The sequence below is a fragment of the Lepus europaeus genome, chromosome 5 (assembly GCF_033115175.1).
Source record: "Lepus europaeus isolate LE1 chromosome 5, mLepTim1.pri, whole genome shotgun sequence".
Classification (NCBI taxonomy): domain Eukaryota; kingdom Metazoa; phylum Chordata; class Mammalia; order Lagomorpha; family Leporidae; genus Lepus; species Lepus europaeus.
The window spans coordinates 115,366,249-115,504,227 of record NC_084831.1 but is presented as its reverse complement, the minus strand read 5'-3'; the positions used below and the strand labels follow the sequence as shown (position 1 = coordinate 115,504,227).

At 47.8% G+C, this 137,979-nt stretch overlaps 9 protein-coding genes across 15 annotated transcripts; 7 read left to right on the top strand and 2 right to left on the bottom strand.

Moving 5' to 3' along the window:
- The first annotated feature begins 257 nt into the window (after positions 1-257).
- HJV (hemojuvelin BMP co-receptor) lies at positions 258-4,005 on the top strand. The gene is made up of 4 exons (XM_062193527.1): positions 258-467; positions 1,722-1,907; positions 2,268-2,830; positions 3,294-4,005. The coding sequence occupies exons 2-4, from the start codon at positions 1,811-1,813 to the stop codon at positions 3,915-3,917; spliced, it is 1,284 nt and encodes a 427-aa protein (XP_062049511.1). The 5' UTR covers positions 258-467; positions 1,722-1,810; the 3' UTR covers positions 3,918-4,005.
- A 1,701-nt stretch (positions 4,006-5,706) lies between these two features.
- Positions 5,707-5,892, bottom strand: LOC133759188 (metallothionein-I, hippocampal-like). Its single transcript, XM_062190134.1, has one exon. It carries the CDS (start codon positions 5,890-5,892, stop codon positions 5,707-5,709), a length of 186 nt encoding a protein of 61 aa, XP_062046118.1.
- Positions 5,893-27,048: 21,156 nt separating this feature from the next.
- TXNIP (thioredoxin interacting protein) lies at positions 27,049-31,005 on the top strand. Its single transcript, XM_062192151.1, has 8 exons — positions 27,049-27,628; positions 28,093-28,165; positions 28,281-28,428; positions 28,541-28,643; positions 28,784-29,040; positions 29,126-29,282; positions 29,396-29,547; positions 29,671-31,005. Exons 1-8 carry the CDS (start codon positions 27,379-27,381, stop codon positions 29,704-29,706), a joined length of 1,176 nt encoding a protein of 391 aa, XP_062048135.1. The 5' UTR covers positions 27,049-27,378; the 3' UTR covers positions 29,707-31,005.
- A 13,467-nt stretch (positions 31,006-44,472) lies between these two features.
- Positions 44,473-59,814, bottom strand: POLR3GL (RNA polymerase III subunit GL). Of its 3 annotated transcripts, XM_062192147.1 has the most exons (10): positions 59,378-59,814; positions 57,345-57,438; positions 56,216-56,551; positions 47,382-47,549; positions 46,913-47,042; positions 46,077-46,145; positions 45,721-45,777; positions 45,430-45,503; positions 45,189-45,299; positions 44,473-44,933 (listed from the first exon to the last, which is right to left on the bottom strand). In XM_062192147.1, the coding sequence occupies exons 1-10, from the start codon at positions 59,650-59,652 to the stop codon at positions 44,847-44,849; spliced, it is 1,401 nt and encodes a 466-aa protein (XP_062048131.1). In that variant the 5' UTR covers positions 59,653-59,814; the 3' UTR covers positions 44,473-44,846. The 3 variants fall into 3 exon arrangements, with proteins under 3 accessions (XP_062048131.1, XP_062048133.1, XP_062048134.1); XM_062192149.1 differs by lacking the exons at positions 57,345-57,438; positions 59,378-59,814 and adding an exon at positions 49,254-49,304 and having other exon boundaries at positions 56,216-56,304; XM_062192150.1 differs by lacking the exons at positions 57,345-57,438; positions 59,378-59,814 and having other exon boundaries at positions 56,216-56,578.
- Positions 59,815-60,094: 280 nt separating this feature from the next.
- ANKRD34A (ankyrin repeat domain 34A) lies at positions 60,095-61,585 on the top strand. Its single transcript, XM_062192146.1, has one exon. The coding sequence runs from the start codon at positions 60,095-60,097 to the stop codon at positions 61,583-61,585; it is 1,491 nt and encodes a 496-aa protein (XP_062048130.1).
- Positions 61,586-64,433: 2,848 nt separating this feature from the next.
- On the top strand, positions 64,434-89,278 carry LIX1L (limb and CNS expressed 1 like). Its single transcript, XM_062192145.1, has 6 exons — positions 64,434-64,813; positions 71,131-71,294; positions 78,479-78,619; positions 86,203-86,298; positions 86,674-86,751; positions 87,092-89,278. The coding sequence occupies exons 1-6, from the start codon at positions 64,522-64,524 to the stop codon at positions 87,332-87,334; spliced, it is 1,014 nt and encodes a 337-aa protein (XP_062048129.1). The 5' UTR covers positions 64,434-64,521; the 3' UTR covers positions 87,335-89,278.
- A 7,081-nt stretch (positions 89,279-96,359) lies between these two features.
- RBM8A (RNA binding motif protein 8A) lies at positions 96,360-101,818 on the top strand. 2 transcript variants are annotated; one of them, XM_062192144.1, is made up of 6 exons: positions 96,360-96,492; positions 96,742-96,801; positions 96,938-97,012; positions 97,198-97,334; positions 97,639-97,775; positions 97,884-101,818. In XM_062192144.1, the coding sequence occupies exons 1-6, from the start codon at positions 96,426-96,428 to the stop codon at positions 97,927-97,929; spliced, it is 522 nt and encodes a 173-aa protein (XP_062048128.1). In that variant the 5' UTR covers positions 96,360-96,425; the 3' UTR covers positions 97,930-101,818. The 2 variants fall into 2 exon arrangements, with proteins under 2 accessions (XP_062048128.1, XP_062048127.1); XM_062192143.1 differs by having other exon boundaries at positions 96,361-96,492; positions 96,935-97,012; positions 97,884-98,258.
- Positions 101,819-105,867: 4,049 nt separating this feature from the next.
- Positions 105,868-115,792, top strand: PEX11B (peroxisomal biogenesis factor 11 beta). 2 transcript variants are annotated; one of them, XM_062192141.1, is made up of 4 exons: positions 105,868-106,148; positions 106,927-107,042; positions 107,465-107,666; positions 114,614-115,792. In XM_062192141.1, exons 1-4 carry the CDS (start codon positions 105,925-105,927, stop codon positions 115,017-115,019), a joined length of 948 nt encoding a protein of 315 aa, XP_062048125.1. In that variant the 5' UTR covers positions 105,868-105,924; the 3' UTR covers positions 115,020-115,792. The 2 variants fall into 2 exon arrangements, with proteins under 2 accessions (XP_062048125.1, XP_062048126.1); XM_062192142.1 differs by having other exon boundaries at positions 106,045-106,152.
- Positions 115,793-116,484: 692 nt separating this feature from the next.
- ITGA10 (integrin subunit alpha 10) lies at positions 116,485-134,629 on the top strand. Of its 3 annotated transcripts, XM_062192138.1 has the most exons (30): positions 116,485-116,707; positions 118,125-118,236; positions 118,436-118,545; positions 118,777-118,868; positions 119,094-119,208; positions 119,868-119,995; positions 120,175-120,323; positions 120,945-121,095; positions 121,982-122,147; positions 122,320-122,393; positions 122,658-122,802; positions 123,034-123,182; positions 123,413-123,556; positions 123,698-123,901; positions 124,169-124,299; positions 124,965-125,131; positions 125,227-125,369; positions 126,122-126,235; positions 126,447-126,532; positions 126,708-126,849; positions 127,017-127,109; positions 127,244-127,320; positions 127,451-127,540; positions 127,938-128,022; positions 128,198-128,311; positions 128,544-128,624; positions 128,754-128,867; positions 130,010-130,105; positions 132,594-132,707; positions 133,006-134,629. In XM_062192138.1, exons 1-30 carry the CDS (start codon positions 116,656-116,658, stop codon positions 133,075-133,077), a joined length of 3,510 nt encoding a protein of 1,169 aa, XP_062048122.1. In that variant the 5' UTR covers positions 116,485-116,655; the 3' UTR covers positions 133,078-134,629. The 3 variants fall into 3 exon arrangements, with proteins under 3 accessions (XP_062048122.1, XP_062048121.1, XP_062048124.1); XM_062192137.1 differs by lacking the exon at positions 116,485-116,707 and having other exon boundaries at positions 118,032-118,236; XM_062192140.1 differs by lacking the exons at positions 116,485-116,707; positions 118,436-118,545; positions 118,777-118,868; positions 119,094-119,208 and having other exon boundaries at positions 118,032-118,236.
- The last annotated feature ends 3,350 nt before the right edge of the window (positions 134,630-137,979 follow it).

The window sequence follows — 137,979 nt, the reverse complement described above, 5'->3', positions numbered from 1 at the left end:
AGGAGCTCATTGCTGAGAACGCCAAAGGGCTGCCTGGAGTAGACAGCGACCATAGAGTGACCTGAGAAGCACTAGATATGTGACTTTGCTGTCATATTTCTCCCACTTTCCCCACTTGGCACCCAATACTTCATATTCTCTCTAATCTTTCTACCCTCCCCACTCCCACACCCTACCCCCACCAATGTTCCTGGAATTTTGGACTTAGCTATTTTTAAAACAGTCAACTCAGTAGCCACCTCCCTCCCCCGCTCAGCTGTCCAATGCTCCGGCCAGCCACATACTCCCCTTTTCCCCACACCAAGCCTTCCCTGGCTCCCTGACCTCAGGGAGATTGCAGCCGACCTGGGGAGCTGGGGGAGACATGGAGAAAGAGACGGGGGACCCCCTGGCTGGAGCAGACTGACAGAGTAGGCAGCCATGGCTGGAGAATTGGATATCAGAGTAATGTTTGACCTCTGGAAACAGTAAGTTAAAACGCAATTGCAATTCCTTTCATAAGCTTTTGGATTGAAGTTAGACTTTTATGAAATTATAGACATTGCCTTGGATGTCTCTGGTCCAAAAGCTAGGATCTCTCTATACCAAGGTGCTCCAATCTCCATTTCTTTCAGTCTCACTTCTTTCTAGCATCTAACCTCTGGCCATTTGAAGTTTAATCCTCTGTGTCTGGCAGTCTTTGCCTTGTTACCCCAGGACTTGTAATGCAGTCTTTGGAGGAGTTGCCCACCCCCCTATTCTGTAGTTTTCTCATTGTGGCCAAATTTGACCTAGCTGATTAGTCACTGACATGCCTGCACCCTGTCCCTACTTAGCAATGCCCTTCACATTGGACTTCCAAGGGTGGAAGCTATCCCTTGTCATATATGACGTCTCCCCACAACTCTGCTCCCTCCAACTTCCTCTTCCCAGATCGTTTCATTAGTCCGAAAGAGAGAAGTTTGGTGTGAGAGAGCTGGCCCCTCCCTAACCCCTGTCCTCAGCAAAAGACTGAGAACTTCGAATCTGCAAAGGGGAGATTAATGAAAAGAGTGGTTCTTCAGTTAGGTTTGGGAAAACAGCAACTGTTGACTCAGAAAAAGCAAACATTGATTCGCATGCCTGGTTTGCATCCTGTTATTCTAAGACAGGGGGATTAGGACTGCAGCTCCCCTGAGTGGATGAGAGGTTGGTTCTGTTCTCATTGGAATCCTGAGGTTCTAGAAGGCAAGGGTATCCCCCTGTGCTCCTTCTTGTCTTTCTGACACCAAAGGGGAAAAGAAATGGACGACTCCCGGAGGGCGGCCCCTCCTAGTGGGGAGAGACGCTTCAGGGGCGTGTTGCTACAGGATTTCGAGATCCGAAATCTGCAGGGGAACACCCCTCCACCCCCAGCCCCACCCCGGGGGGGGGGCGTGCTGAGAACTGATATGCCTCCACAAGTCCTCCATTTTTGACAGATCTGCTGTTTGGTAGTGCTGGATGCGGCAATATGTGGACTCTGCCCCCTTGAGGTCACTCAACCTTCCCTCCACCCCCACCTAGGGGTATTGCACAAGGGACCTGGAAGTGGCCATAGGAGCAGGGCTCACCCGCCACACTTACAGTTTGGGGAGCCCCATTCTCTCCAAAACCCGACTGCTCATCCTTCCCTTGATCTTCCCAGATTCTCTTCACAGCATCCTGACCAATCCTCAACTCTTCTCTTTCTCCATGCCCAGCCAAATTTCTCTTTTTTTCAGTCACTTACAGGACAGCCGGTCAAAATCCGCTAGGTAGGAGGGCCATCAGCTGGGAAGAACCGGGGCTGGGGGCACCTGGCTGGATAGGTATGGGGGATCCAGGCCAGTTCCGTAGTCCCCGGCCCCACCACGGCAGTCCCCCAACTCTAAGCACTCTCACTCTCCTGCTGCTCCTCTGTGGACATGGTAAGGAAAGGCCAGGGAAGGGCTTGGGACACCCCCGGGGTGGGCCTGTGAGCCTGTGTGCCTGAGGCCTCACGGCTACGGGCAGTACCAGGCACCCGCCCTACTCTCAGGGACATTTCATGTCCCACAGGACTTGGGGAAGGACGCTGGGAAGAGCTTGGTGGACAGAGGAGACCACGTGAGCTCACACACTTTAATAAGACTGAGGGAGGACAGGACCAGGGGGCGGAGGGGGAGAGCAGGGGCTTGGCTAGGTTTTAGGAACGGCTGGAATCTCCTGATGAGATTTGGAAGTTAGGAGGAGACTCTTCGAGCGGGGATGTGGGAACCGTCTCACAATCTGCTCCCTTCCGTCTTCAGCTCATTCGCAATGCAAGATCCTCCGCTGCAATGCTGAGTATGTATCGTCCACCCTGAGCCTTAGAAGTGGGGGTTCGCCAGGAGGGCTTCGAGGGGGCGGCGGCAGCGGCGGCCGAGCAGGAGGAGCCGGCTCCGGCGGCCTCTGTCGGGCGCTGCGCTCCTACGCGCTCTGCACTCGGCGCACGGCCCGCACCTGCCGCGGGGATCTTGCCTTCCACTCTGCCGTGCACGGCATCGAGGACCTCATGATTCAGCATAACTGCTCCCGCCAGGGCCCTACGGCTCCTCCCCCGCCACGCGGCCCTGCCCTTCCAGGCGCAGGTCCTGGCCCCCCAACGCCAGACCCCTGCGACTACGAAGGCCGGTTTTCGCGGCTGCACGGTCGTCCCCCGGGTTTCTTGCACTGCGCCTCCTTCGGGGACCCCCACGTGCGCAGCTTCCACCACCACTTTCACACGTGCCGTGTCCAAGGAGCTTGGCCCCTGCTGGATAACGACTTCCTCTTTGTCCAGGCCACCAGCTCCCCCGTGGCAACGGGGGCCAACGCCACCACCACCCGGAAGGTCAGGGTCTCAGTTTTCCTCCAGGGGTCTTCATGAGATTTTGCTAAGGGTTCCCCCACCATCCCACCGCCTCCCCAGCCCCATTATCCCACAGCAGTACTCCCACCCCCCACTTTCACATCCCCAGTCCCTCCCTCCTACCAAGCGCTTGTTCCTGTGAATCGGTTTCCTTCCATGGGAGTGTCCCTCAAATGCTGAAAACGCTAAGGAGAAAATTGGGGCAAGAGGAGCTGAGGCGCTTCAGAAGTCTCCTTGGGAGACTGGGACCAACAAGTAGAGAGAGGGGCTGAGGGGGAAGGAAGCAGTATTGGAGCACAGGTAGGAGAAGGGATCCAGGACTGAGGGCCATGAGGAGCCTTGTCTCCCAGCTTGGATGGGAGCCCTGACTTTGCGCAAGCAGGTAGCCTGATGGGGGAGGGTGCATTGAGCCCCAAAGGAACCGTTCTCTGTCTTGCTCACACAGCTCACCATCATATTTAAGAACATGCAGGAGTGCATCGATCAGAAGGTCTACCAGGCAGAGGTGGACAATCTTCCCGCAGCCTTTGAAGACGGTTCTATCAATGGAGGCGACCGACCTGGGGGCTCAAGTCTGTCCATTCAGACTGCTAACCCTGGGAGCCACGTGGAGATCCGAGCCGCCTATATCGGCACAACTATAATCATTCGGCAGACAGCTGGGCAGCTCTCCTTTTCAATCAAGGTAGCAGAGGATGTGGCCAGGGCCTTCTCGGCTGAGCAGGACCTGCAGCTCTGTGTTGGGGGGTGCCCGCCGAGTCAGCGGCTCTCCCGCTCAGAGCGCAGTCGCCGGGGAGCTATCACCGTAGACACTGCCAGACAGCTGTGCAAGGAGGGGCTTCCGGTTGAAGATGCTTACTTCCATTCCTGTGTCTTTGATGTTTTAATCTCTGGTGACCCCAACTTCACTGTGGCAGCTCAGGCAGCTCTGGAGGATGCGCGCGCCTTCCTCCCGGACTTAGAAAAGCTGCACCTCTTCCCCTCAGATGCTGGGGTTCCTCTCTCCACAGCGACCCTCCTTGCCTCACTCCTTTCCGGACTCTCTGTTCTGTGGCTTTGCATCCAATAAGTATGCCAGCAGCTCTGTGACTGGTTTGGAAATTACTGGGGGATAGAGGTTGGCATGAAAGAAAATAAAGAATTGCTAGAGGAAACAATGGGGACTGCGGACGTATTCAGCGATGTCTCTATTCAGGGTCAGATGTGACTGCCGTCCTGGGTTAAAATGAGCACAGAATGAAGGTCTAGACCAGGTTCCTGCATTGCAGACCTGTGCAGGGGCTCTTCATCAGGTTTCCCGACCCCATTGTATAGCAGGCGGATTGTTCTGATGCAGCTACTCCTGACATTGCCCCTGCAAATGAGGAGGCGTCAGGGTCCTGATGATCAGGGCAGAACTTAGGGATTGAGATTTTTCTAGAGGCAAGAACTGAAAAAGGAAGACATGCCCATGACCCATAAGAAACCCCCAGGAAATAGGGAAAGAAGTCTACTTGATGAGAAAAGTATTTTCTGTTTTCTTAGTTTGGGAATCAAGTGGGCATCGCGTGGATCTTAGGTGAAAGGGGCTCTGCTTTTGGAGAATGGTACAGATAGACCAGTAGCCATCATCCACACCCCTGATGAACCTGTTCCGAAAGCCATGAATCTTCCATTGCCTGGGTTGTGTGTCTTTACAGAGGCTTGAAAGGGAGCAAAGACAACGTGCTCACTCCACTCGAGGGCTTAGAAGGCCCAGGTACTGCTTATGCCCTCAAGGGTTTATAGACCACAGTTGAGACAAAACTGACCCACACGAAGGACTCATGAGTGGGTAATTGCTCACCACTATGGCGCTTGAATTCAGATAGGAAGACAGTTGATGAGAAGTAAAGTAATAAGAAGCAGTCAAAGAGCAGAATAGGAGACGGAATTTGAACAGAGGTTTGAGGAGTCTGTTAAGGACTTTCCAGACAATGGAAACCATCCGAGGTTATGCATAGATTCAGGATTCAGGGAGGACAACAGCAAAACTCAAATAAAGGAGCTTGGACTATTAGGACAGAAGGTTATGGAGCACCTTGAAAGTGTGGTCAAGAAGACTTTTTTAAAAAAGATTTATTTATTTGAAAGGCAGAGTGAGAAAGAGACAGAGACAGATCTTGCATTCAATGGTTCACTCCCCAAATGGCTGCAACAGCCAGGCCTGGGCCAGGTCATAAGCCAGAAGCCAGGAGCTCCATCTTGGTCACCCAAGTAGGTGGCAGTGGGCCAAATACATTGGCTATCATCCACTGCCTTCCCAGGCACATTAGCAGGACACTGGATTGGAAGCAGAGCAGCCGGGACTCCAACTTGCTTAATCTACTGAGCCACAACACCATCCCATATTTAATATTTATTGACAGCTTAAACTTTGCTAGGCAATATTCTATTTTTTTTAAGATTTGTTTATTTGAAAGAGTTACAGAGAGAGAGAGAGACAGAGACAGAGAGATCTTCCAGCTGCTGGTTCACTCCCCAACTGGCTGCGATGCTCTCCCACTTGGGTGCAGGTGCCCAAGCACTAAGCCATCTTCTTGCATTCTATGGTTCACTCCCCAAATGGCTGCAACAGCCAGGCCTGAGTGCATTAGCAGGAGCTGGCTTGGAAGTTTGAGCCAGGACTCAAACCAGCACCCTCGTGGGATGCCAGCATCGCAGGTAGTGGCTAAACAAGCTATGCCATGACACTGGCCCCTAGGCCATGTTCTAAACACTTTAAGTATTCTTGTAAAGTCAACAACTTTTATTCTCATTCACATATTTCACACAAGAAGGAATGCAGCATAGAGGTCAGGTTGTATGGGGGGTGTAAATCCAGGTTTGCACACGTTGCTCTATTTGCATGTGGGAGCCAGGCTCTCAGGGGTGCAGCAGCTGCATTTGTTTGATGCCCCTTTGCAGATGCAGCCCTGGGCACACTGGGCACAGCCCACGGGGCAGCAGCTCTTCCTGCAGGACATGCACATGCAGGAGCTGGCACAGTTGGAGTCACTGGTGATGCAGGAGCAGTTGGGCTCCATTTCCAGCCCAGGTAAAGCAGGAAATACAAAGCGAAAGGTGAAGAGTCAGTCTGGCAGTTGGAAGGTGTGTTCAATACTTTAAATATTTTTTTAAAGATTTATCCATTTATTTGAGAGGTAGAGTTACAGATAGAGAGGAGAGACAGAGAGAAAGGTCTTCCATCCACTGGTTCACCCCCCAAATGGCCACAACAGCTGTAGCTGGGCCAATCCGAAGCCAGGAGCTAGAAGTTTCATCTGGGTCTCCCATGTGGGTGCAGGGACCCAAGCACTTGGGCCATCTTCTACTGCTTTCCCAGGCCACAGCAGAGAGCAGGATCGGAAGAGGCGTAGCCAGGACATGAACTGGCGCCCATATGAGATGCCAGCCCCACAGGCAGAGAGGCTTGGCCTACTGTGCCACGGCACTGGTCCCATTTTAGTTTTTTGTTTGTTTGTTTGTTTTTTGACAGGCAGAGTGGACAGAGAGAGACAGAGAGAAAGGTCTTCCTTTGCCGTTGGTTCACCCTCTAATGGCCGCCGCGGCCAGTGCCCTGCGGCTGGCACACCGCGCTGATCCGAAGGCAGGAGCCAGGTGCTTCTTCCTGGTCTCCCATGGGGTGCAGGGCCCAAGCACTTGGGCCATCCTCCACTGCACTCCCTGGCCACAGCAGAGAGCTGGCCTGGAAGAGGGGCAACCGGGACAGAATCCGGCGCCCCAACCGGGACTAGAAGCCGGTGTGCCGGCACCACTAGGTGGAGGATTAGCCTGTTGAGCCACGGCGCCGGCCAGTTTTTTTTTTTTTTAAACACTTTAAATATTAATGCACTTAATTCTCATAACTCTCGGAGAAAGTCTTTATCTCTATTTGTATATAAGGAAACAACTGAAGTACAGAAAGATTGCCTTTCCCAGTCACACAGCTAATGAGCGGCAGAGCCAGAAACTGAACCAGGCAGTCTGGATCCAGAAACTCAGCTCTCAGCCACAACACTAAGTTGACATTGGTTGTAGATCTGGACAGAGAAGCGTACGTAGGGAGGCTGGTGCCTCCACAAAAGCTATTCTCTTGTCATATGAAGGCAAAGTTCAAGAGTTGGGAAAGGAATGCAAAGCTCAGAACTGAAGGAGAAGCAAGGCTGAGCCAGAAGCGGTCCCAGTACCAGGCGCTGGAAAGTGGGGCACTGCTCCGAACAGCCTGAGAAAGGAGGTTAACCTTTTTCTTTGGTGTCTTGCCCTGGCTTCCCGTCTCAGCCTCTCCCTCAGGTACCCTGTCCGCGAGCGCCTGCCCTCCTGGTCGAACCCCACACTCACTTTGCCCTCTCCTCTCAACCTCTCTCCTGGATGCACACACACACTGGCCCGTGCTTACCAGACCAAGGATCCTGTCTGGTCTCCCGTTTCTTATTTCTTCTGCAAATTTTCAACTGCATTCCCTCCTCTCTACAGCCACAGAAATAACCTGTAGCTAATCTGAAAAGAGTCTGTTTTAATGGAAGGAAAAGGGGAGGAGTATCCGAGTGCCAGGGCTATCCTTTCACTTACAGAGAATTGGCATTTTAATACAAAACATCCTTTTAAAATAACTGCTCCTTTTATTGGTTCTCTTAAAAGAGTAACTTTATCTCCCAGGTGTGGGAATTTTATATCAATTAAGAAAAATTTCAGGGTTGGTGCTATGGCATAGAGGGTAAAGCCACAGTGCCGGCATCCCATATGGGCACTGGTTCATGTCCCAGCTGCTCCACTTAATGGCCTGAGAAAAGCAGTGGAAGATGGCCTGATTGCTTGGGCCCCTGCTACCCATGCTGGAAACCTGGAGGAAGCTCCTGGCTTTGGCCTGACCCAGTCCTGGCTGTTGCAGCCATCTGGGGAGTAAACCAGTGCATGGAAGATCTCTCTTTGTATCTCCTCTCTGTAATTCTTTCAAATAAATAAATAAAAATCTTTTTTTTTTTAAAGATGCCTAACATCATTAGGTAGATGCAACTCAAACCAAATTGAGAAAATACTACACACCCAACATAATCATTAAAATTAAGACTAATACTACTAAGTGTTGCCATGATGTGACACTTTCATAGTATGCTGCAGGTAGCAGTGTAAAATGGAACAACCATTTTGCAAAAAGGCTTGGCAATTTTTTCAGAGGTAAGCATACACTACCCATCTAGATATTCCAATCCTATGTATTGCTGGGAGAAGCAACACGTATCAGCACACAAACTGTGCACACATGTTCATAACAGTTGTAGGTGTAATAACCAAAAACTGGAAACAACTCAGTGTCCAACAACTAGTGAAGGATGCACTAATTGTGGCAAATTCATAGAACAGACTGCTTGGCCGGCGTCACGGCTCACTAGGTTAATCCTTTGCCTGTGGCGCTGGCACCCCGGGGTTCTAGTCCCTGTTGGGGCACCGGTTCTGTCCTGGTTGCTCTTCTTCCAGTCCAGCTCTCTGCTGTGGCCCGGGACTGCAGTGGAGGATGGCCCAAGTGCTTGAGCCCTGCCCCCGCATGGGAGACCAGGAGAAGCACCTGGCTCCTGGCTTCAGATCTGCGCAGTGCGCTGGCTGTAATGGCCATTTGCGGGGTGAACCAACAGAAGGAAGACCTTTCTCTCTGTCTCTCACTGTCTAACTCTGCCTGTCAAAAAAAAAAAAAAAAAGACTGCTTTAAGCAATAAAATGAATCAAACTTTTGATACATACAAAACGTGGATGAATTGAAAGAAACTAACGCCCCCCCCAAAGAGTTCCCCTTTCCCATTTATATAACACTATAGAAAACGCACACTAATACATAATGAGAGAAAGGAAATTAATGGCTGCTTGGGACTGGGGTGGGGGAAAGGCAAACGGAAACTGCTGGGAGTGACAGACCAGGCCACTGTCTCGAGTATGACAGTTGTTTCAAGGGCACACACGTCAGATCCCACACAGCCAGACACTTTTAAGTATGTGCGACTTATTCAAGGATACCGCAATAAAGACATAATTTTAAAAATTGGCCTTCCACATTTCTGTGTTAGAAAGACCAGCATGGGCCGGCGCCACGGCTTAACAGGCTAATCCTCCGCCTTGCGGCACCAGTACATCGCGTTCTAGTCCCGGTTGGGGCGCCGGATTCTATCCCGGTTGCCCCTCTTCCAGGCCAGCTCTCTGCTATGGCCCGGGAAGGCAGTGGAGGATGGCCCAAGTGCTTGGGCCCTGCACCCGCATGGGAGACCAGAAGCACCTGGCTCCTGGCTTCAGATCAAGCGAGACGCGCCGGCCGCAGTGGCCATTGGAGGGTGAACCAACGGCAAAAAGGAAGACCTTTCTCTCTCTCTCTCTCTCTCTCACTATCCACTCTGCCAGTCAAAAAAAAAAAAAAAGACCAGCATGAAAAGAAAGCGAAAAACAGAGACCTTTCTTCATGAGAGGATGACAGGGCAAAGGAAAGAGAATCCTGAATTATTTTATGTTCTATCCTTTTCTCCTGTCACAAAGATCCTATTCCTTCCTCCAGAACTCATTCTCAAGGACAGAGCACGATTTACGGTTTGAAAACAACCCTGTGGCTTGGAATTCGCTTTCCACTTCACCAGTGGTCAGCAGGTGGCGCTGGTGACTAAAAAGTTATTTAGTGGGCCAAGAACAATTTCTGACTTTATCTGATATGTTGACGAACTGAAAGGACATATTGACAGGTATTTGACAGAAGTGAATAAAATGTATTTAGGTGCATAATAAACTAAATAAATTATTTAAATACATTATAGTAACCACAACAAATAGCGGTTCAAGACATGAACCAATCAAAATATACTACTGGGCTCCACAATGGATTTTTTTTTAAAGATTTATTTATTTATTTGAAAGTCAGAGTTACACACACACACACACACACAGAGGAGAGGCAGAGAGAGAGAGGTCTTCCATCCTCTGGTTCACTCCTCAACTGGCCGCAAAGGCTGGAGCGGCGCCGATCCGAAGCCAGGAGCCAGGAGTTTCTACTGGGCCTACCATGCAGGTGCAGGGGCCCAAGGACTTGGGCCATCTTCCACTGCTTTCCCAGGCCATAGCAGAGAGCGGGATCGGAAGTGGAACAGCCAGGACGACGCAAACGGGAGCCCATAGGGGATGCCAGCACTGCAAGCAGGGGCTTTAGCTGCTATGCCACAGCGCCCGTGGCAACGGATTTTATTTACAGTGTTAGCAATGTAAACACTGACTGCTGATTTAGCCAAAACTGTAATATAAGTCTACTGTGAGGAAAAAGAGGGTGTGATGCAGTGTGATACAAGAATTAAGATTTCAATTTCTGTAACCAGAAGACTGATAATATGTTCACTATTTCTAAATTAAGAAATAAAAGAAGGGCTAGTATTGTGGCATAGTGGGTAATGCCACTGCCTGTGACACTGGCCTCCCATATGGGCACTTACTTCTGTATCAGCTGCTCCAGTTGTGATCAAGCTCCCTGCTAATGGCCTCAGAAAAGCAGTGGAAGATGGCCCAAGTGCTTGGGTCCCTGACGCCCACGTATAAGATCCAGATGAAGCTCCTGGCTCCTAGTTTTCATCCTGGCCCGGCAGATGGAATATCTCTCTTGCTGTTTCTTTGTCTTCCCCTCTCTCTGTAACTCTGACTTTCAATATAAATAAATAAAATCTAAAAAAAAAAAAAAGAAAGAAAGAAAGAAAAGAAGCAATATGTCACTTAGATGTATGAAGTAAATACCAGATGAAAAATCTAAAAGAACTAGAAGATTCTCAGTTTAGAAGGGTTTGCATAAGCATTTAATACTATGTGACTTTTAACTATATTGTTACATTATTTTATTAAAAAGGGATGGGACATGTTTACCTTGGCCTGAGCTTTTTCCCATGTCAACAACTTGGGTCATCTTGTGTTGCTTTCCCAGGTGCATTAGAAGGGAGCTGGATCAGAAGTATAGCAGCCAGGACTTGAACCAGGGCTCCTTTGAGATGCCTGAGTTGCAGGCTGCAGCTTAACCTGCGCTGTACCATATTGCTGACCCCCCTCTCCCCAGTTTTTTAAACTCAATGGAAAAACAGAACAAAACCACAAGTTGGAGCCATGGGAGTAAAACACAGATGAAATGGAAAATAGTCTTTTGTCAGGATCTTCTACTTTATAAAAATTATTTTACAGGGGCAAATAGAAGATCAAATTGGAGTCTCTTACATAATATGGGTGCTGGTTGGAGTCCTGGTTGCTCCACTTACAATCCAGCTCCCTGCTAATGTGCCTGGGAAGGCAGAATTTAGCCTGAATGCTTGGCCACCTGCCCCCAACCTGAAAGACCTGGATGAAGCACCTGGCTTCTGGCTTTGGCCTGGCCCAGCCTTGGCTATTGCAGCTTTTTGAGGGGTGAACCACCAGATAGAAGATCTCTCTCTCTATAACTCAGACTTTCAAATCAATAAGTAAATCTTTTTTAAAAAAATGCTGATCAACAAACAAAAAATTAGCAAAATCCTTGATAAAGCTCTATAGATATAATTATACATTTTACCAATAAAAGATAGGCAGGAAAAGAAGAAAAGAAATTGTTAGAAACTGGTGCCAACAGCGTGCCAGCTGTAGTGGCCATTTAGGGAGTGAACCAACAGAAGGAAGACCTTTCTCTCTGTCTCTCTCTCTCACTGTCTAACTCTGCCTGTCAAAAAAAGAAAGAAAGGAAGGAAGGAAGGAAGGAAGGAAGGAAGGAAGGAAGGAAGGAAGGAAGGAAGGAAGGAAGGAACTGGTGTCAAGTCAAAATGAAAGTTTTGGAGCTTTTCCTACCTGCTGCCCTATAGTACTATTTTTCAGTATTTTCTGAATGAAAGATTGCTCCGAATTCCCTAAGGTCTTACCCCCATGCATCCTTCCCTTCCCACCCCCAAGAAATTAAAGGGAAACATAGCTTCGCCCAGCTCCACTTGGGAAGAAAAGACACGGGAAGAGCTGTTTGCTACATTGGCTTGGGAAAGGGGAGAAGACAACAGGGTTCTTTCCAGTTTTAACAAATATAAACAGGGAACAAGATCATTTGGCAGTTCAATTTTAGCTAGTAGGTATAAACCTTTACTTCAGAAATTAAGCTCCTCACAATAAACAATAAAATTAAATCAGAATTTTTTAGGCTGGCGCCGCGGCTCAATAGGCTAATCCTCTGCCTTGCGGCGCTGGCACAGTGGGTTCTAGTCCCTGCTGCTCCTCTTCCAGGCCAGCTCTCTGCTGTGGCCTGGGAGTGCAGAGGAGGATGGCCCAAGTCCTTGGGCCCTGCACCCCATGGCTCCTGCCTTTGGATCAGCGCGGTGCACCGGTCACAGCGTGCTGGCCGCGGCGGCCATTGGAGGGTGAACCAACGGCAAAAGGAAGACCTTTCTCTCTCTCTCTCTCTTTCTCTCTCTCTCTCTGTCCACTCTGCTTGTCAAAAAAAAAATAATAAAATAAAAAGAATTTTTTAAAAATTAGTTTAAAGAAAAGTGGAAAGATAAAGTCTTCAAAACTAGAGTGCTATCCTGTTAAGAATTTCTAATGTTCATTCAAAGTATTGGAAAGCAGGCACTTTTACCAAAAAGCAATGCCATAACAACATATGAATGGCAATTGTTAACAGAAAGTTTTAAAATAGAAGGGACTTGTGGCAACCCGAGAAGCGAGAAAACACCAGCAAGGATACAGCAGTCAGAAGGTGCCCTGGGTGTGAGGCTCTGAGATGGAGCACTGGCTAGAGGTGGGTGTCTGGCCAACTGCCCCCAGGAAGGAGGAGTGTAACGTAGGGTTGGAGGAGACGGCACTGCTCCAGCCCCAAAGCAAGCCTCCAGTTCTCACTCCTGAGTGGATATGCTCCCCAGATTTCAGCAGGGCCCTCTACGACGATTTGCTTTCTGACGTGTAGTGATGGCACAGGAAACCTACGAGAACTGCACCTAGGACAGGGAAAATCCAATATGCCCAGCAACATTTACAAGCTTCCTTTTACCAAGGGCCCTCGCCACCACTTCAAGGTTTAAGGTCACTCAGGTGGACGTCACCAATACAGTACTGTTTTAGCATCTCCCCGGCATCAGAGGAGTGGCCAGCATCTTCAAAGCTTTCTCTTGCATCTGCACCAGCTTTGTTCCAGCAGACCCTCTTCTCCATCACACTGCTTGCTGAGGTGGCCAGTGCTATCAGAGACATGTCTGTGGATCACCACTCATAGCTCCTTCAAGGACTGTACTTTGCCACTTCCTCTAGTTGGTAATAGGTGACCGCAGTCTGGACGGTGTGCTGTTTCCTGTGGCTGTCGCTAGCTTCCGCAGTCGACATTGGGCCGGAAATCCCTCCTTTTCCTCGCTATCCGGGTTTCTGCTCCCTTAACTTCTTACTTGGGGCCACTTCAACCACTTCGCAGATCAACACTTCCTGCCCTACTATAACCCCCTCTATGCACTTCTTGGTTCCTTCCCACATTTCTTCTCAAGGAAACAGAGATAACACTCATGGCCCAGTAATTACAGTTCCCAAAACAAACGCCAGGACACTATACCAGCACTAAGGAAAGCAAAGAAGGAAAACCATTCAAAAATAAAAGGCCTTCCTCAGTATTTCTGCCTACTCCCCAACCACATTATTCATCATCCTAACAATTAACAGGAAGAAGTAAGTTCCTTGTGTTTCCTGAGATAAAACTTGTGTGAGAATTGAGGGTAGGCTTCAGAGAGTGAAGCAGACACGAAGGATAACCAGAGGCTGCCTCCATTACAGGGCTATCTGGGGACTGTTTTGTGTTCATTCTGTGTTATTGGTTCAAAGAACCAATTTTAAGATTTATTTACTTGTTTATTTATTTATCTGAAAGGCAGAGTGACAGAGCTGGAAAGAGATCTTCCTTCCCGTGGTTCTCTCTCCAAATGGTTGTAACAGCCCAGGCTGGGCCAAGCCAAAGCCAGGAGCCAGAAACTCCGTCTGGGTCTACCATGTAGGTGGCAAGGGCCCAATTACTTAGGCCAACTTCTACTGCCTTCCCAGGCACATCAGCAGCGAGCTGGATCGGAAGTGGAGCAGCCTAGACTCAAACTCCAATATGGGATGATATGGGATGTAGGCATCCCACAGCAGGGCTTAACCTGCTGCAGCACAACACCTTGAACCACTATTTTAATATATGGGTTTCATGTAGTCCACCTTTGATATAGCACCTCTATGCCACCTTTAAGGGATAGTTTAAGGTGTGTGGGTGTTTTAATTAGGTCACTTAATCCTGACCTCTCACCCAACCTCACTCTAGCCAAGAACTGAAAGACCCTTTGCTAAAACTATAACATCTGAAATAGAAAATGTTCTGCCATAGTGTTATGCTCTCTCTCTGGAGAAGTGGACTGTCCTGCTTCTACCACACCAAGCCTACAGCCTAGGGCGAACACCACCAAGACTGGAGAAGAAACAGAGATCAGAAGGATAAGCAATGGAGTGGGCCATATATGCACATTACCAGACCAGGCGAAAATAACTGTATAGATTTTGACCTTTCTTTAGAACTTTTTTAAAAAGATTTCTTGATTTACTTGAAAGGCAGAGTTACAAAGAGGGAGAAGGAGAAACACAGAGAGAAAGATCTTCCATCTGCTGGTTCACTTCCCAAATGGCTGCAATGACTGTGCCTGGGCCAGGCCAAAGCCAGGAGCCAGGAGCTTCTTCCTGGTCTCCCTCAGGGTGTGAGAGCCCAAGCATTTGGGCTGTCTTCCACTGTTTTCCTAGGTGTGTTAGCAGGGAGCTGGATTGGAAGTGGAGCAGCCAGGACACAAACTGGCGTCGTAGGCAGTGGCTTTACCTGCTGGCCTTTCTTTAGAACTTGTGAAGCACCCAAACTATGCCAGACCATAAGACAACATGGTTCCTACATTCAGGGATTTCAAACCAGAAACAGAAAACAGACTATTACAAAATAACTGATCAATATTCATAATATATTGAAGTACAAGGGAAATTGAAAAAGCTCATGAAAAATGGAATTAAAAGATAAATTTATTTTGTTGTAAAATTTTTGAGGGCCAGCATTGTCACATGGTGAGTAAAGCAGTTGCTTGCAATGTTAGCACCCATATGGGTGCGGATTGGAGTCCAGGCTGCTCCACTTCCAATCCAGCTCCTTGCTGATGTGTCTTGGAAAGCAGTGGAAGATTGGTTAAGTCCTTAGGCACCTTCACCCACATGGGAGACCTAGAAGAAGCTCCTGGTTCCTGGCTTCGGCTTGGACCATCCCTGGCTGTTACAGCCATTTGAGGAGTAAACTATCGGACTGAAAAATCTCTCTCTGCAATTCTACCTTTCAAATAAATAAATAGGAGCCCGCATTGTGATATAGAAGGTTAAGCCTCCACCTGCAGTGTCGGCCTGCTCCACTTCCAATCCAGCTCCCTGTTAATGCACCTGGGAAAGCAGTGGAAGACAGTCCAAGTGCTTGGGTCCCTGCACCCACATGGCAGACCCAGAAGAAGCTCCTGACTCCTTGCTTTGGCCTGGCCCAACTGCGGTCATTGCAGCCATTTGGGGAGTGAACTAGCAGATAGAAGATCTCTCTCTCTCTCTCTCTCTCTCTCTGCCTTTCAAATAAATAAACAAATCTTAAAAAAACACAAATAAATAAATCTTAAAAAAATTTTTTAAATTGGGGGCTGGCATTGAAGTGCAGCAGGTAAAGCTGCTAAGATGCCAAGATCGCATATGAACACCGGTTCTTGGGCTCCTGCCACCCACATGGGAGACTCAGATGGAGTTCTAGGCTTCTGGTTTCAATCTGGTCCAATCCTGGCTGTTGTGGCCATTTGGGGAATAAAGAGCAGGTCAAAGATCTCTCTTCCTCTGTATCTGTAACTCTGCCTTTCAAATAAGTAAATAACTCTTTAAAAATTTTTGAAATCCATGCATATTTGCATAATATGCATTTTTCATAAACTTTTTTAAGATCCCTCATATGTATATGGACTTCAAAAATTCTGCACCAAAATAAATTTATCATTTCTTTTTTTTTTTAAAGATTTATTTTATTTACTTGAAAGAGTTACACAGAGAGAGAAGGAGAGGCAGAGAGAGAAAGAGAGGTCTTCCATCCACTGGTTCATTCCCCAGTTGGCTACAATGGCCAAAGCTGTGCCGATCTGAAGCCAGGAGCTAGGAGCTTCTTCCTGGTCTCCCACGCTGGTGCAGGGACCCAAGGACTTGGGCCATCTTCTACTGCTTTCTCAGACCAGAGCAGAGAGCTGGATCAGAAGTGGAGCAGCTGGGACTTGAACTGGCACCCATATGGGATGCCTGCACTGCAGGTGGCGGCTTTGCCTGCTATGCCACAGTGCCGGCCCCTTAATTTCATTTTCTACAAACTTTTTGAAGTACTGTCATAAGTCCAATATTCTGTGGGCATACAAAAAAGTGGGAATTGCATCTGCCTGAAGAAATCATAGAAAGCTATTTCATAAAACAGGTAACTTTTTAAAAGGATCAGATATACACTTGTGGAAAGATCTTTAAACAATAAGTCAGACTATTTTTGTCCTAGCTCTGTGATGTTAGCCAAGTCACTTGTGCTCTATGAATCACAATATTATATTTTGCAAAAAGATAAGCTACCTGCCTACCTGGTAAGAATCAAATATGCAATTGCTTTTTAAATTTTTTTATTATTATTAGAGAGGTAGAGTTACAGACGTTGACAGATAGAGACAGAGAGAGAGGTCTTCCATCTGCTGGTTCACTCCCTAAATGGCCCCAATGGCTGGAGCTGAGCCAATCCGAAGCCAGGAGCCAGGAGCTTCTTCCAGGTCTCCCACGTGGCTGCAGGGGCCCAAAGACTTGGGCCATCTTCCACTGCCTTCCCAGGCCATAGCAGAGAGCTGGATTGGAAGAAGGGCAGCTGGGAGTAGAACTGGAGCCCACAATTGCTTTTGACAGGCAGAGTGGACAGTGAGAGAGAGAGAGACAGAGAGAAAGGTCTTCCTTTTTGCCGTTGGTTCACCCTCCAATGGCCGCCATGGCCAGCGCGCTGCGGCCGGCGCACCGCGCTGATCCAATCGCAGGAGCCAGGTGCTTATCCTGGTTTCCCATGGGGTGCAGGGCTCAAGTACTTGGGCCATCCTCCACTGCACTCCCTGGCCACAGCAGAGAGCTGGCCTGGAAGAGGGGCAACCAGGACAGAATCCGGTGCCCCGACCGGGACTAGAACCCTGTGTGCCGGCACTGCAAGGTGGAGGATTAGCCTATGGAGCCGCGGCGCCGGCTCCACAATTGCTTTTAATTCTGTAAAATGCTATTAACAAAAAGCATTGTTAACTGTCAATCTGGATTTAAAAACAGGAAAGTGTTTTAATGTATGCCTCTTTCAGTCACGAACATTATCGTTCCTTCATCTGTTCCTTCTTCTCGTGATCAAGAAGGGGAGTGGTTTGGCACAAGTTTTAGGTTTCAGAAAAATTTATGTGTTTTTCTGACAACTCTGGAACTAAGCAGCGGCATATTAAAATACCCACTTGGGGGCAGGGCTGAGCAACTGGATTCCAAATTGTTGAAGAAAAAATTTCTCAGAAAAGGGGAAGTTACGTTAAGCACGCAGTGTCCCATCTGTCTTTTGCTTATAAACATCAACACAGTCCAATTTTCCCCTCATGGAAAAACAAACCATCCCATCTCGCCGCCTTAACCTCCTTGCTCTCTGATACATAAAAATTGAGTCATAGGCTTTGAGGAAGGAATGGTTATAAATGTTACAGGACAGCAAGATAAACTCAATTTAAAATTTATTTTAAATTTAGTTTCATTTTATTTGAAAGGCAGAGAGAAAGAGACAAAGATCTCCCATCCACTGGTTCACTCTCCAAATGCCCAAAACAGCCAGGGCTATGCCAAGCTGAAGCTAGGAGCTAGGTATTCAGTGTGCATATCCCATGTGTTCAGCAGGGTCCCAAGTACTGCAGCTACCTGCTGCCTCCCAGGGTGTGCATTTGCAGGAAGTTAGAATAGGAAATGAAGTGAAGACTCTAACCAGGCATGCCAACATGGAATGCAGGTATCCCAAGTAGCATCTTCTTCTAATGATAGATTTATTTACGTGAAAGGCAGCACAACAGAGAGAGGGAGAGACGAAGAGAGAGATCTTCCATCGCTGATTCACTCCCCAAATGGCTATAACACCCAGGTGTGGGAGAAAACCTGGAGTCCAGAACTCCATCCAGGTTTCCCACATGGGTGGCAGGGGCCCAAGTACTTAGGCCATCTTCCACTGCTTTCCCAGACTCATAAGCAAGCAACTGAAAGCAGCTATGACTTCAACAGGCGCTCTGATATGGGATGCTGGTGTTACAAGAAGTGGCTTAATCCATTGAGCACAATGCCAGCCCTCCAAGTGGCATCTTTTTGTTTGGTTGGTTTTTTGTAGAGTTTGTCACAGCATCTCTCTCTTAAAAAAAAAAAAGATTTATTTTATTTATTTGAAAGAGCTACAGAGAGAGTTAGCTACAGAGAGAGGGCCATCCGCTGCTTCATTCCTCAAATGGCTGCAATAGCTAGAGCTGAGCAGATCCGAAGCCAGGAGCCAGGAGCTGCTTCCAGGTCTCCCATGTGAGTACAGAAGCCCAAGGACTTGGGCCATCCCCTGCTGCTTTCCCAGGCCCATTGGCAGGGAGCTGGATTGGAAGTGGAGCAGGTGGGACTCAAACCAGAACCCATATAGGATGCCAGTGCTGCAGGGCACCGCTTTAACCTGCTGCGCCACAACATTGGCCCCAAAGTGGCATCTTAATCACACATCTGCCCCAAGATTGAGATTTTGAAGTCTAACACAGATGAAACAACACTAGGTTCTGCATTGGTGGCATATTCTATTTCAGAGACATACCCCAATCTACCAATTCAATTTGTATTTAATGAGAGATATATTCTGGGAAATTTACCAAGTGTCAGGAAGAATATAAAAACAAAAAACAATACAATTCTTGCTGTCTAGGAACTCATTACCTAGGACAGAAAAGTCAATTTATAAGTAAGTACTGTATTTAAAATATTAACAACATGCTGTGGAATATTCAAGAGAATGAAACTGTATTTGATTATAAGGTGACAGATAAAAAGACTAGGAGTCAGGGCTGGCACTGTGGCATGGCAGCTAAAGCCACTGCCTGTGGTGCTGGCACCCCTTGTGGCTCCTGGCTTAGGTTTGGCCCAACTCCACCTGTTGCAGCCATTTGGGGAGTGAACCAGTGGATGGAAAATCTCTCTCTGCTTCTCCCTCTCTGTGTAACTCTGCCTTTCAAATAAATAAATAAATCCAAAGGGGGAAAAAAAAAAGACTGGGAGTCAGGAAATGTTTGATAGAGGGAAGCTCATTTGGCTGTGCACTGACATGTATGTAGGATTTCAAGAGGCAGAGGCTGTGGCACAGTGGGTTAAGCCATTGATTTCAATGACAACATCCCATACTGGAAGGCTGGTTTGAGTCCCTTTGCTCCTCTTCCAATTCAACTTCCTGCTAATGCATCCTAGGAAGGCAGTGGCCCATATGCTTGGGATTCTACCATCCATGTGGGAGACCAGGATGGAGTTCCTGGCTTCTGGCATTGGTCTGGACCAGCTCTGGCTGTTTTAGGCATTTGGGGAGTAGACCAGTGGATGGAAACACTCTCTCGTGCTCGCTCTCTCTCTCTCTCTCTCTCTCTCTCATACTGCCTTTCAAATAGATAAATAAATAAATAAATCTTTAAAATAAAAAAAAGCATTGCTGGGAAAGTAAGGACAGGCATTCCTGGTAAAACCTAAGCAAAGACGCAAAGGCAGAGAAGGATATATTAGAATACTGAGTACTCAGGTTTGGCCGAGGTATGGGTACATATACAAGGAAGTAACAAGAAATGAGACTGGAAAGTTTGGTTGAGGACAGTTTGTGAAGGCTTTAAGTGCCAGGTTGAAGCCTTTGATTGTGACACAATAAGCAATGGAAACAAATAGGAACACAATTTTGTTAAATTATTCTAGTCATGGTCTATATATTATGGCAAGAAGTTTACTTTAAACTATTAAAATAATCGAGGCCAGAGTAACAAGGGCATGAACTTCAAGGGTGGCAATGGACTAAGAAACAGCTGATAGGTTCTACAAACACTGGCACAGTGACCTCTACAGAATTTGGCAGTTGATTAGGTGTGGGGAAGGTCAGAGAGGAAGGAATCAAAGGCAATTCCTGGATTGATGACTTGGGGAATGTAAAATGGTTCCATTAAAAGAAAGGAGGCCAGCGCTGCGGCTCACTAGGCTAATCCTCCGCCTGGCGGCGCCGGCACACCAGGTTCTAGTCCCGGTTGGGGCGCTGGATTCTAACCTGGTTGCCCCTCTTCCAGGCCAGCTCTCTGCTATGGCCCGGGAAAGCAGTGGAGGATGGCCCAAGTGCTTGGGCCCTGCACCCCATGGGAGACCAGGAGAAGCACCTGGCTCCTGCCATCGGATCGGCGCGGTGCGCTGGCCACAGCGCACCTACCGTGGCGGCCATTGGAGGGTGAACCAACGGCAAAAGGAAGACCTTTCTCTCTGTCTCTCTCTCACTGTCCACTCTGCCTGTCAAAAATAAAAAAATAAAAAAATAAAAAAAAAGAAAGAAAGAAACAAGGAGAACAAATGGGTTTTAGTACAGGCGGAAAACTAAGAATTCATTACCAGGCAAGTTGAATTTGAGACGCCAGCTGGAACTTTTGGAGATAGGCTAACTGTATAGGATAGCTGTTGATGTCATTTACACAGAGTGATGTTCAAACGAGGAAAACTTAAAGAAAAGGAGAAGCTAGGAGCTGGTGCTGTGGTACAGCAGGTAAAGCTGCCACCTGCAGCACCGCCACCCCATATGGGCACCAGTTTGGGTCCCAACTGCTGCACTTCTGATCCCGCTCTCTGCTATGGCCTGGGAAAGCAGTAGAGGATGGCCCAGGTCCTTGGGCCCCTGCACCCACGTAGGAGACTTGGAAGAGGCTCCTGGCTCCTGGCTTCAGATGGGTGCAGTTCCAGCTGTTGTGGTCATCTGGGGGGTGAATCAGCGGATGGAAGACCCCCCACCCTCTCTCTTTCTCTGCCTCTGTCTCTCTGTAACTCTGCCTTTCAAATAATAAATAAATATTTAAAAAATGGGGCGAGGGGAAGAAAAAGAGAGGCCAAGAGGGGGAAAAGGCATTGTTAGGAAAGGAGGAAGTTAAAAAATCAAGGTGAGTGTTTACAATTTTTCTTTTTTAAATATTTTTTTAAAAAAATTTGCTATTTATTTGAAAGGCAGAGTTAGAGTGAGAGAGATCTTCCGTCTGCTGGTTCATTCTCAAGTGGACTGAGCCAGGCCAAAGGCAGTAGCCAGGAGATTTGGCCAAGTCTAGCCCAGTCTCCACATGGGTGGCAGGAGCCCAAGCACTTGCCATCACAGGTGGTGCTTTGCTCTCTACACCAAAATGCCATAGCATTTTTCAAATATACATGGAGTCAAAGGAAATAAGGCCTAAAAACTATGTAGAAACCTTGAAGAAAATAATTTCAGAAGGATCAGAGGCCAGAATATAAAAGGACAAGATTAGTCAGTAAAAAAATTGGTATGCTATTCTCTTAAGAAATTCAAGAGGTGCTGGTGCTGTGATGTAGAAGGTAAGCCTCTGCCTGCAGTGTGGGCAGCCCATGTGGGCATCAACCAGTTCAAGTTCTAGCTGCTCTACTTCTGATCCAGCTCCCCGCTAATGCCCTGGGAAAGCAGCAGAGGATGACCCAAATGCTTGGGCCTCTGTACCCATGAGGGAGATCTGGAAGAAGCTCCTGACTCCTGCCTTTGGCTTGGCCTACCCCTGGCCATTGCAGCCATTTGGGGAGTGAACAAGCAGATGGAAGATCTCTCTCTGTCTCTCCTTCTCTCTATCTCTGCCTTTCAAATAAGTAAAATAAATCTTTTTAAAAAATTCAATACTAAAGGGAAGAGAAGAGATAAGGTGATAACACAAGAAGGGAAATAAGAATTTTTTTTTTTGCTACATACAAAGTCAACTTTAAGAAGTATCTTAAGGCAGGTGTTATGGCATAACAGATTAAGCTGGCATTCCACATGGGCATCAATTTGAGTCACAGCTGCCCCACTTCCAATCCAGCTCCTTGTGAATGCACCTGAGAAAGCAGCAGACTATGGCCCAAGAGCCTGGGCCACTGCCCCCATGTGGGAGACCTGGATAAAGCTCCTGGCTCCTGGTTTTGGCCTGGCTCAGCCAGGGCCATTATGTCAATTTGGGGAATGAACCAGCAGATGGAAGTTCTCTCCCTCTGTCTTTCAAGTAAAATAAAATCCTTTTAAAAAAAATCTTAAATGATCCTGCAACAGCTCTGAACAAGTTAATTCTACCCCTTTTCCCATCTTGCTGTGAAGTTGGGCTGCCCTAAGATCTCCTATCTTTCCTTAGCATGGTAGGAAAATAGATCTTAATCAATATAAAATGTGGACTTCCAGATGAAGTATTTTTGATACAGTAGTCCTTTTTTATTTCAGTTACCTGCAGCCAACATTGTTCAACGGAAGGTCAACTACCATCAGAAGATCAACAATTTTTTTAAGATATTGTTCCTTTAAAAAATAATTTTTTTTACCACAGAGGGAGAGGGAGAGGGAGAGATCTTCTATCCTCTGGTTTATTCCCCAAAGGACTTCAACAGCTGGGGAGTCCAGAACTCCATCCAAGTCTTGCACATGGGTGGCAGGGGCCCAAGTACGTGGGCCAGCCTCTGTTGCTCTCCCAAGGGCATTAGCAGGATACTGGATGAGAAGCGGAGCATCCAAGATTTGAACCAGTGGTCATACAAGATACTGGCATCACATGTAGCAGCTTAACCCACTGCCCATGAAGCTGGCCCCAAGAAGGTCAATAGTAACCCAATGCCGTGTCACAATGCCTACATCATTCACCTCACTCAGCTCATCATCTAGCCATGTATCTTCTCATTTCATCACAAGAAGAGTGAATTCAGTACAGTAAGATATTTTGAGAAAGAGACCACATTCACTAATTTTTATTATATTGTTATACATTTTCTACATTACTACTACTTGTTACTCTCAATCTAATTTATAAATTAAACTTTATCATAAGTAATGTATGTATAGGGGAAAACACAATACACGTAGTGCGCACTACTATCTGTAGTTTTAGGTATTCACTGGGGGTACTGGAATGTATCCCCCACAAATAAGGAGAACCACTGTAATTAAAGCTAAATTAAAAAAAAAAAAAAAGCCCATGGGGCCAACACTATGGCACAGCAGGTTAATGCCCTGGCCTACACCACTGGCATCCCATACAGATGCTGGCTGGAGTCCCGGTTGCTTCACTTCCAAACTAACTTCCTGCTAATGCACCTGGGAAAGCAGCAGAGGAAGGCCCAAGTGGTTGGGCCCCTGCACCCACGTGGGAGACCTGGAAGAAGCTCCTGGCTCCTGGCTTTGGCCAGCCTTTGTCATTGTGGCCATCTGGGGAGTAAACCAGCGGATGGAAGACATCTCTCTGTCTCTACCTCTCTCTATAACTGTCTTTCAAATAAATAAATAAATAAATCTTTTAAAATAAATAAATAAAAGGCTGTTAGAGTTCTCTTTAACTATAAAATTCTGAGTCTTGTCTTGAATCTTTTTCAAGAAAGTTATGAAGATCAAACAAAATACTATGTGTCCAATCACCAAGAAGCAAGATAATGCATTAGAAAGAGTATAGCACATACTTTAGATAGGTCTGACCTGGGTTCAAGATGTTGTTCTACTGACAAAAAAATCTATGAGCTCTGGAAAATTCTTTAACACCCTTCTGAGACTGATTTAATTAGCCTATAATAACAGTATTGTGAGAATTAAATGAAATAATGTAACCTAAAATCTTTTCTGGAACAAGATAACAGATGATCTTATAAATATTACTGATACAATTAAATGACAGATCTTATAAATATTATTGACATAATTAAATAAAGGACTTGGCCCATTATAGGTGCTCAATAAATCAGAATTATGCAGATGGTAACTTTGAACTCTAAAATAAAATATAATTATTAACACATTCTTATTTATCTATGACTTGGATCTACATACAAGGGTACATCAAAAATTCATGGAAAATTGAAATAAAACACAAATTTATCTTGAAGCAAACAGTTTTGGAATCTATGCTTACCACACAGGCAGTTTTAAAATTTCACACTCTCATTCAAACCCTTGTTTACCACTAAACCATTTCTTAAGGAAAAATTGGGAAACGAGAGTTGGATAAAGGTAAAAGGAAAGGTTACAGACTGGAGGTGGCAGAAATGATTAAAAGGATGAAGAAAAGCGTTTGTTTGCCTCGGGAGCCGTACAGCTGTTGAGCTCTGGATGTTTGTCAGGCTAGAGGTTAAAAAAAGGAGAAATGCAATCAGAGCCTTGCCCCTGGCTGGCACCGGAGTGCTGAGGGCATTTCCTTCCCTCTGTGAACGCTCTGGCTCTAGTCTATGATCTACAGTAAAGCAAATAAACAATCACCACTTGGCTTCCTATTGGCACTAGGGTGAGGAGCGGTGGAGATGGGCAGGTAAGGATGATCTAACTTGAAAAACTCCCGGATAGAGCCCTACTTTACTGATCTTCCTGGGCCTATCCTTTTTTCTCATAAAACACAAGTGTGTGTACCCTGGTTTCAGAACAGGAGTTTACAAGATTTTTTTTCTTCCTTTGACCCAAGAACTAAGGAAAGAAGAATGGGGGAGCAGGTTTTTTTAATCAGAATGCCGAGTTATAAGGTGAAAGGTCGTAAACAACTCTGTCCAGGAGGCCTCCATTTCAGAACATGCCTTGGCTCCAGGCCTGGTAGTGCTGCGGCGGCGGCTGCTGCTGTGGCAGCTGCTGCCAAAACAGCCTCTTGGCATTCAAGGGAACTTGGGCACAACACAGAGCAAACAAGTGGTCTGTACTGAGCTCTGCAAAATGGGAAGACTGAAGAAACTGGAGCCTCAGAGAAACAGAACGAGAGAGACTTGCCATAGGATTTTAAACATTTAACAATTCAGACCTTATACACATGTCCCTATAAATACATTATCAACATTCCCTTGTCTCTAATATGTACCAATTCAATACCATTCTGATCCATTACTAGAATCTTTCCCTCCTCCTATTCCCTCATAATTTATGTATTTACATATTGTAAATATACCAATGTCGAGTCATCTGTTTCGTTGTAATTGATGTTTCATATTTATATATACTTTCATACTGAACTAAAAGTACTCCAGGAAGCCACAATTTTTAACTTCCAAAATTTAGAGTCTCAACTACTCTGTCCCCAGTAACTCAGTCAACAGTGTTGACGAACTCAAAACAAATCAAGCCTAGTTGGTTAACTTTCTAGAACAGGGCGCCACCTCAAACCCACACACCCTAAGGATCAACATGTTCCTGGGTTTGATACAGTATGTGTATGTGTGTTTCAACATAGTTTTCATGTCTGACTCTTGAGCTTGCTTAATACTGGGGTTGAGTTGTAACTTGTTAGCCTCAGGGTGTCAACCCAATTAAGGTGTATGAAGAAGGAACAGCAGTCAATAGGTTCTTTTTGCTGAAAGGGTAGGATTTCTACACACTCACGGGCTTCTTACTTCCTCGTCTAAACCTTGGGAACATTATCTTCCTCTTTCCAGCCTAAGAAATGAGGTAACGTTCTCGTGACACCCCAACAGATATGTGAGGGTTCTGTGAATCAAAGAAAAGAGAACTGCAGTTCTGCATACAAGTTGTTGTTATCACATTTAAGAACAAGTTCTCAGGAGTTAGCTCCCAGGCATTTTACATTTAGCAGGGAAAACCCCACCTGACAGCCAACTGAAATCAACACAAAATGAAATTGGGGCTCCCTTTAGCTTGACCCTGTGACCACCCTTCTTTCTTTCTCTTCTGATTTCCAAAAGCTTGTGGGGGTGAGGGGTGAGGGGAGCCATTTAAAACACAGCAAATTGTTCCTCCCAACAGGGGTATGGCTAGCTCTACACGGACACTTCTATTATGGCGATCTTTCTTGCTTTTCACCAGCGTGAAGGCTGCGTGGGGCAACAGATTTATGGAGGTGCCTTTGATTTTGTAGGCTGGAGGAGTCGATGAAGAGCAGAGCGAAAGTAGCTCATGAAGAAAGGGAGCGTGGAGCATCCTTTCTTTCCCCCATTTTATTTTTCTTTCCTGGAGAAGGAGGGAGGGAGAGTGTATCAGAGACTGATGGCCATACCTCACTAGGCCGGTAATGAGGTAAGCGGGGAACACAAACAAAGTGTTCCCCGACTCTGCAGGTAGAAACTGAAGAGACGAGGGGATAAGCAACAGGATGTGCACACGCCCTGTTTCCGTTCCAGAGAACAGAGAGAACAGAAAGGAGGGTACACGCGACCAGGAACAGCCTAGCGCACGGTCCTAGAGCCCCCCGGGGCGGGAGGGGTCGGAGCGGGCACCTCCGACCGCTACACCGACGTCCAGAAAAGGCTGAAGAGGGATCAGAATTAGTGACTTTTCGTCAGACAGCGGCTTTTGTTTTTTCATTAAAGATGCGGCGCCAAGAGGAGAGAGGGGGACTTCCTGAACAGTAGTAACAGCCGCACTCGCTGCCCTCTGTCCCAATCCTTAGGTATTTTTGGAGCAAAGGGATTCTTTTTCACAGACTTGCGACTTGGGCGCCAGGAGTAAACACTCGCCTCTAAATTAACTGCACTGGCTACGACTAGGCATGAAATTCCCTCATAAGCACTTTTTCCTTTTACCACAAAAAGCCGCGGCCAGACCAGAAGCATCCACACCCGCCCTCCGACGCCCACTTGTCCTACTAGGCTTCAGGGCAATAGGGACCCTCCTCCCAGCCCGCCCGGGAGAAACCGCGAGGACGCCCACCAGCCTCTCCGCCCCCCTCGCTCCTCCGCCCCCTCCTCCCTGCGCCGCCGCGCCGCCCGTGCACAACAACCATTTTCCCCGCCAGGAGCACACCGTGTCCACGCGCCGCTGTGAGCGCGCTGATTGGGCAGGCTCCTGGTAAACAAGGAGCAGGCAACCAATGAGAGAGCTGTGCACGAGGGCAGCACGAGCTCCTAGGCCGGCGCTCGCGTGGCTCCGCCAGCCCCACAACTATATAGAGCAGTTTCCGGCTCGTGGTAGAAACCTTTCTCTGCTCTTTTCACATGGGCTGCTGTTAGCCTTCCCGGCGAGAGCGCTCCTCCAGCTGTTAGGGAAAAATAAGAAAAGAACTTGTTTTTTTTGAAATCTCTTGGCAGCTTGGAAAATTCTGGACACCTTTTCTAAAACTTAATTAAGATTCATCTGTTGCTTGTGTTTTATTTTGTGTTTAAACACAGCCTGCCTAAGGACACTCTTATTCCTTAGGAAGAGTGAAATAATCTTAACTTACTGCAAAGAAGTTTGGATTTGGGGCTGTGGGTACCCCGTGCCTCGTTTTTGACTTCGTAGTCAACTCTGCCCCATCATGGTGATGTTCAAGAAGATCAAGTCTTTTGAGGTGGTCTTCAACGACCCCGAGAAAGTGTATGGCAGTGGGGAGAAGGTGGCTGGCCGGGTGATAGTGGAGGTGTGCGAAGTCACTCGGGTCAAAGCTGTCAGGATCCTGGCTTGCGGAGTGGCCAAAGTCCTCTGGATGCAGGGGTCCCAGCAGTGCAAACAGAGCTTGGACTACCTGCGCTACGAAGACACCCTCCTCCTGGAGGACCAGCCCACAGGTAAGCGGCCTGGCTCCTCGCTGGAGGGTAGAAGCTGGTTGGGGAACAGAATTGAGTAAGTGGAGCAGATAGGAAATGTTCCTTGGTTTGGTTTGGTTTACTTTTTTTTTGTTTTGGGAACACCCCCACACCCTCCAGAAAGGGTGATCTGTACAGTTTTGGGGGGATTCTGTGTTGTGAAGGTGATAGGAAGGGTATTCCCCCAGATGTTTAAAGATTTCTGTGTGCATAAATTGCTTATTCTTGGCTTGTTTGCTGTTGGACATGTTAATAGGGTAACTGTCCTGCCTTTCTACATTGGAGGGTTTTGCAACAAAATGCATCAGAATCTCTCATTGAAGAATACAAGGGATGAAAATGGGAGACTAAGATACCTCGCATGCTGCCTGAATGTCCCTTATCACACAGGTGCATTTTAAGTGTAACATAAAGCCTAATGGTTTCTTGCTTTTCTCTCTCTTCAGGTGAGAATGAGATGGTGATCATGAGACCTGGAAACAAATATGAGTACAAGTTCGGCTTTGAGCTTCCTGAAGGGTAGGTATTAGCTACATGTGTCTTTGGGCTCTTCTAACAATCTCCCCCTCCATTGATACCTTAACTGTTCTTGAAGAGCTTTTTAAAAATAATTGTTTACTTTTTCCTATCGCAGGCCCCTGGGAACATCCTTCAAAGGAAAATATGGTTGTGTAGACTACTGGGTGAAGGCTTTTCTTGATCGCCCCAGCCAGCCAACTCAAGAAACAAAGAAACGCTTTGAAGTGATGGACCTGGTGGATGTCAATACCCCTGATTTAATGGTGAGGCTCATTTTAAGAGTCAGTTCTCTTGGGTCCCAGGAGTGGTACCTAATTATATTAGGTGTTCTATTGCGGCATCTCAAAACATCTTTTTCCCTCTCCTTCTCCATAGGCACCTGTGTCTGCTAAAAAGGAGAAGAAAGTTTCCTGCATGTTCATTCCTGATGGGCGAGTGTCTGTCTCTGCTAGAATTGACAGAAAAGGCTTCTGTGAAGGTAAAAACCTAACACTCAGAATGAGTAGAAGAGTACAACAGCAACGTGGGTGTGGCTGCAGGACATGGGATGGGACAGAGGGTACGCCTGAGATGGTGCTGAGGATCAGTTAATAACGTTGCCTTCCTTCTCATGGCTAGGTGATGACATTTCCATCCATGCTGATTTTGAGAATACATGTTCCCGCATCGTGGTCCCCAAAGCGGCCATTGTGGCCCGCCACACGTACCTTGCCAATGGCCAGACGAAGGTGCTGACTGAGAAGTTGTCATCAGTCAGAGGCAATCATATCATCTCAGGGACGTGTGCATCATGGCGTGGCAAGAGCCTTCGGGTGCAGAAAATCAGGCCTTCCATCCTGGGCTGCAACATCCTTCGAGTGGAATATTCCTTACTGGTGAGTAGGGTGGCTCCTGTGATGTGCTACAACAGTCATGTTTTCTCTACACCTCTTGTCTAATAGACTGTCATCTTCCTTCTAGATCTACATCAGTGTCCCTGGCTCCAAAAAGGTCGTCCTTGACTTACCGCTGGTCATAGGGAGCAGGTCAGGGCTGAGCAGCCGGACATCCAGCATGGCCAGCCGAACCAGCTCTGAAATGAGTTGGATAGATTTGAACATCCCAGATACCCCAGAAGGTGAGCAAACTCCAGTGTCTTCTCTTCCCCTCTGCCCTGCTTGGGTATGTAAAATGGCTGTGACCCAGTCTTATTTTTGGTCAGGCTGCTTACCCCCCTGTTTCTCTTTCTAGCACCCCCTTGCTATATGGATGTTATTCCTGAAGATCACCGTTTGGAGAGTCCCACCACTCCTCTGCTGGATGACGTGGATGGCGCTCAAGACAGTCCTATTTTCATGTATGCTCCTGAGTTCAAGTTCATGCCACCACCCACTTACACAGAGGTGAGAACTGTCATTTGTACTGTTCATTTGTCCTAAGGCCTCTGTAGGAAATTGACTTGGAGTGTTACACAGGTTCTTTAGTTCTTAGGCATACTAAAATGATCTCTTCTTTCTTCCTCCCAGGTGGATCCCTGCATCGTCAACAACAATGTGCAGTGAACACGTGGAAGAAGAGCAGCTGTGCCCACTTGTTTCTTTCTGCCTCTCTTCCTGGACTGGTTTTTCAGAGACTTAGTCTCTGCACTGGGGTGTGGGTCCTCCCCAGCCTCTGACCTCCTAATGTTGTAGGAGGTGATCAGCAGGCAATCTCTTGGGCCTTAAAGGTGCAGACTCGTGGTCAGCCAGCGCAATGTGATACAGGAGTGTTTGCTGGGTGGGTTTGAAAACACAGTTCCAGCGACTCAGGCCCAGCCTGTTTTCTCAGCTGTTCTTGAGGCATTTCACTAATTGAGTCAGGGATGTAAATGGCCTTTTGGTGAGGTCTTCCCAAGGTGGTTTTGGGAGAGACAATGGTTCGTTGTAACAACATGAGACCTTGAACTAACGTGCCATGTGAGATGGAGTCATTTTAGCAAAGTGGCAAAATGAAAAGAATCATGGCCAAAACTTTGGGAAGAGGAGGTTCTTAAAATCAGTGTTTCCCTTTTTCCTTTAATGGGAAATTAAAAAAAAAACCCTGCAGGGCTGGTTTGGGTTGAGCTTTGGAGAAAACTTCCCTGTGAATTAAAAGAAGCTGCTGTAAGGTTATCTTTGCTTAGAATGTACTTTTACCTGGCTTAAAGCAGTAGTGACTATGCTCCACCAAAGGTCTTAAAAGCCATTTTTAGAGCCTATTGCACTGTGACTCCTATGGAAACATTTTCATATAGGAGAATGTTTTTCTTTTTATGTGACTCCTTGGAATTGATTCTGAGGTGATACTCTTAGCACTTTAGTTCTGTCAAACATTTTTTTTCTTATTGCAAATTAAGCTACAACTGATCTATGTCTCTAGGGATAAGCACAATGGCCAAAAAAAAAAAAAAAGAGAGACTTTGTCCCAGTGTACAGAATGACAATTCTGACACTCTAATCCTATGAAAAGGTTGCTGTTTTATAAAACCTTGTCCACTGTGACTCTCCAAACCTAAGGCGGAACTCTGCATCAGAGGGCCTCCAGACGCTGCCGTGAGAAACTGGAGGGCAAGTCTTCACTCAGGTCCTCTGTACCCTTAGCGTTTGGTCAGTCAGCATCAGCCATAGCACTTTGTTCGCTGTCCTGTGTCAGAGCACTGAGCTCCACCCTTTTCTGAGAAATACAGCCAGAAAGTATGTGAGCTGAAGGTGTTTCACTTTGTGTTTTTGTATTTTAATTGTGTATCTTTTTGTATGATAAAATCTATATTTTGTACTTAACCAAATATATTTTTCACCCCAGATGGGGCATTTGTAAAAAATAAAAAATTTTTAATGGCAAAATGTGTTTTTCTTCTTGTCTGTGAGTCGGCATTGGAGCAGTTCTTAGAAGGCATCCTAAAACAACTTTCCCCCACTTCACAAAAAACTCCATGAAAACTTGTGGAGAGAACACTCGCTGTTGACCCTGAAGTCTATGGGGGCTTGGGGATGTGAAGAGAGAAGGAATCTGAACCAGTCTGGGCTTCCCAATTTACCAAAGAACTGTAGGGGGAACTGCTGGTGGGCTAAGCTAGTTCACACATCCATAGCTAATCATTACTCAGTTCAGGAATTGCTGAAATACGGGGATACAAGGTTTATGAGGAGATTGGGAAGGAAAGGGTCAAGGTTTTTCATAACGGTTTCATCATAGGGTTTCTTCCCAGTATAAACCTGGTTTACTTGGTGTATGTGCTGACAATAACTATCCAAGACTTCTAAGAGCTTACTTAGAAGTATCAAAATCTTTGGAAGCAGCTACTTTTTTTTTTTTTTTTTAAATTTCTGTAGTTTGTAGCCTGGTTTCTGGCCAAGCATACAATATAACCCAGTAAATGCTGAATATGCAACCCTACGCTCAATTAGGATATGCCTTGGCAGTTTCTATGTCTTCCTTAGGGGTATAACAATAGGCTGATCTCATGATTTCACTATAGTTGATTTTTGAGAAATTCTGAGATGGCAGAGGGTAACACATAATACTTGGTGATTTAGATCTTCTGACACAGGTGTAGTCCTGACCATACTTGGGTTTGTTATGGATTTCCACATACTAATTCCTAATACTGGGCTCCCAGAGTTCTATATAAAATTGGTGTGAATTGAAACACAAAGTGAAGTTGATCCTTTTCCATTGAATTGTTTGTTTGTTTTTCATTCTCTGTAACTCTTGCTATCTTCTCCTGGCCCTCTTTGACTGTTTTTTCATTATCAATGTATCATTCTCTAGTGCTCCCTGTCACTATGGTGACTGCACCCCACCCCTTCCTCACCTGTTCAAGAATTTTTAGTGGCACCTCCCCTTGGAATTTGTGACCAGGAAATTAGGTCAAAGTTGATGGAAAAGTTTTTACCTGTAGCTTGTTTTCCAGGGACTGAAGGGTAGAGCAAGGACAAGAGCCGCCCAGAGGGCAAAACAAAGAGATGGAGAGACGGAGAGACTGTGTGAGGCAGGAGCACTGTTGGCATCCACAGTCTGGCCACTGGTACCTGACACGAAAAGGAAATGGCAGGGAGAGGACACTTAACTAACACCATGGCCTCTTCAGAGACTTGCGGGACCGTGATGTGTGCATCCCCTCCTGACACCCTAATGCCCCAATCCAGCCCCGTCCTCTAGAACTTTCTATGACGACAGAAACGTTCTGAATCTGTGTTTTCCAGCACAGTAGCTACTAACCACACATGGCTACTTACCTCTGAAATGTGGCTACCTTGACTGACGCACTAAATTTTTAATAACAGTTTCGTGTGACTAGTGACTGTGGCACTGAGCAGTGCAGCAAAACCTGAGGCAGGAAGCAGCCGCTAGAGCTGTCCCTCCGCAGGAAACCCATCCCTCCTAGAGGGCTTGGAAGGCGCCACACTGCTTCCTTCCATGCCCACCTCCAGCTCACCCCGGGATGTTTTCTGCATAAACTAGCTGAAGCACACGTCCCTGGTGCTGCCGCAGCTGTTTCCCCACTTGAGTGGGTGGATATTTGGGGGCTTATTTTCCCATGAGAAGTCACGTGCCTCTCAATTTTTAAGAAGCTGTACCCTTCATAGACACGTGGCCATTAGAGGAGAGTTAGTTCCGAGTATCATTGATTCATGAGGTCCACTCTGGTTTAGGAAGATCTGAGACAACTCAGAAAGAAAACTAAAGAAATAAAGGAAATTAATTAACATGAAAAAGGCAGGTAATTCCAAACCCGGGAACTTGGCTACCCTGATAGCTCAGAAAAGACTGGAAATAAGATCTCGCTTGGCGTGAGCATTGGAGAGACGATCTGAGCAAGCATATGGTTAGCGAAGACCAGTCACACAGGAGCCGATGGACATGAAGTGCATGAAGCAGGGGTCTCTGCCTGATTCAACAGGCTGCAGACCCTCCTAGAGGTCTTTCCTCAGACCACCTGTAAGTGTTGGGATGCATAAGGTAGAAAGGAAAATGTTTACTGACCCTCCAGAGGCCATAGTACCTGACCCAAGCACCCTGACTACAACAGTTCTGGACTGGGAGACCATAAGATTTTGTTCCTTTTTTGTTCTGATCCCACATCCACCTCCATTTCCTAAGTTGAAAAACCCTATTTCAGAGATGGTTACCCATCCTGAGTTTGCAGGTCCTCACCCAATCGGTGAGTGTAGAACCTGGAAAATGTTTGGGGATTAACCTTCCTATACTATTAAGGAGAACAGGGATAGTGTTGTAGTTAAGCACATGAACCCTATAGCCAAATTTTCTAAATTCAAGTCCTGTTCCTACTACTTAAAAAGCTGTGTGACCTTGGGAAGGTTGTTAAGTCCGTCTGTGCAAAGTTCATTTGTATAATAGGTAATAACAGGGGCCACATAACAGGCTAAGCCTACCCCTGTGACACTGGCATGCCATGTAGGTGCCAGTTTAAGACCCAGCTGCTCCTCTTCTGGATCCAGCTCCCCGCTAATGTACCTGGGAAAGCAGTGGAAGATGGCTCAAGTCCTTGGGCCCCTGCACCCACATGGGAGACCCAGAAGAAGCCTCCTAGCTTCAGCCTGGCCCGTTGTGGCCATTTAGGGAATGAACCAGCAGATGGAAGATTTCTTTCTGTCTCTCCTTCTTTCTCTGTAACTCTGATTTTCAAATAAATAAAAATTTTAAAAGATTTTTTCTTAAATAGGGAATAACAGTAGTACCTTCAGAAGACTGTGAGGATTAAAACGTATATGTAGGGCAGGTGCCGTGCAGCAAGTTAAGTCACCACTTGGGATGCCCACATCCCACATCAGAGTGCCTCAGATCGAATCCCATCTCTACTTCTTCTTCATTTCAGCTTCTTACTAACACATCTGGGAGGCAGCAGGTGACAGCTCAAGAACTGAGTCCCTTCCAACCATGGAGGAGACCTGGGTGCAGTTCTTGGCTTTGACTGGGCCCGCTCAGACTACTGCCACCATTTAGGGTAGTGAATCAGCAGATGGAAGATTCTCTCTCTCTCTGTCTCTCTCTCTCCCTTCTGCCACTCTGCCTTTAAAAACAAACAAACAGCCGGCGCCGCGGCTCACTAGGCTAATCCTCCGCCTTGCGGCGCTGGCACACAGGGTTCTAGTCCCAGTCAGGGCACCGGATTCTGTCCCGGTTGCCCTTCTTCCAGGCCAGCTCTCTGCTATGGCCCGGGAGTGCAGTGGAGGATGGCCCAAGTGCTTGGGCCCTGTACCCCATGGGAGACCAGGATAAGCACCTGGCTCCTGCCATCGGATCAGCACGGTGCGCAGGCTGCAGCGTGCCAGCCGCGGCGGCCATTGGAGGGTGAACCAACGGCAAAAGGAAGACCTTTCTCTCTGTCTCTCTCTCTCACTGTCCACTCTGCCTGTCACAAAATATATATATATATATATATATATATATATATATATAAATGGCAACTGGAGCCGGCGCCGTGGCTCACTTGGTTAATCCTCCGCCTGCGGCGCTGGCATCCCATATGGGTGCCGGGTTCTAGTCCCGGTTGCTCCTCTTCCAGTCCAGCTTTCTGCTGTGGCCTGGGAGTACGGTGGAGGATGGCCCAAGTGCTTGGGCCCTGCACCCACGTGGGAGACCAGGAGGAAGCACCTGGCTCCTGGCTTCGGATAGGCATAGCTCCGGCCGTAGCGGCCATTTGGGGAGTGAACCAATGGAAGGAAGACCTTTCTCTCTGTCTCTCTCTCTCACTGTCTACAACTCTACCTGTCAAATTAAAAAAAGAAGGAAAGAAAGAAAAAAAGAAAGAAAGAAAGAAAGAAAGAAAGAAAGAAAGAAAGAAAGAAAGGAAGGAAGGAAGAAACTAAGTGCTTGGTACTTACAATAAAAGAGGGAGGAGTGGGCATTTGGTGTCACCATTGGGATGATGCAGGGGACACTTGCATCCCCCATCAGAATGTCTGAGTTGGAGTCCTGGCTCCACTCCTGATTCCAGCTACCTGCTAATGCACACCCTGGAAGCAGTGGTGATGGTTCAAGTACTTGGATCCCTGCAACCCGTATGGGAGATTAGGATTAAGTTCCTGCCTCCTGACTTCAGGCCAAACCCAGCCACTGCATGCACTTGGGCCACTGCATGCACTTGGGAACTACACCAGCAGATGGAAGCAATCTCTCTCTCTCTCTCGCTCTCGCTCTCGCTCTTCTCTCTCCACTCCCCTCCTCTCAAATAAATTAATAAAAATTTTAAAAAGAAAATGCAAAGACATATTCACCATCACTTTGAATAATTTACTCCTAGTCATGTCCCAACCACAGCTCTCTCTCGGACCTATCAGATAAGGCCTCTCTCCCTTTGCTCCTCTTGATTTCCTTCCTGCGTTAGGGAAACAAAATAATCCTGGGAAGACACCAGTGTATAGGAGCTGACTCAGCCTGGAGTTAATATGGCAGGGGAAGGCAGTTCACTGCTGGGATTCTCCTCCCTCCCCGGGCCAGCACAGGCCTTCTATACATACACTCGGCATCTCACGGTACAGACCTGGGAGAACCAGGGTTTTCTCTCCCACACTCCCAGTGTGCTTCCCAGGCCCGTGGATTAAGCCTGTCACCTTCTGGAAATTAACTGAGCTTTCTTAACTTTGTAAGATACAACTTCAGGGAAAAACTTCCAGTTGGCATGATAAACTAAGAAACAGAAAGTGCTGGGTTCACAACGCTACACTACAAAATGTCTTTTTCCAAGGTCTTGTGTCTCCTTTGACGTTCTTCCTTGAGGTGGACTAGACTGAGTAGCACAAAGGTCACTGGCAATGAGCCCACTGATGAGGCCTGGCTTAGCCTCATTAGGCTATTCTTGTTCTATCCTTAACTTTCCTTCGGCTCGACCCTCCCCTACTCTTGGTTGGGCCTGTTACATAAGAAGGAAAGAATGGAAAGACTCTGAAGACTAGGATTCTTCTGACTACCAACTGATTGGTCATCTCCAAGCAATGGAATGATGGGAGAAGGAAGATGAGGACAGTGTGAGGACAGGATTATGAATTCCACGTGCCTGGTGTCCTGGGACCTCGAGCTGGGTCCATTGTCAGTCCTTGCTGGGTGATGGAGCCGCTGACTAGACCTCTCCAAGTAAATCAAATGGTCAGTAAACAGGTTCTTGGAAGCGTCTGGCCAAGTGCCCGGCTTGTTTATTTTTAGCTCCCTGTACAGATGGACAGAAAGGTTTCAGTCACTAGGAAGGAATGAGGTGTTAGGGGCATGAGAACTGTGCTCCCCTTATATGGCTCTGTGGTTGGAGACCACTCCCTCTCCACCTCACCTGTCTAATTCTGACTGCTTCCTTCCTCTACACAGACTCACAGTGAATCCTTTGTCTCCTGTTCTCATAAGTCTCACTATTCCTGCTCTTTCATGCTTGCCTTACCTTCCAGTTCTGTGGAAACTTAGCTTTCTGTTCAAAACTCCAGATCCCTGTAGATCCATTTAGGCTCCATCTTCCCTTGGCCTTCACTTTTTTTTTTTAAGTTTTTATTTTTATTTTTAAAGATTTATTTGTTTATTTGAAAGGCAGAGTTACAGAGAAGTAGAGGCAGAGAGAGAGAGAGAGGTCTTCCATCCACATGTTCTCTCCCCAGATGACTGCAATGGTCAGAGCTGTGCCAATCCTAAGCCAGGAGCCTGGAGCTTCCTCTGGGTCTCCCATACAGGTGCAGGGGCCCAAGGACTTGGGCCATCTTCTACTGCTTTCCCAGGCTATAGCAGAGAGCCGGATCGGAAATGGAGCAGCCGGGACTTGAACCAGCACCCACATGGGATGGCAGCACTGCAGGTGGTGGCTCTACCTGCTATGCCACAGCTTCAGCCCCTGGCCTTCTCTTTAGAATGGATACTTTTTTATATCTAAAGACTACTTCCTCCTCTCCCCCTTGTTTTTTCCTGTATCTCAGAAGCTGTTCTGATATTGCCTACCTGCTCTGTTGTTGGAGAAGGGAATTCCTGATACAAGTGCTCCAAGGTCGATGCGAAGCAGGAGGGGAGATGAATTGGGGAAGAGAGATCATTTGTGATTCTTGTTTCTCTTCCTACATCTTGATTTTAGCAGAAGTTGGTGAACTGAAGCACAGCTGGAGGAAACGCTAAGCCAGAAGCAGCAAACAGAAGGCCCATGGACTGAACCAGATTGCAGATTTTCAGAAACATTTATAGTTCTTCTCTTTAAAAAAACTGAATTGAAGGGCCGGCGCTGCGGCATAATGGATGGGGCCACTGCCTGCCGTGCCGGCATCTCATGTGGCCGCTGGTTGGAGTCCCGGCTGCTCCACTTCTGATCCAGCTCTGCTATGGCCTGGGAAAACAAAGGATTATGGCCCAGGTATTTGGGCCCCTGCACCCACATGGGAGACCTGGAGGAAGCTCCTGGCTCCTGGCTTCGTATCTGCTCAGCTCCAGCCATTGCAGCTATTTGGGGAGTGAAACAGTGGGTGGAAGATCTCTCTTTCTGTGTTTCCTCTCTTTGTGTAACTCTGACTTTCAAATAAATAAATAAATCTTTTTTAAAAATTGAATTGATTATAAACATTTAAAATCCATAGTTCACTCTAATCGATTGCTCTGGATTCTCTTTAAGAAGCAATTGCATTGGTAACACTGAGCTGCGCTCCTTCATGGCATCAAGCAGCTGGAGCTGAAGGGCTCAGGCAGGCCCTGGGCAGCCAGTTCTTACCTCATGCCTCATGCTCTCTGCTTCACTTCTCTGCACCTGTCTGTCTCCTGTCCGGGGTGCAGGTTTGTCTTAGGTTGTCGCCTCTGCTCTAAGTAGAGCTCCTCAAGCATTTCTTCTAAGATTCAGCACAGTGAACCATTTTTCTCTAAGGTCCCAAGAGCATTCCAAAGTAGCCATCACAAACCAGAAATGTCTTTGATGTTACTTATATTTTGTATCTAAAAAGCACAAATTTTGATCTACCCTGCATAATATATTTGGGTTGGTTTTAGTATAAAAGTAGTTTATCTCCCCAACCAAGTCATTCTTTTTTCCCAACGAAATCTTAAAGTAAAACAGACATTTGAGAAGATGTGCCAAATGTATTCTATGGCTCCAGATAAATCTTAAAACGTCATTTCAAGAATAAGCCAATTTAAGCAACAATGTATAAAGGCATGACATGACAAAGAGAGGAGATAAAGGCATGGAGAGAGAGCCAAGAAGAAAAGAATCTGCGAGATGAGAATGAGTCTGAGTGGGGTCAGTGCTGTGGCCCTGCTTGTGACTCTGCCAACCCATAATGGAGTGCTAGATGGAGTTTCTGCCGCTCCACTTCCAAGCTAGCTTCTCTCCATGTGCATGGGAAGCCAGCAGAAGATGGCACAGTATTTGGGTACCTTCCTTCCATATGGGTGACCAGGATGGAGTTCCTCACTTCTGGCTTTGTCTTGGCTCAGACCAGTTGAGGCCATCTGGGGAGTGAACCAGAGGATAAAAGATCTCCCTCTGTTGCTCTGATTTTCATAGAGAGACAGAGATCTTCCATCCACTAGTTCATTCGCCAAGTGATCACAACAGCTGAGGCTGGGCCAGGCTGAAGCCAGGAACCTAGAACTCCATCCGGGTTGCCGTGTGAGTGGCAGGGACCCAACCATTTGGGCTGTCTTCTACTGCTTTCCCAGGTACATAACAGGGAGCTGGATCAGACGTCGAAAAGCCAGAACCTGAACCTGTGCTGATATGTGATGCTGGTATCACAGATAGCAGCTTAACCCGTTGTGCCACAACATGGTCCCAATAAATAAATATTTTAAAAAAAATTAGTCTGATAAGTCTGCCTCCTGGTCCCAAGTCCTCAGTCTGGCCTGTCCCAGTCCAGTTCCTGGGAAGCTGGAGATATCCCTGATCTCTCCGGACAGGTGTTAGCGTAGTGGCTCAGCGTAGAAAACAAGACCCGAAAGAGGAGCTAAGCCAAGTAAGGGAGAGGTGAGGGGCTGTGGGCAGCCAAGTGTGGTTGGACAGGAAAGCTGTCCAGGTGCCAGGAAAGAGGCTTGGAGAAAGGAAACAGAGGACTTAGGAAAGGGCTGGTTAGCATTTGCCCTTTCTCCCACTAGGCCCTTCTTTGTTTCATTTCCTTTCACCACTCTGCCTGACACAAAAGCGGTAAAAGCATTAACTTGGTGACCTCAAGAGATGGAATTTCTGCTCCCAAACGCCTACATCTCCGGCTGCAGCAGAACATACGAAGAACGAGCTCCAGGGCTGCTTTCCCTGTGCAGCCTGGCCTCCACCATTCTCCCTACAATCTGCGTCCCCAGTTTAGGTGGGCTTCTCCCCCCCCCCCCCCCCACCAGCTCCCTCCTATTCCAGGACTATCAGCGCTGCCCTGCGAATGACAAAGAATGTTAGAGACAGAATTTAGAATTTGGATCTTTCTGCTTTCCTAAACGGTACATGGAGAGAGATGGAATCACACAAGGAGGATCTTTCAGGAAGGGGCAAGGGTCTAAGTTTTGAGGCATACATCCACAGCTGAGGATCCTGGGAGCAGGGAGATTTGAGAATAGAAAATAGTCCCAGACTCCAAAGTCACGGGGATAGCAGCCCTCCCGGCCTAGATCAGGATTGGGTCTGAGGAATCCTGGATTCTTTCCTCTCCAGTCCTGCAATCAGGGTTGGATCAGCGTCTTCCCACTGATTCCCACTAGGGTTGCCTTGGGATGAGGAGGACCCTCCCTTCCCTCTAGGATACAAAGACGCAAATTAAGGCCTGCTGGATTTAGGCAAAGTCTTGTATTTCCTTTTTTTTTTTTTTTTTTTTTTTTTAAGATTTATTTTAGAGGCCGGCGCCGTGGCTCACTAGGCTAATCCTCTGCCTGAAGCACCGGCATCCCATATGGGCTCTGGTTCTAGTCCCAGTTGCTCCTCTTCCAGTCCAGCTCTCTGCTGTGGCCTGGGAGGGCAGTGGAGGATGGCCCAAGTGCTTGGGCCCCTGCACCCACATGGGAGACCAGGAGGAAGCACCTGGCTCCTGGCTTCGGATCGGCACAGCGCTGCCCGTAGCGGCCATTTGGGGAGTGAACCAACGGAAGGAAGACCTTTCTCTCTGTCTCTCTCTCACTGTCTCTAGCTGTCAAACAAACAACAACAAAAAATTTATTTTATTTATTTGAAAGACAGAGCAAGAGTGAGAGCGAGAGCGAGAGAGAGAGAGACCATCCATTGGTTCACTCCCCAATTGGCTGCAGTGGCTGGAGCTGTGCTGATCTGAAGCAAGGAGCCAAGAACTTCTTCCAGGTCTCCCACGCAGGTGCAGGGGCCCAAGGACTTGGGCCGTCTTCTACTGCTTTCCTAGACCATAGCAGAGAGCTGGATTGGAAGTGGAGCAGCCGGGACTAGAACTAGTGCCCATAAAGGATGCCAGCACTGCAGGCCAGGGTTTCAACCCACTGTGCCACAGTGCCAGCTCCCAAAGTCTTTTCTGAGGCAATGCCAGGAAATTAGAACTCCTTAATTTAAGCTCTGTGGTCCCAAATGACCTTGGGGAAAAGGCAGACTTCAGTTGGGGAAAGGTCAGTAGAGTAGAAGTCTCCCCTGGTCTGGCCAAATTAGCTAACTGAGCAATTCTGTCTAGACAATTTCTCTTTTCTGTCTTCTGGCCAAATGTGACATACAAGGGCCCTTAAAAAAATTCATGATAAAATGGAATTAAAAGATGTTGTTTTTGGTGCAAAATATTTTGAAATCCATGCATATTTTTGTTGTTTTGTTTTTTTAAGAAATATTCATTTGAAAGGCAGAGTTACAGAAAGAGAAGGACAGAGAGATCTTCCATCCGCTGGCTCACTCCACAAATGGCACAATGGCTGGCGTTCTGCCAGGCCAAAGCAAGGAGCCAGGAGCCAGGAGCCTCCTCTGGGTCTCCATGTGGGTGCAGGGTGATGCTTTCTCAGGCGCATTAGCAGGCAGCTGGATTGGAAGTGGAGCAACCGAGACATGAGCCTGTCCCATATGGGATGCTGGCATTGCAGGCAGCAGCTTAGCCCATTATGCCACAATGCTGGCTCCAGCATAGATTTTAAATAATATGCACTTTCCTTTTTTTTTTAAGATTTATTTATTTGAAAGAGTTATAGAGAGAGGGAAAGACAGAGACAGAAGTCTTCCATCCACTGGCTCACTCCCCAGATGGCTGCAATGGCCAGAGCTGCACCAATCTGAAACCAGGAGCCAGGAGCTTCCTCTGGGTCTCCCACGCGGGTGCAGGGACCCAAGGACTTGGGCCATCTTCTACTGCTTTCCCAGACCATAGCAGAGAGCTGGATTGGAAGAGGAGCAGCCGGGACTAGAACCATCATCCATATGGAATGCTGGCGCTTCAGGCCAGAGCTTTAACCCACTGCGCCACAGCACCAGCCCCAATAATATGCACTTTTATGATCTTTTTAAAGATCCTTCATATGCATACATTTCAAAATTTTTGCACAAAAAATATTTTAAATTCCATTTTCCATGAACCTTTTAAAGTACCCTCATATGAAAGGAGATGGCAGCTCCTGCCCTCCTAACCTCTTCCTCAGCCACATACCTATTGGTGGCCTGCTTGATTTGAGTTCTAGCCTGCAGATGGTGACCTTGAACTCTGCTTCGGGGTTTGTCTCCTTTCTTGCTAGTTGACAAAATTGCTGATCTTCCTGCTACTTGGCTGAAGCAGGTTCTTGGAAACGACTGGCTAGCTGCCTGAGGTATCTTTAGCCTGCCTGGGCTGAAAATAGGGTGGGGAAATCCAGTGGATGGCAGGAGTTCAGCAAAAGTGGATGTGTCCTGCCTCTGTTCTCAGAAGCATCTGGACTTTTGTGGGTAGATCAGGACTTTTGTGGGTAGATCGGTATCATCCTGTGGTGTGGGAGCTAGAAGTCCTCCTAGCGGCCATCTGTCCAAATCCACATTTCACACAGGAGGAAATTGATGCATGCAAACTCACAGGACTTTCCCAAAGGTACAAAGCGACGGAGCGGTGAGGCTGGATCACAAGAGGTGTTTTGTCTAACTGAGGTGGCAGTTTTTCACTTGGCTTAGTTCCTGACGAGTCCACACCTACAAGCCCCTCTCCCCTCTTTCAAAGTTCAAACTGCAATAGAAATGCATCAAGGAAAGGAACCACGGATGCTTAGTCATCCTTTCCCCTTGACCTCTGACCTTCCGTTTTCTTTGTTTTCCACTCCCAGTAGAAATTACATGTTGCATCCAGGGCTCCCAGTAAGGCCGCCCTCAAACCGCTTGAGTCCTAGAGCGTGTGTACAGACAGACCCCACTCTCAAGCTGCCTGCCCAGAGTGAGAGGGGGCCAGGAGGCTAAGGATAGATCACAGGGCAGAGAAGGGCAGGATTCTTGCCGTAGAACTGATCCTGCTTGGGGCCAGCGCAGCCCAGGCTGTGAGTTTGAGAGTGATCTGTTGTTCAGTGTAAACAGGCTGCAGCAGGCTGGCGGCATGAGGGTGAGCAGGTGCCGTGTGGGTCCTCTGTTCACAGTTTGTAACCCTAACCTCTCAGGTGGTCCCCTGGAAGGAAGGGTAGACCTGACCTGGCGACTGGGCCCCGGGGTTTTAGCCCTCGTCTGCCTGAAAGCACCTTCAGTTAAGTTGGGGAAAGGTCCATGAAGACAGCCTAGCTCATAACTGGAACTTCTCCAGGATCTGGGGAAGCTGCTGGGTCTCGTGTCTCAGGTTTTGTCCAGCAAAGTCATCTGCCAGAGGGGCAGGAGGCCAGACAGGGTCGAGTCCAAGAAGGCTGCGCTTTCCCACACCTTGTCTTTGAGGGAGCACAACAGATCCCAAGTGGCCACGGCGACCTTTGTCCTCCTTTTGCAGTTGCACATGCAGGGCGGTGGAAGTGAGGATGTGGCCACAGCCCTCCTGTGCTGTCTCTCAGCCAGAACTTTTGTTCTCAGTCTTTTAAGTTCCCAGAGTGGAATTAAATGGGATTTAGTGGGTGGCTCTGCCCAAACACAGACCAAGGTCCAGCTGACCAGGTTAGGACTAGTGTGTGTATGTAAAAAGAAAGGCAAAAGTTAAATTGTCAGAGTCTTTGACTAAAGTGTTTTGTCGGTCTCTCCCTAACTACAACCACAGGCTGAAATATAATTATGGGAAACCCCACTTCAGTCCGCTGGCCCCTCCCAACCTCCACTCACACAATACCTTAGAGAGCCAGAAAAGGAAACACGTCAATCATCACAAATTGCTCAATAACTCTGGAATGTTCTGTTTCTATTCTTGTTTCCTTCTCTGCTTTCTTGGCTACTTCTATCCTAGCACCTACCAACACATCCAAATTGGGCTTTTAACGTGCTTTCTGTCCGTGGAGCCTCAGCCTCTCTTCATTGTCTGCAATGGGGACAGAAATACCTCGTTCTAGATCGTCAGTCTCTATCCTTTGACGCTGTAGGGATTCAGTCAGGCCGTCTAAGGCACTTGGGGAATTTCTCGAAGGTTCTCCTGCATTCTGACTTGCAAATGCTCAGAGTCACTATGATAGCATCCCAGATATCTGTGCATGTCTCCTGATTCAGTTCCTATTCTGGACACGCAGCTCGCCCGTGACTGCGGCATGGCAAGTGCCTGCAACCAATCAGCTCACCTAGGGCTTCCTCGGAAGCCAATCAGAGCCTAGGGAAGTGACCTCACCCAAGGGAAACTGTGTGGGTGCAGCTCTATGAGTGTCCCTAAGTCACTCTCCTCCTCCCCACCCATCTTACTTCCTGTAAAGCAACACCGCCTACTCCCCTCCCCCCAGAAGGGAGTGAGAAAGGCTAACTAAATTCCACACAGGGAAGAAGCAAAAGAGAAACTGCACACACCAGCTTCTGCAGGTGCAGAGTAGGACATGGGGGCCCCCCTCTGCACAGACGTGCCTTCCCAAGTGGGGCCTCCAGGCTGGCAGGAGTCAGCGCCTCTCCCCTCCTCCCTCCCTGCACCTGGCTTTCTTGATTCTCTCCATAAAAATAGCTGGAACCACTCTTTGTAAATAAGGACAAGGTGAAGGTCAGGTGTGGGAAAGAGAGGGCCTGTGACCTTGTGAACAGGTGTGAACAGAGGCGATCCCAGCCCCGCAGCCTGGGAAGCGGAGGCTCGGCAGCTGGCAGGGGTGCCGGCGGCAGGGCTGTTTTTCTCGGCAGCTCGCTCTGCAGAGCCCTGCAGATGAGTTTCCTGGTAGCCCAGATTGCATGTATCCTGTCATGGCCGTGATGAGGAAGGGACAAGGACAGCAAGGCCGTGATCCTATATTCACATGAGACTCAGATCAGCATCCCCGTCATTCCCCTAGCCTCTCCCACCAGGCCTCATCCAGGACAGGGAAACAGATAAAAGGCTTTTATTTAAAAATATAAAACCGGCTCCCACCCCAGTGACCTCTGTCAAGAGTAGTAAAATGGGCTGGGGGCGTGTGTGTTGCTGTCTCAGCTCCAAAAAGCTGGGTTCCTCTGTCTATTCTCCTTACTGGTTTCACACAGTGAGGACGTGGGTCTTCTTCCCTCTCCCCAAGAGAGGAGGTAACACAAAAGCAGGAGGAAGGGAAGGAGAGACTGCTGTCTGGCACCGCTGTCCACTTGTGGCTCCGAGGACAAACACAGGTGATCTGGACACTGACCAAATGAGTTCTCATGCAAACCAAACAGGGACAGCTACTGCCTGCATCCCACATGAAGAAAGATGTGAGTCCAGGCCCTTCTTCAGTATATAGCCTCATCCATATTGTCATCACTGTCACCCCCAAAATCCTCTCCATTGTCAAAATATGACATGATGTAATCAGTTTCCTGAAATGAAAGAAAAAAGTACAATCCGGCATCATCTTGGCATTCTTGATGCCTGGGTCCCAAGCCCCTTCCCTCCAAACTCCCACCACTCCAAGCCTGCACAGCCCTTCCACCTGCAGCTGGTCTGAGAAGGGCCTGGGGGCACAGGAAGAGGAGGGAAGCCTCTACTCGGGAGACAGTTAAGTGTCTCTCAGAACACCTTGGCATAAAGAGCTGAGATCCCAGAGCAGGAGGAGAGGAGGGGGTCCTCTTCACCTCCTCATGTTCTTCTTCATCATACTCCTCCTCCTCTTCCTCTTCCTTCTCTTCTTCTTCTTTATCCTCCTCTTCCTCCGAGGTCACTTCTTCTTCCTTCTTTTCCAGGGTCTCGCGTGAAGATGAACAGGAAGAGAGACTCAGATTCAGCTCTCAGAACGGATAACTGAGGCACACACAGGCCAAGGGAGAGGGACTGGGTGAGGGTCCCAGGAGATCTCTTGGTGCACTTCCGCCTCACCTCTAGTTTCTGTATTGTTTCCTCCTTATCTTCTGCGGTCTTAGGCGGCCTCTTAGGGAGTAGAATGGGGGCCCCTGGTGGAGGGATCAAAAAGTGAACCATCAGACAGCAATTTTCCTGGCCGGCTGCCTAACCTACCCTCCTGCAGGGAACATGGCACTCTGCTGCCCTCAAGTGGCTACCATGGCACCTGCCAACAGCGCTTGATCGGGTGGGAATCGGGGAGGCAGGGGAAAGGCCTCCTTGGGCTGGCGGAGGAAACTTCTCCCCGCTCTGTCCGGATACACTCACGCTCTTTCTGTAGCTTCCGCACTCGTATCTTCAGCTCCCGGGGTAGACGTCGCCAGTCTGGGAACAGCAGGCATGCACACGTTAACGGGTCCCTGCCTAGGGTCGCTGGTGAACGGTGACTGACTTTAAAGGACAGGATGGAAAGGGTTGGGTCCAAGTTGTTCAGAACAGAACTGGTTGGGACGCCTCCCCGAGGAGTGGGCGTTATTAATGGGTTTCCCGGGTAGACCCTGAGGGTGTTTTGCAGCACAGCCAAGGCTCTGGTTTACAATTCTGGATGGCTAGAGGGAGGAGGGTGGCTTGAGATATTACAAGTGTTTGAAAGAAGGGCAGTGGATGAAAGGCCCAGCACCTACCGGGGTTCCAATCAATGGCATTGTCAATCGGCCCCGACATCTGATATTTGTCCGAGTAACGTTCCACATCTGAGGGGTCAAGGGTCAAAGTTGTATTCCTTCAGAGCCCCTAGAACGGGGCTGTTCCTGAGGGCCCAGCCCTCTCAATACTCAGGAATCAGCAGTCCCCTCAGCCCAAACCCAGAGCTCAGGGTGTCAGCCCAAGTGAGGACCGCATCACTCTTCCAATCTGCAACTTCACCACCCCAGATGATGACTATGTGTTTTCTCCCTTAGCTCAATGCCATGGTTATATTGAGAAGTGTGCTGCAGTGGAGCGGACACTAGGGGACAAGAACCAGCGTTGTTGTCTGTTCTTTACCCTTTAATAATAGGGTTAACTTAAGGCCTTTCATCCAGGAAAGCACCAGTTGTCAATACACTGAAGTACTCTATGTCCACCCCAGCTGATAAATATCCACCGTCCCAGGTCTCACAATGGCACTCACTGGGCTCCCTGGCCTCACTTTAACCCACTAGGCAAGGGTGAGTGCTTCACTCCGAGACCCAGCACCAGCCTCCTTCTGACTGATCGGTGTCTCTAATAACCTGATTGTTAAATTTCTTAATGCGTCTCTCCTTTGTATGTGTGAAATGGGATCTTAATACTTAATTTCCCCCTGTCCCAAGGCTTTTGTGAGACCCCAAAACAAACCACAAATACTGTAAAGATGCAGAAGGAATTATAGTCTCCTTGGTTAGTGTATTTCTTGTGCGTCTCCAGCCCCCATGGAGCTGAGCAGGGGACACCACTGCTCGGTAGGCACCCCAAACGTGATGCTGGCATTGCAACTGACCTCTCTTGGGGACAGCTGGCCGGATGAAGTAGGGGAGCTGCCTCATGGCCCCTCGTAGCTCCTGTTTCAGTGCCAGGACATATTCCCCTTCCTCTCCTGAGGGCAGAGGCACTGGACGGAACTCCAAGGGCTAAGGAGGCAGGGGCAGCGGTCAGCTGAGGGAGAAAGCGGTGCAGTACAAACCTAGGAAGGCCTCTGCCCCTGTTTTAATCCAAAGCCCCTGCTACACAGAGGGCCAGAAGAGGATGGGGGAGTGACACAGCACTGTGAAATCTGGTGATCTAGGGGTGTGAGAAGTAAGGGTAGATACCTCTTTGTCTGGAAAACATCACTGGGGGACTGACAGTATAGGGTAAGGGAGGGGCAAGAGGAGGATGGTGTTTTGAAAGGCAGGGATCCAGGAATCCAGGGTCATATAGGGTCAGCCTGGGGCATGTGGAAATCTTTGGGAGGGAGGGGAGACACTCACCGGGAAGAGCGGAGAAGGCTGCAAGGTAGGTGGGGGCAAAGCATCCCCCTTCCCAATGCCCACGGCCTCCATGTTGAAGGTCAACTGACCCCGGCCACGACCCCGGCCCCCACCCCGGCTGGCCATGGCAGAGGGGGCCTGGATATTCCGAGATCTCGTGAGAAAAACCTGTTAAAGACAAAAACAAAGAGAAAAAAAAAAAGTACAGGAGAATGGACAGAGGGCCAAGGAGGTAGAAGACACTCAAACTTTTCTCCCTTGGACTTGAAAATCAACATCATTCAACACATTATGAGGGAGAAGACATTGTGCCAGGCCAGGTATTTATGAAAACATCAACATGGATAAGACACGGTCCCAACTGGCCAGATAATTACAATGTGGTGTCATTATAGTAATAGTGAAGTGGGCGATTAGACCCTTGGACAAAATTTTTCGACATTACTAAGAAAATTTGAGGTTTATTATTATCTGCATTTTTACATATAAGCTTTGAATTCTTCTTCTCCCTGCCTTTCCAACCCAACCAAAGTCCCAACTCAATCCAATGTAATGAACTTCAGCAAAACATTTACAAAACAAGACAGCATGCAAGCACTGGGTGGAGGCACAGGGAGGGGTCACCAACCTCACTGTCAACCAGGAGAAAAGAAACACTACTCCTTTTGAGCACCACTTAGAAGCATAAACTCTTAAAACTGGAAGCATCCTTGGAGGTCTGCTTGTCCGAACCCTTCGCAGGGTAAGACTACTCTAATTGTTCGTTATGCCACTTCTGGGGGCATTTTCCCATGGTCAAGGTGTCCATTCTCTCCCAAGGCACTCCACTCTACTGTGGTCAACTCTGATGAACCCTAAGTTCCTTCTTCTGCTGAACTGAACTCTGTCTCTCGTTGTCGGTGCTGAGGAGCCAGGCAGAGACAGCTAGGATGGGTGATAAAATCCCCAAATGAAAATGAAACCTGAAAGAAGCGACATCCCAGCAGCAAACAGTACCCAGGACTTTGTTTCTAATACCATTTTTCCTAGGAAAAGAACCAGGGCTCTTTGGAAAAGAGCTGATTCCAGGACTGGGCAGAAAATACACAAGAAGAGTCTGGAGCATTTTAAGGTGCCAAAATTAAGGATTCACTCAAGACCACAACAGGGGGCCAGCGCCGTGGTGCAGTGGGTAAAACCTAAATGAACGTTGGTTCAAGTCCCAGCTGCTCCACTACTTATCTAGCTCCTGCTGTGGCCTGGGAAAGCAGTAGAAGATGGCTCAAGTCCTGTGGTAAGACCCAGAGGAAGCTCCTGGTGCCTGGCTTCAGATCGGTGCAGCTTTGGCCATTGTGGCCAAATGGGGAGTGAACTAGCCGATGGAAGACCTCTCTCTCTCTGCCTCTCCTTCTCTCTCTGTGTAACTCTGACTTGCAAATAAATAAATCTTACACACACACACACACAGCAGCCATATGGGGCTATGTCAAAAGGCCTCAAGGGCCAGAACTGAAACAGTTCCTAATGGCCAAATAATGATGTAGATACTCCACCCTAAAACAGCGAGAGCATAACCTTCTACTCCTTACATATGGACTGTGTATGAGAAATTTCATCTGACACAGTTTTGGAAAGCTGGGGGGCAGGCTGCAGAACGGCTTTGTAGTAGAAAGACCAGACAAACAGTACTTCAGCCAGGTGACCAAGATCAACATCAATAGCCATGAGCTATATTGATAGTGTATGCCCTTAATATGATATGTGGCTCAGCACGTGGCCTCGCTCATCATCCTCCCCCAGACCCAGAACCCCTGTCTAGTCATGAGAAAAGTATCAGAGAGACTCCAGTGGAAGGGCAGTGCTCATTGTATCTGACTACTACTCCCTACCTACCTATCACAGCCAAGAGCAGCTTAAATATCTTGTGGTATCCTGGATGGAATCCTGGTACAAAAAAAAAAAAAGAGCATTAGTTTAAAAAACAAATAAGTCTGAGTCCAGCATGGATTTGTTACTAATAATGTAACAATTTGGTTCTTGATTTGTAACAAAGGTACTATAGGAATATATGATGGTTTTTTTTTTTTTTCTTTTCTTTTTGACAGGCAGAGTAGATAGTGAGAGAGAGAGACAGAGAGAAAGGTCTTCCTTTTTGCCGTTGGTTTACCCTCCAATGGCCGCTGCGGCCGGCGCATCTCGCTGATCCGAAGCCAGGAGCCAGGCGCTTCTCCTGGTCTCCCATGCGGGTGCAGGGCCCAAGGACTTGGGCCATCCTCCACTGCACTCCCGGGCCATAGCAGAGAGCTGGCCTGGAAGAGGGGCAACCGGGACAGAATCCGGCGTCCTGACCAGGACTAAAACCCGGTGTGCCGGCGCCGCAAGGCGGAGGATTAGCCTATTGAGCCGCGGTGCCAGCCGTGTGAGGTGATTTTTAAAAATTTGTATTTTGGGGGCCAGCGCTGTGGTGTAGTGGGTAAAGCCATCGCCTGCAGTGCCAGCATCCCATATGGGTACTGGTTTGAGTCTCAGCTGCTCCACTTCTGATTCCGCTCTCTGCTATGGCCAGGGAAAGCAGTGGAAGATGGCCCAAATCCTTGGGCCCCTGCACCTGTGTGAGACCTGGAAGAAGCTTGCGGCTCCTGGCTTTGAATCAGCACCACTCTGGCCCATTGCAGCCATCTGGGGAGTGAACCAGCAGATGGAAGACCTCTCTCTCTCTCTCTCTCTCTTTCTGCCTCTGTGACTCTGCCTTTCAAATAAATAAATAAATCTTTTTAAAAAAAATTTATATTTAAACTTTTTTCTGGATTGATATAGGTAGTTTTTAAAATTTTTATTTTATTATAAAAGATTTATTTATTTGAAAGGCAGAGTGATAGCAGGAGAAACAGAGACAAAAAGATCTTCCTTCCACTGATTTGCTCCTCAAATGGCCACGACAGCCGGGGTTGGACAAGGCTGAACCCAGGAGCCCAGAACTCCATCCAGGTCTCTCATGTGAGTGGCAGGGGCCCAGGCACTTGAGCCATACCAGGTGCATTAGCAGGGAGCTGGATCAGAAACAGAGCAGGTAAGACTCAAACTAACGCTCTGATAGGGGATGCTGGTGTCACAAGCAGTGGCTTAACCTGCTACTCCACAACACCAGCCCAGATACTGCTTTTTTTTTTTTTAATAAGAGCAAAATACAAACTTAATTTTTAAAAATATAGTAACAAGATAGTAACAAGATAGTATATGAGGATCAATAATTATAACAGGAAGGAGAAGATAGAAAAATGTGTGTCTGAGGGATCCAGAAAGTGTCAAGCCCAACTGGCATGAAAAATGGGAGGAGAAAAATGGTTGTTGATTGAGATTAAATTATGATCTGTGTGAAAAGAATGTTGGTCAGGCACAAGGCATAGTGATTAAAGTACTCATATCCCATATGAGAGTACCCGGGTTTGATTTCTGATCTAATTCCTACTTCTGATTCTAGCTTCCTGCTAATGCAATCCTTAGGAGGTAGCATGTAATGGCTTGAGTAACTGGGTTCCTACCACCCATGTGGGAGACCTGGATTGAGTTCCACATGCCTGACTTCATCCCCTCAGGGTCATCATGGGCATTTGGGAAGTGAACCAGTGGATAGGAGCTCCTTCTCTGTCTCTCTGCCTTGCAAATAAATAATAAAACAACAATAACAGGGGCTGGAGCTGTGGCACAGTAGATTAATCCTCTGCCTGCAGTGCCGCCATTCCATATGGGCACCGGTTCTAGTCCTGGCTGCTTCTCTTCCAATCCAGCTGCTAGTGGCCTGGGAAAGCAGTAGAAGATGGCCCAAGTGCTTGGACTCCCACACCCATGAAGGAGACACACAAGAAGCTCCTGGCTGCTGGCTAGCAGTTAAGATGCCATTTGGGGGCTCACACTGAAGTGTAGTGGGTAGGGCCGCTGCCTGCTATGCCTGCATCCCATACGAGCGCCAGTTCGTTTGAGTCCTGGTTGCTCCACTTTCTGCTGTGGCCTGGGAAAGCAGCGGAAGATGACCCAAGTCCTTGGGCCCCTGCACCCATGTGGGAGACCAGGAAGAAGCTCCTGGCTCCTGGCTTCAGTTTGGCACAGCTCCAGCCTTTGCGGCCATCTGGGGAGTGAACCAGTGGATGGAAGACCTCTTTCCATGTCTCTGCCCCTCTCTGTAACTCTGTCTTTCAAATAAATAAAATAAATCTAAAAAAAAAAAAAAAGCAGTATCAACCACATAAGGGTGGACATCATGGCATAGCAAGTTAAATTGCCACTTGGGACAGCTGTATCCCATATCTGAATGCAAGGTCGAGTCATGGCTCCTCAACTTCCAATCCAGCTTCCTACTAAGGCACCTGGGAAGTCAGTGGATAGTAGTCCAAGTACTTGAGTCCCTGCCACCCACATGGATAGCAGCACGGAAGATCTGTCTCTCTGTCACTCTGCCTTTATACAAAATATATACATAATAAAATATACATAATATAGAGAGATTTATGTACAAATTTATATATGCACAGGGCCGGAACTGTGGCGCAGCGGGTTAACGCCCTGACCTGAAGCGCCGGCATCCCATATGGGCACTGGTTCTAGCTCCTCTTCCAATCCAGCTCCCTGCTATGGCCTGGGAAAGCAGTAGAAGTTGGCCCAAGTCCTTGGGCCCCTGCACCCATGTGGGAGACCTGGAAGAAGCTCCTGGCTCCTGGCTCCTGGCTTCAGATTGGCGCAGCTCCAGTCATTGTGGCCATCTGGGGAGTGAACCCAAATGGAAGACCGATCTCTCTCTCTCTCTCTCTCTCTCTCTGCCTCTCCTCTCTCTGTGTAACTCTGACTTTCAAATAAATAAATTTTTTAAAAATTATATATGCATATATTACATCATGTATATGCATATATGCATATTTAATATATACATGTATGTGTGTATACATATACATAAATGTATGTGTAATCTATCTATCTATCTATCTATCTATATAACATCTCACACATTAAGAGACAGAGGGTGTCTCCTGGAGACTGGAGAATTTGTCATCACCTCTTCAGCCCCTTTCAAGGGAAAGAACACTCTAGCCAGTTGGTTTAGATATCTTTGCACTTGAAAGATACAGTTCTTTTTTTTTGTTAAGATTTATTTTATTTATTTGAAAGACAGAGATACAGAGAGAGGTAGAGACAGAGAGAGAGGTCTTCCATTTGCTGGCTCACTCCCCAGATGGCTGCAATGGCCGAAGCTGTGTGGATCTGAAGCCAGGAGCTTCTTCCGGGTCTCCCATGTGGGTGCAGGGACCCAAGGACTTGGGCCATCTTCTACTGCTATCCCAGGCCATAGCAGAGAGCTGGATTGGAAGAGGAGCAGCCGGGACTAGAACCAGCACCCGTATGGGATGCCAGCACTTCAGGCGTTAACCTGCTGTGCCACAGCGCCAGCCCCAACAGATACAGTTCTAATAGCAGAGATGGGAGCTGTTTTGATTCCAAAAAGTGATGAGTCAAAAAAAGGCCACGAGCTTTGAGGTTAAACAAATCTAATTCCATTTCTACATATTAAACAAATGACCCAAGGATGCAGAGAAAAAGAAGACAACATTTTATGTAATCCAGGCAATAAACTAAACTGGTTGTTGGGAAACTGTAAACAATCCATTTACCCCACTTAGCTCAGGAATTTACAACAACCTTCCCTAGTGTCCACTCTACACTCTGCTTCCACCAAACAACAGCAACGCTCATACACTATACCCATTCCCAATCATGCATGCCTGTGTATTGTGCAAGAAGTTACCAAGAGGCAAGTCTCAACAGATCAGACAGAAAACACTAGCAATTACTAACTTTAAAGAAAACAGTACTTGTAGCGGTTAAGAACATAGATTTCAGTACCAGCTCCAACATTTCCTATCTCCATTGACTTTGGCAGTTTATTTCTCTCATCCTGTTTACTCATCCTTAAAGTGAGATTAATAATAGTAATAATAATATTATTATTACCTTAAGTCAAACAAATATTTACTGAATATTTATTGTTTGCCAAACTGTTTTAGGTGCTAGTAATATAGCAGGAAGCAAAAAGAACAAAAACTGTGGCACAGGGGTAAAACCGCTGCCTGTGGTGCTAGCATCCCATATGGGTTCTGGCTTGAGACCCACCTGCTCCACTTCCAATCCAGATCCCTGCTGATGTGCCTAGGAAAGCATCAGAACATGGTCCAAGTCCTTGGACCCCTGCGCCCATGTGAGAGACCTGGAAGAAGCTCCTGGCTCTTGACTTTGGATTGGCCCAGCTCTGGCCACTGCAGCCATTTGGGGAGTGAACCAGTGGGTAAAAGATACCTCTCTCTGTCTCTCCTTCTCTCTATAATCCTGCCTTTCAAATGAATAAATCTTTTTAAAAAATCACTCCTATAGAAAAATGGACCAGGGCCAGCACTGTGGTATAGTGGGTAAAGCCACTGCCTGCAGTGCTGGCATCCTATATGGGTGCCAGTTCAAGTCCCAGGCTGCTCCACTTCCAATCCAGCTCTCTGCTATGGCCTGGGAAAGCTGTAGAAGATGGTCCAAGTCTTTGGGCCCCTGCACCCATGTGGGAGACCTGGAAGAAGCTCGTGACTCCTGGCTTCAGATCAGCGCAGTTCTGGCCACTGTGGCCATCTGGGGAGTGAACCAGCAGATGGAATATCTCTCCCTCTCTCTCTCTCTGCTTCTGCTCTCTGTAACTCTGCCGTTTAAATAAATAAGTCTTAAAAAATAAAATGGGCAAAGGATATGAATAGGCAATTGATAAAAGGATAGCCAATAAAATCACACTTCATCTATCAAATTGACAAATATTTAAATAATAATCAGGTTATAATGAATGTTTTTCAGATGAATACTCTCATACCTCACACAAATACTACAAATACAACCTTTCAAGGGAGCAATTTGATCACTAGAATCAAGAACCATTTAAAGCTTATATAGTTAATCCAATAATCTGATTTTTTAAAAATCTACCCTAAAAGGCCGGCGCTGTGGCTTAACAGGCTAATCCTCCACCTTGTGGCACCGGCACACCGGGTTCTAGTCCCGGTTGGGGCGCTGGATTCTATCCCGGTTGCCCTTTTCCAGGCCAGCTCTGCTATGGCCCGGGAAAGCAGTGGAGGATGGCCCAAGTCCTTGGGCCCTGCACCCGCGTGGGAGACCAGGAGAAGCACCTGGCTCCTGGCTTTGGCTCAGCGAGATGCGCCGGCCGCAGCGGCCATTGGAGGGTGAACCAACGGCAAAAAGGAAGACCTTTCTCTCTGTCTGTCTCTCTCTCACTATCCACTCTGCCTGTTAAAAAAAAAAAAAATCTACCCTAAAGAAGCCATCAGATATGCAGTCAGAGATAGAAGTACAGTATGTTCATCAAAAAGTTATTTATGGTAACAAAAATTCTGTCCAAAAATAAATCAACAGTTAAAAAAAGCAAATATTTATTTAACCTATTTCATCTATTTAATATCTATGTACCACAAAATTATGACTTCAAATATTTAAAATTAGAAAAATGTTTATAATATAATATGGAGTGGGAGAAAACATAAAATTGCATTTATCATATGGCATTACTTATGTTTGACAAACACACACACGTATATACACAGAGGAAAATAAACTGAAAAGATACAAATAAAAAATTATTGAGTTATCACTACATCATAATCATGAAATTATAGGTATCAAAAATCAAACAGGATGGTTTGCTTTAAGATGCTACAACCAGGACAGATCTCCCTCTTTTATAATGAAGTGTGGAATGCATTTCACTGATTACATGTGCTTTATTTAGAATATTTGTTTGATAGTGCCTGAAGAACAACTATCCAAAAAGATACGCAAAGATGGATAAGGAGTTCTCTTACCAAAGATGTTCACACAGACGCTGGGTAACGATTTGCTAAATGGGATTTATTAGAGGTAGGGTGCAAGCTGGAGCACCTGATTCGCTGTAGTCCTCATTGTCTAGCATCGTGGCTCCCACATGCTAGGTGCTCAATAAATATTGAATGAATCAATGAACAAATCATGATTTCTACCGGCCTTTACAAACTGGAGACGTTGAGATTCACAAGGCCTCACCTGGTCACTCCGGTTCTCCTGGCTCTCTTCTCTGGACTATGAGAGCAATTATAAAACACCAATTTTATGAACCACTAATGTAACGGCCCTTAATTACATGCTGTATTGTCTTTTATTGATCCCTAATTACGTTAGGAGTTTAAATTCCACCTCCCCAACAAGAGTGCGGTTCCTGGAAATCAGTTACATTCAATTAAAGCTTAATTGGGCACTACATATTAAGTACTGGAACCGCCCTACAAAACCTTATATTTTAAGAAGAACAGAAATATAAAGTGAGCGTGTGCACTAAGTGCCCTCATCCAGGTGTGCATAAAATGTGACCATCAGGCTGGAAATAATTCATTCTGCAAGAAGGGCGGTCCGGGGACGCTACAGGTAGACGGTGCTATTTCGGCTGCGTTCTGGTGGACAACAGGAGTTTGCGAGGCTCTTAGTCGGTGGGATAATATTAATAGAAGAGGGCAGGTGATGCCATCGCAAAGGGTCAGAGGTACAAGAGCGAGTCCTTCACACTTTCTGTTTTAAGACGACTCTCTGTGCCGGATACGCAATAGAGAACTGGGTTCTCTGGTACACAATCAATACAGCAACGGGAGCCCGGGGCAGAGCGCGTAGGGAGCCCGGGGGGCGCTGAGCCAACAGGCTGCTGGAAAGCGCTGTCAGTCTCGCAGCCGGCCCGCACAACTCGTTGGGGAAGGGTGGGATCGAACCCGGTCGCAGCCACCGGGTCAGAGCCTTACCTGCTGCCCCTCCCCCAGGCGAAGCCCACGCCGCGGCCAACTTGAAATTTGCTGGTCTTCCTGAAGCTGGCGGCGTCCTAGGCCCGCCTCCCGCAGCTCCTCATTGGTTGGTTCTCGGGGCCAATCTAGGAGGCGGAGGAAGGAGGTCCGCCCACTTAAAGCCAAGGAGGAGAAGGAGCGAGCTTGGCGAGCCAGCTGGAGCCGGGGCTTGGGAGGCTGGGCGCGGGAGAGACGGGGTTGTAGAGTCACCACGGGGCAGTTCTTTGCGACTTCATCCCAGATGGAGGAGCCTCTGGCGAGCGAGGGTTCGCAGAGGGAAGCTGGCGTGGGAGCGCCCTGTTGAGGAAGTGCCCACGGAGAGGCCTAAAGAGGAGAGCCCCTGCAGAAAAATGAACGCTGCCCTTTAAGGGGACCACTCTTCTTGTGATATGGCCTCTCCCCCATCACTACAACCCTCCCTTCAGTCCTACACTGCCTCCCTCCGGCACCGCCAATGGATAATTCCTTTATAAAAATGTTTTTCTGTGGGCTGTTACCATGTCTGCCAGGAGGTGGGAAGTGGGTTTGGGGAAGCAAGAACTGGGGAATCGGAGAACCAGGGTTTTCTGCGTTCCCCCTGCCTTGTAGCCCCTCCAAGCCCTGTGGTAAAGAGGGGAGGGCAGGATGGAAGGGTGTTACTTTCCCAGAAAACAGAAACAGGGAAGGAATTGGGAGTGGAAATACAATCTAGAACGTAGGCAACAGGAACTTCCCAGATGTCAGAGAAAATGGCCTCTAGGCTGGGAGCAGTAGGTGTGGTGCTCAGTTGGGTTAGGACAAAAACATACCTGTGAAACTTTGGAGACCACGCTTAGCCTTCCTACATCTCAGTTTTTTCACAGGTAACAAGAAGACAGTCGTTTCTATCTTACAGAATTGCGAGGGTTGAACATAATGTATGTAAAGCACTTGGCACATACTTGGCATACACAAAACAGCAACTGGTTAACAATGGGTAGTTTCCCTGCAAATGTTGCTCTCTCTTCCTTGCCCAGGGACATTACTTTTTAAAAATAAAATTTGTAAGGGCCAGCACTGTGGCATAGCAGGTAAAGCCGCCGCCTGCAGTGCCAGCATCCCATATAGGTACCAGTTTGAGTCCCAGCTGCTCCACTTCTGATCCAGCTCTCTTCTGTCGCCTGGGAAAGCAGTAGTGGATGGCCCAAGTCCTTGAGCCCCTGCACCTGCATGGGAGACCCAGATGAAGCTCTTGGCTCCTGGCTTTGGATCGGCTCAGTTCTGGCTGTTACTGTTATCTGGGGAGTGAACCAGTGGATTGACGACCCCCCCCCCATGACTCTGCCTTTCAAATAAATAAATAAATCTTTTAAAATAAAGTAAATAAATTAAAGTGTTTAAAGATCTATTTATTTATTTGAGGGCCGTTGCTGTTGCATGGTGTGCTAAAACCCTAGCCTGAAGCGCCGGCATCCCATATGGGCAATGGTTCTAGTCCTGGCTGCTCCTCTTCTGATCCAGCTCTTTGCTATGGCCTGGGAAAGCAGTGGAAGATGGCCCAAGTGCCTGGGCCTGTGTACCTGCGTGGAAGACCTGGAAGAAGCTCCTGGCTTCAGATCTGCGCAGTTCTGGCTGTTGCGGCCAGTTGGGGAGTGAACCAGAGGATGGAAGACCTCTCTCTCTGTCTCTACCTCTCTCTGTAACTCTGTCTTTCAAATAAATAAAAATAAATCTTTTTTAAAAAATTTATTTGAAAGGCAGAGTTAGAGGAAATAAAAGATTTTCCATCCACTGATTCATTCCCCAGATGGCTACAACAGCCAGGGCTGAGCCAGACTGAAACCTGGAGTCAGGAACTCCATCCAGGTCTTTCACATGAGTCGCTTTCACTGCTTTTCCAGGCGCAATAGCAGGGAGTTGGATTGGAAATGGAGCCACCAGGATTTGAACCAGTACTTATACAGGATGCCTGGTAACAGGCCTTCCCTTATGTTGCTAGACCACTTCATGAGCCCCAGGGATGTTATTTTTAGACTCTTGTGTCTGGGGGCCTCCAGTCTAAATTATCTCAGGACCCTAGGTGAACTTTTCAGATCCTTAGCATTCTTTCCTCATTCCCCCATTTCCCTTGGTACCTTCCAGCTGGACAGAAATTCATTCCTAAAATATGCAGATGGAAGCTATGGTAACCATGGAGACAGGGCAGGTGGCAAGGAGAGGCAGACAGTGAGAGAGACAGATAGTGACAGATAGGAAGACAGAAAACACCAAGAGCAACCAGAACAGAGACCTTCAAGCAAGATGGAAAAATAAGGAATCTAAGCAAGACTGAGAGTAAGGAAATGCAATGAGAGAAGGTGTTACTTGGTTCCCTCCTTTCCCTGCCCCCTTTCTAGTAGGTCTCTCCTCCCAAGATTAGAAGGAGGCGGCACCTGGGAACGCCCCTTGCCCTATGTAAAAATGCCCCCAGACATCCACTTTCCTTCCTGCTCATCTAAGGGGTCTGCATAAAGGAGCTGAGGCTCTCTGTGCTGTGTGTCCCCTTTTGGTGGAGGTGGGGTAGTGATGTACCTCCCTGTCTGATTCGTACTGGACCGTGATCTACCAGAGATTTCAACTGCAAGAAGGCAGTCAGACCTCCCGTTTCTCTGCACACTACCGTGTGGATGCCGGCTTCGGATCCCAACTGCCTGGCTACACCCCTCTGCACAGTGTGTCATGTGCGGTGTGTGACAGGTTAAGTCTGGCGCACAAGCACACCAAATGCGGAGAATGGAGATCTGCTGAGGCTCCGCCGAGAAATCGGATGGTCGCTGTCGTGGTCTCGGAGTCGTCCCCTAAGGGACACTTTAGGTTTGTTGGGGCTTAGGGGAGGTGGGCTCAGATAAGGGAAGTCAAGATTGGAGCCTCCAGGTTTTTCAGGGTTTATGTGTGCATGAGGGGGGGAGCGGTTTGCTGCCGGACGCCCCCACCCGCAGAGACTGGGCTATAAATAGCATAGGAGAGCTCCGCCCCCTTACCCCCCCCCCCCCAGCTTCTCTCCTCCCGAGCCGGCGCTGTGCCCGGGGCGCACCGGGAGGAGGGACCAGGATCCGGTGCCGGGGCGCAGATTCTGACACCAAGGGAATCGGGTGCCCCCCCCACGCCATGTGGGCCCCTGGGAACCTGGCTCCGCCACCCCGGCTGTCCGGTGAACACGGCCTCAATCCTGGCCAGGCAGAGATTCTGCGGACATTCAGGTATCTATTTGGGTGCACAGCCTGGGAGGGGAAAGAGCAAGGAGTGATGGGGAATACAGCAGGAGCAAAAGAAACCCCCAATTCTCCCTCCACCCGTTTTAGGTCCCAAATGCAAGCTGCTTCCCTCCCCCTACTCAATTTTTGGGGCTGTGGCAACCTAAAAGAGGTTAGGAATGGGAATATGTGTTTGTACGGGAGCATGTGTGTGGGTGGGTGGCGTTCAGCATCCTAGAAAGGGGGATTCCAAGTGTGGGTAAGAAAAGGGGGATGCTGGAAAGGTCTGAGAAGCCGTGGGGGTGAGGGTGGGGGTACGGATGTCTCTGCGCGTGCACGTACGCAGCTGCACGCGCGCTCACCCTTCAGCGCGGGCGCACCCTTCCCACCTCCTCAGGCATGCGCTGGGGGGAAGGGGAGGCTCCAAGGCATGAGTTAGAAGCAGGACTGTGTGTCGCCTCACACCGGGCGCCTCCAGCGGTGCCTCAGTTTCCTTGCTGAATCCGCCAATAAGATCCATCTCTTTCTTGTAGGGTTCAGCTTCATCACTGAGACCCCAGGCCTCTGTCAAGCACCACCCCCAGACCCCTAGCCATCTGCGGCAGGTCCCAGACCCGGCTCCATCAGTGCCCTCGCTCCAGCCGCAGCTATGCTGCACACCGAGGGTCACGCTCTGCTTCGGGCTGTGGGTCAGGGTAAGCTACGTTTGGCCCGTTTGCTTCTGGAGGGGGGCGCCTACGTGAATGAGGGCGATGCCCAGGGGGAGACTGCGCTAATGGCGGCCTGTCGGGCCCGCTACGACGACCCCCAGAACAAGGCGCGCATGGTACGCTACCTCCTGGAGCAAGGCGCGGACCCCAACATCGCAGACCGCCTAGGGCGCACGGCTCTCATGCATGCTTGCGCCGGAGGTGGGGGCGCCGCGGTGGCTTCGCTGCTCCTGGAGCACGGCGCAGACCCCTCCGTCAGAGATCACGCGGGCGCCTCGGCGCTTGTCCACGCCCTGGACCGTGGGGATCGCGAGACCCTCGCCACACTGCTGGACGCCTGCAAGGCCAAGGGCACGGAGGTCATCATCATCACCACCGATACGTCGCCCTCGGGCACCAAGAAGACGCGGCAGTATCTCAATTCTCCACCGTCCCCGGGGGTGGAGGATCCTGCTCCCGCTCCACCTAGCCCGGGAGTCTGCACGTCGCCTTCAGAAATCCAGTTGCAGACTGCAGGAGGAGGAGGGCGTGGTTTGTTGTCCCCTCGCGCCCAGGAGGAGGAGGAGAAGCGGGACGTATTCGAATTCCCTCTTCCTAAACCCCTCGATGACCCTTCCCCTTCTGAGCCTCTCCCCAAACCGCCCCGCCACCCCCCGAAACCACTCAAAAGGCTCAACTCCGAGCCCTGGGGCCTGGTGGCCCCTCCACAGCCGGTTCCGCTCGCCGAAGGGAGGCCGGGGATCGAGCGCTTGACCGCCGACTTCAACGGGCTGACCCTGAGCGGCAGACCCCGTCTTTCCCGACGTCACAGCACCGAAGGCCCGGAGGACCCGCCCCCGTGGGCGGAGAAAGTGACGGGCGGGGGGCCTCTCTCGCGCCGGAACACAGCGCCCGAGGCTCAGGAGTCTGGCCCAGCTTCGGGGTTGAGGCAGAAGCTCAGCCGCATGGAGCCGGTGGAGCTCGACACCCCCGGACATCTTTGCCCGGACTCGCCCGAGTCCAGCCGCCTGTCCCTGGAGCGTCGCCGATACAGCGCCTCCCCGCTGACCCTCCCTCTAGCCGGCTCGGCTCCCTCCCCGCGCCAGTCCCAGGAGAGTCTGCCGGGGGCTGTATCGCCGCTGAGCGGACGGAGGCGGAGCCCCGGGCTGCTGGAGCGGAGGGGCTCCGGGACGTTGCTCCTGGACCACATCTCGCAAACGCGCCCAGGTTTCCTGCCTCCGCTCAACGTCAGCCCCCACCCTCCCATCCCCGACATTCGCCCCCAAGCCGGAGGTCGGGCGCCTTCGCTGCCTGCCCCTCCGCATGCGGGGGCGCCAGGCTCTCCCAGGACCAAGCGCAAGCTGGTGAGACGCCACTCCATGCAGACTGAGCAGCTACGCCTGCTAGGGGGCTTCCAGAGTCTAGGCGGGCCAGGGGAGCCAGGGCGTTGAAACGTCTGGGAGGAGCCGAGGAAGGTGGGGAGCAGGGTCTTGATGGGACAGGTGGGAGAATCAGCTCACACACACACACACACACACACCAGGGACCTAGGGGGTCTCTTGCATGTGCTCATGGGCACGGTGCACGCACACATGGGTCAACATGATGTGTCCACAAGCACAGTCGTCTTACTAGCGTGGAAAGGCAAATACTCTTATTTACTGAGTGTATAGACACGTGCATTCAGGCCTGGATGTTTCACGTGCATGTGGGATTGTTTGTGAACCCACAGGCTCCACACACCAATAAACACGCAGGACCACTTGTGCTAAGGTCCCACACTCACTTGCATTTCTTCAGAAACAGTAGGGAAGCCCTACTTATGGGGAGTCTCCTGTATTTTCGCCCTCCTGCTGAAGCAATCCCGTGCTTTCCATGTATGCCCTGCAACACAGCCTACCATGATTTTGCACACTCTACTCTGTTCATGAATATACCACTCAGGTCTTTAGGTCTTGCTTCTCTCTCCAGGCCTGGCTCCTTGTTCATGCCCTGCTTCCAGCCCCAGTCACGTTTCAGGATACCTTCTTTACTCTTCCTGGGGGGCTCCTGCAGCAGCCCCCAGCCTCAGTTCTGCTGCTACCCTTCCTGCTCTCAACTTCGCTTCTCAACGTCCTGCTTTTTATTCCCACCAGGTTCTGCCAGCCACTACTACAGGTTGACTCATTTTCCAAAGGGGCGGGTCATGGGCTCCAAGCTGCTCTTCTGTCTGTCTGAGCTTTTGAACACCCCCACAGATGGAAGTGGGGAGTAACCCTAACTCACTCCTCTCTCCACTGACATATCAAATAAATGTGTTCAGAAGTCTTTGTTTTGTCACTTCTGCCTAGAGGCATGGCGTGTGGGAAAGGAGAAGTGGGGAGGGAGGGTGACACTATTTATAGCTAAATAAACTAGAGGGGTACCTAGAGATCTCAGCTGTCTTCTCTCCAAGAGTCCAACTGACCAGCTGGGATTGTTGAAGAAAAGGCAAAAATGTTCTGTGTCCTAAAGGTTTTAAGGCACCTGATGGGCATTCATTTCCTCCAGCCTCTCCTATATCTATTCTTTATTTCTTATTTTTAATGATCTATTTATATTTTACTTGAGCTGGTTCACTCCCCAAATGGCTGCAACAGCCCATTAAGCCACAATGCCAGCCCCCATTCTTATTACGTGGGTACAGGGGCCATCCTCTGCTACTTTCCCAGGCACATTAGCAGGGAGCTGGATGGGAAGTGGAGCAGCCGGGACTTGAACTGGCGCCCATATGGGATGCCGGTAATGCAGGCTGGGGCTTGAATCCTCTGCACTACAGCGTTGGCCCCAAGGGTACCTTTCTTAATCTGCTCTCTGGATTTCTCAGTTTGTTTTATTTCCTTGTATTTCTAACTCTCACTCACATAGGAGGTTGGGAGCCATCCATTCTGTTCTCTTACAACCTCTCTCAATTTAGAACAGGTGAAATCAGAAAATTACACAACAGGCCGGCACTGCAGCTCACTTGGCTAATCCGCCTGCGACGCCAGCACTCCGGGTTCTGGTCCCAGTTGGGGCGCCGGTTCTGTCCCGGTTGCTCCTCTTCCAGTCCAGCTCTCTGCTGTGGCCCGGGAGTGCAGTGGAGGATGGCCCAAGTGCTTGGGCCTTGCACCCGCATGGGAGACCAGGAGGAGGCACCTGGCTCCTGGCTTCGGATCAGTGCAGCGCGCTGGCCATAATGGCCATCTGAGGGGTGAACCAACGGAAGGAGGACCTTTCTCTCTGTCTCTCTCTCTCTCTCACTGTCTAACTCTGCCTGTCAAAAGAAAAAAAAAAAAAGAAGAAGAAGAAAGAAAGAAAAGAAAATTACACAACAATGTGGCATAGTGACATAATGAAAACATGGGGACTTGGAACACCTACATTGGGCAGGTGTTTAGCCTTGCAGCTGGGACACACACATGCCATACTGGAGTGCCTAGGCTAGACATTTGGCCCTGGCTCTGACTCCAGTTTTTTGCTAATGTAGAACCTGGGAGGCTGCTATAATGGATAACAGAATGGGTTCCTGCTACCCACCTTGGGGGTCCTCAATGAGTTCTCAGCTCCAGGCTTCAGCTGGCCAGTCCCAACCATTGTGAGCATTTGGAAAGTGAACCAGTGGATGCGAGCTCGCTCTCTCTCGCTCTCTCAGTTAAATAAAATTTTAAACCGAACACGTGTTTGAGACCCCCCCCCCCAACCGCCACACCCTAGTTTCTTAATTTTGGGCCGTTTACCTCGCCTCCCTGAGCACCAATTTTCTTATCTGTAATATAATGAAATCTAGCTAGTGAGTGTGCTTATTAAATAAGACAATGCACTAAAGTACATTGCACAGAATTTGCTCCTTACATGTCGATACCGTTCCTCGCTGTAGCTCTACCACCAATTGCCTGTGATCTTGGACAAATTACATCACTTCTCTGAGCCCCCGTTTCCTCGTCTACATGAGAAAAACAAAGTGATCCGACCGACGAGCTCTGCGAATCCTCTCTGTCTGCAGCTCTCCCGGGTCTTGCATCCAGGCCTGTATTTTTCTCAAGTCCCGCCCACGGATCTGGCCGGCTTTCTAGTACCCGCCACCAGATTCCCCGAGTCGCGCCCGAGCTCCGCTTCTCCTCTGTACAGGGTATCGCCTTTTCTCTTTGCAATTGGTTCTCAGTACCCCCCACCCTCCTCAATAACTCGCCTATGGAGGAGCCGGAGCCCTCCACCTCCCGCCCCTCGCTAGTGATTGGCACGAGCTCCGGGTCGTCCCCGCCCCCACTTGCCTGGCGGCTGGGCCCCGGCACCGCCCTCAGTCCCCGGGCGCTGCTGACGAGGGTGGCTGGGACCGTTAGCTCGCCAGGCTGGCAGGCTCCGGGCCGCTACTCCACTGGCAGCCGGGATGGAGACGATGCGAGCTCAGCGGCTGCAGCCTGGAGTGGGCACCGGCGGGAGGGGCACTCTTCGAGCGCTGCGGCCCGGAGTGACTGGGGCTGCGGCTGCCGCCGCCACACCCCCGGCGGGGCCCCCGCCGGCCCCGCCGCCCCCCGCACCGCCCCCGCCGCCGCTGCTCCTGTCGGGGGCCCCGGGGCTGCCCTTGCCTCCCGGCGCCGCCGGCAGCCCCGCGGTGCTGCGGGAGGCCGTGGAGGCGGTGGTGAGGAGCTTCGCCAAGCACACGCAGGGCTATGGCCGAGGTGAGTCTGCGGGTCTGGCCTCCTGCGGGACACCCTCCGAAAAGGGGCCCCGCTCTCACAGCCCTCCGGATCGCTTTTCCTGGCGTGGAGTCCCCACACGCATTTCCTTTTGGGGACTTTCCTCTGGGCCGCACAGACGCACATGCACTAACGCACAATACACACATTTAAACCTTCCACCCCCTCCCCTTTATCGCGTTATTAATGTATTCTCCAGGGACCCCATTTTTTTTATTTGAAACAATCCTTTCTTCCCAACCTTTCTCTTCAGAAATGGAATTCCTGCTGTAGCTTAATGCCTTCACATGTCTTGACCTCTGCGAAGCAGTCCCCATTGTGTGCGATCCTGTCCTTTATCTCAGCTTCAAGACATTTTCGCATCCATATGCCCTCAGCATTTCTTGTGCCATCTCGGCGATTCCTGAACTCCATTTCCTTCATCCTGACTGTTTAATTCTTCACGTACTTACCTTCACTCTGGAATTTCTAACTTCAGATTTGCTGGGGAGTTAGGGGGTGCTCTCACAAGTTGCTCCCCGAGAATTTTGCCTTTTTTTGGCCCGGTACCACCGAGCCCGCAGCAGCTTCCTGTGACTTCGTACTTCACTTGGATGTCTTTTTTAGTAAGGAGGCCTCCCAACTCTGGTCTCTCTGTCTGTCTGGCCCTAGCCCAGGAACGGAGGATAAATTCCAGGACTTGGCTCTCTCTCTCGATGTTAAATTCCGTGGAAAGGAGCCAGGTAGAAACTCCATTTCGGTTAGAAATCATCATCTTGAAGATGCCTAATTTCTGGGAAGGGGGACGTAAGGGTTTTCTTTGTTGTTTTTGTTTAACCAGTGTAGAGTTTCCTGTTGGGTTGGAGTTCCAGATTACAAGGAATACATAGCGGAGGATGTGGGATCCAGGATTTAAGTCTGGGATTTTGAAGACATCTCTTGTGTCTGATGGACCAGGTCCTGCCTGGCCTGGAAGTGACTGACTGTATCTTTAACTTCCTAGTTTAACAATAAAAAGGGTTGCAGGGCTTTCTCTATAGACAATAACTTTTTTTTTTTTTTTTGGAGGTGGGGAGTGTTGTGAAAAGAGCACACACAGGCTTTGGAAATCTCTGTCACTGACCAGCTATATGTTTGGGGGGAAAAGACTCAATCCCTGTGCTTTAGTTTCCTCAAAGATTATGATAGGGATTAATTGAGCCATTTTGACTGATACATACTGGATATTTAAAAATAATCATTATATCAAACTTGTTGGGTCATATTTCCTTAAGAAACACATTTATTTCCTCCCAGTCATAAACCCGGATGGTATAAACCCAAAGATCTCAATAACAACTGATTTTTAGATCCATTTTTCTTTATGTGCCTAATGATGCATTCATTTATCATCTATGATTCCTCATAGAATTTGAAATCTTGCTTTGGGGCATGGGCCTTGCTGGGTACTAGGGATACAAATGGTTAGGATTCAGAAATTCATCATAAGGAAATATAGTTCTTTTTCCATTTAATTCCTAGGGTAAAGAAGGCTATGGGCTAGAACTGCCACCAGGTACTCTCCTGCTCCTTCAGGTCTGTTTAAGTTGGGACCCAGGAAGGCTCTCCTGCCTCTGGGCGCAGACCGCTTGTCTGCACTCCTTGGAGAGCCTCTGGCTTTGCTTCTACACTGAGTGTCCTATAAAAACGTTCTCATTTCCTTAGGGCTGAGGGAACGAGGGGACTGTGCTGACAGAAAGCAATCGGTCAGGCTTCAGACCTTGGTGGTTTTCTCCTCCAACCTCCCACCTCCTCTCACAGTCCGGCTCATTATTGTTGAGGTTCTCATTTCCAGCCTGGGTACCCAGCCAGTCCTTGAGGAGAGTTTGGCAGATCATTCAGCTTCAGGCAAGCAAAATCTCTGCCGATTTGGCTCAGAAGCCCTTCCCCACATGGAATCATTTATTCTGCTTTGATTAATAGGCAAAGCTGCCACTGGCACATACCCACATACCCTTGTGACTGATGGCATGGGATTTGCGAGAATACAATTTACTTTGGTCTCCACCCAAACCATTCCCAGATCCAGCAATGCTTTCCCACATCATCTTCAATTCACATCCTTCAGCTTCTTCCTGACTGCTCCGAGTTAACTTTTCCAGTCAAAGTCTTTAGATTTACCTTCTCTCATAGAGGATTTCAACATTTGTATGCAAAACTGTTCTGTTGTTTCACCTGTTTGTGTTTATCTCTTCCCCACTCCCACCCATCCAGGATAAGTACATAGCTCAGTATGCTGTAGGATCTTCGTCAGTTTATAATGCATAGGATTTGGAATCAAGGGAGCCTGGCCCTGTTAAATAGTGTGATCTCGGAGAAACTGCTTAATCTCTATGCCTCATCTGTTCCATTCACTTACTAAATATTTATTGATCACCAGTTACGTGGTAAACAAGACAGATAGTTAGTCCCTACCTCGACGGAGCTCACATTCTGTTTAATAGAGCATGTGTTAAAATTAATGGTGCAATAAAGCAGGATAGTACAGTAGAAAGAAGGCTGGCTTTGAGGCCAATCAATGTCTCCAAATCTTGGTTCTGCTACTTCTGGTTTGTTTCTGAAATAGTTTGCTTTTGTATAAATCGGTATTATAATACATCTCTTGATAGTTTTGTGAGGAGTAAATGAGATAATGAATGCAGCAGGTGCAGCACACGGTACTCAACAAGTAGTTGCTATTGCTATGCATTTTGAAGTGTTTGTGTGATAGGCTTTGTTAGCCTCACCATTTCCTTTGCCCCCCTCATTGACATGTAGTCCCCTTCTCATATTTGACATCTGGCAATTCATAAACTACTGTGATTGAGCAAATCACTTTCCTTGCCCTTGTAGTCTTCAGCCCTATTGTTTGGGGATTATTGCTCTCACTTTATTTTATAGTATGGCTTCATGATTGGAGATTTTGCCCAGCTAGTCCACTAGGTTGAACAAATGAATCTTGTGTAGTGTTTTCTGTTTAGTTGCTTTTTTTCCTCAGAATCACAGTTTGTTTATTTTTTTTTTCCTGTGACTGGAATTAAATTAATTTTTCTAAATATTTCCAATTTTTGGAAATGTGAATTAATCCCTATATTAGTTTCCTGTGGCTGCTGTAACAAACCATTAGAAAAATCAGTGGCTTGAAACAAAAGAAATCTATTCTCTCATTGTTCTGGAGATGAGAAGTGCAAAATCAGCATCACTATGTGAAAATCAGGGTATCTGCAGTCATGGGTCCCCTTCCCCCCACCGAAGCTCCAGGGGAGAATCTGTTCCTTGCTTCTTCCTGCTTCTGGTGGCTGTCTGCATTCCTTGGCTCATGACTATATCATTCCAATCTCTGCCTCTGTGGTAGAGATCTCTGCCTCATGCCTGCTCCTTTTTGTTTTGTTAAATCTGACTTCGTTTTATAAGGACACTTGTGATTGCATTTAGGGCCCATCCAGAAAATCTAGGTTAAACTCCCCAGCTCAGATTCCTTAACTTAAACACTCTGCAAAGGCTTTGCCGTATAAGGTAACATCACAGGTTCTGAAGATTAGGATATTAGACAGTTTGGCAGGAGGTTTTATTCAGCCTACTATTGTCCTCCCCAAGGTCACTGTTACTCCCTCCTTTCCAAAAAGACTGTGCACTGTGGGCTGTTCATGGATATGCTCTAACAACTAGAATTGGAACTATTAGATGAAATATTGCCATAATAATGGCTTCTCTCTTGGTCATAAAAATGTGAAGTAATCTGGGCCAGCCTGTTCCCAACATCCTTTATGATCACGGGGAGTCTTTTTACTCACCACTCAATTTCACCTTCTATTCATTATCTCTGCTCCCTCACCACAAAATTGTATTTAATTCGTATGATATAAAGTTTTGCCCATAGTTTCATGTGTTGGTTTAGTGTGTTTATTCTGATGGACAGATGATTTCATTCCATGTAGACATTCATCTATTATTTTATCTCCTAAGGGTAAAAGTCAAACTATGCTCATTTTTGTTCTTGTTCAACATAACAGTGCAAACACTTAAACAGTATGAACTACCTTGGTGTTGCTTGTCCCTTTCAGACCTGCATCTGTCAGAGACTTCCAGAAAGCAAGTGTAGCTGTTGTACGCGTATGTCTCCTAACTCACTGTTCTTTATTATATTCATGGTTCCTCACTGAAAATCAGATAAAAACTATGGGCTGCCTGCCCACCATGTACAAATACTCATACACACACACAAATGCACACACACAATTTTACTCAACAGTTTTAGGGGGCTCGTGAGCCTCCGTGAAGCTCAGCCATGGACTGCATCTTGGGCCCTGGATCGAGATCCCCAGATTGGAGAGAACATTTGGCCTCGGGATATCTATATCCCTATCCCAAACTCTGTCACAGCCCTGTGACCCCTAGCAAGTCCTTTGTCCTTCCTTAGCTTAAAGTGGGACTAGATAATCTCTGAAGTTCCCTCCAGCTCTAAAAATGAAAAAGTCCATGAGCATTTTCAGATTCAGATCACGGTTAATTGCTTTTTTCTGGACCACTTTCTAATGTCTCATTTCATATTCACATTTCTGAAGCAGAACTCCCCATTTCCTTTGGCTTTGAGCAGTCATTAAAAAATAGTCCTGTAACTCTGTGCCAAGTGGGATTTAACTGGATGTGGGGTAGACCTATGCTTTTTAATAGGACTTTCCCAGTTATGGTGGTCTCCCCCCTTCCTCTTTATCCCACAGTTCTCCCCGTTGTTTGGCTGTCAGGGGAGCTGTCAGCCAGTGCATTGTGCTAGATTGTCTCAAAGAGGGAACTGGCACTGAAAAGATCTCAATGGAAACAACGACAATGGCTAAGTTTTCTGGGCAGTAGTGACCTTTGGAGAGCCCTTGCCAAACCAAGGGTGGGAAAGAGTGTTTCCTTTTCATGCTGTCTTTTAATAAGAGAATAAACATTCTAAAGTCAGTTAAATATAGGACATTAGAAAGAACGTACGCGGCTTTTCAAACTCTCAGTGGGTACATGGGGTGCCCAGGGGCTGCTGAGCAGGCGAGAAAACTGTTATTATGGACCACTACATTTTGATCACCTTGCTGGCAAGGACTGTGGTATTTGTTTGTTGATTTTTTTTCTTCATCCTTAATGCCTATAATGGTGCCATCCACCTCTCAAGTGTTCATATTTTTGGTTATTGTGTGTGTGGCAGCCATGAAAATGGGCTATTCAGCTCTCCTGCTTCAGGGAGCATAACTACCAGCCTAGCTGTTGCCTTCTCTGGGTCCATTCCACATTTGCACTGAGGTCACGTTTCCTGTATGCTGTTCTCAGCCAATGACTGAACACCGTGGGAGTATTAAGGCAGACACGTCCTGGTGGGACACAGGATGCCTTTGGCATGAGGGTTTCCTACTAGGCCAAAGCTTTCTGGGAATTGCACTACAGTCTGAGACTCTCAAATCCAAACCTTTTTCCAGCCCTCTCCTCCACAGGTGTCAGATCTTTGCTGTAATCTGAAGGCCGTCCCTGGCCTCTCCCACTTCCACTGCAGTAAATCTTTCATGACTTTCCCATCTTGGTGTCTTCGTGATAAACCTGAGCTAATGCAATATAAAAGAATGAGTGCGTTGTAGTAATCAAGGGTAGGACAGTGGTCTTGTTGCAAGACACTGGAGAGCATGTGCGGTAATTTATGGTTGTGAGGCTTCAGTTACAGCTGTTTGAAATCTTTTGAGATTCTCAAGTCAAAATGATCCTTTCCAAGTCAAACTGTTCTCATCCCTCCTCCCATTTAAAATCCTTCAGCTGCTTCCCCGATGCTGTAGGCTGAAGTCAAGAGGCTAACGTGGTCCTACTTGGTCCTGCCTCCTTTTGCAAAGCTGTCTCCGCTACCCCCAGCCCCTAGTCTTGTTTCTAGGGAATGCAACTCCATCCCGCATTACTCTCCCCTTTATTCCCTCTTTTGTAGCCATAGTGGCCTTTCAATCGTTTTATTCACCTTGCTCCCTGCTGTCAGAGCTTCTGTACATGCTGTTCCTTATGCTCAGAAAACTACCGTCTCACTTCTTACCTAGTGAATTCCTACTCGTACAAGAGCTTACTGCTCCTTTGGTGTCTAGGTCTGACCAAAACGTGAACTTAGAGAGGGGAGAGAGGAGGGCAGGCATATTCTGGTTGAATGCAAATTAAGTACATCACAGTCTAGGTTTCTTCGTTTAAATGGCGGTCGGTTGCTAAGGAACACAATGTAGGTAGAAATTGCAGGTATGTATTGAAGTTCAGCACCATTGAGGTGTTCTGATGGCTGATGTCTTCTCTTTTTGTAGTGAATGTGGTGGAGGCACTTCAGGAATTCTGGCAGATGAAGCAGTCCCGTGGGGCTGACTTGAAGAATGGGGCGCTAGTGGTTTACGAGATGGTCCCCTCCAACAGCCCTCCCTATGTCTGCTACGTCACCCTGCCTGGGGGAAGTTGCTTTGGGAGTTTCCAGGTAAGGGTTGTGAGGTGGCAATAGCAAAGAGGAAAGCTTAGGGGATAATAAAGGGCTTTTTCTATCACTTTGACCATGAAATCTCTGTGTGAAATCACATATTTGAGGACCAAAGTCAATTCTGGGTAAATGGTTCTGGCAAGCACCTGAGGCTCATTTGACCAGAGAAGAACCTCAATAGCATGCATTTCTTTCAGCATGCAAAACTTTAAACCCACTTTGAATTTGAGAAATTATGGATAGGGGGCCGGCACTGTGGCATAGCAGGTAAAGCCACCACTTGCTGTGCTGACATCCCATATGGGTGCCAGTTCAAGTCCCAGCTGTTCCACTTCTGACCAGCTCTCTGCTATGGCCTGGGAAAGCAGTAGAAGATGGCCCAAGTCCTTGGGCCCCTGCACCCACATGGGAGACTGGAAAGAAGCTCCCAGCTCCTGGCTTCAGATCAGCACAGCTCCAGCTGTTGCGGCCATTTTGTGAGTGAACCAATGGATGGAAGACCTCTCTCTCTCTCTGCCTCTGCCTCTCTGTAACTCTGCCTTCCAAATAAATAAATAAATCTTAAAACAAAACAAAAAAGCTTCATGTAAAAAAAAAAAAGAAATTATGGATATACCTTGCTCAGTATATCACACTGCCAGCACTCAACCCAAATTCTGCTCTCCCATCTATTATTGCGTTCTAACTTCCTTTCTGCCATCTCTTTCTTGAGGATAAAGAACACTATTTCTTGCTGCCAGTACCCTTTTATAGGCAATTGCTAAAGAAAGCAATGTGGGGCCAGCGCTATGGTGTAGCCAGTAAAAGACGCCGCCTGTAGTGCCGGCATCCCATATGGGTGCCAGTTCAAGACCTGGCTGCTCCATTTCCAGTCTAGCTCTCTGTTATGGCCTGGGAAAGCAGTAGAAGATGACCCAAGTCCTTGGGCCCCTGCACCCACGTGGGAGACCTGGAAGAAGCTCCTGGCTCCTGGCTTCAGATCAACAGTGGGAGACCTGGAAGAAGCTCCTGGCTTCAGTTCCAGCTGTTGCGGCCATCTGGGGAACTAACAGGTGGAAGACCTCTCTCTCTCTCTCTCTCTCTCTCTGACTCTCTGTAACTCTACCTTTTTTTTTTTTTATTAAGATTATCATTTCTGAGGGTTTTTTTTTTTTTTATTTGACAGGTAGAGTTATAGATAGTGAGAGAGAGAGACAGAGAGAAAGGTCTTCCTTCCCAGTGGAGGATGGCCCAAGTCCTTGGGCCCTGCACCCACATGAGAGACCAGGAGAAGCACCTGGCTCCTGGCTTCAGATCAGCAAGATGCGCCGGCCGCAGCGGCCATTGGAGGGTGAACCAACAGCAAAAAGGAAGACCTTTCTCTCTGTCTCTCTCTCTCACTATCCACTCTGCCTGTCAAAAAAAAAAAAAAAAAAAAAAAAGATCTTCCTTCCATTGGTTCACTCCCCAAATGGCCGCTGCAGCCGGCGCTGCGCCGATCCAAAGCCAGGAGCCAGGTGCTTTCTCCTGGTCTCCCATGTGGGTGCAGGGCCCGAGCACTTGGGCCATCCTCCACTGCCCTCCCAGGCCACAGCAGAGAGCTGCACTGGAAGAGGAGCAGCCGGGACTAGAACCTGGCACCCATATGCGATGCCAGCGCTGCAGGTGGAGGATTAACCAAGTGAGCCACAGTGCCAGCCCCTGTAACTCTACCTTTCAAATAAATATATTAAAGAAAAAAGAGGGAAAGAAAGCAATGCTTGAACTCTAGGAGATCAAAGGGGAAGGACTATGTGTGGTAGGAATCTAAATTTTTATTTTCCCTGATGGCCAAGGGGTTAAGCCAGGAGTTTAACTCTTCTGTACCTCAGTTCCCCCATCTATCACATGGACATTATTTCTTCAGTCTTTACTTTACTAACATTCTACAATGATATGAAAGACTTATCATGGTGAAAACAATGATTGCTGAGGCCAGTGTTCTGTCTCAGCAGGTTAAGACCCTGCTTCCAATGCCAGCATCCCATATCAGAGTGCCAGTTTGAGTCCTGGCTGCTCTGCTTCTGATTCAGCTCCCTACTAATGTGCATGAGAAGGCAGCAAAAATGACCCAAGTACTTGGGCCTCTTCTACCCACATGGGAGACCTGGACGGCAGTACCAGGCCCCTGGTTTCCATCTGTCTCAGCCCAGTTTGTTGGGGCCGTTTGGGGAGTGAACCAGAGGATGGCAGATTCTCTCTCTCGCTCTCATTCTCGCTCTCTCACTCTCTCTGGCACTCTGCTTTTCCAATAAATTATATAGATCTTTTAAAAATCCATCTTTAATAGTTCATAGTAATTTCTCAGGATCCCATAATGGCAACAACCACCCCCCCCCCTTTTTTTAAAAGATTTATTTAGTTATTTGAAAGGCAGAGTTACAGAGAGGCAGAGGCAGAGAGAGGGGCAAGTCTTCCATCCACTAGTGTACTCCCCAGATGGCTGCAACGGCTGGGGCTGGGCCAGTCTGAAGCCAGGAGCCAGGAGCTTCTTCTGGGTCTCCCAGGTGGGTGCAGGGGCCTAGGGCCATCTTCTACTGCTTTCCCAGGCCATAGCAAGGAGTTGAATCGGAAGTGGAGCAGCCAGAACTCAAACTGCAGTGGTGGCTTTACCTGCTATGCCACAATGCCTCCTTCCATCCTTTTATTTAAAGATTTATTTTATTTATTTGAAAGGCAGAGTGATAGAGAGATCTTCCATCTGCTGGTTCACTTCCCAAATTGGAGACAATGTCCCAGGCTGAGCCAGGTCTAAACCAGGAGCCTGGAATTCCATCCTGGTCTTCCATATGGGCAGCAAGGACCCAAGAACTTCCACTGTTTTCCCAGGTACAATAGCAGAGAGCTAGATCAGAAGTGGAGCAGCCAGGACTTGAACCACTGTTCTGATATGGGATGCCAGCATCGAAGGTGGTAACTTAACCAACTGTGCCATGCTGCTAACTGCTAAAGATGGATTTTTTTTTTTTTACCTTGCCAACAGAACAGCAACCTTTTGAAATGTCAATTTAGGAGTCTGAATAGGAATTTAAAGAAGATAATAGACACCTCTTCATTTTCCCAAATGGCTTCAGGAACTCTTAGATAAGATTAGAACCCCTGCTTTGTGCTTCCATAGCACCTTAAACTTCCCCTATCAAATCACTTATTATAACAAATTGTAACTGACGGCCTCTCACAGTGGAAACAAGACTCCATAAAAGTGTCTATAGACTGTGTCTATATTCTTTCTTGTTCAGTATTAAATTGCTACCACCCCAGTCAGCACTCAGCACGTAGTAGACACTTAATCTGTTGCATGAATGAGAGCCATTGCAAATCAGTTCCTGTCTCAGACACAGTCTTTTGAAAGCTTCATCTCAAGTTGATATGGGGGAACAAAGCAGGGGGTTAGATAGAAGTAGGTGAGCTGCATTGTGACGTTACCCCTCACCTGTCAATCTAATATGCCTATCGTCCCAGGATGCACCTGTCTCATCCAGGACCAGGAAGGGGGAGATGGCACGATGACCACATGGAAGTTAAGTTCCATGTGGAGGCGCCATAAAAATCCCAGAAAGCTTAATGCATGCTAAGATCCCACCCTGTTTGTTTATTTAATTAAGGTACAACCCCCTCCCTCATAAGAGACTGGAGAGACTGGAAATAGGCACCCTCTTTTGTTCCTGATCTCTATTGAGGACCCCTCTCTGGCTACGTCTTTCTCATCTCTCTATTCATAGGCGACTCTGTGTAGGGCAGCCCACATCAATATGTGTCACTCTCACTCTCTCTTTTAAATAAATTCTCCCTTGTCACTGTATGCCTCTGCTTTGTATTCTTATTTTGATGGGGGACAAGAACTTGGTGTGAAGATTAAGATACCTAGGCCCATATCAAAATCAGAAAGCCAAACTTTTGCCCTCAGAATCTTAGCTATTTGAGAAATAAATATATACCCAGGATGACTCATGTTTATGCTTTCTCCTCTTTGAGAATAAAGTCTTTCCCTTCTTCTACTCATCTTATCACAATTGTTGATAATTACCATAATTTGATAATTTTATGATATAGCCCATAACTGAAGCATTTTAGTAATTTTATTTCTATTTCCTGAAGTGTCTATTTGTGGCCAATTTTAGCCTGTATCTTTTAGGTTCACTTTGGCAGGTGGAATTTCTCCAGTGTTATTTTTTTACAAATGGCTTTTTCAGAAACAGCACTACAAAGTAGGCAGCAAACTAGTGCAATAGACGTAGAACTGGAGGAACCTTAGGAGCAAGAAAATTTAGGGTTAGTGTATCAAACTCTATATCCTGTCAGAAAAATGTCAGCTAAAGGAAATTAAGAATTAATGAGAGTAAGGATGGTTAAGTAGTGAACATATCCTAGTCAACTTTTTAATTTCATCTTTTAACTTTTGCTTATTTGAAAGGCAGAAATAAAGGGAGAGACAGAGAAATCTTCTATCTGCTAGTTCACTTCCTAAATGCCCTGAACAGCGAGGGATGGGCAAGGCTGAAACCAGGAGCCTGGAACTCCATCCTACTCTCCCATGTGGATGGCAGGGACCCAAGTAGTTGAGCTGTGATCTGCTCCCTCCTAAGTGTTCACTAGCAGGAAGCTGGAATCATGAGTGCAGCCAGGACTCAAACCCTGGCACTCGGATACGGAATGGGAGTGCCCCAAGCAACACTTTGACTGCTACACCAAATGCCACCCCTGCCTGCAACTTCACTTTCTTCTAATCTTGATCATAAATGGCAAAGGGCACAGACACCTTTGAGACAGCCAATAAAGCTGAGTTATGAAGGAATATTGTGGTGGCTAGGGCTCTGAGGTTGAATGACTTAAGACTTCTGAGAAATCAGGCTTGTTTCAAGGTACCTATGTTAGATATAATGTAAATGGATTAATTTTGAATTTTTCTTTGCTTTTCTCAACTCAGTTTTCCTCCCCCTAAATACCCTTCTGCTCCTTGCTTTCACTGGAGAGGAAAAAAAGAAGACGACAATTAATTCCTTCTTTAGGCTTCAACTTAGACCTCATTCAGAGATAGCTTCTTTGGCTCATTACATTATTGGAGAAATTGCCTGCTCAGAACTAAAAGTGAAATCCAGGACCAGTGTTGTGACACAGCAGGTTTCGCCACAACATCAGCAGCCCGTATCGAAGTGCTGGTTTGAGACCTGGCTACTCTGCTTCTGACCCAGCTCTCTGCTAATGCACCTGGGAGGCAGCAAATGATGGCCCAGCTACTTAAGTTCCTGCTTGTGTGAGAGAGATGCAGATGGAATTTCTGGTTCCTGGCTTTACCTGGCCCAGCCTTTGCTCTTGTGGCCATTTGGAGACTGAGCCAGTGGACGGAAGATATTCTGTCTCTCTCTCGCTCTCTCTCTCTCTCGCTCTCTCACTCTCTCTCTTTCTCTGTAACTATGCCTTTCAAACAATAAATAAATACTTTTTTTTTTTTTTTTTTTTTTTTTGGACAGGCAGAGTGGATAGTGAGAGAGAGAGACAGAGAGAAAGGTCTTCCTTTTTGCCGTTGGTTCACCCTCCAAAGCCAGGAGCCAGGTGTTTCTCCTGGTCTCCCATGGGGTGCAGGGCCCAAACACCTGGGCCATCCTCCACTGCCTTCCCGGGCCATAGCAGAGAGCTGGCCTGGAAGAGGGGCAACCGGGATAGAATCCGGCGCCCCAACCGGGACTAGAACCCGGTGTGCCGGCGCCGCAAGGTGGAGGATTAGCCTGTTAAGCCATGACGCCGGCCTAAATACTTATTTTTTAAAGTGAAGGCTGAGAACACCAGATGGGTGCATCTAAGAGAGAATAGAGTCCTCTGCAGAAGCAGCCTAGATACAGCTCTGTTTTTCTTTTGTTTGTTTGTTTTGTTTTGTTTTGTTTTTTTAAGATTTATTTTAGGCCGGCACCGAGGCTTAACAGGCTAATCCTCCGCCTTGTGGCGCTGGCACACAGGGTTCTAGTCCCGGTTGGGGTGCCGGATTCTATCCTGGTTGCCCCTCTTCCAGGCCAGCTCTCTGCTATGGCCCGGGAAGGCAGTGGAGGATGGCCCAAGTGCTTGGGCTCTGCACCCGCATGGGAGACCAAGAGAAGCACCTGGCTCCTGGCTTTGGATCAGCGAGATGCGCCGGCCGCAGCGGCCATTGGAGGGTGAACCAACGGCAAAAAGGAAGACCTTTCTCTCTGTCTCTCTCTCTCACTATCCACTCTGCCTGTCCAAAAAAAAAAAAAAAAGATTTATTTTATTTATTTGAAAGGCAGAGTTGGAGAGAGAGAGGTCTTCCATCTGCTGGTTCACTCTCCAAATGGCCACAACAGCCGGAGCTGGGCCGATCTGAAGCTAAGAGCCAGGAGTTTCCTCCAGTCTCCTACGTTTTTGCAGGGGCCCAAGGAGTTGAGCCATCTTCCACTGCCTTCCCAGGCCACAGCAGAGAGCTGGATCTGAAGAGGAGCAATCGGGATTCGAACTGGCACTCATATGGGATGCAGACACTGCAGGTGGCAGCTTTGCCGGCCCCAATACAGCTCTGTTTTAATCATGGGTTATCTAGTTGAATCCAAACAACCTTGCCTGTCCACAGACCAAGAAAACAAGTTACAAATTTCTCACAAGCTGGCCAGAGTCTGGCTTTTGAGTAATTAATTCCGTTGACAGTTTAAGCAGAGGTATTTTTCACGTCCAGTGATTATATGCTGACTTCAGCAGCCTTTCCTTATTCTGCATTCAATTTGGAATGAGCTACAGCTGTCTCCAGTTCCTTAATGACTTCAGGATGTTGAATCAAAGTTATATTTCCAAACATCCCAACCATGTTTCAGTTAAAGACTTTGGAAAGTGTGTCGAATACAACTGATTTGTCTAAAGCAGGGGTGGGGAACGTCCAGCCCTCAGGCCACATAAGGCCCTCAAAATCATTTGATGTGGCCCTGCCAAGGCAGCTGCAGGCAGGACTCAAAAATCACTAAATCTATAGCAGGCTCATTTTCTAAGCTGACAATTGTGTATGGCCTGTGAATGATGTTATAAATATCCAAATGGCCCTTGGCAGAAAAAGGTTCCCACCCCTGAAGAATGTCCAACTGTCTTCTCTTTTGAGTGTTTCTTTCCCACTGATCCTTCCTTTTCAGTTACTCTCAGGATTTATGTGCTCTCTCCCCCCTGCCTAGTTTTGCCCCACTAAAGCTGAGGCTCGGCGGAGTGCTGCAAAGATTGCGTTAATGAATTCTGTGTTTAACGAACATCCTTCGCGAAGAATCACTGATGAGTTCATTGAGAAGAGTGTCTCGGAGGCCCTGGCATCTTTCAACGTAAGTCATTTGGAAAGGAGGGTGGGGGTGGGAGAAGTGACTGATTGGGAAATCTTGTAAATTCCTGGGGCATACACATGCATTCTTACCTGTCTCCGTGTCTGTTCGTTCTGTTTCCTCTCTGTCAATCTTGCGTGTCACAAGGTCCATGTCTCTCAGACTGTAATTCTGTATCTGGGTTTGTAGGGGTTTTTTGTTTTGTTTTTTCTCTTTGATTGTGTGTCTTTGATATCTAGAAAATTTTAATTCAAGAATTATGGAATTTTAGAGCTATCCCAAAATGAAAATTGAGCTTAAATTTTGCTTGTCCCAATTTTGGTTTAAAACCTTGTCCCTGACTATTCCTTTATTATGATTGTTTTTGTGGTCATACGTCTCCTGACTCTATTACCATATGACATTAATAACTAACCCCTTTACAATGCAGTGGCTTGGTCTTTTTCCTTTTCAGGAATGGATAGGAACTTTTTTTTTTTTTTTTTTGAAAAAGAACACATGATCAGAATGGCGTGGCTGGCCTTGTGGCACAGTAGGTTAAGCTGCTGCTTGAGGTACTGGCATCCCATAGCACCGGTATTGCATGGCAGAGTGCAGGTTTAAGTCTCAGCTGCTCCAGTTCCAGCCAGCATCCTGCTAATGTGCCTGGAAAGGCAGTGGAAGATGGCTCAAGTTCTTGGACCCTTGCCACCCATATGGGAGACCAGGATGGAGTTCCTGGCTCCTGGCTTTTACATAGCCCACCACTAGCTATTGCAAGCATTTAGGGAGTGAACCAGCAGATGGAAGATATCTCTCTCTCTCTCCCTTTCAAATAAATAAATATTTAAAAATATATGGGCTTTACTATGTTACTTAGGAACCATCAATTTTTCTCCTATTATCTTTTTGCCCCAATCAATAGCATCTGTAGGGAATAAAAATACATATATATATATATATATATATATAAGATTTATTTTATTTGAAAGGTATAGATACAGAGAGAGAGAGAGAGAGAGAGAGAGAGATAGGTCTTCCATATGTTGGTTCATTCCCCAAATGGCTGTAATGTCTGGGATGGGCCAGGCGGAAGCCAGGAGCGTCTTCCAGGTCTCCCACATGGATACAGGGGCCCAAGCATGTAGGCTATCTTCCACTGCTTTCGCAGGCACATTAGCAGGGAGCTGGGTCAAAAGTGAAGCAGCTGGGACTTGAACCAGTGCCATATGGGATGCCAGTGTCACAGGTGGTGGCTTTACCTACTATGTCATAATGCCAGCCCCAAATACTTTTATATTAAAACCAATTAAAATTGAAAAAGTACATTTACTTTTCTTCAATCACCTCGTGGTATTGTAAAATGAATCATCAGTTTGGATTATTAAAAAGCAGGATGTGTCATACTTAGGAGCACGTATTGAAATTATGATTCTTCTAGCTGTGTAACTGCAGAAGTTACTGCATTAAGTCTCAGTCTCTTCATCTGCAGAATGGGATTGCTTTCAGTAGGGTTGCTAAATAAAAAATATAATATACTTAAGCACTTAACACATGTTGTCTGTTTAGATACCATTGGATGCAAGTAACAGAATATTTTACTTCGAATTGATTTAATAAATAAAGGAAGGAAATGTATTGTCCGATATGACAGGAAGTTCAGAAATAGAGAAAATTTCAGGGCTGGTTGATTCCATGGATCAAGAACATCATTATCTACTGGCTTAGATTATTTCCATCTCTCCACACAGCCTTCCTCTAGATGTTGACTTTTTCCTTGGGTTCAGTGCCATCAGGGTACAAGTTGGCTGCAGATTTTCAGACACTCAATATAAACATACCTATGTTCAGAGACAAAGACTATGTTTTCTAGTGTTTCTAGTTAGTAGTAAAGAGTTCTTTCCCAGAAACTCCCTAGCAGACCTCCATTCAGCTTCTCAGAATTCCCAGTGTAAAACAAATTTCTGGGGCTGGTGTTTGGTTCAGTAGTTAAATACGCCACACTGGGGGCCAGCACTGTGGCATAGTAGGCTAAGTTTCCACCTGCAGCACCAGCATCCCATATGGGTGCTGGTTTGTGTCTTGGTTGTCGTCTCCCAATTTAGCTATGCTTATGGCCTGGGAAAGCAGTGAAAGATGGCCCAAGTGCTTGGGCCTTTGCACCCACATGGGAGACCTGGAAGAAGTTCCTGGCTCCTGGCTTTGGATCATCCCAGCTCCGGCCGTTGTGCCAATTTGGGGAGTAAACCAGCAGAAAGGAAGACCTTTCTCCATGTCTCTGTCTCTCTCTTAAACTCTGCCTCTCGAATAAATAAAATCTTAAAAAAAAAAAAAAAAAAAGATGCCACACTGCTTTGAGATTCCTGTGTCCCATACTGGAATGCTTGAGTTTGAGTGTTGACTCTGTTTCCAATTCCAGCTTCCCGCTGATGCACACCCTGGGAGGCAGCAGGGAATGGTTCAAGTGGTTGGGCCATTCATGTGGGAGACCTGGGTAGAGTTCCTGGTTCCTGGATTCAGTGTGGCCCAGCCATGGCTGTTTTGGGCATTTGGAGAGTAAACAAGCAAATGGAAGACCTCTGTCTGTCTGTCTCTCTGTCCCTGGTCCTGTCAAATAAATAAAAATAAATGAATAAAAAAATTTAAAAGAACAAATTACTGGCAAAGGGGATTAATATTTACTTTCTGGAGCTGAGCCATAGTTAGTCTCCTCTGAGGCTTGTAGGAGATGGTGGTTACTAAGGATACTACACTAAGGGTGTAAGAAGGAAAAAGGAAAGAAATCTCAGGTCCGTCATAAGCAGTGTATATTATAAAGTGTTTAATAAATGTAAATTATTATTTCTCCCATGCCACTGCTTCTTTTTGATTAACCCCCAAAACTGAGAAATAATGTACTTCTCATTAATTTCCCAGTGGAATTCCCATTCTTCAGAATAATATTCATTTGGGCTTAGCCATGGATAAAGGGTAATGCTCCCATTCTTGGCTTCCTACCTATTTTTTTTTTTATTTTAAAAAGGTATATTTTATTTATTTGAAAGGCAGAGTCACAAAGAGACACAGAGAGAGATCTTTCATACACTGGTTCACTCCCCAAATGGCTGCAATGGCCAGGGCTGAGCCAGGCCAAACCAGGAGCCAGGAACTCCATCCAGGTTTCCCATGTGGGTTGCAGGGCCCCCATGCTTTTTGGCCATCTTCTGCTGCTTTTCCAGGCAGATTAGGAGGGAGCTGCCTCAGAAGTGAGCAGCCAAGACTCAAACCAGCGCTCATATGGGATGCTCGAGTCGCAGGCACGGCTTAACCCGCTGTGCCACGATGCCAGTCCCTCAGCCTTGATTCCTAAAGGTTCTGAATCTGGCACTATATTGTACTCTGTCTTTTGACAAATCACTTAGCTTCAGGTTATCTTTCACATTTGTAAAGTAGATCAGTTGGGTTAAATTATCTCTAATTTATTTCCAATTATATTCTAGTAATCCTTTCACTTACCAAGTATTCTATGATAAATGTTTGTTGAATAGATGTGTTGGTTTAACCATGTTAGATGTGGAAGTATGGCTTCCTAACTGGTAGCTTCCCAACTGGTAGGACATGCCACTCTTAGATACTTCGGATAGGCTATCAGTGGACCATGATGTCGATCCTCTCCATCAGATCAGCAGATGGGCAAGGCCTGGCACAGATGGACTTCTCAGCCCAAAGTTCCTGTGGGTACCAGCAGCCTTCTCCATATGGCCTCGATGGCTGTACAGATAAAATCATTATTTTATATGTGCCATGTCATGAAAAAGTTTGGAAGGTAGTAAATAAGGCGTCATATTGAACAATTATAGACAAAAATAAATGGTTATTTTCCTCGGAGCCCTAAAGCCCAATTTTGAAGATTACATTTTTCCTTCCATTTACTTTAGAATTGCCTGAAGTTTTTATTTTGTATTTATTTGTTTCACTTTATTTGAAAGGTAGAGAGAGAGAGAGAGAAAGGAGAGAGAGAGATCTATTCACTGTTTCACTCCCTAAATGCCCTCAATAGCTGGACTGGGCCAGGCCAAAGCCAGGAGTCTGGAACTCAATTTGGGGCTCCCACGTGTGTGGCAGGTACCCATATACTTAAGCTATCATCTTATGCCTCTCAAGGTGGACATCAGCAGGAAGCTGGGATTGGAAGTGGAGCCAGGACTTGAACCCAGGTACTCTGATATGGGATGCAAGTGTCCCAAGTGGCATTTTAACCACTACACCAAAAGCCCACCCCTCACTGCAGGTTTTAGAGCACATGTATCTCTTTTTCATTCTTTTTTAATTAAAAAAGATTTGATTCTCAAAACAATCCTATAAGGTCAGTCTATGGTTATTCTTATTATGACAAGTAGTAGCTCCAGGTCACACTCTTTACTTCTATTGTTTTTTGAACATGCTAGGCTTGAAAGTAGGACAATGTATAGTAGTTATACACCTGCTGGGTCATACAACCACAGCAGACATATTAAACAAATGGCTAGGAAGTCAAAATGCTGCCTAGACATTCTCATTCTTATGGCTCCTACTGATTCCTTTTTATTTTTTAATGAATTCAGAAATTTGGTAAACAGAACTATTCATTTTAAAACTAGCTGGGAAGATTGCAACTTACAAGTTATGCAGAATTTATTCATTCTGTTCCTTCTAAGAATGACAGGGTCAGAACACGGGATTAGGAAATTCTCTCAAACTGTAGATTAATTTATTATGGTTAAGTATGAGTCTTCACCAAATACTGAAAATAACTATTGACTTAAGATAGTTGACAGTTGTGCAGATTCAGATGAGGGCTATAAAACCAACTGAACTAACTAAATTTTAGAACTGAGGGATAATTTATGTAGCTGATTACTAACAGAACATTGTTGGTATAAGCTTTATAAGCAAAGGTCACATCAATCATGATTACATGTGCATATCTAGGTAGGAAGCGATTGACTGGCAGTACTTTATCTTTGGTCCTCAAATACCACGAAGCTTTATTAATTTGTGATTTGTAATTTTTCAGCTAGAGCTATATACATTCATTCTGAAAGTTGGTAGTACATATGAGATGATAGATGGTGTATGCAACAGTTGCTGTTCACATAACATTTAGCTCTGCACATGGAGTCGTTCTGCGTGCTTCTGGATTACCAATGTAGTCTTGATTGTCTAAATTTTTAAGTTTCATGCACATACATTATTTATTGATTTAAAAATAAATGGCTTATTAAATGTTAAAAAAAAAATATTTATTTAGGGGCCGGCACTGTGGTACAGTAGGTTAAAGCTCCAGCCTGCAGTGCCAGCATTCCATATGGGCTCTGGTTTGAGTCCCAGCTGTTCCACTTCCAATCCAGCTCCCTGCTAATGTGCCTGGGAAAGCAGTGGAGGATGGTCCAAGTCCTTGGGCCTCTGTACCTGCATGGGAGACCCTGAGGAAGCTTCTGGCTCCTGGCTTTGGCCTGGCCCAGCCCTCGCCGTTACAGCCATTTGAGGAGTGAACCAGTGGGTACAAGATCTCTCTATCCTCTTCTCTCTCTCTCTCTCTCTCTCTCACTCTGACTTTCAAATAAATAAATAAACTTTTTAAAAAATTTATTTATTTGAAAAGTTATTATTTATATATTTATACAGAACAACAAGGAAAGGGAGAGAACGTCCATCCATCTGCTGGTTCACTCCCCAGATGCCTGCAACAGCCAGGGCTGGGCAGGCCAAAGCCAGAAGCCAAGAACTCTATTTAGGTTTCCCATGTGGGTGGCAGGGGCCCAAGATCTTGAGCCATCATCCATTGCTTTCCCAGGTGTTTTATCAGGGAGCTGGATTGGAGGTGGAGTAGCTGGGACTCAAACAGGCACTCCAGTATGGAATGCCAGTGTTGCAGGTAATAACTTTAAAAAAAAAAAAAAAGATTTATTTGAAAGGCAGAGGCAGAGAGAGCAGTGTTCCATCCAATGGTTTGCTCCCCAGATGGCCGCAGTGGCCAGAGCTGTGCCAGATCTGAAGCCAGGAGCCAGGAGCTTCTTCTAGGTTTCCCACGTGGGTGCAGGGCCCCAAGGACTTGGGCCATCTTCTACTGCTTTCCAAGGCCATTGAAGAGAACTGGATCAGAAGTAGAGCAGCCGGGACTCCAACCAGCACCCATATGGGATGCTGGTACTGCAGGTGGCCACTTTACTTGCTATGCCACAGCACAGGCCCCCTTGCAGGTGGTAATTTAACCTGCTGTGCTACAATGCCAGCCCCAGTAAATAAAATATTTTAAAATGGGCCGGTGCCATGGCTTAACAGACTAATCCTCTGCCTTGCGGCGCCAGCACACCGGGTTCTAGTCCCGGTTGGGGCGCCGGATTCTATCCCGGTTGCCCCTCTTCCAGGCCAACTCTCTGCTGTGGCCCAGGAAGGCAGTGGAGGATGGCCCAAGTGCTTGGGCCCTGCACCCGCATGGGAGACCGGGAGAAGCGCCTGGCTCCTGGCTTTGGATCAGCACGATGCGCTGGCTGCAGTGGCCATTAGAGGGTGAACCAACGGCAAAAAGAAGACCTTTCTCTCTGTCTCTCACTATCCACTCTGCCTGTCAAAAAAAAAAATTTTTTTTTTTAAATTCATGATTACTCTGGGATCCTGTGGGTCTTTGCTCACCAAGAGAATAGACACTAGCCACATATGGCCACGAAGCACTTGAAATGTGGCAAGTATGAATTGAAATGAAATGTGCTTTAGGGGGCCAGCACTATGGGGTGGCAGGTAAAGCTGCTGACGCCAGCATCCCATATGGGGCAGGTTTGTGTCCTGGCTGCTCTGCTTCCTATCCAGCTCCCTGGGGCCTGGGGAAAGCAGCAGAGGACACCCATGCGGTACACCCAGAAGACACTCCTGGCTCCTGGCGCCTGACTCCAAGCTTTGGCCTGGTTGTGGCCATTTGGGGAGTGAACTAGTGGATAGAAGACCTCTCTCTATATATATAACTCTGTCTTTCAAATAAATAAAATAATAAAAATAAAATAAAAATATTTTTAAAAAACATTCCATTAATATTTATATGATTACAGTGAGGAATAATATTTTGAGTTTATTGGGTTAATAAAGTATATCATTTAAATTAGTTTTATCTATTTATATTAGTATGGTGACTAGAAAGTTTAGGCCGGCGCCGCGGCTCACTAGGCTAATCCTCCGCCTTGCGGCGCTGGCACACCAGGTTCTAGTCCCGGTCGGGGCACCGATCCTGTCCCGGTGGCCCCTCTTCCAGGCCAGCTCTCTGCTGTGGCCAGGGAGTGCAGTGGAGGATGGCCCAAGTGCTTGGGCCCTGCACCCCATGGGAGACCAGGAGAAGCACCTGGCTCCTGCCATCGGATCAGCGTGGTGCGCCGGCCGCAGCGCGCCAACCGCGGCGGCCATTGGAGGGTGAACCAACGGCAAAAAAGGAAGACCTTTCTCTCTGTCTCTCTCTCACTGTCCACTCTGCCTTCAAAAAAAAAAAAAAAGTTTAAAATTAAATTTGTGGCTTATACCATATTCCTATTGGACAGTGCTACTGGAGGTGAAAATCTTGATTCAAAATCTATTTTTCTTTTCCTCTCTTCTGTTACCAGGGCAACAGGGAGGAAGCAGACAACCCGAATACAGGGATTGGTGCCTTCCGGTTTATGTTGGAATCCAACAAGGGCAAGTCAATGCTAGAGTTCCAGGTACTGTTTCACTTACTTCTGTGGCTCTAATAACATTATATATATATATATATATATATATATATATATATATATATGTATATGTATATATATGTATATATATGTATACATGTATATATAATAACATATCATGTATAATATATATCATATATAATAACATGATATATTATATATATATATATATCATGCTTCCTATAATTCCTCCCTTGTTAGAACATTTTTCAAAATATAAACACCTTTCTTCCCCCAAGGGTCTATCAGAGTTGGTGGTGAGAGATGCTTCCACAATACCTTTGTAAGAGGTCCCCCACGTCATTCAGATGCAGCTTGCCAATATAAAATCACTGACTTGGTCCTTCAATCTCCTGCCCCCAGGAGCTGATGACAGTCTTCCAGCTGCTGCACTGGAATGGCAGCCTCAAGGCCATGAGAGAAAGGCAGTGCTCTCGGCAGGTAGGAGATCGTACGGTTGCAGGGTCTAGCCGAAGGACTGTGTTGAGGTGGCTGCTATCTTGGAATAAGTAGGCATGTGGTTATCAGGGTATGAATATATGGACCATTACCTACATACCCTCTTCACTCCTGTAATGTTTCCTATTTAGATGATGACTGTGATTTGTTTGCTACCTTGTTTCCCCCACCTGGAGGTTTCTCTGAAGTGTCTCCTTGGGAAACTTCGGTGCTGACTTTAGTTATGACTCCAAAGCTATGAGTTCCTCGTCCCCGCTGGGCCAGTGTGGTATGATATGAACTTTTACCTTCTCCGTAATCTTCACATTCCTTCCCCGACTAGGAGGTGTTGGCTCATTATTCGCACCGGGCCCTAGATGATGATATTCGCCACCAAATGGCCTTGGACTGGGTGAGCCGAGAGCAGAGTGTGCCAGGGGCACTGTCCAGAGAGCTGGCCTCCACTGAGCGGGAGCTGGATGAAGCCCGGCTGGCAGGCAAGGAGCTGCGCTTTCACAAGGAGAAGAAAGATATCCTCATGCTGGCTGCTGGACAGTTGGGCAATATGCATTCCTCCAACTGCTAGGCGTGCACCCGCCTACGCCCCATCCTCTCCAGGCCCTTTTTTTGTATGTCTCCTTTCTAAGACGTAGGATGATTTCTGTATATACTTTCTCAATTTTATACTTTAAAATATAGATTATATATATATGTATATGTATAAATTCTACACCTGGATTCCTATTTGCTAAGAGATCCCTTTTTGTTAACTTCCAGTTTGGGGATGTAGTTTCATTTGAAACATTTCGTCTCCACTTCGTGGGAAAGAGCAGCCTGTCTTTGGAGCTTTCTTGGCTCTTAAACTTCCATGTTAATGCTGTGTGATCATTTCAATAGCACAATGATTGACAAGGGTTCATGCCTCCTTTAAAAATAACAGGTAGCCTGAATGACTGTGTGCTCCACCCTCACCCTCATTCCTCTTTGCTTCTGGACTCCGAGGAACATGAAGCCTTTCTTTAGTTTTGGTTAATCCTCAGCTGGGCCTGCCTGAAAGTCCTGCCCTCCCTGCCACTACCTTGCTTCTTATCTGCCTCCAAATGCTACTTTGTTTTGAGACTTCCTTACCTTATTAGGAAGGAAGTGGAAATTTGACTTCTGATCTTCAAATCACTCCTGAGAAACTGCCCAGGAACAAGAAAGGAACTGTAAACATGATTTGTAGAGGTTTACTGCCTAATTCGCTTCTGGGGCACATCTATACCATGTCAGTAATCCAGAGTTCTGGATACAGTCTACAATAGGAAGGGGTCAACGTTGAAACTGATTATCTGTCAATATTCCCTTTTCACTTCTCCCTTGCTCACTCAACTTAGTTAAACCCTGAATTTAGACCTTCCTGCCTGCTGAAATTTGGAGAAAGCAAAAACATATTTCCCTTCTCCCGACATTTTGCTCTTTGGAAGCACTGTCTGCCTTATTTGGTGAATGAGAGCCAAGATCTATCTGCACATTCCTTTTATGTTGCTTTGTTTACTATCTTAGATACATGCACCTAGATTCTCACTTGCTTTCTCTCTGTTCTTCTTCCTCAACATTGATCATTAGAGCATGAGCTAATCAGGAGAATTAGATGAGAGTTTGATACTACAACACTCCTAACTGGAACCTTGGGAGACTGAAGGAGAGGAAAGAAGAATCAATGATCAACTGTTTGTGTTTTTAACACCATTCTCCGGGGTGATGTAAGAGAGGAATGATCTGGATGATGGCTCTTTTTGGAGAATGTTTTTGGAGGTCTAAGATATGTTTTTCCCTTGTCTCTGTGATCTCCCTTACAGAACTTTGTTGCTGAGTGCATTTCCTAAACTGAACTTGTGAAGTTAAATGCTCCTGTAATTAAGTGGACTTTCCATTTAATGATTATACAGACTTCGCTTTAGAAATAGATTAGGAAACAGGCCACAGTTTGCTCTTCCGTATTAAATAGAGGCAAGATTGAAAGGCAGCTTTCTTGCTTTGAAATCATCTTGGTGATCGGTACATGTGGGATCAGAGGTAAGGGAACCAGCTACAATTGTATTACTGCTTGAAAGGGGCTTCCTGGAAATCTCCATAGCCCCATCTTTGTATTCCATGAAACACATGTAGGGTTGGGGTAGAGGTGTTGTCATTAAATAATAGGTGTGTCTGTTTTAATTGATATTTATAATCCAGAAACCAGAAACACTCCAGTTTCTCCTATGCCCCTTTCTCTGGGAAAAAAAAAAAGTGTTAAGGGGGCAAGTTATGGGAAGAATTGTCCTTGCACCTTCTGGATTTATTTTCTTTTTCTCAAGTACCAACCAGTAAGCAATAAGTTTTTACCAAATGTCTATGCTTTTATCAAAGAACTTGAAAAAAATTGTTCCCCGATTATGTTCACTTTTGGTGTCAAAGATTTTACTCTTTTTAGTACTTTCTATGTATTTTATATGTATAATTTTATACAATTAAAAATAGATTTTGGTCTAGTGAGCCAGATCGAGTCTTTCTTGAGACATGTAACAAAGGAGCTCTAAAATGGCTCCATTCTTTCACATCTATACTACAAAATTATTTTTATTAGTATTTTTTAAGTGGTAGAAATAAGACAGTAACGCTAGGGAATGGCAACCTGCCTCTCCTCACCCAAACATTTAAGGAGCCTGGGTTTTGTTCTGGACCCTTTCTCTTCAACTCTACCTATTCCCATGGCAACCTTACCCACGATAGTGGCTTAAACTTATACATATGATCCCCAAATCTGTTTTTTTCCACTTCACCCTCTTTTTAGTGTTTACCTCTATAGTTCTGCACAATGAACATCACTACTTGAACATGAAACACTTTTTTGACATATCCGAAATAAAACCCATTTCTCTATACTTGTTCCTCTGACTTCCCAAGTCAGTTAAGGAATTATTATCCACACAGTTATTTAAGCCACAAACTTCTGATCCATCTTCAACTTTTCCCTATCATCATCCAATCGTTAAATGTTGAATCTAGCTCCTATGTAAACTCCTTAATCTGTTTTGTCCACATTTACTGCCTTGGTTCCTTCTCGTCTCTAGCCTAAACTGCTGCTATAGCTTGCTAACTAGTCTTTGCCTTCCTCCTTCACATCCACACTACTGTCACATTTCTTTCTACAGTACTTAAGACTGTCCTATTCCTTGTTTAAACCATCACTTAGTTATCTTTACCTTTAGCAGCATTTTCCAAAGTTTTATTTTATTTTTTCAAAGATTTATTTATTTATTTGAAGGAGAGAGAGAGAGAGAGAGAGAGAGAGAGAGAGAGATTGATCTTCCATCTGCTAGTTTATTCCCCAAATGGTTGCAATGGCCAGGGATGGTCTAGGTGGAAGCTGGGAGCCTGGAACTCCATCCAGGTCTCCATGTGGGTGGAAGGGCCCTAGTGACTTGGACCATCCTTCGCTGATTTCCGAGGCACATTATTGGATTGGAAATGGATCAGCTGGGACTTGAGCCAGTGTTCCAATATGGAATGCCAGCATTGCAGACAGCAGCTTGGGTTGCTTCACCACAATGCGGCCTCGCACCACCACCACCACCAACAACAACAACGTTTTATATATAAACATTTGGTGTTAACTGAAATGATTTTAGAGGTAGATGGGTAAATGATTTTTATTGTATATTCTTTAGCAATGTGTTTATTTTTATTTGAAAGATAGAGTGACAGGGAGAGCCAGCAAGATCTTCCAGATCCCAATTCACTCCCCAAATTCCTGCAACAGTCAGAGCTGGGCCAGGCTGAAGCCAGTGCCAGGAACTTCATCCAGTTCTCCCAGGAACCCAAGTACTTGGGCCATCATTCCTGCATTAGCAAGAAGCTGGACTAGAAGGCAGAGTAGCCAAGACAAACTGGTACACCAATACAGAATGCCAGCTTAGCTGGCAGCAGTTTAACCAGCTGCTGCACAACGCTAGCCCCAATACTTTTTATTTTTATTATTATTTTATTATTATTATTATTTTATTTTTTTGACAGGCAGAATAGACAGTGAGAGAGAGAGAAAGACAGAGATAAAGGTCTTCCTTTTGCCGTTGGTTCACCCTCCAATGGCCACCACGGCTGGCATGCTGCGGCCAGCACATTGCGCTGATCCAAAGCCAGGAGCCAGGTGCTTCTCCTGGTCTCCCATGCGGGTACAGGGCCCAAGGACTTGGGCCATCCTGCACTGCACTCCCGGGCCACAGCAGAGAGCTGGCTGGAAGAGGGGCAACCGGGACAGAATCTGGTGCCCCAACTGGGCCTAGAACCCGGTGTGCCAGTGCCGCAGGTGGAGGATTAGCCTATTGAGCCGCGGCGCCAGCCAATACTTTTTATTTTTAATAGTTACATTCTGGGGTCAGTGCTGTGGCATAGTGGGTAAAGCCGCCACCTGCAGTGCCAGCATCCCATGTGGGTGCTGGTTACAGTACTGGCTGCTCCACTTCTGATCCAGCTCTCTGCTATGGTCTGGGAAAACAGTAGAGGATGGCCCAAGTGCTTGGGTCCCTGCACCCATGTGGGAGACCCAGAAGAAGCTCCTGGCTCCTGGCTTCAGATCAGCCCAGCTCTAGCCATTGCAGCCATTTGGGGAGTGAACATTGGATGGAAGAACTTTCTCTCTGCCTCTGCAACTCTGCCTTCCAAATAAATGAATCTTTAAAAAGAAATTAGTTATGTTCTTATCTGAGTAGAAAACCACTTGTTTTCCATTTTTGTTTTTCGTTTTATTCGAAAGGCAGAGAAACAGAAGAATGTATCTTCCATCTGCTGTTTCACACCCCAAAAATGCCCTGTAACAGCCGGGGCTGAGTCAGACTGAAGCCAGGAGCCTGGAACTCATCCTGGGTGGCAGGGACCAAAGTACTTGAGCCATAGTCTGTTGACGCTGTGGTGAACATTAGCAGAAAGCTGGATCAGAAGATGAGTGGGCTTGGCTGGCGCCGCGGCTCACTAGGCTAATCCTCTGCCTTGCGGCGCTGGCACACCAGGTTCTAGTCCCGGTCCGGGCGCCGGATTCTATCCCGGTTGCCCCTCTTCCAGGCCAGCTCTCTGCTGTGGCCAGGGAGTGCAGTGGAGGATGGCCCAAGTCCTTGGGCCCTGCGCCCCATGGGAGACCAGGAGAAGCACCTGGCTCCTGCCATCGGATCAGCGTGGTGCGCCAGCCGCAGCGCACCTACCGCGGCGGCCATTGGAGGGTGAACCAGTGGCAAAAAGGAAGACCTTTCTCTCTGTCTCTCTCTCACTGTCCACTCTGCCTGTCAAAAAAAGAAAAAAGATGAGTGGCTCAAACCAGGTGCTTTGATTTGGGATCCCAGGTGCTTCTAAACTGCTATGCCCCTACGTTTACTTTTTTCTTTTTTAGATTTGTTTGTTTATTTGAAAGGCAGAGTTACAGAGAGGAAGAGAGAGAGAGAGAGAGAGAGAAGTCTTCCATCTGCTGGTTCACTCCCTAGATAGCTGCAATGGCTGGAGCTAGGCAGATTCGAAGCCAGGAGTCAGGAGATTCTTCTGGGTCTCCTACATGGTGCAAGGGCCCAAGGACTGCTTTCCCAGGCCATAGCAGAGAGCTGGATTGACTCATGGCCCCCACTAGGTTTACTTTTTAAACAGTCTATTTAAGGAAAATACTAAGCAAAAAGTAATATGGGGATTATTTGCAAATGTTAAAAATCATAGACGGGGTTGATGCTGTGGTGTAGCAGGTAAAGCTGCCACCTGCAGTGATGGGATTCCCATATAGGTGCCAGTTTGAGTCCCAGCTGCTCCACTTCCGATCCAGCTCTCTGCTGTGGCCTGAGAAAACAGTGGAGGATGGCCCAAGTCCTTGGGCCCCTGCATCAGTGCGGGAAATCCAGAAGAAGCTCCTGGTTCCTGGCTTCAGATCACCCCAGCTCCGGCCGTTGTAGCCATTTGGGGAGTGAGCCAGCGGAAGGAAGATCTCTCAAGATCTCTCTCTCCCTTTCCCTCTCCCTCTCCCTCTTTCTAACTCTGCCTTTCAAATAAATAAATAAATCTTTTTTAAAAGTCATAAATAGTCAGATATTTGAAGTAGAGAAATTATTTCCTGAAGGCCAGTGCTGTGGCATCCACCTGTGGTGCCGGCATCCCATATGATCACCGGGTTGTATACTGGCTGCTCCTCTTCTGATCCAGCTCTCTGCTATGGCCTGGGAAAGCAGTAGAAGATGGCCCAAGTCCTTGGGCCGCTGTACCCACATGGGGGACCTGGAAGAAGCTCCTGGCTCCTGGCTTCGGATTGGCGCAGCTCCAGCCGTTGTAGCCATTTGGGGAGTGAACCAGTGGATGGAAGACCTCTCTCTCTCTGTGTGTGTGTGTGTAACTCTGCCTTTTAAATAAATAAATCTTAAAAAAAAGAAAGAAAGAAAGAAAGAAAGAAAGAAAGAAATTACTTCCTACAAAATAAATTCCAAAACCCTTAGTATGGGACTTTGACCCAACACTGTATTTCCAGCTTTACTTCCCAGTCATATAATATCAGGTATACAGAATTTTTTTGCAATTAATATTCATTCATTCTGGGGCCAGCGCTGTGACATAGCTGGTAAAGCCACTGCCTATAATGCCAGCATCTCATATGGGTGCAGGTTCAAGTCCTGGCTGCTCCACTTCTGATCCAGCTCCCTACTATGGCCTGGGAAAGCACTGGAAGATGGTCCAAGTCCTTGGGGCCCTGCACCCACATGGGAGACCCAGAAGAAGCTCCTGGCTCCTGGCTTTGGATTGGCACAGCTCCAGCCGTTGCAGCCATTTGAGGAGTGAACCAGCAGATGGAAGACCTCTCTCTCTCTCTCTCTCTGCCTCTCCTTCTCTCTCTGTGTGACTCTTTCAAATAAATAAATCTAAAAAAAAAAATTCATTCATTCAATAAAGATTTACCAAATGTCTACTATGAGGCTGGCGCTGGGCTAAACTTTGGAGATATAGTTGTAAATTGGCATATTTGCTGTTAAGTATTACATTTTAATGGAAAAAAAGACAGTAAACAAATTGCAAAATAAACAAGGTAATTAAAGATTCCTATTTAAGTTCTGTGAAGGAAATAAACAGAGAATAGGGTAGAGAATTCCCCTTTGTGGATGGCAATACTGAGACCTAAAGGATGGGGCTGAACCAGCAGTACAAGGAACTAGAGAAAGGGCCATGGGAACAGAAAGTCGCACACCACAGTTGACACAAAGTGCAGGCTAAGATAAAAGTTACTGGTAGAGGAGGTTGGTAATATATGTAAGTAAAGCAGTGTGATTTTGAAATTTGTCTTATGTGCAACAAAACATCAAGAAAAGGTTTTACGTAGGGATATGACCAACTGATTTTTTTATTAATATAAAGAAAACAGATTTAATGTTTTTCATAGGTGCAGTGACCAACTTATTTTTTTGAAAGACATTTATTTATTTGAAAGTCAGAGTTACACAGAGGGAGAAGGAGAAGCAAAGAGAGACAGAGATCTTCCAAGTGCTGGTTCACTCCCCAACTGGCTGCAACTGCTGATCCGAAGCCAGGAGCCTGGAGCTTCTTCTGGGTCTCCAACGCGGGGTTTAGGGACCCAAGGATTTGGGCCATCTTCCACTGCTTTCCCAAGCCACAACAGAGAGCTGGATTGGAAGTGGAGCAGCCAGGTCTCGAACTGGCACCCATATGGGATGCTGGCACTGCAGGCAGCAGCTTTACCCACTTTGCCACAGCACCGGCCCCCAGCTGATTTTTTAAGAACACCGCACTATCTGTGAGAACAGAGGATTAGTGTGACCTAATCTCAACACAATTGCTTTGATTGGAAAATTACTCATCCTAGAATGCTCAAATGCCAAGCCCTCCCAGCCCTAGAAACTTTCTTTGTATGACTGTAGCACTTTGGGACAGCAATTTCCACTTTCATACTGTGCTGTTATGACAGTGTGTGGATGGTGCCACTTTTTGTCCTTATAGTCCCAGTGCCGCCTCTGTACACACATAAAGGCCTTCATAACTGATTAATACATAAGTGAATATGCAGCCCAATGTTATTGAAAGCTTACATGAGGATTCCAGAATTTAAGAGAAATATGGATTTTTATCGCAACTCCTAGGTTTTTTTTGTTGTTGTTGTTTTGTTTTTTAAGATTTATTTATTTGAAAGGCAGGTTAGTGAAAGGTAGCGACAGAGAAATCTTCCATCTACTGGTTCACCTCCCAAATGGCCAGGACTGGGCCAGGTGAAGCAGGAGCTAGGAACTTCATCTAGATCTCCCACATGGATGCAGGGGCCCAAGATTTTGGGCCACCTTCCCCCACTTTCCCAGGTGCATTAGCAGGAAGCTGGATGGAAAGTGGAATAGTGGGGACTAGAACTCAAATGGCAGGCTTAACCCACTACACTACAACATGGGCTCCTATTTTTAAAGATTTATTCATTTGAAAAGCAGAGTGACACAGAGGGAGAGACAGAGGAAGACATCTTCTATCTGCTGATTCATTTGCCAAACCAAGAACCTGGAATTCCATCCGGGTCACCCACCGAGTGACAGGGGAGTAGTTAGCCCACCACCCGAGGTGGCTTTCCCAAGCCCAGCACATTAGCAAGAAGCTGGATTGAAAGCACAGTAGTCAGAACTCCAAGTGCTCCAGTATGCAATGCCAGCGCCGCAGGCAGTGGCTGAACTCCTTTTGCCAGAATACAGGCCCCTCCTAGGTTTTTAAATGTCAAATATCTACCATTTTTCAAAGAAATTAAAGCCCCTATTTTGTTTAAGGCCGTTTAATTCCCACAGACGGTAGGCAAGTTGCTATATGGCAACCATATTGTGTTCCTTTCCTTCAGTCCAGAAGCAGCTGTTGGGAGTCGGCACTGCTGACTAATTTTTCTTTCAAAGATTTATTTGAGAGGCAGAGTTACAGAAAGAGGGAGAGAGGGAGAGAGGGAGAGAGGGAGAGAAAGGTCTTCCATCTGCTGGCTCACTCCCCAAATGGCCTCAACGGCTGCCGGAGCCAGCCAATCCGAAGCCAGGAGCTTCCTCTAAGTCTCCCATGCAGGTCCAGGGGCCCAAAGACTGGAGCCATCCTCTACTGCTTTCCCAGGCCATAGCAGAGAGCTGGATGAGACGTGGAGCAGCCAGGACACCAACCAGTGACCACATGGGATGCCGGCACCGCAGGCGATGCTAAACCTTAGGGCACAGCACCAGCCCCTTAACTAATTTTTTAAAGAAGTTTCTGATCTACGTTGCGTGCTCCTTGGAACTGGGTACAGGTATAAAAGTTTAAGAGGAAAAAAACCTGCTTCATAATCCACTTCATAATTTGGAATGAAAAGAGGCGGAAAGCAACCCCCTAGCTTAGAAATCAGGCCGGCCCTCACTGTAAGCAGTTTTCTTCCGCTACCGTAATTGGTAGAAAGGCACGACCTCCGCACGCCACAACGCGGTGCACTTAGCTCGCAACCAGCTCAAAATGGCTGCAGGAACAGTTCCGGCTTCTTTCCGAACTAGCCCCGCCCCCATTTCGTATTTTCAGCGCGCCAGGGGGCGGGACTTAGAGGTAGCCTTTGATTGGTCAACTTGACGGAGGCCCTTTCCCCTCTGCGACAGTTTCCCGAGGCGCCTAGTGAGCGGCACAGACGAGCGCTCGGAGGCAACATGGCGGACGTGCTGGATCTTCACGAGGCCGGGGGCGAAGATTTCGCCATGGATGAGGATGGGGACGGTGAGGGGAGTGGAGGCGGCTACGGGAAGCGGGGAAGGTGCGAGAGCGGGCGCAATAGGAAAATTCTCCCCGACTGGGAGCCGGGATCCGGGTCCTGGTTGGGTTAGAGACCCCACCCCCTCTGGGAGGAATGGGGGCGGTACCGGGAAGGGACTGATACTGGAGGTGGTGGCGGCGTCGGCTTGGGAAAAAACTGTTTCAAATGATGTTTGTTTTTATTGCTCATTCTTTTTCTTTTGGGGGCTCCAGAGAGCATCCACAAACTGAAAGAAAAAGCGAAGAAGCGAAAGGGCCGCGGCTTTGGCTCGGGTGAGTGGGGGGAAGAAGGGATAGAGGGGTCAGAAAGGGCGAGAGTCAGGAGATTCGGAGTCTCTGCCCGACACACGGGGGAACGGTGGGAGAAAGGGGAAGTTTGCGGTGATCTCTTGTGTGTCTCTTATAGAAGAGGGGTCACGGGCGCGGATGCGGGAGGATTACGACAGTGTGGAGCAGGATGGCGATGAACCCGGACCACAACGCTGTGAGTGAAATGAAACCTGTGGGGATTTGTGTCTGTAGGCACATAGGAGCAACAGAGATCAACACAGTAGGGGTGGCATCAGAGATAGCTTAACCTTAACCAAGGCTCTGGAGTCTGCACTGAAGTGTCTTGCGGAGACATTTGCCTCTCGTGTACTCACCCAGCTTTCCTACTTTCCTCAACAGCTGTCGAAGGTTGGATTCTCTTTGTTACTGGAGTCCACGAGGAAGCCACTGAGGAAGACATTCATGACAAATTCGCAGAGTATGGGGAAATAAAAAATATCCACCTTAACCTGGACAGACGTACAGGATACCTGAAGGTATCTTGATTGACACTTGATTGCTGCGCCTCTTCCCTTTAAACAGCATTGGTAGTTTACCGCCCATGTTTGTGTGGTTGGCAGAGTAAAGTTGAAATAAGATGATATTGGAAATTGATTTTGTTAGACACAGCAAAGAGACAGAAACAGGCATACGATATGTATATAGTACGATAATGGTACACATTCACTCTTGGAAATGTACTGGTTTTTCTACTTAGTTGTGAGTTTAGATTTGAAAAGATATTCAGTGAGGCTTGGTGCAATAAGAGTGTTTCAATACCTGTCTGTTCTCTTGCCTTAGGGGTATACTCTAGTTGAGTATGAAACATATAAGGAGGCCCAGGCTGCTATGGAGGGGCTCAATGGCCAGGATTTGATGGGACAGCCGATCAGCGTGGACTGGTGTTTTGTTCGAGGTCCACCCAAGGGCAAGAGGAGGTAAAGTGGAGAGAGAAACACTATCTTGGTGAAGGAAGTGTGAGCAGAACAGAACAGGGACATTGTGTCATGTCCATCTGATGAACTTCTCGTCTCTCTTTATGCTAGAGGTGGCCGAAGACGCAGCAGGAGTCCAGACCGGAGACGACGCTGAAAGCTCCTGTGTTATCCAGGTGGTCTCCGCAAGATTCCGTTTGGCCATTCAGCCTTTGGAGGAATAGGGCCGCTGGAGCTCGCTGTTTATATTTAACGTCTCACCCTATCAGTTAGTGGGTTTTTTTTTTTTTTTTTTGGAATCATGAATAAATGTTTTTCTTTTGTTTTCTACATTTAAAATCATTTTTCCTGTTCTGATATCGAAAGTCTTGAGGCACTGTTTATATAAAGGTGGTATGGGTCATTGTGAAAATACTTCTCCCAAGGACTGAATTCTATGTAAGTTTCTATAGTAGGCCAGTGCCACGGCTTACTAGGCTAATTCTCCGCCCGCAGCGCTGGTACTCCGGTTTCTAGTCCCGGTTGCTCCTCTTCCAGTCTAGCTCTCTGCTGTGGCCTGGGAAGGCAGTGGAGGATGGCCCAGGTGCTTGGGCCCTGCACCCGCATGGGAGATCAATTTCCAGGAGGAAGCGCCTGGCTCCTGGCTTCGGATCAGCGCGGCGCGCCGGCCATGGCAGCCATTTGAGGGCTGAACCGGCAGAAGGAAGACCTTTCTCTCTGTCTGTCTCTCTCACTGTCTAACTCTGCCTGTCCAAAAAAAACAAGCTTCTATAGTAGACGTAGTCTCAAGTCTCAGAAGGGTTAGAGACATGGCTCTATTTATTTCGTGGACGCTAAGAGCGAGGGTAGAAGTGAGTGAGATGTTCGTAAGATTCTAGACAGTAATTACTCTGGTCGTGTGTACTGGGTTGTGAGCAAATGGATGTTGTAGGAATGTCTCTTTGGCTTCTCTTTCCCTTTTTGATGTTATATTTGTACTTCCAGCTGTCTTGAATCTCTCCTTGGGGCATGCTCCCTGGCCCTCCTTCCCTAGAGGAGTATATTTAAGTCCTTGATGCCTTCTTCGACAGCCAAGGGCATAGGTCCCATAGAGGAGGGGATCCAAAGGAGCCTTCAGGAGGCCAGAGAGGAAAAGATGGGGCTTAGGCTGGGCGGGACTTCGGTTATCATGGAAGGGGAGAGCTAGTACCACACTCCCAGTAGGTAGTAAGGTGTCCAGCAGAGGACGAAGGCCAGCTAGACAGGCAGGGCAAGTCACAGGACCCAAAGATGAACGTGGGGTGCTTGTCTAAGGAGTGGTAGAGGGCAGATTGACCAGCAAAGGCTGAGAATTTGGAAAATATACTCAAATGCATAACCAGTCAACCTAGCATGAACTGCTATATGGATAGTGAGAAGGAACTCTCCCCCACAAGGAGGAGAATGCTGCACACCCTGCTCTTCCCATCCTTCCAGTGTGGGATCCTGTCCCCCCACGGGGTAGAAAAGGTTTTGATTGAGATGCTCTGTTATAGGAAGCCACCAAGTCTGCTTTAAGACTTGACTGTGTTCAAGGAGTCTACTTACTACCTTTCCTCCCAGTCCTCACCTTGCTAACAGCTTAGCAAAAGCTATTAAGAATTGAAAGCACTGAATAAGATCTCCCCCATTGGGTGCTAGGGATGTGGTTAGGATCTCATTTTGGTTTAGTGACTTTTCGATAGCTGTTATGTAGATACATATAATCTGTTTAGAGGGCATGGTTCTGAGAGTAAGGAAAAAGGCTTGAGAATTGGAATCTCACCACAGCTTCGCTGTCTTGTTTGGAGACTGGACACACTGAGGGTGATTGATCTGGCTATGACAGTTGGCCATGGCAGTCACACAGAGGTAGCAGAAGATGAGGAGGCTCTAAGTAGTCTCTTGCCATCAAGCCTTGTAGCTGCTTTTGGTGACACTAAGTGAAGGAGAGTGCCAGCCAGCACAGTGTGCAGTATGGAACAGGAACAGCTGGGGTGGAGTTGAGGACTATTGGAACTGGTTTCCAGCACCACCCAGCCTACCCCGCTGTGTCACACTGTCTCCTCCCAGTTCACCCTGAATTCCTCATGGAATGTTGCAGCACCAAGTAATGGCTATCCATAGTGCCATTTCAAAAAGAATATGAAATGAAAATATTTGTCTTCCCCTTAGGCTTGAACATGGTACTAGCATTTTGTTAAAGCCTGGAACTTAACCCAGGCTTCTTAAGTACAGTTCTAAAATTACACTGTATTTACAGAAGGATGATAATCTCTACCACCTCATTAGCCAAAATGGTTTTCCTGATAGGTCAATAAAGTTTGTGGGAAAAGATACTGTATAAAATCGATGCTGCTAAAATTCCAGGTTACTTTGCAACCACTCTTAAGTAACCTTTAGTAACTATGTACAATTACATGTGTAATAGTGAAACTTAAATAATTTTTAAAAATTTAAGATTTTATTTATTTATTTGAGAGATACAGTTACAGAGAGAGACAGAGATAAAGGTCTTCCATCAACTGGTTCACTCCCCAAATGGATGCAAATGCCAGAGCTGAGCCGATCCGAAGCCAGGAGTTTCTTCAGGGTCTTCCACATGAGTGCAGGGACCCAAATACTTGGGCCATCTTCTGCTTTCCCAGGCCATAGCAGAGAGCTGGATCAGAAGAGAAGCAGCCACAACATGAACCAGCACCCATATGGGATGCTGGTCCTGGGAAATAGGCTTGACCTACTTTGCTGTAGCGCCGGCCCCTAAATAATAAAGTTTAACATTTTCCAAATGCTGTTGGCTTCCCCTCCTGCTTCTTGATAAGTAGCTGGGCTTTTGGATTGACTCATTAATGAGTATTTTTTTTCAGTTTAGAGCTGAAAGATTAGAGCACTTTAGTTCCATTCTTGTATACCAAGCTGCTATTACTTTGATGAAAGGTAAACTCAGTAGGTGCCAGATTCCTAAATATAAGTCATTTGGGAAAATGATTTCAGCAGGCATGAGGGACTTATGTGAAAGGAGAGTAATAGTATCAGTCAAAGCCATAGAATTTTTTATTTTTTTTTTAAAGATTTATTTATTTGAAAGAGTTACAGAGAGAGGTAGAGCCAGAGAAAAAGAGAGATCTTCCATCCACTGGCTCATTCCCCAAATGACCACAACAGCTGGAGCTGAGCCAACCTGGAGCCAAGAGCCAGGAACTTCTTCCCAGGTCTCCCACGGGTAAAGGGGCTCAAGGAGTTGGACTATCTTTTACTGCTTTCCCAGGCTATAGCAGAGAGCTGGATTGGAAGTGGAGCATCCGGGACTCAAACCAGCAGCCATATGGGATGCTGGCACTGCAGGCTGAAGCTTTTAACCTGCTGCTTCACAGCGTGGGACCCAGCCAGACAACTTCAAGAACAGTTGAAGTTAACGATCAGGCTAATCAGACCATTCAGCTACTCCTGAGTGGTCTTTCCTCCTCTGTTTTTTGTATATTTCTGGCTGCTTTGTTAGGTTTAGTTTTGGAGGGTTTTTTGTTTGTTTGTTATGCATAGAAGTACTGAATGTGAGTATAAAAATAGTGAAAGCTCTTGAATTTAGAGTTCGGTCCATAGCTTTGTTTGTACTTCCCTTTCTCCTATTTTTATATGTAGTTTACCATCTATTGTAAAAATCTTTCTTTCAACAGCTGATAACATGGAACTCTTGACCCTACAAAAATAATTCCTAACTACTAATACCCCCACTACACTAAGATTATACTGTTGGGCTGGCGCTGTGGCGCAGCGGGTTAACGCCCTGGCCTGAAGTGCTGGCATCCCATATGGGCGCTGGTTCAAGTCCCGGCTGCTCCTCTTCCGATCCAGCTCTCTACTATGGCATGGGATAGCAGTAGAAGATGGCCCAACTCCTTAGACCCCTGCACCCGCGTAGGAGACCTGGAGGAAGCCCCTGGCTCCTGGCTTCGCATTGGCACAGCTCTGGCCATTGCGGCCAATTTGGGAGTGAACCATCGAATGGAAGACCTCTCTCTCTCTGCCTCTCCTCTCTCTGTGTAACTCTGACTTTCAAATAAATCTTAAAAATTATACTGTCAAAACTTTTTAAATTTGACACTAATTTTTTTTTAATGTTTATTTTCATGTATTTGAAAGGCAGAGCAAGAGAGACAGATCTTCATCCACTACTTCATTCCCCAAATCTCAAAACCGTTGGGACCGAGCCAGGCCAAAGTCAGGAGCCTGAATATCATTTGCATCTCCTACATGGGTGGCAGGGGCACTAGCAGTTGGGCATCACCCAACTGCCTCCTGGAATGCATTAACAGGAAGCTGGATTGGAAGCAGCACTTTGAAAATGGGATGCAGGCATTTCCAAGCATGGCTTTAACTGTACTACAGTGCCTACCTTGATGCTAATATTTTAAATAACCACATGTTAGCCAGTTTATTCAGGGATGGACATTTGGTCTAGCAGTTAAGATGCCACTTGTGGGGGCCGGCGCTGTGGCGTAGCTGGTAGGGCCACCGCCTGCAGTGCTGGCATCCCATATGGATGCCAGTTCGAGTCCCGGCTGCTCCACTTCCAATCCAGCTCTCTGCGATGGCCTGGGAAAGCAGTAGAAGATGGCCCAAGTCCTTGGGCCCCTGCACCCACATGAGAAGACCCAGAGGAAGCTCCTGGCTCCTGGCTCCGGGCTTCAGATCGGCACAGCTCCAGCTGTTGAGCCAGCTGGGGAGTGAACCAGCAGATGGAAGACCTCTCTGTCTAACTGACTTTCAAATAAATAAAGAAATATTAAAAAAAAAAAAAAGATGGTACTTGGAATGCCCACATCCCATATGCAAGTGCTTGGGTTCTAGTCCTGGCTTCACTCCCAGTTACAGCTTCCTGCTTAGAAACACACTAAGAGGCAGTAACTAGGTGATGGCCCAAGTGGTTGGCTCTGGTACTTGCTACATGTGGGAGTGTCTCATTGTGTTCGCTGCTTTTGGCTTCAGCCTGGCCCAAACTATTGCAGGCATTTGGGCAGTGAACCAGTAGATGGGAGATCTCTGTCCATCTGTCTCTGTGCCTTTCAAATGAAGGTTTACAATGTTTATCCAAAATGACACTAATTTTGAACCAAATATATATCACCTGCACCTGTATTATACACGTGACTGGCTTGCCATTGAAACAAATAGAAACTGCAATTATTGTCAGTTTGATTGTTGGAAAGGGTAAAACTTCATCTAGTCCATCATCTTGTGGCCCATGGATTTCAAGTAACTGAGTCCATGCCTTATAGTTAGTGTTAGAGCCTAGACTCGGAAAACAAAATAGGCAAATAATGCAACAGAAACTTTGGTATTTGAAATCCTAGTCTACATCTAAAATCTGCTTCATAAAAACCAGCTCTACCGTAATTCCTACTGGACTGTGGCAGCAGGTTTCTATTTAATGCTTGGGGTGGTAGAGGTCCTGTTTGCAACATACTGTTGGAAGCAATATTTTTTTTACTCCTTAGAACTGTTGCCACTGCAGGTGGCATCTTAACCCACTACACCACTTAGCCCACTATACCCCTTGTGTTTCCAGTTTTAACAAACTCATTCCACAGTAAGAGTTTAAAAAAAAATCAGAATATCATCCTTACCTTGGTATCTTTCCACTGCCCTCAGGATAAAGCACAAACATTTGTGATCTGGCCCTTCCTTTTTAGATCATTACTTAGCATTTTCTAGTCCTCAACGTTAGCATCAATCACTTCGAGATCCCCTGCCTTCAGTACTCCCTATAATTTCTCCTGCTTTAAGTTGTCTAACCTCTATCTTTGAACAAGTTTTTTTGTTTGTTTGTTTTGTTTAAAGGAAAGGTTTATTGTTGGGAGGCCCGATGGCCCAGGGGAGAGAGTGAGAGGGCAAGAGAGGAGGAGAGCATAAGAGAGAGCTGACAATCAAGTTTTAACATCTCTGGAACACGTCCCTTGACAGCAGGGGCTGGGGGTGGAGTGGGGGTTGTGTTCTTTAGCTCCTTACTTTAGCATAACACTTTAATTGCTCCACTTGTCTCAGTACTTTCATTTATTGGAATCAGGACACTATTGCCGTATCCTTAGCATTTTAACCTGAGCACAGATTTTTTAAATGTATGAATGAATGTGCCACCAAGTTTTACCCAAAGCATGACTTCACTCTTCGTAATGGACTCCCGTGTGTTTCTTCCCTCACCTGAGTTTCTCTGCACTAGTCTGAGGGTGGTGGAACTGGGAAGATGTAAAAAGGTGGAGACCAAGCACGGTGCAATGATCCTGAAGGATAAGGCCCAGGGTGTTCTTTAAAAGTAGGCTCTTTTTTTTTCTTTTTCTTTTTCAACTTTTATTTAATAAATATAAATTTCCAAAGTACAACTTTTGGATTATAGCGGCTTTTTCCCCCCATAACCTCCCTCCCACCCGCAACCATCCCATCTCCCACTTCCTCTCCCATCCCATTCTTCATCAAGATTCATTTTCAATTATCTTTATATACAGAAGATCAACTTAGTATATACTAAGTAAAGACTTCAACAAACTACACCCACACAGACACACAAAGTATAGAGTACCATTTGAGTAGTAGTTTTACCATTAATTCACATAGTACAACACATTAAGGATAGAGGTCCTACATGGGGAGCAGGTGCACAGTGACTCCCATTGTTGATTTAACAATTGACACTCTTATTTATCACCTGAGGCTCTTGTCATGAGCTGCCAAGGCTATGGAAGCCTCTTGATTCACCAACTCTGATCTTACTTAGACAAGGCCATATTCAAAGTGGAAGTTCTCTCCTCCCTTCAGAGAAAGGTACCTCCTTCTTTGATGGCCTATTCTTTCTGCTGGGATCTCACAGAGATCTTTCATTTAGGTGTTTTTTTTGTTTGGTTTTTTTTTTTGTTTTTTTTTTTTCTTGCCACAGTGCCTTGGCTTTCCATGCCTGCGAAACTCTCATGGGCTAAAAGTAGGCTCTTAACGTGTAAACTAACACGCACATGATCAAAACTTGCAGAAAACAGCGGAGGCTGCCTCCCAGGTTAATGGCTAATGGTGGCCTGGCACACTGACACCCAAAGCCCTGTCCAGGCCAGTCCAGCCCTGAGCCCCAAGTCACTTACCTGGGGCAAGGCAAGCAGCAAGCTAAGTCTCCAAGCTACCCCAAGAAATTTCCTTCTACCTGAGCAGAGTCCAAGTGGGTTGAGTATTGCTGCCTGGCAGTCAAACCCAATGACCACAGGAAGGAAAGCTGCGGCATACATCGCGTTAGCTTCAGAAACATGAGTGTCCGACAAGCAGTGTCCCCAGCAAGCCACTGAACAGTGATATTCCAGATGGCATCTAGGGGCATAACCACAAAAGTGACCAGTAAGTTGACAACTGATAAAAGTGGAGGGTCACTGGCCCGGAGAGGGGCAGAGCCAGCTGAGCCACTGCCTTATCACTGGCCACAGCACAGCCAGGTTTCCTCCAGTCAAAGAAACAGATGGCACAGTGGTCACTCCATCTCGAACCCTGGCTGCAGCTGAGAATGTGGGCAGCTCTGAGACTTCCACCTCCACTCCTGATCCTGCCCAGACCTGTTAACCCCCAGGGAGTGTCGTTGCCTGCAGACATGATGTCCTGGAAGGGAAAGGTGGGGGGAATGAAGTAGGTATGAAGCGATTAGCTTTGGCCACTGATGCTTCGCCCTCCTTTTTAAGATCTGAAGCTAGTAATTGCGAATTTCCTCCACTCTGTCTCTGGAGACTTTCAGTTCTGAAGGTCATCTGTCCAGCTGTCAGGGTCCTGCAGGAAACAGGGGTCTGAAGCTAATCATGCGCCTGTCTCCTTAGGCTAGTGTGAGCTTGGGGCTTCTATTGCCGTAGACCGTTTTAGCCCCTCGAGCCGAGCCGTCCGGAGCGTGCGTGCATGTGCGTAGAGTGTATAGCGCCGGGCGCACCCTGCGGGGAATAGGGCAGGGAAAACTCCCAGCTGCCAGGCTTGGAGATCGCCAAGGCGCTTTCTAGCCCCGCCCCAACCCCTGCAGGCCCCGCCCTGGGTCTTGAGTATTTAAAGGAGACGTTACCCCGGAGGCGCGCTTAGGGGATAGAGAGCTTAGGGAATAGGGATGCTCTGATGGAGGCACACGCACAATATCACGCAGGTGTCGATGTGGAGACAAGCGCTTCGCGTCCCAAACTTCCGCTTCGAGGGCCAGCTCCACTCGCCTTCTCTTCTGCTGCTGTTTGTCCCTCGCGCGGCACCGTTGCGGCGCCCGGGAGGCGTGACTAGGGGCGGGAAGTGGAGCGGGAGCGGGGCCGCGGAGCCGAGGTGCCGCTGTCATGGACGCCTGGGTCCGCTTCAGTGCTCAGAGTCAGGCCCGGGAGCGACTGTGTAGGTGCGGCCTGAATAGGAATGCGGGGAGGGCGGGCAGAGGAAGAGCCTCGTGAGGCGAGGTCAGTTCAGGCTACGGGGGTCAAAAAGGGTCAACTCCGGCTACGGGGGCTCGAACGGACCGCGAGGGACAGATTGGAGCCGGCCATGAAGAGATGATTCTTTTCTGCTCACGGGAAATATGGGGAAACTGAGGCACGAGTGGGCCGGTGGGGAGACCGCTCAGGGTTGCCGTGTCCACTGAGACCGACACTTTCCTCCTTGGGCGGTGGTGGAATGAAGAACGACCGGAACTCTGTCCCCCAGACTGAAGGAGGCGTTCCCATTTTGTGTCCCCTCACCCTGTTAGCGCCCAGGAGGTCCTCCGCCTCCTCTCCGTCTTGATCAGCTCGAGGGCCTTGAGTCTCTTAGTTGACCTATTCTAAGGATTCTGCCCTCCAGCTTCCCGCCCCTGCCTCACGCGTCGTGTGCGTGCTACGCTGCGGGGCTCTCCGGGACCGACCGCTGCCGCCCTCACCGGCCCCCTCCAGCCTCATCAGGGTCAAACCCCTTCTTTTCTCAACACTGCATACTACTTCCCACCCCCTGCCAGGCCCTTGTTTTCTTGTGCTTTTCCCCTTCCCTGACCTGGAGGAGAAACGGTGAGATGCGGGCTGAAAGAGGAGGCCGGGGAATGGCCTCAAGCTGGGCCAAGCGGGAGTGCACGCTGCCTGGTGGAGCACGGGTCTGAGAGGAGGTCAAGGAGGTCTCCACTTTACTTGCCTGTCCTCTCCTCCAGGGCCGCCCAGTATGCCTGCTCCCTTCTTGGCCACGCACTGCAGCGACACGGGGCCAGTCCTGAGCTACAGAAACAGATTCGGCAACTGGAGGGCCATCTGAGCCTGGGCAGGAAGCGTAAGTAACTGTGCCTTCCTTTCTGTCCCCAGCCCTTCCTCCTTCCCTGGGTGTTCTCCCTCAGCCCCTCCTTCTTGTTTTTTTTTTTTTTTTTTGTTTTGTTTTTTAATCCTCTGCCAATTTTCCCTCACTGGGCTCTGCACTTCTGCATGCCTTGGGTTGATCCAAGAGCAAAGGATAAGGAAGTAATGGAAGATGGGAAAGAATGGGAGCAAGCTTAACAAAACTAATCTGGGGCAAAAATAATTAAAATTTGAAGTAAAAAAAGAATGAACTGTTTCTGTTTTTTTTTTTTAAAACAACATTATTATTTGTTACTGTCTTTTGCTCAACTTTCACCTCTTGCTTTCTTGCTTTTTCTGTGTCTTTCTCTCGGCCTTTCTACTTCCAAACGCCTGTGTTCCCTTGCTCATCTCCACAAGTGCTACGCCTGGGCAACTCAGCAGATGCTCTTGAGTCAGCCAAAAGAGCTGTGCACCTATCAGATGTGGTCCTGAGGTTCTGCATCACTGTTAGTCACCTCAATCGAGCCTTGTACTTCGCCTGTGACAATGTCCTGTGGGCTGGAAAGTCTGGATTAGCTCCCCGTGTGGATCAGGAGAAGTGGGCTCAGCGTTCTTTCAGGTTTGATATCCTTTTATCCTATGAGACCTTTTGTAGCCTCCATAGTGGGTAGCTTACCTTTTTGAGAGAAAAACTCTCTCAGGATTGTCCTGGAGTATATACTTCTTCATCACTTGGCTTCCAAGCTTCGTTTAGATCTTAAAGTATCAGAGAATAACAAGGAGAGGAAGATGGAAAACAGTTGCTCCTGCATTGATGAATGACTTAAGATTGGGCAAGACAAGATATTATATTACTTCAATTCTGCTTCTGTCTATACCACAGGTTATGCCTCCCTCACTGCCTGCTCATTCATTCATTCCAAAAATATTTGATGCTGACTATGGGCCAGGGGATAAAGCAAAGAGCTCAGCAGATATGGTGCCTGCTTCCATGAAGCTTCTAGTCTATTGGTGGAATCAGATGTTAAATAAATCAGATTTGTGCAAAAGTATAGGATGTTATTAGAGAATATGACAAGGGGAGCTGAGAAAGATTATAAAGGAAAAACTCTGAAAAAGTAATACTTTAGTTGAGACCCGAAGTCTGAGCAGGAGTTAGAAAAGTCAACAATAGGTGCTAGCATTGTAGTACAGTGGGTTAAGCTGCCACCTCCAGCGCCCACATCCCATAAGGATGCTGGTTTGAGTCTTGGCTGTTCCACCCCCAATGCAACTCCCTGCTAATGTACCTGGGAAAGTAGCTGAAGATGGCTCAAATCCTTGGGCCCCTGCCACCCATGTGGGAGACCCAGATGAAGTTCCCAGCCCCAGGCCATTGCACCCATTTAGGGAGTGAACCAGCAGATGGAAGACCTCTCCCTCTGTGTCTCCTTCTCGCTCTGTATCACTACTTTTCAAATAAATATTTAAAAAAAAAAAAAAAAAAAAGCCGGCGCCGCGGCTCACTAGGCTAATCCTCCGCCTTGCAGCGCCGGCACACCGGGTTCTAGTCCCGGTCGGGGCACCGATCCTGTCCCGGTTGCCCCTCTTCCAGGCCAGCTCTCTGCTGTGGCCAGGGAGTGCAGTGGAGGATGGCCCAAGTCCTTGGGCCCTGCACCCCATGGGAGACCAGGATAAGCACCTGGCTCCTGCCATCGGATCAGCGCGGTGCGCCGGCCGCAGCGCGCCAACCGCGGCGGCCATTGGAGGGTGAACCAACGGCAAAAGGAAGACCTTTCTCTCTGTCTCTCTCTCACTGTCCACTCTGCCTGTCAAAAAATAAAAAATAAAAAAAAAAATAAAAAATAAAAAAGCCAACAATACCAGAAGTCTTTTCTTAACAGAGAAAACATACATTCTAAGGCCTTGAACCAAGAAAAACTTCAGGGAATTAGAGTAATGGAAAGAATGCCAGTTTGTTGAACAATATTGGGTAAAGAACATAATTTCAAATTTGAGATAGACAGGGGCCAGAACATTCACTGACTTTGGCAATGGTAAGATTTTGTTTGTTCTGTGTAAATTTTATCTAAAGTTACAATGGGATATTATTGAAGGGTTCTAAACAGGGATATGACATGTTTCAAATTTGTTTTAAAAAGCGGCCGGCGCTGTGGCTTAACAGGCTAATCCTCCGCCTTGCAGCGCCAGCACACCGGGTTCTAGTCCTGGTTGGGGCGCCGGATTCTTTTATTTTTATTTATTTTTTTATTTTTTTTGACAGGCAGAGTGGACAGTGAGAGAGAGAGACAGAGAGAAAGGTCTTCCCCCGCCGTTGGTTCACCCTCCAATGGCTGCCGCAGTTGGCGCGCTGCGGCCTGCGCACCGTGCTGATCCGATGGCAGGAGCCAGGTGCTTCTCCTGGTCTCCCATGGGGTGCAGGACCCAAGGACTTGGGCCATCCTCCACTGCATTCCCTGGCCACAGCAGAGAGCTGGCCTGGAAGAGGGGCATCCGGGACAGGACCAGTGCCCCGACCGGGACTAGAACCCTGTGTGCCGGCGCCGCAAGGTGGAGGATTAGCCTAGTGAGCCGCAGCGCCGGCCCTGGGGCGCCGGATTCTATCCCGGTTGCCCCTCTTCCAGGCCAGCTCTCTGCTATGGCCCAGGAAGGCAGTGGAGGATGGCCCAAGTGCTTGGGCTCTGCACCCGCATGGGAGACCAGGAGAAGCACCTGGCTCCTGGCTTTGGATCAGCGAGATGCGCCGGCTGCAGCGGCCATTGAAGGGTGAACCAACGGCAAAGGAAGACCTGTCTCTCTGTCTCTCTCTCTCACTATCCACTCTGCCTGTCAAAAAAAAAAAAAAAGCATCTTTTGCTAAGATGTGGAAAATGGATTGCAGTGGGGCAAGAGAAGGGGAGGTGCCCTGATATGTATGGGAGGACTTATCCAGCGTATATACAAATACTATACCATTTTATATAAGAACTTGAACATGCACAGATTTGGGTAGCTGAAAGGGATTCTAGAACCAATCCCCCTTGGATACCAAGGGATGACTGGATACATCACTTGTATCTTACTTTGCTTCCTTATGATTGTCTTTGTTCTTTTGCAAGTTTCTATCTCCTTTGCTGCCTTGCCTTTCTCAGTGATTTACAACTATAGCGTGGCTGACGATGTGTGGTGGGGGCAGAGGCATGACTAGAGCTGTATGGAAAAGTAACTCCTAGCAGAGTCTGTTGCTAAATTTATTTATTTCATTCAACAATATTTATTGAGCTCTTACTATGTGTCAGGCACTGGTCTAGACACAGACATACAATGGTTAAAAAAGGAACAGGGGGCTACATTGTTGCACAGCAGGTTAAGCTGCCACTTACAATGCCGGCATCCCATCTTGGAGAACCTGTTCAAGTTCTGACTGCTCCACTTCTGATCCAGCTCCCTGCAGCAAAAGGTGGCCCAAGAGCATGACCCCTGCCACCCATATGGGAGACCTGATGGAATTTCAGGCTCCTGGGTTCAGTCTGGCTTACACACAGCCATTGTAGCTATTTGGGGAGTGAACCAGCAGATGAAAGATCTCTCTCTCTCTCACTCTCTCTCTCTCTCTCTCTCACTCTGCCTTCCAAGCAAATAAATAAATATTTTAAAATAAATAAAAAATGAGCAAGGCCTCCACTCCTATGGAATTTACATAGTAGTAGAGACACACACGAATAAATGCTTAGTTAAATATATCAGATAGTGGCAAGTACTATTCAGGAAATTAAAATAGGGTCATGTGGTAGAGAGTGAGTAGCTCACTATTTTAGATTATAGGGTCAAGGAAGGCCTCTCTGAAGGGTTGACATTTAAGCTTAGATCTGTAGAGCCAGAAAGAGCCAGCCACATGAAGTGGTTTTTTTTTTTTTTTTTTTTTTTTTTTTTTTTTTTTTTTTTGTTAGGTCTAGGCAAGCTGGAAATCTCTCTTTTTTAAAAAATTATTTTTGGCCGGCGCCGTGGCTCAACAGGCTAATCCTCCGCCTTGCGGCGCCGGCATACCAGGTTCTAGTCCCGGTCGGGGCACCGATCCTGTCCCAGTTGCCCCTCTTCCAGGCCAGCTCTCTGCTGTGGCCAGGGAGTGCAGTGGAGGATGGCCCAAGTGTTTGGGCTCTGCACCCCAGGGGAGACCAGGAGAAGCACCTGGCTCCTGCCATCGGATCAGCGCGGTGCGCCGGCCGCAGCGCGCCAACCACGGCGGCCATTGGAGGGTGAACCAACGGCAAAAGGAAGACCTTTCTCTCTGTCTCTCTCTCACTGTCCACTCTGCCTGTCAAAAATTAAAAAAAAAAAAAAAAAATTAAAAAAAATTAAAAAATTATTTTTTATTTATTTGGAAGTAGGCAGAGTTAAAATGGGGAGACAGAGAAAGAGACCTTCCATCTGCAGTTTCAGTCCTCAAATGGCTGCAATGGCCGGGGCTGGGCCAAACCAGGAGCTAGGAGCTCCATCCAGGTCTCCCACATGGTTGGCAGAGCCCTAAGCACGGGGACCACCTTCCACTGCTTTCCCAGGTACATTAGCAGGGAGCTGGATCGGAAGTGGAGCAGCTGGAATTGAAACCAGCACTTGATATGGGATCCTGGCATCACAAACTGCTGCTTAACCTACTGCACCACAATGCCAGCCCCACGTAAAGATTCTGGAAGAATATTTCAGGTAGAGAGACTAGGTGGTGCAAACACATTAAGCAGGAACAAGTTTGATGGGCGCAAAGCATAGAGAGAAACCAACCTGCTGGGAGCATAGTGGTTAAGGGAAAGAATGGTACAAGATAAAGCTAAAGAGGCAGGGACCAGATGATGCTGAATCTCTAAACCTGTCTAAGGTATCTAGAGTATTTTCTAAATGTGATAGGAAGAAAACCATAGAGTTTTAGGAAGGAGAATAATAGTGTGATGTATATTTATGCTAGTTACTTTAAGAAAGAAGATTTTTGAGGGTGGAGCAAATATGACCACAGAGAAACCAATTAAAATATTAAAGCAGGACAAGTGCGTGGCCTCTCAGTTAAGACACCACATCTCAGACTGGAGTACCTGGGTACACTCCCTGGCTCCAGCTCCTGAATCCAGCTTCCGTGCTTAAGATGGCTCAAGTAATTGGGTTCCTGCCACCCAAGTGGGAGACCTAGATTGAGTTCCTGGCTCCTGGCCATGGCCCCAGCCCAGCCTTGGTTATTGTGGCCATTTGAGTAGTGAACCAGCAATGGGAGAGTGTTTCTCCCTCCCTCTCTTTCAAATAAATTATTTAAAAACAAAAAAGTATTAAAGCAATAGTCCAGGGAGAAAAAGAGAGTGTCTTATGATGTGGCTAAATTTAGTTTATATTTTGAAGGTATGACAATTTATTGAGTACAACCCATCATTGTCAGAGTGTTTTAAAAATAAAAAAATGGGCCAGGGCTGTAGTGTAGTAGGCTAAGCCTCTGCCTGTGTTGCTGGCATCTCATATTGGTGCCCGTTCGTATCCTGGCTGCTGCTCTTCTGAGTCAGCTCTCTGCTGATGGCCTGGGAAAGCAGTGGAAGATGGCCTGAGACCGGGAAAAAGCTCCTGGCTCCTGGCTTTGATTTGGCTCGGCTCTGGCTATTGCAGCCATTTGGGGAGTGAACCAGGGAATGGAAGACCTTTCCCTCTTTCTCTCCCTCTCTCTCTAACTCTGCCTCTCAAATAAATAAAAAATAAAAATAAACAGATTTTAGACTTTTTTTTAAAGATTTATTTTATTTACTTGAAAGGCAGTGTTACAGAGAGAGGTAGAGACAGAGAGAGAGGTCTTCTATCTGCTGGTTCACTCCCCAGATGGCTGCAATGGCCAGAGCTGCGCCGATCCGAAACCAGAAGCCAGGAGCTTCTTCTGGGTCTCCCATGTGAGTACAGGGACCCAGGCACTTGGGCCATCTTCCACTGCTTTCCCAGGCCGTAGCAGAGAGCTGGATCGGAAGAGGAGCAGCCGGGACTAGAACCATCGCCCATATGGGATGCCAGCGCTTCAGGCCAGGGCGTTAACTCACTGTGCCACAGCAACGGCCCCGGATTTTGTACTTAAGAAAATTATTCTTCTTAAAGATTTGCTCACTTAATTGAAAGGAAGAGAAACAGAGGGACAAATATTCCATTCATTGGTTTACTCCCCAAAGACCTGCAACAACCTGGGCTGAACCAGGCTGAAGCCAGGATCGAGAAACTCCATCCAGCTCTCCTACATAGGCATCAGAGACAAGTATTTGAGCTGTCGTCTGCTGCCTCCCAGGTGCATTAGCAGGAAGCTGGATCAGAAGCCAAGTAGCCAAGACTTGAACCAGGCACTCTGAGAGGGGCTGGAGGTGTCCCAAGCAGCAACTTAACCCTGTGGCAATTACTTAACACCTCTGTGCCTCTTTCTTCTTCTTAAAGGATTGCATTTTAGATGATCTATGCTGTGTCTGCGTCCTGAAACAACTGAAGTTTGTTCTTTCAAGTTTGCATTTTGTAGGTCAGGTTGTGTGTGTGTTGAATGTGTGTGTGCTAAGGGGTTGCCAAGTGGAGACATGAAATTTGAGGTCGATCTTGGAAGATTGTGTGATGTTCATGAATTTTAAACCAAGATCTTAAAGTACATATAAACACATATTAATTCTAGAAGGTGGGGGAGAACATTTTTTTCTTAAATTTTTGTTGGGGTATAATTGACAAGTAGAAATTTAAGGTGTACCGCTCCATATTTTATACATGCATGTTGTGAAATGATCACAACAACCTAGCCAGTTAATGTATCCATCACCTCCTTTAGTTACCATTGTTAAAATAAGAAAACTCAAGATCTACCCTCTTAGCAAATTTCAAGTACACAATACAGTGTTGTTAACTATAGTTACCACGCTGTATGTTACATCTCCCGAATCTGTTCATCTTGCAGTACTGAAACTTTGTACTCTTGACCAACATCTTCCCGTGTCCCCATGTCTCAACCCCTTGTAATTACCATTCTATCTGTGCTTCTACAAGTTAAACTATTTTAGATTCCACGGATAAGTGAAATCATGCAGTATTTGTCTTTTTATGTATGTGTAACTTATTTCACTTAGCATAATGTCCTCAAAGGAGGACATTTCTAACATTTCTAGTAATGGGTGATAGCATTCACTGCTGATGTTTTAAATCCCCTTTTCTGGAAAAAAAAAATGTATATGTTTGCTTGAGAGGCAGAAAGAGAGTGCACCAATCCACTGATTCAGTCCCTTAATGCCCACATCAACCAAGGCTGGGCCAGTCCAAAGCCAGGAACTAGAAACTCAACTAGGTTTCCCACATGGGTGGCAGGAACCCGATTATTTGAGCCATCGCTGGTGCCTCCTAGGGTACGCATTCTCACAAAGCTGGGGTCGGTAGCTGGAGGCGAGGTATTGAACCCAGGTGCTCTGATAGGGGATATGGTCATCTTAACTACTAGGACAAACACATGCCCTTAAAGTATAATCAATCCCTTTGTTAGAGTGATATGTTGGATATGATCAGTAAGTGTATAGGCCCTTACTGACCCTTCTGCCCTATGTATCTCAGGTACTATCTGTTTTCCCTCATCATGAATTTGAGCCGTGATGCTTATGAGATTCGCCTACTCATGGAACAAGAGTCTTCAGCTTGTAGCCGGCGACTGAAGAGTTCTGCAGGAGGTGTTCCAGGAGGAATTGAAACTGGGGGGCCCGGGGGCCCAGGGACTCCAGGAGGAGGCCTTCCCCAACTGGCTCTGAAGCTTCGGCTTCGAGTCCTACTTCTGGCTCGGGTTCTTCGAGGTCATCCCCCGCTGCTGCTGGATGTGGTCAGAAATGCCTGTGATCTCTTCATTCCACTGGACAAGCTAGGCCTCTGGCGCTGTGGCCCTGGGATTGTGGGGCTTTGTGGCCTTGTGTCCTCCATCCTGTCTATCCTCACCCTAATCTGTCCCTGGCTACGACTCAAGCCCTAACATCCTGGTAGAAGATAAGGAAGGGACCTGATTCGCTGAGATGGAATCTTACATCATCCCTCTTGTACCAGCCTTATTCTAATGCTGCTCCTGGATTAGAGTTAAAATCCAGTGATTTTAGAAGTGGAGGGAGGAGCTTGGGGAAAATGAGATAAGGAAAGGTGACTGTGAAATCAGTAGTGATTGTAATCCGCAGCTATGCCTGAGCTTTGGTTCTTGTCCTCTGTCATTGCTGTGTCTCTCTTGACATTTCAGTACTTTGTCTCTCAAGTCTGTTTAAGATTCTGTCACTATACATCTCTTTTTTAACTTTTAAGTCCTCTGTCCAAGAATTTTATCAGCAAAATTAGTTTTTGATAGAGGAGGTATAAGGTGTGGTCTGTAAGATTCTAACTACCTTCTTTTTTCTCACAGAGGTAGCTTGTGACAGATTTTTCCTCTTTCAAACTCCAAATCGTAATGTTAAGACTTTATATCCCAGTGAACTCTCCTAGCTTTGTACCATAGGTTATTGATTCTTCCTCCTCTTCCCCCATGTCTCCCTCCCCAGCCTCCTTCATAATTTGGTCCTTACCCTTCCTGGACTTAAATTTTCAGATTTCTGCTTACTTTTATTTCAGAGCTCTGACCCCTACCTGTTCTTACTCGTTCTTCGCCTGTCTGGCACGATGCTGTCTCTAGCATCTTGTAAATATTGTACAGTGATTCAGTGTAAATAGGTATGGCCCTCAACTCTTCCAGGTCAGCAAATTAAAGATCATTTTGCTCATCAACACTTGGTCTGGTCACTCATGCTCTGGTCATTTGAAGCCCCTGTTCCTATCACTGTGGTTTACGTTTTCCATGGGGTTTTTCACTAACAGCATTACTCACAGGTTTTTATTGTGCATCTACAATGTGAAGGGCAAAATACTAGGTAGTAGACATACTAAATGCTAAGAAACTCCACGGTTCTCACCAGAAGCTTCAAGAAGTTTCTATAGCCTGGTTGAGGATTTGGGGTGCGGGGAGGGTATGCAGTTTAATGCTGAAGTAGTTATCTTGGCTCCACAAAACACAACCTGCTCGTAGATTGAGTTACTCCAAAGATTAGAACATCACAAGGCAGCATAAGTTAAGAGCTACGAACAGAACTGCATGGAGTGGGGCTGATGAGGCTTGGTCTGGGGGCTATGTCTTCATATGTTGGGACGCCCCTGGGTGGATGGGGAAATGATACACTTTCGTCAGCTCTTTCGTTTTCCTTATCCCAGGTTGGAATAAATAAGGTTAGGGAGTGAAAAAGAGTATCTTCCACTCCTACTCTCTGTTTGAAGCCTGAGAAAAGTATTACTGACCTAGCAAAAGTAGAGGATAGAAAACAAGTAGGAGGTATTTTCAAAATTATGTTCTCCTTGGATATTCAAATGAGGCCTCCAGGGGGCAGCATCAAGGCAGAGAAACGGACTAAGAAAGCTAAGTCCTCTCCTTGGTCTGGGGCTCCCCACAGTTCCCCACCATCACTCCTCCCATTCCTTCCAATTTTATTTTTAGCTGCCAATGGGAGGGGGCAGGATGAGAGGGAAAGTAAAGAAAACAGAAAAGGAGAGGGACAGAGGCACAGAGGACTTCACGTACGGACAGAGAACGGCCAGGCATGGAGCTCGTCCTCTTCCCTCACCTGTTCTTGCCCCTGATGTTCCTGGCAGGTGAGGGAGGTTAACTTCGTTTCTGGTGGGGAAGGGAGATTTGGGACTGGGACCATTAGGGTTACAGTTCTTTAGGAGTTGGGGTAAGAGGTTAATACTGATTCTACATATTGTGTGTGTGTGCACGTGTGTGCCTGCTTAACATCCTTATAAATGACAACTTCACTACCACGACCAGCAGGGACTAAAGCTGCCTAGGGCCTGGCATTAGATCTGCATTTAATTTTCTGAAACCTTTGTCTGAAGCCCTATAGGAGTGAAGAGGCAGAAAAGACACACCATGTGACCTTTCACGTGGCAAGCCTGAGTCCTATTTTCTTCCTTCCCTCTGTTTCTTTCTACTGTTGGTGGTCCCTGAGGCCTGACTACGTGGTCAGAACTCTAGGTATATCTAACCTGTGAGACACAGTTTCTGATCAGGTGGCCCTGCTAGTTTCCTGAATGCAAAAAGGTTCACATAGAAAACACCGTTCTGAAAATGAGCATGGTTTGGCATAGACTATACCCTTAGCAGTGGTGGGTGTGTGTTGGGGGTTGTAGCCTGAGAGGGAGTTGCTTGAAAATAAGGAGCAAGACACCATGGTGAAAGAACCATGGGAGGGGCAAGAGGCCTGGAATTTTTCCTTTCCAGTGCTCTGTAATCTTCGTTTCCGAAAATACACAGCTCTGATTTAAAGGAATTGGGGTCAGGAGGGAAGAATCAACCAGAACATGATTGTGGGCCTTGATTATGGGCTGAAGGTTGAAACCATGGAGGTAGGCAGAAGACAGGAGGGTGAACGAGTTAAAAGGAGGTGGGTTGTGGGAAACTCCGGGGTGATGGGACCCTCGGCAAGGATGGATGGCAAACTGTGTGTGAGCAGGCGGGTGGCCCCACCCAGTTAATTACCACTGAGGTTTCCAGGGCTGGCATCAACCAGGGACCTAGACATTAGAGAGAGTGAGAGTGTGGCAGGAACCCTGGGAATCAAGGGGAGAGAGCCAGCCACTCGGTGCTCCTTTACCTCCTCTCCTCCCTGTTGTGCTGTGAAGGGTTGTTCTGGGACCGCAGGAAGGCATGCTGCCGTCCTGGACCCTCACACATTGAGGAGGAGGATGCGTAGGAGGAATGAGGCAGCAAAGCGCAACTTGACTTTTCCAGACATGTCTGCGAATGAGATTTCAGGAGAGGGAATAGAAATACAGCTGTGCATCGGCGTGGCAGAGGGCCACCAGACCCAAACACGGGAAAGGGATCATCTGAGTTCATGACGTTGACAAAGGCCAGGAGAGCTGACCCGTAAGAAGCAGACAGAAAGACTGAGATTATTAAGACATTCTCTCCTGACTCCTCTCTGGCTGTGCGTCTCTGATCATTCATTGACTCTCAACATCTCATGCTAACCCTATGATCCTGCATCACCACTCCCACCCCCAGGGCTCTGCTTCTCCTTTAACCTGGACGTGCATCACCCACGCATGTTCCCAGGGCCACCAGAGGCTGAATTTGGATACAGCGTTTTACAACATGTTGGGGGTGGACGGCGATGGTGAGGAAGAAATGAGAAGACCATGGGAATGGGACTGTGGTTGTGCTGATGAAGGGGAGGCAAGATGCATGGGATTCTACGCTAATCTGGTCTTTTGAATGTGGCTGGGGCTCTAAACTTGCCAGTTCCATGTGCTTCTCCTCTGATCTGTGTCAAGGGTCATGCCCACCCCATGCTTATGGTCATATCCTCTTCCTAGGATGCTGGTGGGTGCCCCCTGGGATGGGCCTTCGGGAGATCGGAGGGGGGATGTTTATCGCTGTCCCATTGGAGGGTTCCACAGTGCTCCATGTGCCAAGAGCCACTTGGGTAAGAGGATGCCTGATGCTTCCCCTCCTAACCCCTGACCTTGATCCCTTAGTAGCTTTGGCCACTAATACATCTGTTTCTTCACCCTTCTGACTCACACGCCACATCCTCAACTTGATGCAAACCCCTTCTAATTCTCTTCCAAAATCACCCCGAACTCAAGCACAACCAGTGACCCATGCTCTTCCTCCACCCCTACCCCACCCCGAACCCCTCCACAACCCCAACCAGGTGAACATCAACTGGGAAATTCATCTCGCCCTGCTGTGAACATGCACCTGGGGATGTCTCTGCTGGAGACAGATGGCGACGGGGGATTTATGGTGAGCTAAGGAAAGGGTGGTCACGGGGTCTCGGAAGGTTGGTGGTAGAGAACGGTGTGGTAAGGGAAGCTGGTGTATGTGGAGAGATCAAGGAGGTAAAATCGCTAGAAAGCAAGGTCAGACATCTCAGGAAGTGGTCTCAAAGTCTTGCACTGGGAACTTATTCCGAGGGTACCTTCTCAAACCTGGAAATAACGATGTCCCCCCACCCCACCCCATCCCCAGGCCTGTGCCCCTCTCTGGTCTCGTGCTTGCGGCAGCTCTGTCTTCAGCTCTGGGATCTGTGCCCGTGTGGATGCTTCATTTCGGCCTCAGGGAAGCCTGGCACCCACTGCCCAACGTGAGCCAGAAGAAGGGCCTGAGGACTCAGTTCCTAGAAGGGGGTGCTGGGTGGGGAGAAGCTGGGGCAGAAGGGTTATGTGCCTAGCAGAGGGCCTGCACGGCTGTCCTCCTTGCTACCAAATGTGCCTGCAAAAGCTCCATGTTTCCGAATAGACTAGAATCCAACTTCCTACCAAGGCATCACGACTCTATGATCTGATCCGGCCAACTTCAAAAACAACTTCGCCCTTCACACACTCTGTACCTTGGCCATGAGCATTCACCTCATGGTTCTGCTATGTGTCATCTATTTTCATACCTCCATCTCCTTTTGTCTGAAATGCTCTCTACCCAAACGCCTTTCTTTATATTCCCCTCTCTTCAAATATCTTCAGTCTTCAGTATCTTCTCGGTTGCTACCTCCTCTTCTAACCCACCATCAGAACCGCCCCGTTCATTCTCCCATAGCACAGAGTGGTGCTATGTTTCCACCTAGCACTTCCTTATTTCTTCTTTGTTGTTTGGTGAATTGTATATATGCCTACATCCTCTTTCATTCACTTCTACACTTACTCAGGGCCTGGCACAGTTCCTTCCTTGCATGTAAGAAGTGCCTAATAAATGTTTGGATTGAATATGCTCACCTCTTCCCTTGCTGACCAAATGTCCTCCTCCTAGGCTGCCCTACATACATGGATGTTGTCATTGTCTTGGATGGCTCCAACAGCATCTATCCCTGGTCTGAAGTTCAGACCTTCCTGCGAAGGCTGGTAGGGAGACTGTTTATTGATCCAGAGCAGATACAGGTAAGAGAAAAAATATATGGTTGGCCTTGGCAGGAGAGAGATGGGAAGAGAGGGGCTAAGTGTAGAGTGTGTCTTCGGTGGTATCCTGCTCGTCATCTCCGATCTCTCGCACACTTTCTTCCCCCTTTCCTCCCCTCCCTCCTGCTCACATTCCATTTGATTGCACACTTGATTGTCAGGTGGGACTGGTACAATATGGGGAGAGTGCTGTACATGAGTGGTCCCTGGGAGATTTCCGAACCAAGGAAGAAGTGGTGAGAGCAGCAAGGAACCTCAGTCGGCGGGAGGGGCGAGAAACGAAGACTGCCCAAGCAATAATGGTGGCCTGGTGAGGCATTGTGCAGGGGGGCATGGGAGGCAAGGGTGCGGAACGCTCAGAAGGGGCGGGTTTGGGGTGCAGTGTATACATCCCAGGATGGCTTACATGCTTATTTTTCTATGTAAACTAACGGTGCACGAAGCAAATCAGCTGTCATTGTACTCCCTCCCTTTGGTTTCTACCAAGTATCTATGCCTGCGTCTTTCCATGCTTCTGCTTTGTTTCTCTCTGCAGACAGAACTCTCTCTGTCCATCCTTCCACAATGGCCTTGACCCTGACCCTCAGGTTCTCCTGGCCTATTTTCCAAATATGATTCAAAACTTATCTCTGGGAAGACTCTTCTGACCTGACCGTTCTCCCCTCTTCTACATTTATTCTCTTAAGATGTGTTCTCTCAAGTGCAATGTTTATTGAATGAACCTGTGAATGAGTGAAGTCTGTAGTCATGTGGTACTCTGTGCATTCTGCCTCTTACTCTGTGTCAGACTCCGATTTAGACACCGTCAGGAAGCAGCCTAAAAAGGCAAGAAGCCTGTCCCGGGGCACTGCTGACAGCATTAAATCCTGTGTGTGTGTGTATGTGTGTGTGTGCGCGCGTGTGATCCTACCCCACTCCTCTCTCTCCCCAGCACAGAAGGGTTCAGCCAGAGCCGTGGAGGCCGACCAGAGGCTGCCAGGCTCCTGGTGGTGGTCACTGATGGAGAATCGCATGATGGGGAGGAGCTTCCCGCAGCGCTAAAGGCCTGTGAGGCTGGAAGGGTGACTCGCTATGGGATTGCGGTGAGAATTAACTCTGCGTCTGGAAGAAATAGGGGAGGGAGGAGCGCTTTTGTTGTTGTTGAGATTTATTTATTTATTTATTTATTTATTTATTTATTTATTATTTGAAAGGCAGAGTGACAGAGAGAGACAGAGAGATTGTCCATTTACTCGTTCACCCCCCAAATGCCTACAACAACCAGAGCTGGGCCAGGCTATAACCAGGAGCCCAGAACTCCATCTGGGTCTCCCCACATGGGTGACAGGAACGTAAATACTTGGACCATCACATGATGCCCCCAAGGTGCATTAGCAGGAATACTGGATTGGAAGTGCTCAGTAGCTGGGACTCAAATTAACACTCCTGGGGCCGGCGCCATGGCTCACTTGGTTAATCCACCGGCTGCAGTGCCAGCATCCCATATGGGCGCTGGGTTCTAGTTCTGGTTGCTCCTCTTCCAGTCTGGCTCTCTGCTGTGGCCCAGGAGGGCAGTGGAGGATGGCCCAGGTGCTTGGGCTCCTGCACCCACATGGGAGACCAGGAGGAAGCACCTGGCTCCTGGCTTCTGATTGGCACAGCTCCAGCCTTAGTGGCCACTTGGGGGGGTGAACCAATGGAAGGAAGACCTTTTTCTCTGTCTCTCTCTCTCTCACTGTCTCACTCTGCCTGTCAAATAAAAAAAAAAAAGCCATCCCAAGTGGTGGCTTAACCTGCTGCATCACGGTGCCCCCACCCCCACCCCGAGGAGTGACTTTGAAGAAAAGTGACTTGAGGAAAAGTTCTGGATGTTTTTTTGTAAACGTCAGCTGTATTTCCCTTCCTTCACCTTGGCGGGCTGCTTTGTGAATCAGCCCTAACACTTCACTCACTCAGCCAACAGACTCTGTCTCGGTCTCCTGACCTCAGGTCCTGGGCCACTATCTCCGGAGGCAGCGAGACCCCAGCTCGTTCCTGAAGGAAATCAGAGCTATTGCCAGTGATCCTGATGAGCGATTCTTCTTCAACGTCACGGATGAGGCTGCACTGACTGACATTGTGGATGCGCTAGGAGACCGGATTTTTGGCCTTGAGGGTAATGCTTACCCTGGAGAAATGGAGGACAGGCTTGGGGGTGGGAGTGGGAGAGGGGCGGGGGGAACAAGGGGACACAGTCTGGAGTCTCAGTGGGATTCTAGAGGGAGTTAATTAAGGCCAAGGGGAGAGGATCTTCCCCTGACCTGGCCTCGATATTTTCTCATGTCAAGGGTCCCACGGAGAAAATGAAAGCTCCTTTGGGTTGGAAATGTCTCAGATCGGTTTCTCCACTCATCGCCTAAAGGTTGGACAGACCCTTGACCCTTTCAAAGACCTCTCCCAACCTCTGACCCCTCCTAACCCCTCCCAACCTCTGACCCCTCCCAACCTCTGACCCCCATGACCCCTCATGGACAGCTTGAACCCCAATGTCCCTCCACATTCCTCCTCTAAGCAGCTTCTGCCCTGGCTTTCCCGAAACTTTCCATGGGATCCTCTCACTCTCGGAGGGATTTTTCTCCTTATTTCCTTTGTTTTCTCAGTGACCGCCTTGGGTTGTGCTCCACAGGATGGGATTCTCTTTGGGATGGTGGGAGCCTATGACTGGGGGGGCTCAGTGCTATGGCTTGAAGAAGGTCACCGCCTTTTCCCACCACGAACGGCCCTGGAAGATGAGTTCCCCCCAGCACTACAGAACCATGCTGCCTATCTAGGTGAGTGGTAAAGCACCAGGGGAACAGGAGGAGGAAGTGGAGGAAGTGCTTCTGGGGCAGGGGTGTGTGTGAGGTACTCCCTCTTAACTCTTACCACTCCATCCCCCCGTCCCCATACCCCCCCCCCCCCCCGCCATCCCACCCCAGACCTCCTCCTAGGCCTTTAGGGACTCCCACAACTCTCACTCCAGCTTGTTTCTCTTTTCCCTCTGATGCTTTGTCCACTTGTAGGTTACTCTGTTTCCTCCATGCTTTTGCGGGGTGGACGTCGCCTCTTTCTCTCAGGGGCTCCGCGGTTTAGGCATCGAGGAAAAGTCATCGCCTTCCAGTTTAAGAAAGATGGGTCTGTGAGGGTCGCCCAGAGCCTCCAAGGGGAGCAGGTAGTGCACCCGAAGAAAGGTGGGACCCTTGACCCCCCAGGGACCTCCAGGTTGTGGGGGAAGAGTGTGAAGGGGCAAGAGGCAGGCCTGAAAAGTCTGTTAAATTCTGGTTGGCAGAATCTTTCAGGATGTAGGGAGCAGATTGGCAGGGTGGTGAGTGCTTCCCACTAGTCCACCTGTCCACAATCACTTTCTTTTCTCTGGGGTACTCACCACCCACCACTCCCCAGATTGGCTCATACTTTGGCAGTGAGCTCTGCCCGTTGGATACCGATAGGGATGGAACAACTGATGTCTTGCTTGTGGCTGCCCCCATGTTCCTGGGACCCCAGAACAAGGAGACAGGACGTGTGTATGTGTATCGGGTGGGCCAGGTGAGAGACTTGTTGGGACCCCTAGGACTTGGGGTGAGGAGGGTGGAGGGAGGGAAGAAGAGAAGATACATACAATGGAGAGCTTGCTGAGAGGTTGGTGCTACAGATTAGTGTCTTCTATCTTCTCCTTACATTCACCAGCAGTCCTTGTTGAATCTCCAAGGAACACTTCAGCCTGAGCCCCCCCAGGATGCTCGATTTGGCTTTGCAATGGGTGCTCTTCCTGATCTGAACCAAGATGGCTTTGCTGATGTGGCTGTGGGGGCACCCCTGGAGGATGGGCACCAGGGAGCACTGTACCTGTATCATGGAACCCAGGGTGGGCTCAGGCCCCATCCTGCCCAGGTCAGCAGTGCCCAAATGTCCCTACCAAATGGTGATAGGAAGGGAGGTGTGCTCCTTGCTTATTAACAGTCTCCTTGGCTTGAGACCCAAGTTGAGCAAGTACTTTTATCTGTACGCAACAAAAGCAAGGCTGGATTAGGGACTCATGGACATGGGCAAGTGCCTCTGATTCCCATGCCTGATGGGAGATTAGAAAGAGCCAGATGAGAATGCTGTGGAACCTAGCCTGTAAGTCCCTTGCCTCAGTCTTCCCTCTCTCCCCTTCAGCGAATCGCTGCTGCCTCCATGCCACAGGCCCTCAGCTACTTTGGCCGAAGTGTGGATGGCCGGCTAGATCTGGATGGAGACGATTTGGTAGATGTGGCTGTGGGTGCCCAGGGTGCAGCCATCCTGCTCAGGTGAGGAGTCCCAGCTCAGGTATTAAGGGACACCATAGGCTAACTATTAAGAGCAAGGGCTTGGGAGTCACAGATGAAGAGTTGAATTTCTGTCCTACAAAACTGTACCTCCATTCCTAGTTTAAAAATGGGAACAATAATAGGACCTGGGAGTGGGTATTGTGGCACAGCGGGTCAAAGCACCACTTAGGATGCCCACTGTGCATATCAGAGTTCCTGGGTTTGAGGCCTACCTCTGCTTCCAGTCCAGCTTCCTGCTATGTGCAGCCCTGGGAGGCAGCAGGTGGTGGCTCAAGTTCTTTCTCACTGCCACCGGCATGGGAGACCCAGATGGAGTTCCTGACTCCTGGCTTCTGCTTGGCCCAGCCCCAGTTGTTGTTCCATCCAGCAGATGAAAGATCTCTCTTTGCCGCTCTGCCTTTCAAATACATAAAAATAAACAATTTTTTTAAAAAAAAGATAATAGTACCTACCTTATAGGTTAATTTTGAGGATTAAGTGAGATAATTCCCATAAACATTTAACACAGTGCCCAGCACGAGGTAAATACTTTTTTACAGCAAATCTATTATCTCACTTCCGTCAGACACCCAGGCCTTCTCTCCTTTGACAACATAGGGGGTGCACTCGGCACTACTAGAACTTCTTTCCCACCGTGTACCCAGCTCCCGGCCCATCGTTCACCTGGCCCCATCGCTGGATGTGACCCCCCCAGCCATCAGCGTGGTTCATAAGGGCTGTAAGCGGCGAGGCCAGCAGGCCGCCTGCTTGAGCGCCGCCCTCTGCTTCCGCGTCACCTCCCGCACTCCTGGCCGCTGGGATCGCCGGTTCTGTGAGTGACTCGAGTACCTTCCAGGCGGCTCCCGTCCCGCTGCCTGCCCTGGTCTCTGCACCCCTCTCTACCTTCTTTCTTGCCTCCTCCACTAGACACACGGTTCACAGCATCACTGGATGAGTGGACGTCAGGGGCACGCGCAGCCTTTGATGGCTCGGGCCAGAGGCTGCCCCCGCGGCGGCTGCGGCTCAGTGTGGGGAATGTCACTTGTGAGCAGCTGCACTTCCACGTACTGGTGAGGAGAGGGCCTGAGAAGGAGGAGAAGGCCGGGTTGGAGGGGTTTCGGGTGGATCAGCAAGGAAGCCAAAGCTGTGAAAGGGAGACAAGTCCGACTTTGGAGGCAGGCCAACATGGCTTTGAATCCTAGCCCTGCCATTTGCCATCCATAAACTCTGGGGAGTCATTTAACCTCCAGACCTCAGTTTCCCTGCCTGTAAAGGGGTGACGATAATAACTATATCATGGCCAATATCCCTGCCCACTCACCCCCAAGGCAGGGGCTACCCTCCCACCTCTGCCGCCACTTTGTCATCCTTCCCCGGTACATGCAGCTGATGGCCACCGAGTATCTGGACAGCTACTAGCGGGTGCAGCTCACAGCCCTACTGTTGCAAGAAAGTCCAGCAGCCCTGCAGGCCCAGCAGCCACGATGTGGCCATGCAGGTGAACCTGTGCTGCACCACCTCGGTGCGGTGCTCGCTGGGGCAGTGTATGCTGCTGCTCAGGGCAGGCAACCCGGAGCCCCCAGTTTCCCCACAGCCTGCCTGCTGGGTGCCCAAGCCGCAAGGCTCCTCCCCTAAAAAAGCAAAACTATATCATAAGATTCTTAAAATCAGAATTAAATTTAATAGTATTGATAAAACCCTAGAACCATGCTCAGCACTCAGAAAGTTCTCCAAAAAGACTATGTCAATTATATTCTGCCAGGGGCCTGGGTTCTATCCCTCGCCTTGGCTCCTCATGATCCTGGAATCTGGTGCCCCTCAGGATACATCAGATTATCTCCGGCCAGTGGCCTTGACTGTGACCTTTGCCTTGGACAACACCACAAAACCTGGGCCCGTGCTGGATGAAGGTTCACCCACGTCTATACGAAAGCTGGTCAGCAGTGCCAAGCCCTGCCCTGCCCTGCCCCGGGCCCCAGTACCACCCTCCCAGTGGCTTGCAGAGAAAGGGGAGGGGGGAGACTGAGGTGCCAGTGAAATCTCACCCGGACGCCTGTCGTCCAAGTGGTCCCGCTAGTTATTTCTCCCAATTCTGTTTTTCTCGGCTTGCCTTCTTCTCAGCCCTCAGCCCGTCTTCTCTCCTCCAGGTCCCCTTCTCAAAGGATTGTGGTCCTGACAATGAATGTGTCACAGACCTGGTGCTCCGAGCTAATATGGACATCAGGGGCTCCAGGTCGGCTGGACGTGAACTGGGCAAGCAGGGTGACTTGAGACAGACTGGAAGGGACTTGAAGGGAGCTTGGGGGGTTGGAGGGTGGGGGAGGCTGTTCCTTCTCCAAGATAACAGAAGTGAGACTTTCAGCACCTCTCCTAAGTCCTGGTCTCTTCCCTTTATCCACCATTCCCAGAAAGGCCCCGTTTGTGGTTCGAGGTGGCCGGCGGAAAGTGGTGGTGTCAGCCGCTCTGGAGAACAGAAAGGAAAATGCCTACAACACTAGCCTGAGCCTCAGCTTCTCTAGAAACCTCCACCTGACCAGTCTCACTCCTCAGGTGCCCTTGGGGGTAGGGCTGGGAGGTGGAGAGAGAGGAGGAGGAAGAAGGCGGGGTCTTGGCGTTGGCTGTGAAGTGGTCTGGGAAAGGCCCAGGGTTAGAGAGTGTGGGTATGAGAGCAGTTGCAGCCCTGGCTCCAGTCCCCACCCCCATTTCTCTGCCCTCAGAGGGACAGCCCAGTAAAGATGGAGTGCACAGCCCCTTCCACTCACGCCCGGCTCTGCAGCGTGGGACATCCTGTCTTCCAGGCTCGAGCCAAAGTGAGTTGGGGCCCCGAGGAGAAAGGGGCTCTAGCAGAGTGAGGGCTGGGACCCTGGGAGTTCAGCAGGGGAGGCACACAAGGCACCTGTTCCTCTGGAGTCGTTCTGTGTTACCGCATGTTCTCTGTCCCCAGGTCACCTTTCTGCTAGAGTTTGAGTTTAGCTGCTTCTCCCTCCTGAGCCAGGTCATCGTGAGGCTGGCTGCCACCAGGTGTTCCTCCACACCCTCTCCTGTTGGGTCCTGATGGGGAGTGGGGGACGGACAGCATTGCCTCCTTTATTAACAGAGAAGGGTATCTAAGGAGGGGTTGGGATGGACGCCTCTCCCCCTGACCCTACAGTGATAGCCTGGAGACAAATGGGACCCTTCAAGATAATACAGCACAGACCTCAGCCTACGTTCAATACGAGCCTCACCTCCTGTTTTCTAGGTATGGCCTGGCTCCCAGCTGGGACCCCATGCTGACTCCACGCCGTTTATGTTTCTTTTCTGTCTCATTTCATTTAATTCCGTATTTCCAGAAACCCAACCCCTTGGGGCCCTGCAGTCTTTTTGGCCTCGATCCCACTCACACTGAACCTTCTCTCTGAAGCATCTTACTTTCCTGGGCCTTGGGCATTGGAGCTGGGATGAGGGTTTATGGGATGTGGCCCTAAAGTTTACATCAAGTCTATGGCATGTTCCATTTCTGTCTTTTCCATATACCCCCTGTCTTTATCCCCGGGTTGGTCCTGCCTTCCCTGAATGCATGTGTGTGTGTTGATCATGTGCTTCTGCGTCTGTGTCATGGCTATGACCATGTTCTTCCTCATTTGGTGTCCATGCAGTGAATCCACCCTGCACCGCTATGAGGTTCACCCATATGGGACCCTCCCAGTGGGTCCTGGCCCTGAGTTCAAAACCACTCTTAGGGTGAGAAGTTGGAGGGGTCCTGGCATGAGTGTGGGTACTGGGGAGGTGGAGGAGGGGTAGAGCAAGAACCGTTTGGGAAAAGTCTCTTAGATTTCCATAGTATCTATGGTGAAGGGGAACAGATGAGGAAGGGTCTCTGTCTCGCATCTCTTCCCACATCCAGTCTTCCTCTTAGGTTCAGAACCTTGGCTGCTATGTGGTCAGAGGCCTCATCATCTCGGCCCTCCTGCCAGCTGTGGCCCACGGGGGCAATTACTTCCTGTCACTGTCTCAAGTCATCACTAGCAATGTGAGTCTGGGCCAGGAGCCTGCCATCTTGAGCTGGGGGGGTGCACTGAGGCTGGACACAACAGCAGGAACTTACCTGTTGGCCCCTGCTCTCCGGGATCCCTGGGAGGGATCATACATACATGTAGCTCCTTTGAGAGAGGGGGTTATACAGGGAAAAGCTATGAGAGTGTGGGTAGTGTGGCCCTGCTCGGACCTGTCCCAAGGGTCTTTCAGTCTGGATCTTCCTCTAGGCAAGCTGCACAGTGCAGAACCTGACCGAGGCCCCAGGACCCCCTGTGCATCCAGAGGAGCTTCAGCACACAGACAGACTGGTAGGACTCACAAGAGGGGTCCAGAGTGTGACTGCAAGTAGAGGCAGATGCCTTGTGACAGGGGGAGGGGCTGCAGCAGGGGAGGGGAGCCGTTCCACTAAGGGTCCTGATCTGTGTCTCTTCTGCTAGAACGAGAGCAACACCCGGTGTCAGGTGGTGCGGTGCCGCCTTGGGCAGCTGCCAAAGGGGACCGAGGTCTCTGTGGGACTGCTGAGGCTGCTACACAATGAATTTTTCCGGAGGGTAAACCTTTCTTTCCTTCTTTCTTTTTCTTTTTCTTTTTCTTTCTTTCTTTCTTTTTTTTTTTTTTTTTCTATTCTCCCCTTCTGTTCCTCTCTGGAATTTTAGCATAGGTTTTGGAAGTAGACAGACCCATGTGTAAGGTGTAAGTTTTAGTTTTTGCCTCTTTCTAGCTATTTTACCATTTACACATTATTTCATCTGTCTGAGTTCTTCTTTCCGATATTTAAAATAGGAAACGTAATACCTATGTAATACCTATTTCACAGGGTTGTCATAAAGAATAAAAGAATAGTGAGCTGGACATATGTTGAGGGCTCATTAAAAACCACTTATTATTCTTGTATTTCCCTCTATTTGCCATCAATCAATATTTATGGGATACCTAATCAATCACTACTACTTCAAGTGCCTATTATATAAAAAGCTCTCTATTACTCAACATTCAGGAGAATGTAACCAACACTGAACACTGTACCAAACTCATTGCTTAATATATTTTTCTTAAATGAGTGAATAAATAATTGCTACTGTATGCAGGGTTGGAATTGAGGATAATGGGAAATAAGGTTGTATGGTTTAGAGGGGATCAGGTTATGAAAGGCCTCTGAAGCTAAGGAGATGAGATTGAACTTAATAAGATAGGCAGTCAGGATTAAGCATGAGTTCCTGAGCAGAGAAATTAATCTTAATTGTAGTGGCTACCTAGCACTAGGGGTTTATATTGTGCTTTCCCATATACCGCCTACTGAGAATCCCCAGGATACAGGCACACGGTTTAGGGAAGGTGAGTCTGGCAAACCATCCTTCTCTAAGTCTGCTTTGCTCTGTCCATCTTTGGTAGCTTTCCTTTCTTGACCCCAAGGATCTTAGTATAGTGATGAAAGAGAATTAAACACCAGGGTTGGTGGCGGTTGGGAGGAGACGACATCTAAACATCAACAAAAAGGAGGGCTCAAAAATGAAGGACCAGAGGCTCTGTGTCTATTACCTTTCCCCTTTTCCCATTGGTCTGCAACCTCTGCTTCTGATCTTGGGAGCCCTGGAAGTTGTACCTCTCAGCCTCAAATTTGTTCTCAGGGTTCCAAAGAACTATACCTGATGATGGCTCATTTTAAATGACTTTCAATGCACTTACTCCATAGGCCAAGTTCAAGTCCCTGACAGTGGTCAGCACCTTTGAACTGGGAACTGAGGAGGGCAGTGTCCTGCAGCTGACTGAAGCCTCCCGTTGGAGTGAGGTGGGACTGGAGTCAGAGAGCTGTGCAAATCCTCACAGTGGGGATGGGGTGGGGTACCTGCATGCTCTCCACTGGGCAGCAATGCGTGAGTCAAAAATGATGAATCGGGCAGGGGTTGTGGCACAGAGTTGCCCACATCCCATATCAGAAGGCCCAGGTTCAAGTTCCTGCTCCACTCCCAAACCAGCTTCCTTCTTTATGCACCCTGGAAAACAGCAGGTGATGGTTTAAACACTTGGTCCTTGCCAGCCACATGGAAGACCCACAGGGAGTTCCCAGCTCCTGGCTTTGCCCTTGCCCAGATGTAGCTGTTGTGGGCACTGGGAAGCAAACCAGTGGATGAAATCTCTCTCTCTCTCTCTCTCTCTCTCTCTCTGTCTGTCTCTTGCTTTGCCTTTCAAATTAACAAAAATGAATATAACTTTTTAAAAAGTATGATGGGGTGAGCGTTGTAGCACCATGGGTTCTGCCACTTGCTTGAGATGCCCATATCCCCTAGTGTGGTACCTGGGACAGTGTCCCACCTGCATTCCACTGCAGCTCCCTGCTAATGTGCCTGGGAGGCAGCAGGTGATGATTCAAGTACTTGAGTCTCTGCCACCCATGTAGAAGACCTGAGCTGAGTTTCTGGTTCTTGGCTTTGGCCTGGCCCTTCCATGGCTGTTCCTGGCATTTGTGGGGTAAATCAGCAGACAGAAAATCTCTCTTTATCTCTCTTTTTTTCTGTTTCTCTACCTTTCAAATAAATAAAAATTAACTCTTTTAAAGGTTTGTGGAAAAATGGGAATTAAAAGATATATTTATTTTTTAAAATGTGATAAATCAGTACACTTAGGGTTCCACTGCATCCATTCCTCTTTCAGTTTCTTTCCTTTAAAAAAAAAGTATTTAAAAATGTTTATTTATTTACAGTCATATACTTGAAAGGCAGAGTGACACGGAGAGACACAGAGAGAACTTCTGTCCTCTAGTTTCCTCCTCAAATGCCTGCAAAACCAAGGCTGAACCAGGCCAAAGTCAGGAGCCCAGAACTCCATCTGGGTCTCCAACATGGGTGGCAGGTATCCAACTACTTAAACCATCATCTGCTGCCTCCCAGGGTGCGTTATCAGGAAGCTGTTTTAGATGTGGAAGAGCCAGGGGCCAGCATTGTGGTGTGGCAGATGAGGCCTCTACCTGCAACACTGACATCCCATGTAGGCACTGGTTCAAGTCTCAGCTGCTCCACTTCTGATCCAGCTCCCTGCTTGTGGCCTGGGAAAGCAGTGGAGGATGGCCCAAGTACTTGGACAAGCACTCTGATAAGGAATACAGGCATCCGAAGTGACGGCTTAACCCACTGGGCCATATTGCCTGCTCCCCAAAAATATATTTTTATTCTTAATTGACACATAGTAATCATACATATTTATGAGGTACAGTGTGACATTCTGATACATGTTTAAAAGGTGATTATCAGATCAGGATAATTGGCATATCTGTCACCTCAGACCTCTACCATTTATTTGTGTTGGAAACATTCAAAATCCTCTAGACTAGCTATTTTGAAATATTCAATTTCTTTTTAGAAAATAAAGGATTTTTTTTAAAGATTTATTTATTTATTTGAAAGGCAGCACTACAGAGAGAGAGAAGAGACAGAGAGAGATCTTCCGTCTTTCCATCTGCTGGTTTACTCCCCAAGTGGCCACAATGGCTGCAGCTGGACAGGTCAGGAGCCAGGAGCTTCTTCCAGGTTTCCTATGTGGTTGCAGGGGCCCAAGGACTTGGGCCAGCTTCTGCTGCTTTCCCAGGTGCATTAGCAGGGAGCTGGATTGGAAGTGGAGCAGCCAGGACTTGAACTGGCACCCATATGGGATGTTGGCGCTGCAGGAGGTGACTTTACCCACTATGCTACAGTGCCGGCCCCAGGTTTTTTTTTGTTTTTTGTTTTTAAGATGTATTTATGTCAAAGGGAGAGTGACAGAAACAGAGAACTTTCATCCAATGGTTTGCTCCCCAAATGGCTGCAATGTGCAGGGTTGGGCTAGGCCAAAGTTAGGAGCCTGTAACTTCACCTGTGTATCCCACATGGGTGCAGGGGCCCAAGCACCTGGGCCATCCTCTGCTGCCTTCCCAGGTGCATCAGCAGGGATCTGGATCAGTAGTGGAGCAGCCAGGACTCAAACCAGTGTTCATATGAGATGCTGGAGTTACAGGTGGTGGTTTAACCCTCTGTGCCACAATGCCAGCCCTGATGCAATTACTTATCATTAAGCATAGTTATCCTACTGTGCCATGGAGCAGTAAAGGTTATTTTCCCCTATCCAACTGCACACCTGCACCCATTACCATCTCCTCTTCATCTCTTTTTACCCCCCATCCTCCAGTTCCCTTCCTTTGAGTAGGAAGAGGTTATTTATTCTCTTTGGGGGCTGGCTTTGCTGTAATGTGGGGGGAGGCCAGCAGGGTTAAAGGGCACATGTGTGAAACCACCCCCTGCCCCCAGAGCCTGCTGGAGGTGATTCAGACCCGCCCCATCCTCGTCTCCCTGTGGATTCTCATCGGCAGTGTCCTGGGAGGGCTACTCCTGCTTGCTCTCCTTGTCTTCTGCCTGTGGAAGGTAAGCACTGCTTCCGCGGGGAGGCTGCAGCCTGCTGTCCACAAGCTGAGGAATCTTTGATTATAGCAGGGAGAACACGATTTGTGCTGGGCAGCCAAGCAGGCTGGGGGTGTCATACTCCCAGATCTCCCTCACTGTACTCCACAAACATTTGTTGAATTCAACTAAGCCAAATAAAATAAATTTTTATTTATTTTTGGAAGGAGAACAAAAGTGAAGAGGGCAGATAAGTGTGAGGGCTGCTGGCGAGGTCCCCAGTTGGGGCATTTGATGAGGACTCTTTTCTCTGTGTCTACAGCTTGGCTTCTTTGCCCGTAAGAAAATCCCTGAGGAAGAAAAAAGAGAAGTTGGAGCGACAAATGTCGAATAAGGCTCTAGAAGGTTCTTCCTGGCAGCTCCTTCAAGAGACTGGCATCAGAGCAGAGGTTTGGGGGCCCCGATGAGACAAGAAGCAGCCTTTGGACTGTCTCCCCAGACCTGCAGCCTGACGTGACTTTCCAGTCCTGAGGATGCTGCTGGCCAGAGTCCAGGCTTTACCTCGATGCGCAGGGCTGGCACCGACGTGGGCCACGCGCGCGCCCTCTGCTTTCCTCCTCCCAACCATCCTCATTCCACAGCCAACATTGGAGTCTTTGTCCAGGCTCCCTTGCCCCCAGCCGCAGCAGTCAAGAATTTTTTTTTTTTTTTTTTTTTTTTTTTGCCTAAGGTCCCTGATACCTTTCAGGGTCCCTCTTTGCTCTCCCTCAAATTGGGGAAGGACGAGGGTTATCATACCTCCATCCCTCCCACCCCCCCACCTTCCTGCCTGCCCCCTACTCCGCAGGAGAGAGCTGACGTTGGCTTGAACGAAGTAAAGTCAACATCTGCTGCTTTCCTGTGCAGTCTGGTGATTCATAGAGCCGGATGGGGAGAGTCAACAGGAAAAAAGGAGGGAGGAGGAAAAGCCACAAGAGACATTCTGTCCAATTCCAAGGAACAGAGAAGGCTTTAGACAGGCAACTGCCATTCCCCCCCTCCGCTCCCCGAAACCTGAGACTTCGTGGAGCACTGGGCCGCCCTCAGGTGCTGGTGAAACAGAGCTGCCCCCAGGCTTGCTGGGCGTGGGTTTCCCAGCCTGCAGCTTTCCTGGGAGCAAAGCCAGGGCCTCGTGCCCAGTTTTCTGGAGCCAGGCGCCCCTAGGTGGCTAGAGCTGGAATAGCAGCGAAGACTGGGTAGCTGTCGCTGCGTTTCCTCCACTTCTCTCCGGCCTTAACTCCAGCTTGCGTGCTCCTTTGGGGCTTTCTGATAGAAAGCAGAGGAAAGGGAAGGGGTGACTGCTTGATGGCGGGAAACTCCTTCACTTTATCAGCTTTGGGAAGCAGCAGTCCCATGAGATCCAGACAAGTGGGGTCTGCAAGGGGAGGTCTCTGGGGAGCAGGTCTTCACTTGCTCAGCACTGGTTGTGTAGCACAGTCCTAGGAAAATGTTTCTGGGGCCACCATGCTCACATTTCGTCGAGTTTCTCTGGAGGAATCAGTTTGCCAGCCCTTGCGTGATGTTTGGTGAAAATCCCGAAAGGAAATTCTGTCTCTGAACTGCCTCTCGCCACAGCTGCCCTGTGTTTTGGTCCAGGTCAGTCAAGGCCATCGGGTTCTCATAGACAACTAGGTAACTTCTGATTCTTTGTAATCAAGACTTTGGATCCACAGATCAGCTTCTGCTCTCCAGAGTGCCGCCCTGACAGCCATTTGGAGAATGGCCCTTTAGAACTGAGAAGACAGAAGACTGGGCAGTTGTCCAGCGGCCCCAAACCTGTCCTCCCAGGCCGCCCCGGAGACCTGGCTACAATGTTTGTTTTGGCATGTCAGGCCTTCTGCAGCATGGGCATTGTCTCTGTTTCCCAGCAGGGTGGACGGTCTATCAGATGGTCAAAACAAATAAAGTTCAGTGTCAAATAACTTCTGGCTCTCTTTTAGTTCACTAGGATTTAGGTTGCTCAGAATCGAGAGAAGTAGATTCTTGGCTCGCCTGAGATCATATAAGAGTCTCTGGAAGACAAAGTTATGAAATGGTTTTGTTGTTGTTGTTTGAGAGTTAGAGAAACAGAGAAAGATAGCGATCAAGATAGAGAGATAGAGAGAGAGAGACATGGAGATGGAGATAGAGTGAGAGTTCCCATCTGCTGGTTTACTCCCTGAATGCCTGTAACAGCCAGGGCTGAAACTGGGACCCAGGAATGCGATCCAGGCCTCCCATGTGGGTGGCAGAGCCCAGTCACGTAAACCATCAGTACTACTTCCAGGGTCTGCACAGGAAGATGCTAGAGTCAGGAGCTGAAGCGAGGATGAAACCCGGGCACTCTGATGTGGGACACAGGCATCCGAACCTCTAAGCTAAATGCCTGAGGCTATGAAATACTTCAAATGTTTTCTGTGACTCTACCTTTACAGATATGCTTGTCCTTGTGCAATTCACACCTTGTTTTTTTTAGAAAAGATTTCAAAGAGATCTTAGGTCTGCTGGTTTACTCCCCAAGTGGATGCAATGGCCAGGTCTCCCATGTGGATGGCAGGAGCCCAAGCACTTGGGCCTTCTGCTGCTTTTCCAGGTACATTAGCAAGGAGCTGGATCTAAAGTGGAGTAGCCGGGACTTGAACCTCCACTCATATGAAATGCTGGCATATGGCCGGCGCCGTGGCTTAACATGCTAATCCTCCACTTGCGGCGCCAGCACACCGGGTTCTAGTCCCGGTCGGGGCGCCGGATTCTACCCCGGTTGCCCCTCTTCCAGGCCAGCTCTCTGCTATGGCCCGGGAAGGCAGTGGAGGATGGCCCAAGTGCTTGGGCCCTGCACCCGCATGGGAGACCAGGAGAAGCACCTGGCTCCTGGCTTCGGATCAGCGAGATGAGCCGGCCGCAGCGGCCATTGGAGGGTGAACCAATGGCAAAAAGGAAGACCTTTCTCTCTGTCTCTCTCTCACTATCCATTCTGCCTGTCAAAAAATAAATTAAAAAAAAAAATTTGAAATGCTGGCATTGCAAGCTGTGGCTTAACTCACTGTGCCACAACGCTGGTCCCAATTCTCACCTTTGTGACTACAGAGTGTAAAGTATATAGATTTGGGGAGCCGATAGACAGCAACCCATAACTTCCCTGAGGCGCAGGTGAAAATATACCACCATCCAGTAGCTAATAATGAAGACAGATTTGGGCTTAAATCAGGCTGTATACCACTTAACAAGTATGTGATCTTGGACAGATTTAACTTCTCTAAGTCTTGGCTTTTTCATCTTTAAACCTATTAGGGCTTGGGGGACTAAATGAGACTAGCCAAGGAAAATAAGCATTTAGTAAATGCTCACCAAATGGTAAATATTATTATAGAAATATTTTGCTATAAAATGATTTCCCATGTGCTGTGAGGATTCAGTGAGAAGGCATATTGAAGCAGCAGTGGTGTTCCTGTTTTGGTGACCCATCTCCTAGACCCTGAAGCTTTGTTTCTTAATATGCTATTTATTGTCTCTTTCCACCAGATCTTATCCTATGCCTCATCCACTTTTAAATAAGTTCTTGAACCCTCTAAGAGGATAATTTGCTGATCAAAGTTCTAATGATGGAAATCAAACCTGATGTCTTTACATACCCAGGGTTCCTCTAGCATCCCCAAGGAAGCTGTGCGCTTAAGCCACAGTAATGCAGGGGCCACATCTCTGTTGCCTAACAGAATAGTGGCCTGTCTGGCCTTCTAGGCAGGGACACCATTCTGTGTCATGCTGGGGAGTTGTTCTGTGGCAGGCAAGGGCCCGTGGTAGCCCTCGGCGTCCTTCACACAGGCTATAACTCGGTGAGCCTTTATGGAGCGCATTGTTTTTGCGACTGAGCTGAGGCCATACTTAGGTTAACACACTTCCCTAACCAATTTACTCCCAGGCAGCCCCCAAATGGAGGGGGACTTAACTGAGGACTGGTTCATCCAAGCCTCCCGCCCCCACTTCCCCTTCCTTGCTTCCTTTCTCAGACATGAAGCACCTAATACAAGTCCTACCATTAAAGAGCCCAGTCTAGTAGTGGAAACAGACATGTAAACAGTGGCAAACACACAGAGCGATTGCTGTGCATCCCTAACTACTAGGAGTGTGTCACACACGAGGGATACACTTTGTTGGGCAGAGCTGTAGGGAAAACTACAGAAAAAAACAAAAATTTGCCCTGGGGGCCCTCCAAATGTGAGAGGAAGCATTCCAGCGAGGATTAATCACCAACTGCATAGGGAATTCGGGATGAGCCTGAGAAAGCAGACAGGCTCCAGCTCCTCTTTAAGGAGGTTTTGGGCCTGGAAACTCATTAAGAACTTTGGACTTTATCCTGTAGATTTGCATATACATTCTAGTGGGCTCTTCAGGAAGAGAAAGGACAGATGGAAAGCCCAGGTGGCTGTGACTGTCGGCAGTTCAAGCAAGAATGACTGAGGGGGCTGGGGCTGTGGCATGGCAGGTAAAGCCGCCGCCTGCAGTGCCGGCATCCCAAACGGGTGGCTGCTCCATTTCCGATCCAGCTCTGCTATGGCCTGGGAAAGCAGCAGATGGCCCAAATCCTTGAGCCCCTGAACCTGCGTGGGAGACCTGGAAGAAGCTCCTGGCCATTGTGGCCATCTGGGGAGTGAATCAACAAATGGAAGACCTCTCTCTTTCTCTCTCTCTGCCTTTCCTTTTCTCTCTGTGTAACTCTTTCAAATAAATAAATATTTTTTTAAAAATGAGAATTTGAGTTTACAGAATACTGGAGCTAGGAATGAGGGGGTGTTGTTTTACTGAGATATATATATATATATATATATATATATATATATTTAAAGATTTGTTTGAAAGGCAGAGTTACAGAAGCAGAGCCAGAGAGAGAATCTGCTGTATCACTCCCCAAATGGCCACAATGCCCAGAGCTGAGCTGAGCTGAAGGAAGGAGCCAGGAGCTTTTTCCAGGTCTCCTACACGGGTGGGTGCGGGGGCCCAAGGACTTGGGCCATCTTCTACTGCTTTCCCAGGCCATAGCAGAGAACTGGATCGGAAGTGGAACAGCCGGGACTCGAACCCGTGTCCATAAGGGATGCCGGCACTGCAGGCGACCGCTTCACCCTCTACGTCACAGCGCTGACCCCTCTCTCCCACCCAGGGGGGAAATCTTAAAAATTCTCACGTCCCCCTCCCCGTTGCCCTTTTCTAACTCAGCGATGTGTCAAGAAGTGTAAAAGTCGATCTCCTTTCTCAGGTTTTGTGCCCGGTTGCCGCTCTG

What these genes read in the sequence shown, in the direction of transcription:
- LOC133759188 (XM_062190134.1), bottom strand. Translation starts at nt 5,892, where the DNA reads ATGGAGCCCAACTGCTCCTGCATCACCAGTGACTCCAACTGTGCCAGC.
- PEX11B (XM_062192141.1), top strand. Translation starts at nt 105,925, where the DNA reads ATGTGGAGACAAGCGCTTCGCGTCCCAAACTTCCGCTTCGAGGGCCAG. An exon ending in TCAGGCCCGGGAGCGACTGT is followed by an intron (nt 106,149 to 106,926) that starts GTAGGTGCGGCC and finishes CCTCTCCTCCAG; the next exon opens with GGCCGCCCAGTATGCCTGCT. An exon ending in TCTGAGCCTGGGCAGGAAGC is followed by an intron (nt 107,043 to 107,464) that starts GTAAGTAACTGT and finishes CATCTCCACAAG; the next exon opens with TGCTACGCCTGGGCAACTCA.
- ITGA10 (XM_062192138.1), top strand. Translation starts at nt 116,656, where the DNA reads ATGGAGCTCGTCCTCTTCCCTCACCTGTTCTTGCCCCTGATGTTCCTG. An exon ending in CCGCTGGGATCGCCGGTTCT is followed by an intron (nt 125,132 to 125,226) that starts GTGAGTGACTCG and finishes CTCCTCCACTAG; the next exon opens with ACACACGGTTCACAGCATCA. An exon ending in TTGTCTTCTGCCTGTGGAAG is followed by an intron (nt 132,708 to 133,005) that starts GTAAGCACTGCT and finishes CTGTGTCTACAG; the next exon opens with CTTGGCTTCTTTGCCCGTAA.
- POLR3GL (XM_062192147.1), bottom strand. Translation starts at nt 59,652, where the DNA reads ATGCTCCCGTACAAACACATATTCCCATTCCTAACCTCTTTTAGGTTG. An exon ending in AGCCGGGGTGGCGGAGCCAG is followed by an intron (nt 57,439 to 59,377) that starts GTTCCCAGGGGC and finishes TCTCCCATGCAG; the next exon opens with GTGCAGGGGCTCAAGGACTT. An exon ending in TGCCATTGATTGGAACCCCG is followed by an intron (nt 45,778 to 46,076) that starts GTAGGTGCTGGG and finishes TGCTGTTCCCAG; the next exon opens with ACTGGCGACGTCTACCCCGG.
- HJV (XM_062193527.1), top strand. Translation starts at nt 1,811, where the DNA reads ATGGGGGATCCAGGCCAGTTCCGTAGTCCCCGGCCCCACCACGGCAGT. An exon ending in GCTGCTCCTCTGTGGACATG is followed by an intron (nt 1,908 to 2,267) that starts GTAAGGAAAGGC and finishes TTCCGTCTTCAG; the next exon opens with CTCATTCGCAATGCAAGATC. An exon ending in ACGCCACCACCACCCGGAAG is followed by an intron (nt 2,831 to 3,293) that starts GTCAGGGTCTCA and finishes TTGCTCACACAG; the next exon opens with CTCACCATCATATTTAAGAA.
- LIX1L (XM_062192145.1), top strand. Translation starts at nt 64,522, where the DNA reads ATGGAGACGATGCGAGCTCAGCGGCTGCAGCCTGGAGTGGGCACCGGC. An exon ending in GTTGCTTTGGGAGTTTCCAG is followed by an intron (nt 71,295 to 78,478) that starts GTAAGGGTTGTG and finishes CCCCCTGCCTAG; the next exon opens with TTTTGCCCCACTAAAGCTGA. An exon ending in AGGCCCTGGCATCTTTCAAC is followed by an intron (nt 78,620 to 86,202) that starts GTAAGTCATTTG and finishes TTCTGTTACCAG; the next exon opens with GGCAACAGGGAGGAAGCAGA.
- RBM8A (XM_062192143.1), top strand. Translation starts at nt 96,426, where the DNA reads ATGGCGGACGTGCTGGATCTTCACGAGGCCGGGGGCGAAGATTTCGCC. An exon ending in GACGTACAGGATACCTGAAG is followed by an intron (nt 97,335 to 97,638) that starts GTATCTTGATTG and finishes CTCTTGCCTTAG; the next exon opens with GGGTATACTCTAGTTGAGTA. An exon ending in CCACCCAAGGGCAAGAGGAG is followed by an intron (nt 97,776 to 97,883) that starts GTAAAGTGGAGA and finishes TCTTTATGCTAG; the next exon opens with AGGTGGCCGAAGACGCAGCA.
- TXNIP (XM_062192151.1), top strand. Translation starts at nt 27,379, where the DNA reads ATGGTGATGTTCAAGAAGATCAAGTCTTTTGAGGTGGTCTTCAACGAC. An exon ending in CAGAAAAGGCTTCTGTGAAG is followed by an intron (nt 28,644 to 28,783) that starts GTAAAAACCTAA and finishes TCTCATGGCTAG; the next exon opens with GTGATGACATTTCCATCCAT. An exon ending in CATCCCAGATACCCCAGAAG is followed by an intron (nt 29,283 to 29,395) that starts GTGAGCAAACTC and finishes TTCTCTTTCTAG; the next exon opens with CACCCCCTTGCTATATGGAT.
- ANKRD34A (XM_062192146.1), top strand. Translation starts at nt 60,095, where the DNA reads ATGCTGCACACCGAGGGTCACGCTCTGCTTCGGGCTGTGGGTCAGGGT.